Raw genomic sequence first — 144179 nt, forward strand, 5'->3', positions numbered from 1 at the left:
CTATTCTGTTATATAAATGAAATAAGAAAACCGCTATTCTATCGTGCTTCGCTTGGTTGGTGGTCGCAAGCTGTAGCTGAGAAGAAACTATTGTGAGGCATCTGCTAATTTCGGTGATATCCTGTTCAAGATCATATGGGCCGGAGAGATTCGAACACGGGTCCGCGAATAAATTTGGAGTGAGGAGCTGTCTTAAATCATCAGCCTGTGCGGTGGCTGGGAACTGAATGTTCCTGAGTTTGAGCTCATAGATGAGTTCAGGTTTATTTAATAGTGCTGGATTCATTGTTTATTAAAGTGGATACCTATTATGAAGAGAATAATTGATGTTATCAATATAAATAAAATATGTAGTTATTAAATTTTATTTTTTTATTGAATCAAAAGGAGAAGTTTATTGTGATATTAGGCTTAGTTGTGTATATTTATTTAATCGGGTGAAGGATAAGCTATCGGATTATCTCCAACAGTACTGCCGTAAGTCAGGATTGGTTCGCACTTCAGTGACTCCAAGGAGTTTTAAAAACACTTAGGATTGAAACCAATTTGTGAGATTTCAGTGGAAATCTTGGATTGTGTAATTGTATGTGATAGATGTTTTGTGTAATCACTATGTTAAGAGTTTTGTTACGTGGCGCGACAAAAAGCGTAGGACGCTGGCATAATAGGGATTAGAAAATAGATATAGATAAATTGGTATAAGATGATGAATGATGATAGATGTATATGTAATTGGTTATTTAAGGGGGGAATTTTGGTTAAACGGTTGAGGATTAGATAAAAGGTTGGTTGTAAAATAGAAAATTAAATAAAATGATGTTAGGCCGAGAGATATTGCGAAAATTTGAGTTGGGTCGACTATAACCTTTTAGAATTTTGAAAAGATCTTAAAGCTAGCAATTACAAACAATATTAAAAAAAAAATTGTTAGAAAAAGGAAAAATGTAGGACTGGAACAGCTGGTTGCGGTTGTTGGGTAGGAGCAGGTGCTGGCACGGAGGTACTGGAACGGGCTGCTCAGCGTCGTAGGGCGGGTGGGTGTCTTGTCAGGTCCGGGTTTGAGCACGTTGATGGCGCCAGTGTGAGGGGGCAGGTAGAGGAGCCTCACAGGGATGATGGGAATGAAAAGGCAGGATCCAGAGCGATGAGGGGTATTTATTATTTAAATAAAAAGGCACCTGTAACAATACAGGTTACGTGTTAACAGATAGGTATATATAAAAACACTTTTCGTAATTCAGAAGGTTAGAAATCAAATAACTTACAATATGTGCCTTGGTGATGATGTAGATATATATCTGGAAGGTGTGCAGGGCCACAAAACGAGCACTATACTGAACTGCACGCACTTATGAATTATTACGTTTACTAATAAAAATCACACTTAAACGGTCGTGTTTAGAAACTTGGGAAGTACAGTCTGTTAGATAAAATGATGTTTATCGATCAAAGTATGTGATCGAACTGAAAATAAAAATCATTGAATGGAATTTGGAATAGGATTTGAATTTCAAAAGGGGAATTTAGAATTTGTATGGTGCCAGAAATAGTATGAAGGTCGATAGTGTAACGTTTCGTTACACGCACCGTTACAATATGGTCTTCGGCCTTCGACCCGCCGTTTCGCTTGTCTAAGACACTTTTACTATTGGGTCGTATTTAAGCTGCAACTTCCCCTTAGTCTCCTCCTTAGTCTAGAAGTGGCTGAGCGTCGCTGAGCGAAACCCAGCGAACGCTGAATGCCGAGCTCCGCGTAGGGCCGAAGGCTCGGAGCGTCCCTTACGAGATCCCAAGCACATGAGGCCGAAGGCGGGAATGAAGTGCTCACATGCGGATCTTTTCTTTCTAGCAAAAGACAACTTCACTTTGGAAAACTAACTTTTACACAAAAACAACAGCACCAACAACAATACAACAAACAACACGCACACCGCGGGGCGCTCGGGCCCCGCGCACAAAGCAACCAACCTAGTGATATTATAAAAAAATCCAACGTTCTTGAAAATTTAACCCCTAAGTTGGCGAAAAAGGTTGAAAGTTTTTAACGGGAAAAAATAATAGGAAAGAAGAAAAGTGATGATTTCAGCGTTTTTGGGGTTCCGTACCCAAAGGGTAAAACGGGACCCTATAACTAAGACTCCGCTGTCCGTCCGTCCGTCCGTCTGTCACCAGGCTGTATCTCGTGATCTGTGATAGCTAGACAGCTGAAATTTTCACAGATGATGTATTTTTGTTGTCGCTATAACAAAAAAATACTAAAAACAGAATAAAATAAAGATTTAAGTGGGCCTCCCATACAACAAACGTGATTTTTGACCGAAGTTAAGCAACGTCGGGCGGGGTCAGTACTTGGCTATCCAAGTGGCCTCTCACTACTCAAATCAAGAGGACAAATCGAGAAGATAGAACAAAAGACATGACAAAGTTTTTAGACTATAGTAGAAAAAGTGATATTCTAGTTAATTAATAGAAAAAGTATTATATACATTGTAGTGATATAGGTGCTCGACTTGCTGAAAACAAAGTGCTCTACTGAAAAGCTTGATTGCATCAAATTCTATATAATTATACTTGACAAAATCGCTATGGTTTAACAATCCGAATGACCTGCTTTACTTTATTCCTTTCCGTACTTAGACATAAGTCACAGTAAATTAATTATAAAGAGTTCTTACACCATAAATGTGCACTGTTGCTCCCGGGTAATTTATATGTACAGGATTTAGAGGTACAGGACGACCAGTTTGTTGACCTGTAAACAAACAGTAAAATAACATTTTTGAATCACTAATAACAAATTGTTTTAGAAATAATAATCCTGCATGCAGTTGCAATGCAAATTTGGTAACCTGAAAACAGATGATCAACGGAAAAAATCATTACGTATTCTATAAAACTATCCAAAGATATTGAAGCATAAAACAAAATACAAAAAAGGGCAGTCCCCTCAACGAAGCTGCATCCAACTTCGTAGGCAGGGGATTCGAACCCAGCCTCGTGCTGCAAGGACTTCCATTGCTGTTTATCACATATTCATAGTTGTTGTTCCTGAGTTATGGATAGACCCATAGCTCACCTAACCGTGCGCAAGAGAGTTTTGCGTTTTGAATTAAGGTATCTTTTTTATCTGATAGGTACTTTACCAGATAAAAATCCACCGAATGTACCTATAGCTATAGGTACATTCTATGATTTTTGCCGGTGCCATAGTAAAAGTTGTTCAGTGTGACCCATTCATTAACAGGCTTGAGTAGATGTTTTTCGTTCATTTACATACTATACATATGTTAAAATATGTTCAAATGTGAAATACATATAATTTATATGATAATTATTTCATTTTATTTCATAAAAAACCTAATCAATTAAGTTATATGCACTTTATCTGAAGCAAGATTAATTTAAATGGGATACTTTTATTTAATAATAACTGTCCCTAAAACATTTAAGGCATAATTAATAAAACAATTGTCTTAATGTGTCAGTTATCGATTGTCGATAAAATCATCTGGTCTCTCTTTTGACATTTGAAGTTTTGTTATACCTACTCATGGACGAATTTAGAGGAACTAAAAAAGGTTTATATTAATTACTAGATAGCACCTAACTTCAACTTCAACATTTATTCAGCAAATAGGCTCTTTTACACGTCAACATTGAATTTACACAAAAGCAAAAATAATAATAATAGGTATATCAACAATTATAAAATACAACTAACTGTAACTACCAATTCAAACTAACGTAACTAACGTATTACAATTATTTGGAGATGTATATTAGGGTGGTTCACGTTTGTATGGGAAAAATTCAAACTCTAGCTAGAAGAAGCGTCACCCTCTCATTTTGTTACACTTGTTCTGTTAACTAAATATGCCAAGTTTTGTAATCTTATCTCAACTACAAGGGGTTGCTCAAACACTTTGAAATTTTTCGAAGAAGTATGAAATCCAAAAAAATCAAGTTATTAATTTTTTAAGTTTTATGTAAGTACATTATTTGAAAGTGTGATTTAAAAGTCATTTGGTGGAAAACCATTTTTATCTCTATTTTTTATGATTTTTACGTGAAATTATACAAATCTTATTATTGAAAAATTATAAAAAATAGATATAAAAATGTTTTTCTACTTAAAAACTTATAAATCACATGTGCATATAATGTGAAAACAGATACTTAAATAAAATTGTAAATAATAAATACTTGTTTTTTTTTTGTTTTCATACAACATTCAAAATTTTCAAAGTGGTTGAGCACCCCCTTGTAGTTGAGATAAAATTACGAAATTTGGTGTATTTTGTCAGCATAATAAGTGTAACAAAATAAGGGGGTGCCTCGTCGGAAAAAAAAAATGTTATTTGAACCACCCTAATGTATATGGTCTCTTAATGTCGAATTACCTAAAAAAACTATAATAATAGTATTAAAAATACTTTTATTACAAAGTACAAAACTTATTAATTACAAAAACACAAAAAAACTATAATATTTAGAGGTGTAAATGTGAGGTAAGTATGAGGGTAGGTGTCTCTAAGTTTCAGAACTATATTATTTATTATAATTCATCAAATTATCCTTAGAGATGTATAGGGTCTCCAAGAGTCAAAATAACAAGAGCAAAGAAATATACGAGAGAGAATGAGACGTCGCACTGTAATTAAACTCAAAAATAAAGTTATTATGTTAAACAGACCAGCCTCCACAATACAGCACCCGTTCACGAGTATGACGCGTATCTCAGCCGTCGCCTCCCTCAACCTTCATTCGGGAAAGTATAATGATACCAAAAGTTGTATCTAAAATTTTTTTTGGGTTCCTCTAAATTTGACCACGAGTGTATTAAACATTCCGTTCCTTGATAATTATGAATGTTTAAAATTTTTTAATTTTTTGTACAGTATATACAGGTACTCGTGCTCACCAACATATTTCGTCGTGCATTGTTCATAAGCGTCGGCGGCGGCGAGCAGCGCGGCGAGCGCGAGCAGCGAGCGGACGAGCGGCGACATGGCAGCGGCGGCGGTGGCGGCGGCGGCGGCGGGGAGGGCGCGCTGGAGAGACTCGACTATCAACACCACAAGCAGACCGAAGCCTCGCTAATGGATGCTTCTATGCTGCCACTGTCCTCCTTTTATACCACGCGATACGCTTTTACCACAAACCATAGCCAATTCTGAATACATAGAGATTTCTCGGTTATAGTAATTAAACAGTACTTTATCAAATAATACAATAAGATACGTCCATGAATTAATGTGCATTAGAATTTAGATAATGATAATTTAAGTAAGTCACCTGACGACAATATTTGATAAAAGACGAATTTAAGGTCATAGGTACATATTTACGGATAAAATATTTGTATTGGTTATGGAAATAAAAACACAAAAGAAAGGAGAGTACACACGTATTATAAGGTGATTGGTTTATATGAGAGCAAATACCATTAATTGATCGGTTATAATTAGAGTTTCGTTTTGGTTAATCGACTTAAGCTCACATAACGAAAATAATGCCACGGTTTTCTTTAACCGTGAAAATTCGATTAGGAATTCGTACCTTACTACTATTTAGTACTAGTACCTTAAAAAACTAATGTGCCCTTCCGCAACACGTAAAACAAATTATTTTATATTTTCACAACCTAATTAATAGTTATTGTACATAATTATCTAATTGAGGCAACTTAAAACTAAACTCGACCTTTGAAGTTATACCTTTTCAAATTAGTATTTTAAATTTTATACGGTAACTTGTTGAAGAAACTATAAAATTGAACCATTTGATCAATTTAAATGATTGGCTATGGCGTATCGCGTTCTATAAAACAACGGCAACAGTCACAGAACAGAGATCCATCTATTGACAAGACTTTAGTCGGCTACTGGCGTTGAAAGTCGAGTCTCTCCAGCGCGCCCTCCCCGCCGCCGCCGCCGCCGCCGCCGCCGCCGCCATGTCGCCGCTCGCCCGCCCGCTGCTCGCGCTTGCCGCGCTGCTCGCCGCCGCCGACGCCGACGAACAAGAAGGCTACGATTGCGTCACAAAAACAATTGGTAAGCAAAGTTTAATAATTTAGTTTTTTATTTCATTTATTCAGGTAAGAGGAATAAAATATTTATAAACAGAAACAAGTCCATCCATAGATGTGATCAGCAGCGCACGCTTTGTCAAGTGGACACAAAAGCAAATCAGCAATATGCTTCTTTACAAATAATGGGATTCGCAATAGGCTTTGTCAAACTTAAGTAAGTACTAATTTAAACTAGGCTATTGTGCTACCCCTAACCGTAGCCGGTCCAAACGTCCCCATGATACTGGCAGCGCTACCCCGTTGAATTGCTAAGATTTGTTGGACCAGTACAATCCCGCAGTCTCCAGCCTCTACCGCAACAACTGGTATAAAATCATATATTGACTCCGAGGCAGAGTATTTCGTAAGCGTCCCCTATGCGAGGCACTGTCCCTTCTGCTAACGAACCAATGTAAGACCATTTGGCTCTATACCATCAGAAGAGCACTATCTTTTTTATTTATTATTATTTTGTGTCTCCTTTTGGATTTCACGGGCCTATAAATCCCGGTCTTTTGATAGGCTTGCGTGGGGATATAGATCCAACACGTAGAGGCCCCTTGGAGAGCTTTAATGTCATGTAGAACGCCTGCTGGAACCCGTTCACAGGCGCAACAATAGACACCCGTGAACCGGTCGCAGCAGGCATTGGGACTATTGTAGAAGAAGTGAACAGTATACCGGTTATTATTATTATTATGTCTGTCTTTTACAAATTCTCCGGACCATGGGGTCCCGGGCATTTGGAAGGCGTGCGTGGGGCCGAAGCCAACACGTAGAGGCCCCTTGTAATAAGACAATTTAATCTAAATGTAATGTGACACCAACCGACGATTATCCCTGTTTGCACTATAGTAGTGCACCCAAGGACAAGCCCCGGTTAGTGTAGGACTATTGCAAGAAAAGGTACAAAAAGAAACCGGGCTATTGCGTTGAGTTGCTAGTGGGCTAGTAACCGGGACTATGGAGGAGACTATGGCACCTGCCCTGCTCATATGTTAAAAACATGAAAAAAAAGGGCCAGGTGGTGACTCGCCAACTCACAATATGGGTCCCCGAAAACGGCCGCTCGCACGGAGCGACAAGGGGACAACATCACGTGAGCGGCTCAGGGCGTGGAGAGGTGTGCACCGCTTTCTACCCAGTGGCTGTAGGCAGCCACTGTGCCAACTCGCGTCTTAGGCATATTTCACTTCCGCCCTGCGAGCATATAGCTCTGACACCCCACTCTGGACGGCCGATTAAGGCAAGCCAGAGGTGAGAGTCCTGCGGCCCCTGCTCAGTGTTCACTCCAGCCGGCCAATGAAGGCAAGCTGGAGAGAGGGGCCTGACCGACTCTCGGGGGTATGGGACCCAAGGGACGTCACTTCCCATTCAGCTCGCCACAAGCTGCCCTGGGGGCTTATTATTATTATTATTAATTCTTTATTTTAGATAAATTTTATCCATACAATTGTTTAAAATTTATTAAAAATTTTACAGGAAAAATACAGTAATTGGTACCTTAACCTAATGTTTCGCCAAACTGTGAGACGGTTTGTTGGCGGTGCACTCTAAAATAATCTTAAGCTAAATAGGTACACTGGGAGTTTCCATACAACTCTTTTTTACGGCCCCGTACCCAAAGAGTAAAAACAGGACCCTATTACTAAGACTCCGCTATCCGTTCGTCTGTCTGTGTTAGCGACGCTACAACAAGGCACGGATTAGCCTAAGTTAGATTTAAAATAAAATTCGATTAAGGCTGTATTCGAAATGAAGATTTAACGTTAGGTAGGGAAAACCACGATTAGATTGTTAGTAGTCATAAGAACTTGTAATAATTCGTTAGTTAGGTCGTAATTTCGTATTTAGTTTTAGATCACCTTGTACGATAGGTAAAAAATGGCTAAACTTATTTTTCGATTCCCAAGTAATCCCTATAAACTAGGCAAATTAATGTAGACGCTGCCATTGGTCAACCAAAGTGGGTGGGTCAAGACAAGGAAATCGCGAAATGAAAGGGATAGGAAGATGACTTGCCATTGGTCGATCAAATTCGGGCTCAGCGCGACAGTATAGCGCAATTTTCACTATGAAACTTACATGTTTCCCTTAATAGCTCATTATCCGTTAGAGTTACATCATGGCAATGTTTGTAAATATTGTAGGTCATTAGCCTAGTTACCCAGTAAGATAAGAATCGTAAGGCAAAACAGGTCAACAAAGACCTGCGAGCGAGCGAAGGGGCAACAAACCGCCTATTGTGTGCGTTCCGACAGCCTTTGTTATCGCTTGTAGGTCAAGTCGTATCGAACTCGTTATTGTTTGTTTTTGTAGCTAAGTAGCGTATTTAACTATTATAATTAATTAGATATTCGCTATATGTGTCACGAAACGATATGGAGGTAGTGAAAATTCACCCGAAAATGACCGTATTACGTGATTAGCCAATCACAAGCCGAGTAAAACCGCGAATTAAGATATGATTTTACCTCCCTATCGAAGGTGACTCTCTTTCTTGATTTTTCGTATAAAAGCAAGACGGTATCGCTTCGGATCGTACAGTTCTCCAGCAGCAGCCGAAAAGGAAAAAGGAAAAAGGAAGAAAACCGAAGAAAGCCTGAGGGATCCGAAGCTGTACCGCCTAACCGTTGTAGGAGTATTTTTATATATAGAACGCGATAAATAAAAGTCAGTTTTTTTATATTCGGTATTTTTTAATTCATCGTCGCGGGCGGTCGAAGATATTCGTCGAGGGCTTCGCGCCGGTGCACCAATAGTCTGGGCCGGCTGCGGTTTCGAGCGAGGCGCCAGTAGACCAGTTACCTTCTCCAACTGCTATCGTCGGCTATATTGGACGTTGAGAGTTCAATAGTCTGTCTGCCTGTCTGTTTGTATGTCTGTCTGTCTGTCTGTTATCAGGCTGTAACTCATGACCTGTGATAGCTAGACAATTTAAATTTTCACAGATAATGTATTTCTGTTGCCGCTATAACAACAAACACTATAAACAAAATATAGTAAATATTTAAGTGGGGCTCCCATACAAGTAACATCATTCTATTGCCGTTTTTTGCGTAATGGTACGAAACCCTTCGTGCGCGATACGCAGGAATCACAATTGGCCGGTTTTTTTTATTAAAAACGAAATGTTCATGGTTTTATGAAATAAATAAAATAAAAAATAAAAAAATAAAAACTACTACTACTGCCGTGGCGCAGCGACCCGAAGTGGATCTTGGCCTCTGACACTAAGGAACGCCATGCTTCTCTGTCTAGCGCCGTTTCTGTCCAATCGACGGCACCGAGCTCGTTCAGATCTTTCACGACCTCATCGCACCAGCGATACCTAGGACGCCCAACCGGTCGTCGACCATCCGGACGGCCCGAGTACGCTCTCCAAACCGCTCGATCTTCACCCATACGGACCACGTGCCCGAGCCATCGGAGTCTTGAGGCTTTCGTTTCTCCTACTATATTGGGCTCGGCCACTAGATCTTCGATTTCCTGGTTCCTGCGTATCCTCCACGAGCCATCTTCTCCGCGAGTGGGTCCCAGTATCTTCCGGTAGATCCTCCGTTCAGCCACCAGCAGTGCGTATTCCTCTTTTTGTGTTAGGGTCCAGGCTTCGCATCCGTACATCAAGATCGAAAAAAAAAAAGCCTTTATTATTTCTTGCATGAAAAAAACAAAATAAAATCAAACAATAGTGTATAGGTTATTTAGTTAATTAGTAACTTATTATATAACATTTTGGAAACATCTTAATTTCTAGTATGTTAGTAATTTAGTATTTATATATAGATATATTGATATTTGGTATTTATATATTTATGTATAGTGTTTATATTTAGGTATGTTGTTTCTGCAAGAATCCCAGTTTGGGTGAAGGCCTCCTCCAAAGATGCCTATTTAATTCGGTCTTGCGCTTATGAGATTCTTGTATTCTTCTGTTAACTTTCCTACTCTTCGCACTTCCGATATACCTGTTATGTTGTACTTGATTTCTTTTCTTGATTCTTCTATTTCTATTAATCAATCATATACTTAACGAAAGTGTTCTGACTTTGTATGTTGCAATCTGTATTCGGTGTGTGTTCCTTTGTTCTTTGGAGGGTTTTGGTCATAATCTTCCCCGGTGACCAGCCGTGTTGGAAGATGTATTTTGTTTTTTCTATTCTTGATTTTTGTCAAGTAATTTCTGTGTAGAGGAGGGGTAGGGTACTAATTCTATAAGTTCGTGTCTTGTTTTTCTTTGTTGTTTGGATTTTTATTTACTAAATAATTTCATATTCCTGGTTTTAGAACTGTCTCCGATACACTTTGTGGTCTTTGTAATGGTGAATGCATAGGTTGGGTTTTATTTTTCTTTGAAACCTGTGTTCTATAGTCATTCTGGCGTTGATTGTTCTCTGGTGATATTTGGAGGTTCCTTTTTTTGTTGAATGTTGTGTCTATTGATTTTCCAACGGTTACTAATTTGTCATACTGGATGAAGGCTTTATTCCCGTTCGCGTTTTCCATTTTTAGTTGAGTTTGTATTTCTCTCCTTTTTTCTAAGATGTTTGGTGGGAAGTCCTCAGTGATGTAATATCCAGTATTGTTGAGCATTTTCTTGTTTTTCAAAATATTGATTTTTGTACCAAGGGTTGAGAATGTTACCCCTATGGGGCGGGGTCTGTCCTTTTTTACGCCTAATCTTCTAAATGCCTGTATATCCCTGCGGTCCAGTTCAATTTTGAAGTGTTCTTCGATAAATGATATGATGGCGTTCTCTGGTAAATTGTTTTCTTCAATTCCGAAAAATATTAGGTTTCTTTGCCTCGCCTGTTTTTCTAAAATACATAGCCTTTTTTCTTGTGTGTCCACTTTCTCCTTAAGAATATCGTACTTTTCTTCCCATTTTACGAATTTTTCATCAATGATTGTATTGATATTTTGGGTCACTTGTTCAGTAACGTTTTTTCCGCTCTCCCGAATCGTTGTTTTTTGTTCGTTTAGCTCTTTTTGTATCTCTTGGAGTGTGGATAGTACTTGTTCCATTTTTCTTGTACGTATTTATCGATATCAGTATGGTGGTTTTTATGAAATAGTAGGTTAAATCATGAAGATTGTTCTAGTTAATTTTAAAAGCAGTTAGTTAGTTTTCCTTCAAAATGCGATATTTGGTACAGTAGGTACAGTAGAACTGCTAATAAAAACCATGAAAGTATGGAATTCCACTGATTTATAATTTATTATTTATTCGTCAAAAGTTATTTATTATGAATCAATTCACAGGTAGACTAACTTCCAAGACACAAGAAACTTTTCAATTTGATGCTATTCGGGGAGAATCGGAATGGCCAATACCAGTAAGATTTTCATTATTTTTCGTATACCTACTTACAGAGGATAAGAGTCCTTTACCATCGTATTTTCACGAAAACGCACGAATGTGTTAAGATAGGTATTTCAGTCAGTCTCAGTAAAAAAAGTACTGATATTGAATGAAGTAGAAGTAGCACGACAAAGACGAACATTTCCGAGAAAATACGATGACAAAGATTGTGCACTATATCACACTATATAATAAATCATCATCATCATCATTCTAGCCTTCAGTTGCCCACTGCTATTGTTGTTCGTGTACGCCACTTATCCCGGCTAGTCTCATCCAAAAGTGCCCCGCAATTTTCCGAATGGCATCCACCCAACGAGCTAACGGACGCCAGGCGCTTCTTTCATCCAAAAACGGCCACCAATCCGTCAACATTTTGGTCCACCTGCCATCACTCTGCCTAGCAACATGTCCCGCCCAACTCCATTTAAGCTTGGAGATGACGTCACCCACGTCTCGCACCTTGCTGCGGCGTCGGATTTCGACATTCCTCACTCGGTCTTGCAGTTTAATGCCGAGCATGGTACGCTCCATGGCTTTTTATATAATAAATAATTGTAGTATTGTACTAACACTACTAAGTGATAGTTGTAGGTAGAATAACTAAAAAGTGTAATCTTAATAATTTGATGATACGTCTGTCTGGCCTACTTAGCCGGTAGTTAATGCCTATGAAGCCGATGGAGCCGATTTGTGTAATATTAGATATACTGTCCAATTGTCCTATAATTCTCTTACATATAAATAGGGGTCGGAAGGATTCACCACTTTGTGAGTGCAGTCAAGAAGAGCAGACCACTGATCGTATATTCCGACGCTGTCCTTTCACTCGTATTCCAGCTGAAGATTTGGACTCACTGCCGTATTCGAACTTCAAGATATTCACAAGAGACGACACGTACTAGATCCATTCTAGATACGTTATAGTTTAGATATCAACTACTTCTCTTTTGCAGCGCAATTCGGACAAACAATGTCACTTTTACGTTAGACAGAGTAAGATATCTATTAGATGTGAATTAGATCACTAAGTCATATCCTGTGGAAATCGTTCAAGAGTATCTCCAGAATCGTGCAAATGTCAAATTTGACAGGTTAGATCTTAAACATATCGTTATCGTATCTTGGTGATGTCTAATAGATGTCTATTTCATAATCCGAATCGGGCCCTCAGTCACGCCTGAGTTGGTTGCCTGGCTTAGCGACCTCAAAGCTATACTCTGATTGTCCTTCTTTGAGCATGCCATACGATTAAATAAGTCATTTTCCTACAATATTTTATAATTGTTGTTTCAGGACCCTTGCCGCGAAAAAATATTGTCTCTTGTTGGTTAAAGGCCAAACCACACCGGATGCGTGTGCGTGACGTGCGCGTGCAGGTACGCGTCCCGCTGCGTTGTAGAATATGAAAACTCATAAGAGAGGACACACCGCTTGCGTGACGTGTGCGTGACGTGCGCGTACGCGTGACTTGCACGCAACGCAGCTCCGACGAGACAAACCGGCTGCGTGCTGCGTGCACGCGTCCACGCAGCGGAGCGGCAACGTCGCTTCGTTGCGTGCAGTGATGACGTTGTGTTTAACTGCGTTCCCTATGAGAGGGCGAACCGAGCAGGTTCGGACACGCACAGCTCGGTGCTGCATAGGTGCTGTGCGTGTACACGCGCAGCCACTTGTATTTATTTACAACTCGGCCGGTGCGCGTGCTGGTTTTTAATACGGATTCAGTGATAAAAGAAAAACTAATTAAAATCTTTCGTTAATATGAATGTATATTTACAATATAGCACAAAGATTACCACAAATACGTCTTAAAAAAATAATAATTTGGCCTGTGGGAAAGAATCGATTTTAGGTATTAACGATACTATTGGAAAACAAGGTTGTTGTATTGTGAACTATTTTGCGTCGGTGAACAGTATTATGTACTCTCAACTATCTCGATTCAAATATGTGACATTTTTTTCTTCTAATTGCAATGGCGGCATTAGGTGAGCAGCTTCCATTTGCAACGGGAGTTATAATAACATGATGTAGGTACTGTCGCAGGAGTATTTTATTTTACTGCACGCATGACTGAGCTGCAGCGTGCGCCTGCGTGGCGTGTGCAGCACGTTGCGTGGCGTGCGCTGCGTGACGTGCGCGTCACCCGTTGTGACAGGGGTGCTGCGCACGTCACGCAGCGCACGCCACGCAACGTGCTGCACACGCAGCCGGTGTGGCTCGGCCTTAAAGCTGTGCAACCAAAACCCGCACAGACAGCCGCCCGTAATTATTTACCAGCAACCGATGTACCTTCGATTCAAGTGTTATGAAAACAGTGGTGTGTGTCACGGTGGCGGTATCACGTACTGTGACAATGTGACATCTTCTACTGAGTTATCGTCGTAAGCATCTTAATATAACATATAAACGTGCAATGGCTATGAGTTTTCATTTGACTAAAATATATCATATTCATTTTAATACGAATCCTATGAAAAAGTCTTCAACTTTCAGAAATTACTGGCAGAATAACTGTAGGTAATTAATAAGAAGACTTTATTTTATTTTTCTAAATATTGCCTACAGCTTGCGTGCTTGGCTCACTCAAAACCTATGATGTTACATCCTATACTGTATACCCTATCTTTCGCAAATAAATGACTTAAAGACTGTACACGATGAAACCCGGCTGTTGCATGATCTGGTATGTCTTTTTACCGAATGCATAATATATTCAAGCAGTTTTTTTATATTTTAATAATATATTTTATTAGTGTAATTTATAATTAAAATACAAAAATATTACAATGTATGGGCTTTTGTGAGTTTTCGCCGAATATATTCCATCATATCTTAAAAATGTTCGCGGAGGCGCGCGTGGACAGCTTCACTGCCACGATGCGCAAGCGCGCCGCCTCGCTGATCAGCAGGATGATGAATACCGGGTACAACACCTCGGCTCACCGGGGTCTCTCCCAGAAGTCGTCGGCAACGTCAAGGGTCTGCTAGGCTTCTTGGTATAGTTGGGTTGGCAGGAATAGTGCCGCCAACCCACCACGCAGAATAGGCGCAATAATATTAAGTCGAGTTGCGGAAACCAAGCCCGCGAAGGAGCGTTAGGGGAGAAAAGGGGATTGAAGTTTGTACCAGTTTGAACCAGTAAAAAGCAGATTGGATAAAAGACGCCCCCAGATACGTATTTCAGGATTATTAATAAAAAATTAACCCCAACCCTTTAAATTAGGGGATGGAAGATTGTCATAAGCAACTTACAAAAAGAACTGAAATCCCACCAAAAACATTTTTATGTAACATGTTGCCAAGACGAAACCAAAAGGCTCGCACTCTCAAAAACTTATCAGATCTCTTGTAGAGCCAAGCTTCTAACTCTACAAGCCCTAACTTCACAAACTCACCTCAAACGACATATTTTGACCTTAGTCAAAATATGTCGCTTGGCCTTGGGCTAATTATAACGAGCTCTAAATATTATTTAGGTGCTCATTTTAACTAATATTGAATAGGTACCACCAACACCGTACTATATATAGGTACTATCTACCGGATTCGACCTTTAAGATACGTCAATTAATAGATCTGGAAACGATATGGATTAGACGTATCAGTGTCAAAAGTGACGTATTTGTTTGAAGAAACGTCACATTTTACACTGACATATCTAATCCATATCGTTCTATTAGTTGACGTATCTTAAACTTAGAATCGGGCCGTATACCTATTTTTATTTATAACTTAGTAATGCCCTGGTCGTTATTAAGTACAGGATATATCGTAACACAAATATGTTCATTGCCTTTGTCATAAAATAAAACATATGTTTTTAGCTAAATTTCATGAACACTTTTATTTATGATTTATTCAACTGGCGATGTTGCCTATGTAAAGAACTGCAATCAACAAAAACTCTTAAACGCTTTGTAAAGAACATTCGGCCGTAGAGGCAAGTGACCCCATTAAATGTTTAAGGTGACAGTCCATTTCCAACGACAGCTGCAAAATGTTCATTTTACTATGGAAATTGACAATAACATCGACGCGTTCAGTACCAGTCGTGCAGCTGCGGTCAGAAACGGAATGTTACCATTAGGTGTCAGAAGGATACTCGAAATACTGTGTGACATAAACTATACATCCATAAGGATCCTCGCACGGGTCGATGTCTACTGAGGAGTACTGGTCAGGGCGGGCCTTGATGGCGGGCGGCCGGTGGCCTGGCTTGTTGTTGCATGCCGTTACGTTTTGTCCAACTTGATCTAGTAATGGATTCCTCTCAATTCTCTGAAAAAAAACAAGGAGTATACTTTTAGAATTACTTTTAAGTAAATCATCAAGAGTCATACTAATATTAAATAAATAATAAACCGGCTAAAGTTACGTATTGAAAGCATATTTAGCGCGATATATTTCTGACCTCAAGATGATCGAAACATTTGCGCTAAATGTACCTAACTTCACTACATAATTTAGATAAATATGTATTATAGGATGTTCTTACACACATTGACCCCATAATTTAGGCATGCCCCTATAGGCCCCAAAGTTTTAAGTCATATTGTATTGTTTGTCATAATTATGTTTGAAAAATAAAAACATTTATTTCAGACGTAAGTCCATTGGGGTTAGTATCATTATTACTAAACTTAAAATTAGGGTTAATATCATATAAAACTAAATATGTAATACTACTAGTTATCTAGCTAGTTTGAGCTATCTTTGGATAATTTAGGTATCTTTTTTCTTACGGCGTAAGGTGACGTTCGGTCGGATGTCACTGCAACTTAATTACTGCCGCGGCGTCGTGTTTGCCGACGCTGTAGGTATCTGTCAATATTGCTTTGATAAAATTAGTGACTAACAATCGTGACAGTAAGGTGGCGGCGAACGTCATTCATTATATCAAGGATATTGACAGATGCAGCGGCGGCAGAATATTTAACAACGACTCCGCACTTACACACTAACACTTAATTCACTATCGCCCGCCCACTCTAATAAGACATTGATAATTGTTTGTCCCTCTCTGTTATTTTGACCTTTGCGTTTCTTAGAAAGAAGCAAAATTTAATATGGTTTTCTAAGTTTTATGAATAAGGTGGTTAAATTGTGGTTTGTTTACAACCATCAACAATTTCCAGTGTCTAAGTCTCTCTCAAACATTACAACAATTAATATAATTATTTAATATACATAATAATAAAAATGTTATCTTACGGGAGTATTTATTCTGTGTCCGGGATGCGCAACAAAAAATGGAGAATAACTCTTTATACTGCGGTAATGTTTTGTTCGTCCTATAAATAAAAAAAGAAGTGTGAAATGAAGTTAAACTTATTTAGAGCCGAGTTTAGACTAAATAAATTAAAACTAAAACTAATAAAATAAATAAATAAATAAAACTTACCCACCTACCTTAGATCCCCCAGATCTGTCCCCTGCGGAAGTGTGCCCATAAGGCTGGCTACATTCCCACGCTGAATAGCTATGCCTATTCTTTGGCCTAGGAATGAGCCAGCCCTAGGGTCACCCGTCGTTTCCAACAGTCTTTTTTTTAGGTCTTTAAAAAGGTTGTGGGCGTCACGACACCACGGCCCCAGGGTCTCTACCGCGAACGCCGCAAATATGTGGTTGTTTGTAAGACCAGCATATTTGCGGCGTTTTAGGGTTTCAGCCGCTGCTGCCGCGCCGCCAGCTCTCTGAGACGTGGCGACTAGATGGGACGGCTCTAGGGTGTCTACACATGTGGCATCCCAGATGAGCGGCCGTCCCATCTGCCAGGGGATGAGGGTTATTCCATCGGGCCTCTTGCCATCGTCGCGGGCCAGACCGGCTGGTTCCAACGCGGCCGGCACGCCCACGCTGACAAAGGCCCGACGGATGACATCGTTGAGGCTGGCGTGGCGGGACAGGCGGCCAGCACTCCTTCGGCAGGAGAGGCCGTGGGAGCCCAGACTGTCAACTTCTGTTCCGCAGGGACAGCTGTGGGGGACAACTATTTCGGCGCCTAGGCGGAGGCCGACAGCCAGTCTGAAAGAATTATTGTCCAGTAAAGTTGCGCAATTAATGGAGGGGAAGGCGTGTAGCCAAAAGCCGGATTCATGTTGGGATGAGGCAAGAAGGCGGGCTTTTTCTGTGTTGGAGTGTGCTGAATTTAAGAGCCAGTTTTGTATTTGATGGCAGAGCGGTTCGTCCCAAAATCGTTGGGTTGATTTTTCGGCCGGCATGTCTGTGTTCGGGCAAGCTAGGCGCCACGCATTTTCTGCTTCCGACAGGTACACTACCTCGAAGTCACGCAGTGACGGTGTGAGTATTTTACCTACGAGGGATAGTGTACCATGCACGGAAGACAGAAAAGCGGGCAGTGCGACACTAGATATCCGCCTTATACCTAGGCCACCAAACCGTATAGGCAAAGTGGCGTGGATAAATTGCCTATTGTCTATATTAATATTGATGATTTTTTGTATTTCGATGTGTATAATTTCATCGACCTTTTGACATAATTGTGGATATTTGAAAAGAGGGCTGCATCGCATTACGTACGTAAATTTAGGAACGAAAAGACAAAACCGAATGATAAAAAAAGCCATGTGTGAATTAATTTGGAGAAGGCGGTCCGAAATTTCAGAAAAACGATGGATTTGGGTATCAATGTATTCTGGAATTGATTCTTCAAACACTGGGGCTCCGAGGAGATGAAGCGAGCTCTTGGTGAGTAATTTTATGCCAGGGCAGTTATTTCTAAAGTCGTTTATAATTTGTGTATCATTTTGGACATCTGGGCTTATAAAAAGTTCACATTTGCTCATATTGAGCTCCAGGCCGATTTCGCTGAATTTGGTAACTAAAAAGCGAAGATCAGCGAGGACAGAGTTCGCATCACCGCCTATGGTACCGTCATCGAGATACCAGATGTTGAATTTAGAATTTAGAGCCGAGTTTCATTTTCAAGCTAAGATCGTACACTACCTAAGCATTTCTTAAATAAAATGTGAATATTCTGTTTTAAAATTAATAGTACTTACCTATTTTATATTTACAATCGTGATATAATGGAGAGCTTTTCAGTCGAGTACCGTTTTAAGGCCACGAAGCTACGAGATTGAAAAGCTTGATTATATCACTATTGTATACAATACTTTTTCTAGGATTCAACAGAAATAATACTTTAAACTAGTAGCATCATCTAGGTAAACAAACTAAAAGTACCTATACAGCTAAGATACGCGAGCAGCCGTGATACCTTCATACTCGTACGCGCCCCGGCCGCCGCGGCCCGGCGAATTGATCAACGACACCTGTCCTTCGCGTAACTCATGATGCCCTGGTATTTACTTGTTCCTTGCTAGCGTAGTCTATGGAGACTATTAACAACCAACGCTAAGTGGTTTTCGTAGTCTATAGATGTTGCTATTTTAAGGGTAACACATGCGCGTTTCTGACTATACAACAAATAAATAATTAATTTGAGCTATGGTTTTGTTCCGTCCTCTTGACCGCAGCGTGCGACGCAGTGCGCCGCAATACGCGATACACGGCCGTCGTGAACGCTGCTCGCACTGTTAGTGCTAGAGAAAGGGGGCCTCGGCTCTCCGCAACATGTCGCGCGAGTGACTAAACAATTGAGTCTAAACCGTAAAATAGTAAGTCTCACAACAGTTTAAAATCGAACTATTATACTTGATTGAACCGTTTCGAAATGAATATTATAGTTGAATAGGGAGCCCAAAAACACATTATGGGAGTGAAACAGAAAAATTTTCACCACATCAACCGGAGAAAATATTAACTAAGATATCAAACAAAATCGAACCAAATCAAATCTAAAGAAATGTTATTAAATATTTATCATTCAAACGTCTACCAGCAAACATAAGAAAATAACTCCAAATTTGCATTTGATTTTGCCTCACATGTGAACAAAATGCGACTTTGCTATCAGTTTTTGAACAATCAAGAGAGCCTTTACCAGTTGGTGTGGTAAAAAAAACATTAATTAAGCAAGCAGACTTCAACCTGTTTCTGAGAAAGAGGGGGTATAATGAAAACTGCAATAAGTTATTCCATAATATAAAGTATAGGTAAACAAAAAAATTGCGATAAAATTAAACGTGTAGTGGTACTTACCAATTATCTTCGTGACACAGTCATAATCTCCGGATTCGGCGACGGCGAGCAGCGCGGCGAGCGCGAGCAGCGAGCGCGCGAGCGCGGACAATGCGGACATGGTGGCGACGCGGCGGCGGCGGGGAGGGTGCGCTGGAGAGACTCGACTAAACTTTGTTCACCAACAGCATACTGAAGCCTCTCTAATGGATGCTGCTGCTTTATGTCTTTGAATGCGCGCTAATGATCGGTCATAGATAATTGTTTAATCTAATTCGTTCAAGTTTTATACTTAATCTACAAATGTAATTATACAATTGTAAACGGACATAAGGGATTACAAAGTAATATAATGGTCATAATAATTTTAGTCACCAGAACAAACTGGGATTGATAAAGATTATTAAGAGGAAGCTGAAGCAAAATTACACACACGCACGACACACACGCTAACACACGTGCTAACACGTTTTTACAAAGGTTATGTAGCATAATTTATATCATCAAATTTCCTAAGTACTAAATTCCTAAAGACAGAACATCGTAAATCAAAATGTCTAATGTACGAAATTCCTAAAGATGCATGTTCTACGGTTAATCAACCTATTTTTAAATGCCTAAAGTACAATACTGCTAGTGCACGTAAATACTAACGACCTTTTTTCCTACGTTCGGTTGACCTAACAGGCCTATTCGGATTTCGAAATAATCACAAGATCTAGAGACGATTTAGAGATCAACTAGATCTACATTAGATATCGACTAGATGTGACTTGGATATCTAAGTCATAACTTGCCGAAATCGTTCAAGAGGACCTCCAGAATCGCGGAAACGTCAAATTTGACATATATCTTTCTTACAAATAATCTTTCAATTATCCATATCGTAACTTGTTGAAGTCTAGTAGAAATCTAATTCATTTTCTAAATCGAGCCGACTGTTTCTCTATGTATAAATTGCAAAATTTCTAACGACATTTGTCGTACTTTTAGTTGACCTTAGCATAAAGAGTCTAATGTACGAAACTTTCTTTAAAAAAACTTTACGGACGATAATTTTGCGTGATAACGTCATAAGAAAACATCGATGAAAACTTGCATACTTTTATTAATAAATTGGATATAAAAAAGTATTTATTTAGGTATATAATAAATATAAAAAGTAATATAATAGAAATGTACAGACCAGTATGTTCTGTATGTGATGTAATGTTGATGTTCTGTCTTTAGGAATTTCGTACTTAGGATATTTGATTTTAGAAATTATGCTACATAACATAACCTATACAAGCCAAGTTGATAATACCTATATTTGCAAGAGTAGACTCTAATGTTTCTAAACAAAACCTTAAAAGTATATAACACACCTACCTACCTACCACCTACCTTTACATACCTAGTTAGTAAGGCACAAGACCGAGTTGACGGCGATATACTGCTGAGGAAGCTCTGTATGAGCGGGTTTTCAACCGATTTGCTCCAGTTTATGGCGAATTACCTCTCAAATAGACAACAATATGTTTGCTACGAGGATTCTAGGTCCACTCCGTTTTTGGTTACTTCGGGCATTGGACAGGGAAGTAATCTCGGGCCTCTCTTATTTCTCATACTTGTTAATGACCTTCCGGCAGCAATTAAATTCTCAACGTGCTTGCTATTTGCAGACGATTTAAAATTAGCTCTACCCATCGAAACTGGTAACGATAACAGAATGCTACAGTCAGATATAGACGCCGTTCACACCTGGGCACAAAAGAACAGCCTCGGCCTCAATGAGGACAAATGTACTGTGATGTCTTATACGCGAGCGCGCCAACCTATACACTGCATATACAAAATGGAGGGAAAACCACTGAAACAAGTCAGTGAAATAAAAGATCTCTAGGTACATGGTTTGATCCTCAGCTAACTTTTAACCAACATATTGTAAAGGTCTGTAATGAAGCCAGGAGATGCCTGGGATTCGTTATACGGCAGGCAAAAATGTTTACAAACAGGCACGCTATCAGCATTTTGTACAACGCGTTCGTGCGTAGTAAGCTGGAAACTAATGCTTTAATCTGGAATCCCCATGAGCAACAGTATATACTTCTCCTGGAAAGGGTACAAAAAACATATGCACGTTTCCTATACAAAAAGTTATATGGTTACTACCCATACTTATATCCAACTCTTTTTATACTTGGAATGGTGGACTACACATCGCTGGAGGCTCGGAGGAATATCTATCTAATTAAATATTTCCTTCGGCTTATACGGGGAACACTAACAAATCCAGCCTTACTCTCCCTGGTAGCAATTCGGGTACCTCAGGCCTCCACCAAGCTATTACGCGCTCGCAGCCGCGGCTTTTTTGCCGTCCCGCCGGCCAGGACGCGTGCTCTCTCTTTCTCCCCACTACATCAAGCGATGACGCAATTAAATAGCATCTTAAACAGCGATAGCCAACTTGACATGTTTTACACCCCTGAGAACCAATTTCTGACAGCATCCAACCGTTACCTTGAGTCAATAGTGGCGAAAAGCTCCATACTGTAAATCGACATAGCATTATATAATTAGAATTTTTGACATTTGTAATTAATTTTATCCCACATGTAATATATTGTAATTTAATCCATCTTAATTAAGTACCTGTCTGCATGTTAGACTTGTTATTAACATATCATCGATTAGTACGTAAGGTTTAACTGGTAGTTCTAATTGTAAAATAAACAAATAAACAAATAAACTATTGTATTAGGGTTAACCTGTAAGGATAGTTGCTAAGTGACAATAAATAAATAACATAATAGTAATATCATAATGTTGACTTGCAAAACAACTGCAATTGTTAAATTTTATGACTATTCCAAACTACAGTTATTAGTTTCAAAAATGAATGATATTTTCACACAATTCGGACTCAAAATAAACTGTAAAAAACCAAAATTGTGACCATCTCTAAACACCAATCTTTACACATACCAATATTACTACAGAACACAGCAATAGAACAAGTTCAACAATATAAATACCTAGGAAGTATTATTACCAATGACTCCAGATGCACGGCGGACATCAAGCAGAGGATTGCAATGGCTAAAAAAGCATTCAATAGCAAAAAACACCTGCTCAAAGCACACATCTCGAAGAATGACAAAAAACGCTTAGTTAAGGTGTATGGAGCATCGCTTTATATGCGTGTGAGACGTAGACGCTAACACAACGGGACAGAGAGTGATTGGAGGCCTTTGAAATGTGGTGTTCTCGGAGGATGCCAAGGATTAGCTGGACAGAAAGGAAGACGAACGAAGAGGTCCTGAGCATGGCAGGAGAGAAGAGATGCCTGTTAGACACAATAGCTAACAGAAGGGGCAAGATGGTTGGCCACTTGATACGGCACGACAGATTCTTTAAACATCCTGGAGGGCAAGATTGAGGGGAAAAGAGGCAGAGGAAGGCCCAGGCTCACATATCTCAGCCAAATAAAAGAAAAAGTTTCTGTCGTGTCGTACGAGGGAGTTAAAAGGCTGGCTCAGCAAAAAAAAAAGAGTGGCGATTACTCCACCGATAAGAGCATAGCTCTTAAATACTCATGATAATAGACAATATGACTAGTAAAAATTATGATGGACAACATTATGGACTGAAAAAATCCGATCTTATAAATTATGGGAACCAATAAACCTTTTAAAATATATACTTACACAATTATACTGCTTGATGTAGTCGACGGTAGAGGGCTACACGTATTTACTGAGATTATTATTTTTTCTTTGAATTATAAAAAAATGATATTCTATTTAATAGTTATGTTTAAAAAAAAAATTTTCGTTTCACCCTATTAGACACGCATGCACGCATCTAAATGATGTATTTTATACTCGTAAAATAAAATTATGTTGTAATATGTAATTTCATATTACAACATGAAAAAAATGAAAAAAATGAAAAAATATTTATTCGCTAACAAGCAATATTTAACAAAATACAGGTTGGTGTCCCTTTTTAAGTATAAAAATACCTGTGTTAAGGAACACCGCTCTTCCTTAGTGATTAACTACAAGCTAAAAGAAAAACTATAATGATAAGTTTAATAACAATAATATAAATTAAATTAAACTAAATTAAACTAAACAAATTAATAAGTTAACCATGTAACAATAAAACTAACATGTGAGTAGCAGAGCAACTAATGTAAATTTTAATAGTTTAAGAGCCACTTGTGTGTGTGTGTGTGTGTGTGTGTGTGTGTGTGTGTGTGTGTGTGTGTGTGTGTGTGTGTGTTTGTGTGTATTAAGGGAATAGTTTGGTTGATTGAATTATATTAGATTATATTATGTTTAAGTAGTTTTCTATTTCGTCGTAGTTTTTAGTCTTTAACCAGTTTATTACTTTTATTTTACATTCTCTATAGGTGGAGGGATATATATCTATTTCTTTATTTAGGAAGTTGTACAATTTAGCCGATTGGACATTGTACTGTAACATAATTTTGTATTTAACGAATTATGTAGTCTCATTTCTTTTATTGACTTTATTTTCTTTTCCTTTTGTAAGAATTTGATATATTTTCTGAAAAAGCTACGTAGTTGTATGATTTCATGTTTTTTATCAGATTTCTATAAAGTTATATACTTACTGAGTATAATTCCATGAATTCTTTAGTAATTTAAATTGTATTTTTCTTATTATTCGTAATGCATGTTAGCTATAAGATGTAATAATGTTTTTGAAAAGATGTGTCCCGCCGAGTTTGTTACCGGTCCCATATTGGGATACCCTCCTCCAATTGAGGGGATTAATTCAATCTTCTCGAGGCAGAGGTATAAGGTTGGAGCTGGTATAGCTTTATTTGACGTTTATAAGCACATTGTAATATGCCTACTTGAATAAACTATTTTTTATCTTTTTTATCTTAACGGGTTGTAAACTCATTTTATTTCAAAGAAACTATCTATGTGTAACATATTGAATATAAAATAACTTATTAAAATAAACTAAAACTACAAAGAAATAAAAATACAAATCGTCCCTCTTTATCTTAACTATATGACCATAAAAATTAAACAACGATAACTATAATAACCACAGATGTACCTAAGAAATAATAAATAATAAACTGTAAAAGGCTGGAATAAAGGGTTTTATTTTAATTGTATTACGTTTATATTATTAATTATGCACGATATTCTTTATTCACAGGGTGAGGCGGTGGCGGATGATACAAGGTGCAGCACTCTGTGATATAAACCATACAGCCATTAGGATCTTTACACGAATCGATAGACACAGGTTCCAATGGCCCGTAGGGCCACATGATGAACCCGATCTTCGGCGGAGGATGCCCTGGCTCAATGTTGCACGCTTTCACCTCCTCCCCACTATGCATCAGTGCTCTTTTGAATATTTGAAAACAAACATCCTACAATCAAAAATTATTAATTTATAATAGCAGCTAATATTAAAGGCTTAAAAATCGTCCCTCTTTTTCATTCGAATTGCTGGGACTTGGATGAAAATATGTAGGTAGTTACTATTAAGAATAGTACAGGTATTATGACATAATAGGATTACTTAATTATGTGCGTCAAATTTCAACCGGTCCTGTAGCTTTGGTGCAAATTGGCTGTGACAGATGGACAGATATACCTACTGATACAGACCCCTGAATTTTCCTATAAGGGTTCCGTATTATCCTTTTGATGTACGAAACCTTTAAAAAACTCCGAGGCATAAATAAATTCCTTGTAAGAGTAACGAAACTATTAATAGAGAAAAACTATAAACATATTTTTCATAATCGAGGATTAAATCGATACTTGAATTTATCAATACATATACAGGGTGATCAATCCAAATGGGTCAGTATGGAGAAGTCAGAAACTATGAGAGATAGCGAAATCTGTTCGTAGGAACCTTGGCTTCAATTTTAGATTTAATAATAATGGCATTAATTTTTTTTTAAATCTATCATACATACCCGGGATTCGAACCTGGTCAATATTCTTTATGTAATCGCGTGTGGTATTTGTTTGTATGGCAACTTTTACACGATGCGTGATAGGTGGGGGTGCTATACACAGGTACATGTAGATATACATGTAGACATACAGGCAGGTCCAAAAATACGTAGATTATTTTTTTTTGTCCTCCATTCAGAAAGTATCAACTCGTGGCACGCTGCGCTAAACAAAGTTGCCGTTTTCGCTCCGTCGGACAGAAAAATAGACACACCTTGGACAGTGAATAAGATACGGCACATGTTTGTCAACCTCTTCTTCGCCTCGGCCAACAATTACATGTATAGTCTGGCTCATATTTTACTTTATTGTCCTAGGAATGTATCATCGGGTGACAACCAAAAGTCACTAAGTAACACCATTGAAATTATTGGACAATAAACCGTGTTCCAAGTGTAATAAAGTGCATTGTTACTTAAATTTTTTGATAGTACTTAGTGACTTCTGCTTGTCATCCGACGGTATGTAATATTACATATAGTAAAATACTATTACTGCGCACACTGCGGCATGTTGTTGATAAAGAATTTTGATAAAGAAGAAACGCAAGATTTGCGTTTTCTGTATTAAAGCGAAAGGAGAACATTTTGAACATAATTTATTTTATGCTTTTGAGTTTTAGTTGAATGATTGAAGTTTTCATTTTCGTCTACGTGTTTTTGGGCAGCCCTTTATTTCCTTGCTAACCGTTTTTTTTAGTTAAATAATTATAAACTTACCGGAATATGCACTTCCCTATACACACCGTACGGTACATAAAATGGGGTGTTGAATTTGTATGAAACTTCGGTTATAACACCTGGAAAGTTATATAATACATAATACCAAAATGAATAATTAAAATTATTCAGAATCAATTATGCTTCAACTCACGCGCAATCGGGAATTCTTTATATTATAGACTATAGTGGACGACCGCTTCTCTATATATATAATGTACATAGTTCCCATGTTTATCCATGGATATTGACACTATGGCTACCTAATATTATTACACAATTTATTGTGTATGACAGTAACTGTGCTCCTGTCATCGTCTATATTTAATTTTTTTAATTATAATACTATTATAAGTAGTCTATTAGTAGTTTTTTGAGTTGCTGTAAACGAAAAACAAATTCCAAATAAGAATTTAATAGCTCCTAACTTTTTACTTACATTTTGTATTCCTTATACCTACTTTCAAAAACCGATCAAATTAGAACCATTAATAAAGCGTGAGGAATGAATTCCCAGCAAGCTACAAATCGTTTTATGTCCTACTTAAATGCTTGTTTGCTAGTTTGGGCAATCCGAGTTATTATTTTGTATATATATATATATGTGTATGTACCTGTGTGTGTGTGTGTGTGTGTGTGTGTGTGTGTGTGTGTGTGTGTGTGTGTGTGTGTGTGTGTGTGTGTGTGTGTGTGTGTGTGTGTGTGTGTGTGTATGTGTGTCTATACGTGCACATGGCATAAATTATTTTGAATTTGAATTAAACTAATATAAAAGTTATGAGTTATTTACCACCCGTTGTATTGGCACAATCGTACTGGGAGTCGGCGACGGCGAGCAGCGCGGCGAGCGCGAGCAGCGAGCGGGCGAGCGGCGACATGGCGGCGGCGGCGGCGGCGGCGGCGGCGGGGAGGGCGCGCTGAAAAAACTCGTCTTTATATACAATATTATTTAAAAATTGCAGACCCAAGGCTTCTCTAACGAATGAGTTTATGTCGTCGTTTTACAGTACGACGCGCAGTATCAAAGACATGTAGCCAATTGCTTCCCTTATTTATATCATTAATATGTATAGTAATTATACCATGCACTGTATCAAATAAAATTATGTGCTTGAAATTTCAAACGAATACGTTCAGTTTTATTGCCTCATTATGATTAGATTAAGTTCTTTATGCGAATATAATGCCTGTATTTTATAGTGTCATATGTATTTTTTTGCAATTACTTTTTTGATGGCGATGGCCATGATGATGAGCTGATGATACATGGTAAAAGCGTGACCATCTTTGCCCTACTGACAATAATGCCGAGTTATTATTATCGAATTTTTCGTTGAAGGTAAACTTCGGCATTGCTTTCTTTAAATGTGTTTAAACACTGAATGTGACCGTATAATTACATTACAACTGACCATTTCAAAGTTTTTTTGGTCTCATTTAAACCAATCACCTTATCATACGTGTATGATTTCTTTTTTGTGTAATTGTTTTTCATAACAGATCCAAATATTTTATCCTTAACTGTAGACGACCTTCAAAAAATCTTTATGAAGTACCCACTTGTAACATTATTGTTACACGACTTACTTTAATAATCCTTATCTGAATCCTAATGCGCGTTAGTTCATGAACGTTTCTAATTGTGTTACATGTATGATACATTAATTTGTCTAATCATTATGCGTATTTGAGAAATCTCTAAGTATTCAGGATTGGCTTGTGGTTAAAGCGTATCGCCTGGTATAAAAAGACGACAGCGGCAGCATAGAAGCATCCATTAGCGAGGCTTCGGTCTGCTTGTGGTGTTGATAGTCGAGTCTCTCCAGCGCCCTCCCTGCCGCCGCCGCCGCAGCCGCCGCCGCCGCCGCCGCCAAGTCGCCGCTCGCCCGCTCGCTGCTCGCGCTCGCCGCGCTGCTCGCCGCCGCCGACGCTGAACTAAATTAAAAAAAGTATTTTGAAGAATTAATTCCCAGTAACCTGGAAATCGTTTGAATGCCTTCATTTGGTCCTACGAGGGTCAAATTGAAAGGGTTTAGAATAAAAAAGGCCGAAGTAAATAGGCCACCACTCTTTATTGTAATGCGTGCTTTAACTCTATGCATACAAATTTTCAGTAGGATAAGATGGGTAATCTCACGCTCGCGCAAACAGCTCTTTCTTCCGATGCCTTTTTTGTATGGTGATTTTAGGTCCTCGTAGGTTTTGTATGAAATGCATGAGGTAAGTACCCATCGGGATTCATGTTCTTTTTACACATAAATATTAATCCAAAACTTCGAGCAACACCGGCTTCCGACACGTCGGAAGGGAGGGTCTCATGCGATATCTTACCGTACAAATCTTTCTACCATTTTTTGCGGGGGGAAAGGTGCACACAGTCGCACTTCTCACACACTTACATACAAAATTCAATCTGCAATGACGACACAAATACTTAGAAAATGACACCCTACACAGACAAGTCTTGCACACCTCGATCTGTTTTTGTGTACGGACGAGTCACAAATGTCACAACACGCACACTAACACATTTTCGTCGAAGAATTTTATTGTTTTCTGAGAGACGAGAAGTCGGATTTATCGCTAGACCGATCCGCCATTTGTACTGGGCGAACAAAATCGATAAATCCAACAATTAAGTACATGAGACTAGGGGTAGGGTTTGAAGAAAAAAAAATTTCGAGTTTCAGTTCTAAGTATGGGGGACCCCCAAAATGTATTGTTTTTAGGGTTCCGTACCCAAAGGGTAAAACGGGACCCTATTACTAAGACTTCGCTGTCCGTCCGTCCGTCTGTCACCAGGCTGTATCTCACGAACCGTTAGAATACCGTTAGATAATGGCTAGACAGTTGAAATTTTCACAGATGATGTATTTCTGTTGCCGCTATAACAACAAATACTAAAAACAGAATAAAATAAAGATTTAAATGGGGCTCCCATACAACAAACGTGATTTGTGACCAAAGTTAAGCAACGTCGGGAGTGGTCAGTACTTAGATGGGTGACCGTTTTTTTTTGGTTTTTTTTTTTGTTTTTTTTTTTGCATTATGGTACGGAACCCTTCGTGCGCGAGTCCGAATCGCACTTGCGCGGTTTTTTATTTTTCTATTTTTGTGTGAAAATCTTAATGCGGTTCACAGAATACATCTACTTACCAAGTGTCAACAGTATAGTTCTTATAGATTCGGAAAAAAGTGGCTGTGACATACACGGACAGACAGACAGACGGACAGACATGACGAATCCATAAGGGTTCCGTAGCCAAATGGCAAAAAACGGAACCCTAAAAAGCGAATTTTGAGAATAAACAGATGTACGAGAAATAGGCCTCATTATGAAAATATAACTAAAGCTTATTGTTACCTTGTTATTGGCTGAGCCTACAATAAAAATCGTTTAAAATAGTGACACGAAAAAATTGTGGCGTCATTATAATAAAATAAATAATAAATAAATATAAATAAATATTTTAGGACATTCTTACACAGATTGACTAAGTCCCACAGTAAGCTCAAGAAGGCTTGTGTTGTGGGTACTCAGACAACGATATATATAATATACAAATACTTAAATACATAGAAAACACCCATGACTCAGGAACAAATATCTGTATCATCATACAAATAAATGCCCTTACTGGGATTCGAACCCAGGACCATCGGCTTCGCAGGCAGGGTCACTACCCACTAGGCCAGACCGGTCGTCATTATAGGAATAACGCTCGACGTACACTTTTCAAAGTGACTGAAATCCTGAAACACAAGTAGAGTTACACTAAGACAACGTCTGCAACGATTTTGATAGCACACGCAGGGCAAGTGTTATTTATACGTCATAATTATATAGAAGTTTGACGTTTAAAATAACACTTGTACTACGAGTGCTATCAAAATCGCTGCAGACTTTTCTTGGTTTAACTTTAACGACCAAATGGCATATACATACCTCAAAAAAATATAAAGAGTTATATTTTTAACCGACTTCCAAATCCCAAAGGAGGAGGTTATCAATTCGGTTGTATGTTTTTTTTTATGTTTGTTACTCCATATCTCCGTCATTACTGGACCGATTTTGAAAATTCTTTTTTTGATTGTATGTATATGCGTACAGATTGGTCCCGTTTTTGTCAAAATCCAGTTCTGATGATGGGATCCATGAGGAATCGAGGAAACTCCTCAAATCTTAAAGGCATACATATAGTGATTTTTGTGTTTTTATCAACAAATCAAGCATATACATTCAAAAACGTGACATTTGATGAAGTGGAACTGCTGATGATGATCAGAACGGAACTCTTCAACGACGCATAGTTCACGTTTGGCGATTTGTCCTCTTCGTTATGTTTGTTAAGCAAGTTAAGTTTTTAAGACACATTTTTGTCAAGCTTGAGTTCTGATGATGGGATCCATGAGGAATCGAGGGAACTCCTCAAATTTTAACGGCATGCGTATAGAGATTCTTGTATTTTCATCAGAAAATCAAGCATTTTCAGTAAAAACTGTCGCATTTGATGAAGTGGAACTGCTGATGATGATCAGAATGGAACTCTTCAACGACACATAGTTCACGTTTGGCGATTTGTCCTCTTCGTTATGTTTGTTAAGCAAGTTTAGTTTTTAAGCCACATTTCTGTCAAGCTCGAGTTCTGATGATGGGATCCATAAGGAATCGAGGGAACTCCTCAAATCTTAAAGGCATACGTATAGAATTTTCTGTATTTTCATCATAAAATCAAGCATTTACATTAAAAACTGTCGCATTTGGTGAAGTGGAATTGCTGATGATGATCAGAACAGAACTCTTCAACGACGCATAGTACACGTTTGGTGATTTCGAATTTCGATTTTGACTTGGACTGGGACCCGGACTCGTACCCGGATCCGGTTCGGACCCGGACCTGGACTCGGACTCGGACTCGGACCTGGACCCGGACTCGGACGCGGACTCGGATCCGGACTCGGACCCGGACTCGAACCCGGACTCGGACCCGGACCCGGACCCGGACCGGGACTCGGACCCGGACTCAGAGACCCGGACCTTGACCCGGAAAACCACTATGATACCTAAACTAAATAAACCGCTATGATTACCTACCATAAAATGTAGGTATAAAGTATGATGATGCCAAACCCCTCCCGCTCAAACCCCCGTACACCGCACCGCATGCGCCGTTAAGTGGGTTAGGTTAGGTTTGAACTGCGATCCTCACAGAATCGAACAAAAGTGGGTTAGGTTTGGTTAGAACTGCGAGCCTTACAGAAACGAAATGCTACTAGAAAAGTGGGTTTGATTAGGTTCGAACTGCGATCCTCAATTCCTCACAGAACTGAACTGCTATCAGAGAAGTGGGTTCGGTTAGGCTAGAACTACGACCCTTTCGGAAACGAAATGCTACTAGAAAGTACTGGTTTTACCTCCTTTTCTACATAGTGCACCATCTACCATAATCTTTCACTGGGCCCCATAGAAGTCGGTTTTTTTTTCTTAAAAATTATCATAAATAATATGCCTCTTTTTGTTATTACTTATTAAAGGGTACGTTATTCGCACTCGCGACTGTGGCAAAGTGAGAATTGTAAGACGTGTTCAAACAGGTCGAAACAGGAGCGAAGACCTGGACATGCACAAACTCGGATTACACGCATTTACGAGGGCAACATTAAAAGTTTTAAGAAAAGTCTGTTTAGAAATCATTTTAATAATAATAACTACACGGCCAGCTTCGGCCACGACGAATGCTGGCAACTCCGTTGCTGTCGCTGGTGTGTCGTGTATAAAAAATCGGGAACATTGTGGGCATGTGGGCGTTTATTAACAGATAATCGCTGCAGGTGGTCTAGCTTGTATGCTACGAGTATCACGTTTGTATTCAATCTGGGCATTTATTGCAGCCACACACAGCCGTACACACGACTGCCTGCTCTCATCGCTAGGGCTATAATAGAGGGAATACGAGTAGGTCACACTTTTTCATGTAACGCATAAACATGTTATTGTACCCGAGGAATTGGCCGCCCTGTTTCCGCTTGCCCTCCTCAAGCTCAGAATAAAAGATGTGCTTAGCCACACGCTGGTCGTTCATCCGCGAAACGTGACCGCACCACCGAAGCTGACGTCGCATGAGATATTACCTCGTCGATAACAACCCAAACCCACATTTGCTCTACGCAGCACTTTGGTATTCCAAATAAGTACAATCACTACACGGGATTGTTATGCCATTTAGAGTTCTTGCTAAATTGGAAATTCTATAGCGTAAGTATTGAACAACCAATTTAGCTAGGACCCTAATGGCGCAACAATCGCGGAGTGTGATGGTACTTAAAGGTAGGATATTATAGGGTGGTAGTGGAAGGGCTTAAAAAACTCTATATAAATGCCGAGAACTTTTTAATGAAATAACAATGGCTATAATATTACTGTGCACAGTATTGATAAAGTAAGACCGAGGTACGTCTGGAACGATTTGTATAATAAATACATTATTATTAGTAAAAAAAGTGATATTCATTTTGTACCAAATAAAAGCTGAAAATGTGACGGATCTTCCATTTAATATCTTATAATCAAATAAAATACCCACAGAAGTTGCACGTAATACCTACTAACGAGATAGTAGCACGTGGTGTAATTCAATGGTGGAGATGAGATGGAGGTCCGTCTGTCAATAGCCGCAGTACTCGAGAATGGACACAGTGCATCCGCTGTGATCATAACAGGTGACCTCCACGATCTCCCTAGCGTGGACGTCAGGATGACGATGATTTGGGGTTTTGTTGCACACCGTTATCTTTTCACCAACAAGATGCATTGGTGGGGGGCAATAATTCTGGAACCACAAATAAAATTATAAACGAACTTATTTCTACAATTTGTGGTTATTTATTCTAATCATGACCATCGACGATAATGTTTTTTTTGTATGTTTAATAAGTGTTTATATTACCAGGAAACAATCAAATTATTTTTATAAATTTAAGTACCCTATTAATTAATTTTTATAAATAAATTAAAAATGTAAAGGACTATGCGTCAAAATGGCCCCAAAATCAACAGAGTTGAGAGTTAGGTCGTTAGATAGGTATTTCTATGTACTTAATTTCGTTACATGGGCACCAAGCGGAATTCCATTGCAGAACTGAGATATTGGTATTTTAGTCAAAATGTCGTCACCCTTATTACCTAGGCAAAAATGGCTCTAACGATTTCGATGAAATTTGCTATATGGGTGTTTTCGGGGGCGATAAATTGATTTAGCTAGGTCTTATCTCTGGGAAAACGCGCATTATGAATTCGTAGTCAAACGTTGTAAGAAATGGCCGCTACATTGAATTTCTTTGATTTTTGTCATTTGGTTTTGTCAATCCAAGGTAAAATGTATCTCCCAATGCTTCCAAAATTTATCCACACCTCCTGAAATGGAGCACTCAGATTATATTTATTTAGGACCAAATATAGCTACATATTAAAATGATTTCCAGCCTTCTGGGAATTAATTCCTCAAACCTTTTTTTTAAATCTAATTTGACTGACCTAATAGTTATGTTATGACAGAACACATTAAATTTCTTACTTCTAATTCGATTTCCGAGAGCCCGTAGCGTAAATCTAGCAAACTTAGAGGTTGTACGTAGTTAGTTACTCGACCTGTGAATGAAAATTACATTTAAGTTAAAATTAATCGACTTCACAAAATAACCGCCTGCCTGATGGTAAGCAGTCACAGTAACCTATGGACGCCTGCAACTCAACGGGTGTTAGATGCGCTTTGTCAGTCATATGAATGAATAAACATATATTAATGTCTAATCTAAACGGAAGAATAAAACAATCTACTCGAATCTACTAAACAATAACAGACTCAAGCTTACAATATTCTTACCCCCGGAGTAACACGCAATGTTTTGCATCACACTTGCGGAGAAAAAACTAAATTTCAAGCGAAATAATACTTAAATACGGTATTAAATCTAAACATTCATCGATAAATCGGTTAGGAATCGAAGGCACAGATCTTCGCCAGGATGAAAAATTGTGTAAATCCTTTCAGCTAGGATGAAAAATTGTGTAAAAATATTTTATAAACCTATTAAATTAATCAAATTAAATATTTTTAAACATAAACAAAAATATTAAATAATAGTCGTCGGTATTTTAAAAGTAAAACTCCTTTACAACTTGACTTTCAACAAAGTATTTTACTTATAACCTACATGGTGTGTATAAATAAATTATTACAGCGTTTTTTTCACAATCCATAACTCCCGCGGTAACAATATAAGTAGGCATTTGTCCTTCAGTACACCTGCATGAAATAAGGTCATTTTCGAGCAAGTGAGATGAAAACTTACTGAAATAATATCAGTTAAAATAATGTCAGTTATGTAAACAAAAGCAAACTAAAGTAAGATAGATGTAGGTACTTACTTACCAATTGCCTCTGTGACGCCATCGTAGCCTTGATCGTCGGCGTCGGCGGCGGCGAGCAGCGCGGCGAGCGCGAGCAGCGAGCGGGCGAGCGGCGACATGGCGGCGGCGGCGGCGGCGGCGGGGAGGGCGCGCTGGAGAGACTCGACGTTGAACACCACAAGCTGACCGAAGACTCGCTTCGCTAATGGATGCTTCTATGTCACCGCTGTCATCCTTTTATACCACGCGACACGCTCTAACCACCTTCCATAGAAAATTTCAATGCACAGAATTAGTTCTATGATATTGTAATAAACATATAAATGTATCAAATTAAAATGTATAAAATTATAAATTTGTAGTAAATTGACAACAATGGATTTGACACAGTTAATTATTGTAGGTCACATATTTGAGGCACGGTAGTGCTTCCGCCAAGACGAGCCAAGCGAAGCGTGACTGCCTTTTTTTAACATTTCGTTGTTTTTTGAACCCTCCTAACTTGGGTTTGGATTATACCAGATAGAAGCGCTGGTGGCCTAGCGGTGAGAGCGTGCGACTTGCAATCTGGAGGTCGCGGGTTCAAACCCCGGCTCGTACCAATGAGTTTTTCGGAACTTATGTACGAAATATCATTTGATATTTTCCAGTCGCTTTTCGGTGAAGGAAAACATCGTGAGGAAACCGGACTAATCCCAATAAGGCCTAGTTTACCCTCTGGGTTGGAAGGTCAGATGGCAGTCGCTTTCGTAAAAACTAGTGCCTACGTCAAATCATGGGATTAGTTGTCAAGCGGACCCCAGGCTGTCATGAGCCGTGGCGAAATGCCGGGATAACGCGAGGATAATGGATTATACCAGATAAACTTAGATAAGATAAGATAAGATAAGATAATGTTTTATTGTCAAAATTAATTCTTAATTCTTGAGATATGAAAATTAGACTTATTAAACATAAAAAAATTGCATAGAGCTCCAAAACTTATTAATTTAGCGATATCTAAAAATCCCGATTTCATCTCTAAAATATACACTTGATAAAAAAAAACCGTATTTCTCTAAATAGGGGTCTTTAAATAACATTTTTTGATAAAGTGAATCATTTTGGAAATACTCGTTTAGAAAGAAAAATAAAGGTTCATCCTTCTAACTTTTGAACCATCGGTCCAAATATTATGAAAAAAATCATAAAAATAGTGCTTAAAGAACTCATTTAAAGAAAATTAAAACAAACTTGATCAGTTAAGCCGTTTAAGCGTTATCGCTAAAAGTCATCCCTTCTTATTTTATTTAAAAGCCTGGCAACCCATAATTGTGACCGGATTTTCGCAGGCAACCCTATACTATTGTATTTGCAATAATTTTACAATCATTTTGGTATACAAAAAAATAAAAAATTATAACCAGCAAAATCATTTTCATGTAAAATGTTGCCAAGACGAAACCATAAGCCTCGCACTGACAAAAAGTTATCAAATCACTTGTAGAGCCAAGATTTTAACTCTACAAGCCCTAATAACTTCACAAACTCTACACCTTAGTCAAAATATGTGGCTTGAACGTTTCGCCACCGTCACATGGGCGCAAGGTGAAAAATGTATTCACTATTCATTCTTTTTTATTATACAATAGTTCTTGTAGTAACGAACGGCCAAGCCACATATTTTGACTAAGGGTCGAGTTTGTGAAGTTAGGGCTTTAGCCTAAGCAAATTAGAAAAATCTGCGGAAATAATTCGTGTAGTTTTGAAAATTGGTACAGGTATACCTTGTGGTGTCCAGATAAATATACTAAAAGTCCTCGAGGGTAGGGGGTGTGCTGGGGGTGTAGAGGGGGGTTGAAGGTACTTTTTTTCATATTTTTGCTCATATCTCGAATATCTGTACGAATAGCATTATAATTACTTAAGACAAAAGTTTTAACATAAAATTTACTACAAATTTGGTTATGTTTATTTTTACTCTGCGATCAATACTTTAGGGGCTACAGGCTGTTAAAGTTAAATAAGTAATAAAAAATAGACGATTTAAGAAAACTTCGTTTTTTTGTAATTGTTCATCACAAATAAAAAAAATAGCTTAGAGTAAGCAAGCTAAGCAAGCAACCTGCTGATAAAATACAAAAAAATAGGCCATATGCATGTCGGGTCATGCTCAGTGTAGGGTTCCGTAGTTACCCGTCTGTCAAAATAGACTATTTGCCATAACTCAAAAACAGCTGTACCGATTAGGTTCGCTATATTTTTCCTTGAAAGTATTTACTAAGTTATATTTTCACGATTTTTTTCATATTTTTTGGACCCATGGGTCAAAAGTTAGGGGAACTAAGGGGTAAATCACAACTATTTTTCTTTCAGATCGATTATTTCCGAAAATATTAAGTTGATCAAAAAATGGTTCTTGAAGACCCTTATTCGTTTTAAAAGACCTATCCAACGACACCCCACACTATAGGGTGGAAGCGAAAAAAAATTTCATCCCCACTTTAATGTAGGGCATCCACCATAAAAAAATTTTTTTCTAGTTTTCAGGTTTAAGTTTGACACGAATATATAAATCAGTTACGCTGACAAAGTTGTAAAATATAAATTAGAAAAAATATTTTTTTAGGGTGGCTGCCGTACATTAAAAAGGGGATGAAATTTTTTTTCGCTTCCACCCTATAGTGTGGGGTGTCGTTGGATAGGTCTTTTAAAACGAATACGGGTCTTCGAGAACCATTTTTTGATCTGCTTAATATTTTCGGAAATAATCGATCTGAAAGAAAAAAAGTTGTGTTTTCCACTTTAGTTCCCCTAACATTTGAACCATGGGTCCAAAAAATATGAAAAAAATCGTGAAAGTAAAGCTTAGTAAAGACTTTTAGAGAAAAATATAGCGAACCTAATCGTTTAAGCAGTTTTTGAGTTTTTGCAAATAGTCTATTTTGACGGACGGGTAACTACGGAACCCTACACTGAGCATGACCCGACATGCTCTTGGCCGGTTTTTTATATTTTATCAGCAGGTCATTTAGCTTGCTTATTCTCAATTAAAATTTTTATTTATGATGAACAATTATGAAAATACGACGTTTTTTTAAACCGTCTATTTTTTATCTCTTATTTAACTTTAACAGCCTGTAGCTCCTAAAGTATTGATCGCAGAGTAAAAATAAACAAACCAAATTTGTAGTAAATTTTATGTTAAAACTTTTGTCCGAAGTAATTATAATGCAATTCGGACACATTTTCGAGATATGAGCAAAAATATGAAAAAAGGTACCTTCAACCCCCCTCTACACCCCCAGCACACCCCCTACCCTCGAGGACTTTTAGTATGTTTATCCAGACACCACAAGGTATGCCTGTACCAATTTTCAAAACTACACGAATTATTTCCGCAGCTTGCCCAAATTCGGCTTAATTTGACGTGGCTAGCTTGTAGAGTTAAAAGCTTGACTCTCCAAAGATCTGATAACTTTTTGTCAGTGCGAGGCTTATGGTTTCGTCTTGGCAACATTTTACATGAAAAAGTTTTTGGTGGGATTTCACTTATTTTTGTAAGTTGCTTATGACAATCTTCCATCCCCTAATATAAAGGGTTGCGTGTAATTTACTATTAAAAATCCTGAAACACGTGCCGGGGGGCATCTTTTATACAATATGATTTTTATTGATTCCGCATACAAACTTCAACCCCTTTTTTCCCCTACCGCCCTTTTCCACCCCCTTTTCACCCTTACGTGGTGATTTTGGGGTCAAAAACTATTCTATATCTTTTCCCATAACAAAAACTATCTACATACCAAATTTCAACTACATCGGTTCAGCGGTTATTGGTTTTTCATACAAAATTCCACCCCCCGTTTCATCCCCGCAGGGGCTAAAAATTTCAAGTTTTTGAATTTTTTGTTGTTTATGTACTAATACTATCTTACATACCAATTTTCAGCTTCCTAGGACTTCAGAAAGTACCCTAGAGGTTTTGATCATCAACAGTGAGTGAGTCAGTGACGAAATCGGGGTTTTTTTAGACATGAATAAAATCTAAAGTATAAGAGCTATGCAATTGAAAACTTTTATGCTTACGTATAATAAGTTCACTATTGACATCATATCCCGAGAATTTTGTTTATTTGGTATAATCCAAACCCAAGTTATGAGGGTTCAAAAAACGTCAAAGCGCTTCGAGAAAAGATAGGTAGTGCCCTGCGCTTCGCTTTGCTCGTCTTGGCGGGTGCACTACCGTGCCCCCAGATAATAATTTAAACGTCAGACAGATGAGTGCAGTTATCGATATAAACTCACCTGTTTATAATCGATATAAACACGGCAACCAAATAATAGTGACCGGAATAAGGTAGGCAACCTAGTTGATTCATGATGTACAAGTTATATACTTTCCATTCTGGAACTTATTTCGTTCGGCAGACAAGTCGGTGAAATTTGAAGGAAATTTTTTCTTCAAAAATTATTTAAAAATAGCCTTGACCATGTTTCTTTAGACAACCTTATTTATTTATATTTGGGAACATATTATCTTTTATAAAATAATAAGTTTCATCCGTCAGACGTATCGGTGAAGGTCGACCATATACCAGGGCTTGGAAACCATTTTATTATTCACACTGTTTTCGTCCCGGAAACGAATTGGTTAATAAACTGTTCTATTGATTAAGATACTGGTTTATGCCAAAATCGTTCGTCTTTCGTTTTTGTGTAGGTAACTGAAAACTGAACTGACTGGTTAAATATAAATATCAATGCACGATAGAACGAGTAGTAAGTATTGCTATCTTTTTTAAGAATGCAAGTACGAGTGTAACCGAGTCTTCGAAAGCCGGGAGGAATCGGTATATTGTTTCGTTCCCTGTGGACCATAAAATTACGTTCCCTCTTCTTACTGGTAAGGAAGGATGATATTTTATTTAATTTGCGGTAAATAAATAACCAGTTTTAATTAACGAAGTAATATAACAGTTTTAAAACGATATTCTTATCAATCGACCTGTCTTGTTTGTCATTTAATTTAGTTCGCGTATCTAGCTGCCGTATCGCTAGTTGCTTTCACAGGCATTACGGCTGAGTTTGCCGCGATATTTAACAGATGTACTTAATGCAACCAGAAAACATTACAATAAGTACATCTCCATTGTAATGTTTTGAATTTTTTTACTATCTTTGTTTTTTCTATGTCTTATGTAAGTTTTGTTCTTAACTATTCCTGTTACCTATTTATCGTGGTTGTTACTAACTTTACGGGACGGTCTCATCGGATGATCAGCGCTGGATGTCGCCAGCAACATGCTGAGATGAGATCATTTCTTAGCACTTTCTCCTTTTTAGATTTTTCTGTTTTGAATAATTTTCTATTTTGTTTTTGTTTACGAATAAATTATTTCTATTTTAATAGGTAATATAAACACCGGTTCCGATTAGCAATGAGCCATGGAGAAATTAAAAAAAAAATGCAAACTTACCCCTCGATATTATTTTCTGCACGTTTATTGCAAATCGTTTTAGAGTTAGTTTCGATTTCTATGAGGCTGAGTTTGAAATAGACGCAAATGAGTGACGTAGATATTAAATGAAATATTCGTCAGCAGTTAAGGACATTTAGTAAGTATAATAATCTCTAATCTGAACGGGAACATATGTTCGGTGGACACTTGAAAGAGAATTTGCACATGAAAACTTTCAGAAATTCTCGGAAATTTTGAGGATATTCTTTAAGTTTTGCGGTTTGCACATTGCTAGTTCCGAGTCCTGGTCGCGGCGTCAGTGACGCGTATCCAGCAGCGTCCGTCGCGGCGGCAGCGTGGCGTGAAAAACCGGGCAAGTGCGAGTCGGACTCGCACACGAAGGGTTCCGTACCATAATGCAAAAAAAAAAACGGAAAAAAATGCAAAAAGAAAAACGGTCACCCATCCAAGTACTGACCACGCACGACGTTGCTTAACTTTGGTCAAAAATCACGTTTGTTGTATGGGAGCCCCATTTAAATCTTTATTTTATTCTGTTTTTAGTATTTGTTGTTATAGCGGCAACAGAAATACATCATCTGTAATCCTTCTTGACTGTAATTCTTCTTTGTAAGCCTTCTTGAGCTTACTGTGGGACTTAGTCAATCTGTGTAAGAATGTTCTATGTATAATATTTATTTATAATTTATATTTATTTATTTATCTGTGAAAATTTCAACTGTCTAGCTATCACGGTTCGTGAGATATAGCCTGGTGACAGACAGACGGACGGAGGGACGGACGGACAGCGAAGTCTTAGTAATAGGGTCCCGTTTTACCCTTTGGGTACGGAACCCTAAAAATGTGGCCGCTATCATACGTTGGCATTTATTGTTTTTCACCATTTTTATATATTGTGATATTTTTTGCCACTTTTGTGTTATTTCTAGACAGGATCGCGAGCCCTTTTCATCCTCATACGAAAAACAGGTGTCCAAAAATTTCATAAATTTTTCAAACTTTCCTTTTTGTTACCGCCATACAAAGTATATGGGGAAATGGTAACACAATAGGAAAAACACTCTGGGTTATCTTTTTATTCCATTAGGATCGAAAGAGCTTGTGATTCTGAGTAGGAATAACATATAAGTGCCAACAAAGATCACAATATACCAATATAAATGGCAAAAAAAAGAAATGCTCAAAAAATGTCGCCACACGCCCCGCTGCAAGTCCCGCTCCCCGCTCCGCTACCTCACCGCTATGTCCGCTAGCTAGAGCGTCCACTCACTTTGAACACTTGTCCTATAGTTGATTTTTAGGGTTCCGTACCACAAAAGAAAAAACTGGAACCCTTATAGGATCACTCGTGCGTCTGTCTGTCCGACCATTCCCCCTCCCCTTTATCTCTGAAACTATTGGGTCTAAAACTATGAAAAAATACACATAATAGTACTTTACCTATATTATAGATGACAAGAAAACCTATTAGAAATGTGCAGTGAAGCGTGAGTCGGACTTATGTACGGAACCCTTGGAACGCGAGTCCGACACGCACTTGACGGGTTTTTTTAAGCTGAGTCAGCTTAAAAAATAAACTGTAATACACATTACATGCTTCAGTCGCAAGTGCGAATACCGTACCTTTTTTAATTGACTTACATAAAGGAGGTATGTTACCTCAGAGAGTAGAAGCGCTGGTGGCCTAGCAGTAAGAGCGTCCGATTTTCAAACAGAAGGTCGCGGGTCCAAACCCCGGCTCATACCAAATAGCTTATCGGAACTTATGTAGGTACCTACGCAATTCATTATTTGATATTTACCAATTGCTTTCCGGTGAAGGAAAACATCGGGAGTAAAACGGACTTATCTCAATAAAGACAGTTTACTAAAGAGTACAGAACCCGGGTGAGTCCGACTCACACTTGTCCGGTTTTTCTTGTTTGTTTCTATATAGTCCCAAGTTGGTCCCGTTTTTGTCAAAACCTAGTTCTGATGATGGGACCCATGAGGAATCTAGAGAACTAAAATCATACTGATTTTAGTATTTTTATCAACAAACCAAGCATTTTCAACAAACCAAGCAGTTTGGCCAGACAGGACCAGTCTTGCAGAATGATGCATTACTTATAAGAAAAACTTAATAACTAAAAATGCAAAAATAAAATAAATGTAAAAAAGTAATATTCCGATTTCAAAAAGGATAAAGCAACTAATACGTTTGAAGTCGGTGCCAAGCCAAATACATACTGGTTAATACCCCTAAGCAACTAATGGACAGTTTTTTCTTCTTTTAAGATAGAACGATATTTTATTTTCTCCTTTTTCAGAGTCAGTTTTACTTTTCTTTTAACATTTTTTTTATAAATAGTACTTAGGTATAGGTACTTATTTTGTTGTGGTTCTAACTGATTGGTCTTTAAAAAAAACTCTATTAATGCCAGGAAACTTTTAATGAAATAACAATGGATAAATACTAATTTGAATACAATAACCAAACGGAATTAAATACACTGTGAGTCACTTTTGCATAAGTAGTTGCGATATTAATTCAGACTAATTATATGCTGGCTATGTGACGGATCTTTCAGCCAACTTCTTATAGACAAATGGAAACTCACAGAAGTTGTACATATTAATGAGATTGTAACGCGCGATGTATATAATTCAATGGTGGAGATGAAAGGTCGTCTGTCAATAGTCGCAGTACTCGACAGAGTTCACAATGCATCCGGCGGGATCTTGACATTCGATGTCCACGGGTGTGATCTGGCCATAAGGCGGATCGTAGATCACAGGAGGAGCAGGAGGGTAGCCTGGGGTTTTATTGCAGACGGTTATCCTTTCACCAACGTTATGCATCGGTGGGGGGCAATAATTCTGGAACGACAATTAGAATTATCCACTCATTCACTCCAAGGTGAGCTGGGATCCTTATACCTAATTTAACTTAATTTATAATACATCCCGACGTTGCGAATCCCTTACAGAGTTCGTGATCAGCGGGTGACTGAGGAAAAACTACAATGTGCAAAACTACCCACATATTCAAAAATAATAAACTATAAATTTGAAGTCTGATTATACAGTGTGGGAAGATAAGTCGGGCCTTGGAGGGAAACTACCTTAAATCCTTAAGCTGGCTCATTTTACATAAAGGAGACATTCCTTTATTTTTAAAAAGAAACAAAACTGCATTCTGAATAGTTTTTATAACCAAAAACATCTTTTGAGGGTGTAAAAAGTGGGGCGGAAGTTTGTATGGGGAGTCAATAAGCGCTGAACCGGTTTAGATGAAATTTAAGATGGTATACATCTGTGATTTAGATGAAAATGATACCAAGAAATTACTTCAAACCTTACCATAAGCAGTATTAACCTCAGGAATTCAGTTTCGTCAAAGAAGTTGAATTCCCCCCATACTCCCAACTTCATATATTTCGAGTCCCAAGGACATAAGATACTTTTTATATCAATAATCATCCTTTTATTGACATAAAAAGTATCTTATGTCCGGTCTTGGGACTCGAAATATCTGTATACTAAATTTCAATTAAATCGGCTGAGCGGTTTAAGCGTGAAAAGGAATAAAAAAAAACCGGGCAAGTGCGAGTCGGACTCGCGCACGAAGGGTTCCGTACCATAAAGCAAAAAAAAAACGGAAAAAAATGCAAAAAGAAAACGGTCACCCATCCAAGTACTGACCACGCCCGACGTTGCTTAACTTTGGTCAAAAATCACATTTGCTGTATGGGAGCCCCACTTAAATCTTTATGTTATTCTGTTTTTAGTATTTGTTGTTATAGCGGCAACAGAAATACATCATCTGTGAAAATTTCAACTGTCTAGCTATCACGGTTCGTGAGATACAGCCTGGTGACAGACAGACGGACCGACGGACGGACGGACAGCGAAGTCTTAGTAATAGGGTCCCGTTTTACCCTTTGGGTACGGAGCCCTAAAAAAGGTATTTGTTTGAAGTTTACATGTTTTTTCTTAGAAATAGTGTCAATGTGATACCTACCAAAAATGAATGCAGCACCCCCGATTTATACGAAAATGATAACAAACACGGCCTAGCAGCTTCACTAATGTAGATATCAAGATAAAATTGAAAGCCCTAAATAAACTTTCAAGAGCAGAAATCTCAAAAACTAATCAAGAATTCGAAAAACTTGACTGAATAAAACTTGTAACAAATTTTATCAGCTTTTGGTTTGTCTTAGTAGTCATGTCACTAAGACGCAAACTTTCCAAGATATAAGTGAAAAACCGAAAAATGAGACCTTTCCCCCTCTCCAGGACTTCCTGTGTTCCTAGCATTTCCCTCTATACCTTCTTATTGCTTGGCCTAATAAAACATTAAATCTCTTACATTGAATTGGACTTCCGAACGCCCGTAGGGTATATATACCGGACCTAGAGGTTGTTCTTTGTCAGTTCGTCGACCTGTGAATTGAAATAACATAAAAATAAATGGACTTCACAAAGTATGCCATTAGGTACTGATGTCTCACGCTAGAAAGGTCTGGGTCGGGGCCAACGCATCCAACACTTCGTTTTCGATGACGGGTGATCGCCTCATCGATACGCGTGAGGCTTTCTATAGAAAACGAAGTCTCGGACGCCACGACCCGGGCGATAGGTACTTGTCTTAATAAAAACCTTAATCGGGGTCAGTATAAACACCACAAAATACAATACCTATAGTGGCTTTAAAAAATTTAGTTGAAATTCTATTTTCTTCAAATCTTAAATATTGCGAGGACTTTTGTTACTTATTCGAAAAACCATGACATTTTCGATCCAAATATAGGTAATTTATGATGATGAATTTGCACGCTTGCATGCAAGTTAGGATCATATATCTATACATGATTTGTAACAGCATGTATTGTATTATTTGTATGTATGTATGTTCTTTATATTTCATGGAAACTCGGTTCACAAATATAGGTAATACTCAATAGAATTCTGTTTTTAATATTGACAGTACTAACGAGTTTTAGTAACAGGGTAAAACACGATACTCTGAAAAAAAGGATGATTTTTTTTAAACTTGCAAATGTTCGGTAACATTATTGGCAAACAAACATACGGCGCGTGGCGCAAGCGCAACGCCCGCCTGAGGCTAAGCAGTCACAAAATCCTATATTATAGGATCTTCTTACACAGATTGACTAAGTCCTACGGTAAGTTCAATAGAAGGCTTGTGTTGTCAGTACGCAGACAACTATATATACAAGGTGGCTAAAAAATAACTGCATTCCCATTGCCAGGGAGGTTTTGGGATTATACTGAGCATTGAGCAACGATTACTACTACGGGTCCAACCCCGAAATCGCGAATCGCTGTTCATATTCATATTTATTTATTGCAACCATGCGGTATTTCTATATCTAGACACGCGGCAGCGTGTCAAGCCAAGTTCAAGCAAAGGAACTGGCTAGCCAGCGCCGAGTGTAATATTACACGAACCACTTGGTGCCACTTTTGACCCTTCTATAACTCAAAACATCTTTAACGTAAACACATAAAACAACGTGTGTTTAATTTTATCCATAAGGACATCTAGAAGCCCAAATTTCATGAAGCTAGCTCAAACGGTTATAAAGATATGAAGGTCAAAAAGTCGTAAATTTTAAGACTGACTTATAGTACCTAAACCTAACCTACTTCCAGATGACCTAGAAGGATGAAATTTGGAATCCAGCTCGGTTATTGTGTGTAACCGTAGGAAAAAATCTAAAAATAAAATAAAGTTAAAAAATAGGGGGGTCCCCATACAAAAAAAACATTTTTTATTGGGACTGACATATAAGTACCTAAACCTAACCTACTTCCAGATGACCTAGAAGGATGAAATTTGGAATCCAGCTCGGTTATTGTGTGTAACCGTAGGAAAAAATCTAAAAATAAAATAAAGTTAAAAAATAGGGGGGTCCCCATACAAAAAAACCATTTTTTATTGGGACTGACATATAAGTACCTAAACCTAACCTACTTCCAGATGACCTAGAAGGATGAAATTTGGAATCCAGCTCGGTTATTGTGTGTAACCGTAGGAAAAAATCTAAAAATAAAATAAAGTTAAAATATAGGGGGGGTCCCCATACAAAAAAAAAACATTTTTTATTGGGACTGACATATAAGTACCTAAACCTAACCTACTTCCAGATGACCTAGATGGATGAAATTTGGAATCCAGCTCGGTTATTGTGTGTGAGCGTAGGAAAAAATCTAAAAATAAATAAAGAAATAAAAAAATAGGGGGGTCCCCATACAAAAAAAAAATTTTTATTGTAGCGTTGGAACCGTTACAGTCAGATATTTGAAACTACCCCAATATATGTATTATTATATTTGTTATATAGAAATAAAGTTAAGTCAAAAAATGAGTGCTGTCCCCATACAAAAAACTTGTAATACGCTCTAAACAACCGGCCAACGGTGTGTCGTCGGCGGCGCGCGGCACCACATAATTATACAAAGAACAGAAGTAAAAACCATACAGCGGAAACACAAGAAAAAACATTAAATCTCAATACCTGCCTAGTTTTCTTTACAAAAAGTATTGATATCCCACCAAAAACATAAATGTAAAAAAGGAGAGCCAAGTTCAATACAAAAATTATGCTTGGCTGTGGGGTTCGCCGCAAAAATAATGGAGATCTAAATGAGTGCCAAGTTCTATGCAAAATCCAAATATGTAGGATAGTATTTATAGGAACAAAATAACATTATAAACAAGTATTAAACTCTATTTCTTTGCTTTATTGGATACCTATAACAATTGCTGTTATTTAAAAAAATGTGAGATCTTAAAGTAGGTTAGATTTGGCTTGGCCAGATTTTATCAGAATCACAATATATATGTTGAATAACTTTATAAAATGATTGATGTAATGAAAACTGGCCAAGTCAAATCTAATCTACTTTAAGATCTCACATTTTTTTAAATAACAGCAATTGTTATAGGTATCCAATAAAGCACAGAAATAGAGTTTAATACTTGTTTATAATGTTATTTTGTTCCTATAAATACATATTTGGATTTTGCATAGAACTTGGCACTCATTAACATCTCCATTCTTTTTGCGGCGAACCCCACAGCCAAGCATAATTTTTGTATTGAACTTGGCTCTCCTTTTTTACATTTATGATTTTGGTGGGATAGATATTACAATCACTGGGTAGTTCCACTTCGACCCTGTGAGGGCATAGCAATAGCAATATTACATGCTTAGGATACATCTTGGCTGGTCCATTTTTTATGGGAGGATAAATTTTTTTTTCGCGATTGTGGGATTTGTCCTATAGTAAAAAGTTGCTCAGTATAATCCCAAAACCTCCCTGACAACGGGAATACACTTATTTTTTAGCCAGCGTATATAGTATACAAATACTTAAATACATAGATTATTATGACTAATCTAACCCGAAGATTAGTAAAAAATCTTCGATTTAACCAACAACTGCCCGATTCGACCTTTAAGATACGTCAATTAATAGATCTAGAAACGTATATAGATTAGACGTGTCAGTGTCAAAAGTGAAGTTTTGTTTGAAGAAACGTCATATTTGGCACAGACATAACTAATCAATATCGTTTCTAGATCTATTAACTGACGTATCTTAAAGTTTGGATCGGGCCGTAAGAAGTATAAACTTACTTAAAAAATGATATCAATTATGTAAAAAAACCAAACTAAAGTTAGATAGATGTAGGTAGGTACATACGTACGTACCAATTATTTTTGTAGTGCAAGTGCCTTGAGCGTCGACGGCGGCGAGCAGCGCGGCGAACGCGAGCAGCGAGCGGGCGAGCGGCGACATGGCGGCGGCGGCGGCGGCGGGGAGGGCGCGCTGGAGAGACTCGACTATCAACACCACAAGCAGACCGAAGCCTCGCTAATGGATGCTTCTATGCTGCCACTGTCCTCCTTTTATACCAGGCGATACGCTTTAACTACAAACCATAGCCAAATTAGAAAATCTTCATACAATACATGCAATTTGTTCTATGATATTGTAATTAAACAAATTACTGTATAAAATTAACAATAAATATATAAAATTAGAAATGTCCTTGGTATAATTTACCAGTTAGGGACTTGACAACAATGGATTTGATACAGTTAATTACCGAAGGCCACATTTTATAAATTACCGTTACACGGAATAAATAGGTAATATATATTTTTACGGAATTTAATAACGCTCAAAAATTAAAATTAGCCACAAACAATAGGTAAGGCGACTAGGTAATTAGTTAATAATGAGAGCGAGTCATATTACAGTGATGCTTGATGTCAACTGCAGCTGCATGAGGTACGACATTACACATTCATTTTCTTCAACATTTTGTACTAACACTATGGGTTCTATGCCTGAAATAAATAACTTCGATTTCAATTTAAATTACTGCTGGGTGCTACGGCCACGCTGCAGCCACGCTGCGGCCACGCTGCGGCTACTCTGCGGCCTCGCTGCGGCCACGCTGCGGCCACGCTGCGGTGTATCCGGGTCAACTTGATTAATAAAATAAGTGTCGTTCACTGCTCCTTTATAGCCGCGATAAGTAAGTTCTATCCGTTCTCATTTTAACAAGAAAATTGACAGCACAGGAGTCAAGACTGCAGTAGTAATATCGCAACAGTAATGCAGCTAGAGTTGAAATCCGAAAAACAACTTTAAATTCAATTGATCGGTATCTTTAGTTACTAGGCATTACTAGTCACAATGCATAACTATTATGGATATACATACGTATTTGAATTGGGTACTTTCCTTTCAAAAGATATGGAAGGACAGGAGCATCACCCTGAAAACTGTCCTGCCAAAGGAAATCTCTTGTTCACGCAACGCCGTATCCCACCCCCAGCACCTTCTGCTATTAAGCGGTAGTCGATATTTTAACTAATTTTATTGCTTGTTGAAGTAGCGTTTTTAAACACAAATGAAAATAGGTACTATCGGGACGATCAGATTTTAATGAAGAAATAAAACGTGAGGCCCAGGAGCACAAACCTTTAATTGTTTAACACTTAAATTATTTAAAATACGGTTTATACGACAAACAGTGACACCTTTTTAGGGTTACCTATAGTTTCGCCATGTCTGTCTGTCTGTCCGAGGCTTTGCTCCGTGATCGTTACGGTTAGAAAGCTGCATTTTGGCATGGATACATAAATCATGCATTGCGAAGGAAAGGTAAAATTAAATCTATAACAACAATATTATAGGGATCCAGGTACCAAAATGTCTCTTTTGATTTTTTTTTTGCTTTGACTTAATAATGTCGGGTAGGTATCGTTAGATAGGTCTTTCAAAACGATTAAGAGTCTTTAAAAAGCTATTTTTTTTGATATAGTTACCTAATACTTTCGGATATATGTGCTCCGAAAGAAAAATAATATATGTCCCCCCCCCCCCCTATAAAGTAACTAACTTTGGAACCACGTGTCCAAACAATATGAAAAAAATCGTGAAACAAAAGCTTCACAAATACTTTCAACGAAAACTATAGCTAATATGATCGGTCTCGTTGTTTTTGAGTTACTGCAAAAAATCTTCTCTTAGTAAAAGACGTAAGTACAAAGCGCTGCAAAAGTACTCCCTTATGGTAGGTACTTACTAATAGCCCCCGTTTGGCCTATTTTGTCAGAATGATAATTACGAAACCCTACACTAAGCATTGCCCGACATGCTTTTGGCTGGTTATTTTTTTATAGTTTCATTCAGATGTCTTTGGCTCATTTTAATTTCCTAAGTTACCTACACCGAAAACTTTTTTACGTGTTTTTATTTACTTTCACCTGCCCCGTTGTCTGTAATCAAATCTAACTTGCAAGTTAAATTTGATCCACTTCCCGGTTTCCGATTGAGCTGAAATTTTGCATGCATGACAATGCAATATTATGGTACCTACCATCGAGCTGATCTGATGATTGAGACTGGAGGTGGCCATAGGAACGCTGTGATAAAACATCACAACCTAATTGAATTGGAAGTACAGTCAGCGATAAAAGCATGTACAAAAAACCGGGCAAGTGCGAGTCAGACTCACGCACGAAGGGTTCCGTACCATAAAGCAAAAAAAAAACGGAAAAAAATGCAAAAAGAAAACGGTCACCCATCCAAGTATTGACCACGCCCGACGTTGCTTAACTTTGGTCAAAAATCACGTTTGCTGTATGGGAGCCCCACTTAAATCTTTATTAAATTTTATTCTGTTTTTAGTATTTGTTGTTATAGCAGCAACAGAAATACATCATCTGTGAAAATTTCAACTGTCTCAATCACGGTTCGTGAGATACACTAGCCTGGTGACAGACAGACGGACGGACGGACGGACAACGAAGTCTTAGTAATAGGGTCCCGTTTTACCCTTTGGGTACGGAACCCTAAAATGAAATTTTTGCCATAAAACTTTTTTATACTTTAAAGAACGTTTCAATAAGTTAGAACTACCACAAGACGCTTACGCAAGATACTGGAGATAATGTTAATAATATATTGTAGTAGACAATTATTCTCTTAGGGAGGCAACGGGAGACCCCCGCGCAGGCAGCTTTCTCGAGCAGAGAATTTCACTCGCAACCCAGCGCGAGAATGCTGCCTGCGTGTTGGACACCCTCCCGAGGGCACCAAATTTTGATAGTTATTTTAATTTTTAGTTTTAGTTATTTTAATTGTAGTTTTGTTTTATATTCCTGTTTATGTCTTTTAGTAATTTATATTAATAAATGTACTTAACAGGGGATAGTTTTCGGATTGAAATAGGTATTTTTATGCCTAGGTTTTTATACCCAATGATTAAATTCTTCTCTTGACAAATAAATAAAGAACCTACATAGTACAAACTTTGCTTAGTTTGGGGCTAGGGTGATGTGTAAGATATAACTCGTAACACCTGTCAACCTTTACTTTTACAGGCACAGTAAGAGCTGTTCCTACACTAAACGTATCGTACTGGGTTTATTTAATATACAGGGTGTTTGGTACAGTCAGCGTCAGAGAAACGTGACCCCCCTGATTTTAAAACTACAGCTCACACGGCAACGTCGAAACATTAGTTCAACATCGCCACAGCTGTTTCAAGCATCATATTATTTCAAAAAGTCATTTTTCCCTTTTGTCTCCAACCGTTGTTGGGAATCGATCCTCGGACCTCGTGGCTGTTATTAAGACTACATGTTCTTACATTAGTCCGTCACTTAGACCATTGAGCCACCGAAGACATATTATTACTTGCGAAAATATGAATCACTATCGTCAAATCGTAAAGGTGGAAGTTACTTACTCGTATGTCGATGCGTCCTTGTCTTAGTCATAGATACTTAATATAGTCTTGTCTTTGTTTATTATTATTTCTCTACCCTCATATCCGAATCCGAAAGTGAGTAATAACATCTTTAACTAAATATGTGTTTAGGTTGAATTTAGTATGATTATCCCGTTTCGCATTTTTAAAATTACAATTGAGTTTTAGGGTAACTTTGTAATAATTCGCATCCGCCGCAAATCATTACCGTCATCGTTACGTCTATTCTAGGTGTGCCGAAGTAGTAACGTTGTTACATATTATTCTCGACTTGTCCGAAAACTTGTGTCAACTGAGTTTTAAAATGGTTCGATTAAACTCTTTTATGAGATCGAAAATTGTAGTGCTTCGGGAACAAAACCAGAGTATTAAAAAAAATTGCACGAGAAATTAAAATAGCGGTGAGTTACTTAGAGTTTACTCCATTCCATTGGCCATGTTTTGTTAATAGACCTACCTATTAAGTTTAAATTGTGTTTTTTTATTTGCAGAGGAACACGGTTCGCAAATTGGCTAAGGCGGTATGAAAGAACGGGTGACGTTAAAGAAGATCGGCAAGGCCCTCGTCCTTCTGCCTACACAGAGGAATCTCAGCGGCACCGTAGTATTGTGCAAATTCATACCGGCGCTCCATTTACTACAACTCGCTCAACAGCTGAGACATTTGGGGTCATCTCTTAGCACTGTCAGAAGACATTTGCACGCTGTCCAGATACACCATTATAAACCAGCAAAAAAAAAAATAAGTTTGTTTAATAAGCATCGCGACGATCGTCTTAATTTTGCCAAAAATATTAGGATTTCGACTGAGAGAAGCATTTAACGTGTCTTTACATTTAAAACACTTTTGAAAAATAAGTCATAGTAAATATGTTACAGTTGTGTAGCAAGGACATATAGGTATTACATTATTTTGGTTTCATAAGTAATAGTTACTTTTTGTTAGAAGCGTATTATTCCATAACAAGACTTGTCAAGATTGTTAACCCTTTTTCTAATGCTAAAAACAAGGTATAGGTAGTAAGTGTTGTGTTTCCTAAAATTGTGGTAACGTGACAGGAGATGAATATTGTTATCGCTGGCCGATAACATGCTGTTTCTCTCTCAAACGTAGTTAATGGCTCGCAAGGTTAGAATATCTTCGCGTTTTACACATAACCATTATTTATCAAACCCAATATTTATATATAGTTATCTGTTATGCAACTGCATAATAGATATTAAGACAGCTATAATCGCAGCCTATGTAACATACCACAATTTTAATTAACTCCCACTATAATATTGTTGTTTATTTAACTATTAAAAGACAACTATGCTTACAATGCAGCTGTTATGCAAAGATAAAATACCAATAAAATGCAGTGTTTTTAAGATTATTTTTATTTTATTTTTTCCTATTTCTACTATAATATTTGATATTTAGTGATATTACCCGTATTTAGTTTCCAATAGTTCTGAACTTAACAAAACAAAGAAAAAACCAAAAAGATTCTAAATCCTTTGGATCGGTCTCGAACCCGGTTTCTTAGGATCTTTAGTCCGCTTATGAAACCACACAGCTACGCAAACATTACGTGTGATGACGAAATTATTGTACAGTTTCTATACTGATACCAGGGGGGTCACGTCTCTCTGACGCTGACTGTACATCGTTGCCAAATTAAAACGGCAGATAGCTTGAGTCATTTGCTATCTCCTCATGCCTAGAAAAACAAAATTGGCCATGGCTTTTTTTGTAATTAAAATTTTTAAATTTACGAAAAACTGTCATAGAAGTGAAAATTTTTTTTGCACCCAATTAAAAATTTCTAGGCCTGAGAAGATAACAAATGAGTCAACCTATCTGCTGTTTTAATTTGGCAAACGATGTACCAAACACCCTGTATTTATTCTTTTGTTTATTAACAACAACAGCACTCGTTAAAGTATTTATTTGTGTGCGGTTTATGTCTAGTCCATTTTGTGGACTACGTTGCTTCGTAGTTTCGTCTTCTCTTAGGCTATTTTCTTGTAAGTATTAAGGGGCCCACAGATTAACAATTCGCCGGACGATATCAGCCTGTCAATTAAACACAAATTAAGGTGACAGTTCCGAACAACTGACAGGCTGATATCGTCTGGTGAACGGTAGGTAATCTGTGGGCCCCTTTATCCTATTCAATTCTTCTGTTTTATTTAATATGTAAGTACTTAGGTACAATAAAGGGATGTAATGAAAAAAACATTAATATTTTCACATTGTAATGAGCGGATCATTTAAATATATGCCCTTCTGATTTTAAAATTGGTTAAGGTTTTGATATCTCTATGACATGATCGCTGCTTGTCAGACGTGTCACGACATGACACGACAAAAAATTTAAAAATGTTTGTACTGCCACTGCCGAATTTATGACGTCACAGCAACTACCCCCTTTCCACCACCTTCGCGCTTGTCATCTCATATATCTGTGTTCATGGCATCATACTGAATGCACTGATACGAAATAGGGTATATTTCCAAAACGACATGAGCGAAAATCGATTTCTAAAAGACTTTTTGTGATCGAGTCGGGCGTCTAATGCATGCGACATGAATTGCGAATCGTGGTCATATCATAAAAATATTAAAACAAATTGTACAATTTGGTTATGGCTGTTATAAGCAGTATTGCACAACTGTCACAGCGCCACCTAGCGGGCAGGCGTCGGGGCACGTGACGGCCACCGGCGAGAGCCTGTTGGAATACGCCGGGGTGATGTTGGGCGCTGCGCCGCGCTGGTTCGCATTGCACGCAGTCACCGAATTACCGACTGCCACTCCCTTACGCTGTTGTTGACACCACTGCACAAGTCACAATAGAATATTCATTATTCTGCAATAACGTTTAGAGTCCGACCAAAAAATGTCTGCAGCGGATTTGATAGCCCATCAGGCAGTGCAAATGTCATTTATACGTCATAAATTCATAGAGTTTGACGTTTAAAATAACACTTTCACTGTCAAATCCGCTGCAGACTATTCTTGGTCTAAAAGTTGTCAAGATCATATTAATTTATGATAATGGTATGAGGTTGATATATTGGATATATTATTATGTATAAAAGTATTTATCTATTGTCTATTACTTGAGGTAAAAAAATACGTGTCCGTTATTTTAGACTACTCTATAACATATACAAAAATAAATCAAATAGGAGCCGGACAGTTGGGTACTTTTCCTTCTTAGGTACGAATCTAAAAATTGCACATTACCTGCTCCTAAAAGAGCATACTACATAGGTGCTTTTAACTTAGGTATAAGTTGAACCCTAGATTTTGATATTCACAACACAAACATACCTACTAAAAACATTAAAGATTTACAGCAAGTTTTCAGCATGTGATTTATCACGAGGCAAAAAAGTATATATCTTACATCATCAATATTAACGCTTCCACCTCCAGCAGGAAAGGTGACTGGATTGGAGACTATAGTCACCGGAGTTGTCTGCCCTGTAAAACAGTCACAAGGGCAAATAACAATATATTTTACTTAATCTTCTTCCTCGCTTTATCTGGCATTTTGACACGGCTCATGTTGAGTTGGGAGCCTGGAGTCCGCTTGACAACTAATCCCGAGAATTGACGTAGGCACTATTTTTACGAAAGCGACTGCCATCTGACTTTCCAACCCAGAAGGTAAACTAGACGTCATTGGGATGAGTCCGGTTTCCCTTCAATGAAAAGCGACTGGCAAAAATCAAATGATATTTTCGTACATAAGTTCCGAAAACCTTATTGGTACGAGCCGGGGTTTGAACCTGCGACCTCCGGATTGTAAGTCGCACGCTCTTACCGCTAGGCCAACCAATAGCGCTTCAAATATATTTTAGTTAATATGAAATTCAAATTAAAAATATTTAGTAGCAGAAATCGAATATCAAATCCAACATCTGCAAATATAAATAAATATTATGGGACAATCTTACACAAATCGACTAATCGTAATAGGTATTATAAATGACGTTATAATTAAAAGATTTAAATCTCAATTTACGATAAGTGAAAAACAATCATAAATACATAGAAAACACCCATAACTCAGGAACAAATATCTGTGAAATCACAAATTTACCAGCATTTGAATTCGGGAGCTCCTGCTTCGTAGGCAGGGTCACTACCAACTAGGAGGCCGTTAAATAAATAAAATTAAAATCTTCCCTAGACATTTGTGTGATTTCATTGCGTTTCATATTGCATACTATTTTTTTTACAGAATGGTTACGTTTGAACAACAGTATAACTGAGTTTCATAAAATATTGCTTTTTTTAACCTGTTTGTAACAAAAGCGACATTGAAATTAAATAAATTATCGTCTATGTACATTGACAAGTAATAAACACAAATTAAAAAAAAAAACAAGCAAGTATACGCGAATGATTTGTACTTTATTGTTCGTTTTTGCTGTTGTAATTATAGCACCGCTCACAATCTCTCTGCTAAGCCTTAAGGTTGACTGGTAGAGAATGCCTTATGGCATTAAGTCCGCCTTTTGTACTATAAGATTTTTCTTTTGTGCAATAAAGATTAAATAAATAAATGAATATAGATAGTTATTTACCAATTAGTACAGTATTGCAGTTGCTCTGAGCGTTGGCGGCGGCGAGCAGTGCGGCGAGCGTGAACAGCAAGGAGGCGAGCGGCGACATGGCGGCGGCGTGAGTGGCGGCGGCGGTGATGGTAAATCGGCGCCGCCGACGCCGTTATATAGCACGTATACTACGTAATTTCCAGTTTATAATTATCCGTAGCAAATTTCTTCGTACAATTTGTCACAAATGCTTAGATCTGATTCGTTATAGATTCCTAATTAGGTAAATTAACAAGAACACGTGCTGTAATTAATGCAAATGAGACTTTGTCCATATTTTTATATCAGTATGATAGCAAAATATTATTTTTTGCAATAAGAATTATATTAACTAGTGAGTCTGTGAGCTGCAGACCTTCCGATAAGCTTAAGTAATGTAAAAAATTAAAATATTATCTTGGGTTTGTCATTAATTCACAGCGAAGTCACAATAGTCTTAAGCACCATAGACCGGCGCTTAAAAGTCCTTTATGCCAATCAACGCCATGTTGTCACTAAAAACTAATCAATAGAAATATTATAAGTATCTGACTACCAAACCTGCTCACAAAATTACACTAGAATCGGTTGAGATTCATGCGTTCTGTAAGGAGAACATCTCTGGACATACAAAAATCATTTTTGTCCAAGCTGAAAAGGAAACCGTCGTTAAAGCTCTATCAATAAAATTATAATGTGATTATCAGTGATTCTCCTTATGGGAACGTTTTAAATGTAAGATCAAAAATGTATTGTATTGTTTTTTCTTTTATTTTGTATAATTTTACCGCGGTGTGCCAATATCTATCTATATTTTTTTACAAACATATCTTCTGGCTTACAATATATCATTTAATACCTATTTACGAAGTTTATTTCTATCACGCCATTTTGTGTAAAGATGAATTTAATATATTTATGATAATTTTACAGACTCCAAATATTTAAAATCGATTTATTTTTTACAAAGCGTCATAAATTTTATCGTCATATTTATTTTACATGGTCTTAAAAATGTTTCCCATTCATGTGGGTGGATCGTTAAAAGATAAAAAACATGCAGGTAATATAAAACTTATCACTTGTTTTATTACGAATTTATTATCATTTAAAATTACTTAGGTATTTATATCTATACCTCAGTTTATATTCGATTTCGAAAGTAATTCGTTCGTTATATTATAAGTCATGGATTTTCGTTCACAAGAACTTAATTTTCTTTTTGTTGTGAAGAACGTGGAAACCAGTGTATTAAGAAAAAAGCTTGCACTAATAAATTAATTTATGACTAAGTTCGATATTAATAAATAATTGAAAAATATTTAGATTGACAACCGTCTAAAAGCCTCCTATGCTTAACAACATTTCATGTGAGCTCAAATTATGAATGGACAGTTGCACTTGATATGTTCTTTGGTGTTGACAACGTGCACGCCGAGTACGAGCAACGAGCGGCGAAGTGCACGCCGACTGCGAGCAACGAGCAACATGGCGGCGGCGGCGGCGTTGGAAATTGGAACACTGATGTCGCCGATACATGTATTTGTCAGAATAATCGTTCATTAATGTAATTTTGTTTTAGGAAACGAATATTATTATCTATATCTCCAGAGATGTGACTTATTTGAAATACTTGTATTTAAAATGCAAATACAAAATGCAAAATACCTATTTTGTATTTTGTATTTAAATACCTTTTGAAGAAAACTATTTTGTATTTTATTTGAAATAGTTTTTGGGACCTATTTTCTATTTTCAAAATACAAAATACTTTATAGTAGGTTAGGTAGGTAATGTACCTACATTACCTACCTAACCTACTATAAAGTATTTTGTATGTACCTACATTACCTACCTAACCTACTATAAAGTATTTTGTATTTTGAAAATAGAAAATAGGTCCCAAAAACTCCTACTCCTACCTAGGAGTTACAATCTCTTCTGATGTTACAATCCTGGCAACTCTTTTAACATGGAACATGGAACTGTTGAATCTGTTTAGTAACGTCGCACATGACCACAAAGTTACGAGGGTTTCAAGGTACGAGAGAAGAATAAACTTTTCTGCCCTGGTGAAACACAAACGAGACGTTTTCATCACACTAACCAGAGGCATTATACTAGCTGTAAAACATTACAAATTAATGCTTTAAATTAGCCGTTAAAAACCATCATCCACACCTACATCCTACCGGTTAATATGAGCAAACAACTAGAAATTTGCACTTTAGATAGAGGATTTATATCAAAGAATGAAGAGAGTGTTTTCAACTCGGAAATTCCGAGTAATACTTTTTAATTCAGAATAGGTATTCACTACTCAGAGTACCTTTTATCGCAAAGTATTTGTATTTCTAAAAAGTATTTTGAAAATACCTATTTCGTATTTTGTATTTGAATACAAATTCAAAAACTATTTTGTATTTTGTATTTGAAATAGTATTATCAAGGAAGTATTTGTATTTTGTATTTAAATACTTTTTATAAAGTATTTTTCACATCTCTGTATATCTCACGTCTATACATATATCCTTGGGCCATGAGTAACATGTAACATTAAAATAAAGATTACAAATAGTATAGAGCAAATCATAACTAAGCTATCAGAATAACCCTCAATGTGTATTATGCTGTTTTGTTGTACAGTCGCCATCAGATATATCGGACCGGCCAAAGTGTTCACAATATCTGAACGCGCACTCTAATGCCTTGACAATAGAGGCGTGTTCAGATATTTGTGAGCACCTTGGCCGCTCCGATATATCTGATGGCGACTGTACTATTGTTGTAGTACTAGTAGTAACGGTAGTAGTAGTTAGTTCACGGTATAATTTACCATGCTATTGTGTATTTAATTCTCCATACTACGTTATTAACCAAATTACCTTAACTAAGCAGGCACATGTAATTATATATGTACATATAACACACACGCACACATGTAATATGTGTAGGTATGTAATTTTAAAATTTCTGTAGTTCGTAATTATTCATATCTTGTGAGATAGTACTAAAATAATGAATGAATAAATAAAAAACACTAAATTTATTCATAAACATCATTGGTAGGTACATTCAATGTCAATCTTAAAATCTATAAAAAAAAGTCAAAGATTACAATACAATACAATTCAACACAAATCCAAAAATCACTAATTTCTCAACCTAAACTAATAACTAAACTTATATTTAAATAACAACACTTAATTACAAACTACAAATTACATAACATAAAAAAAAACACACACACACACAAGTCAAAAACAAAACAGTCACCCGTCAGTCAAATATCCCACCCCGCGTCATCCCTGGCGCAAAGGTGCTCAAAACGCTTGCCGCATTACCGCGCTGAATCGCGATGGACAACCTCTGCACCAGGAATGACCCGGAGCGGGGATCCAGGCCTCTATCTCGCAACCGGTTCCCAACCTCCTTAAAAAACTCTCTAGCCTCTGAGCACCAATGAATGAATAGGTTTTTCATAAAAATAATTTAAAGAAAAATCCGAAAGTTCCGATCCGAGTAAGATTTCTTAAACTACTAAAAATTGCATCACACACTATTTGGGAATCTAATACCTTTAAACGAGCAATTCTTGTTTTTTTTATTTATATGTATATTTATTTTTATACCTATATATTTCGAGGATCTCGGAAACGGCTCTAACGATTTTGATGAAATTTGAAAAACCCCAGTTTTCGAGGGCGATGAATCGATATAGCCAGGTCATATCTCTGGGAAAACGGTCATTTTTAAGTTTTTATACGTTTTCCGAGCAAAGCTCGGTCTCCCAGATATTAATAGGTATATACCGGGTGTGGCCTGTAACACGAGCAAATAATTAAAACATAGATTGTACTCCTTAAACGGTGACACTTTTGTTCAACAACTTTTAAAAATTATGAAATATATAGACTCCCTATTTTTCACACAAAATAAATATTATCTCCAATGGACGCCATCGCCACGCCATATCATTGTGATTGACGTTGCTTGTCACGTCTTCAACATAACAAAATTCGCAATACATTGCGTCTTACAGTAAACTTTAAAGTGTATTAAAAATCAAACCACAAGTTATTTTTAAAAGTCGCTGAACAAATGTTGGTCAGTATGAGGAGTCCAGCCTACAGTTTAATTTTTTGCTCATATTACAGGCCACACGCGGTATATGAACTGCTCTATCAGCAATCTTCGTTTTATCGTCTGTTTATGAGGCGCATTCTATTTCATACGGCGTACACTATTGTGCACCAATCATGAGGCGATATTGTACAGATCTATAAGTCAGATGTGTCTGGCGGACAGTTAAATCGGCTGATAGGAGGCGCATTGATGCTTTTGATATGTGGCGGACGAACGCCTCAAAGTCAAAGAATTCGGAGTAACCGCCATGTTTTGAAGCGCTAGAACTCTTCGGGTCTTGAATTAAACTAAGGAAGACTAGAGATAACCTGGAAAACTTATGGCCATGACATGATTCGGTGGAAGAAAATCGATATAAGTATATCAAGATCCATGGTGCCTTAAAAGAGTTAAAAGTCGCAAGGAATCGAAAGGTCTGAAAATCTGCCATACTGATTCATGTGATCCACATAGGAGGTCACGACCCTCAGCATTGAGGGGGTCGAGGTTTGGCGAACAAATCTATCACTGTGAAAATCTGTCTGCCAGAATTATTTGCCTAAGAATAACACATGCAAAGCAAATTTTTAATGCAATTTGTCACAATATTCGCTACAGTTAGTTAATAGCTAATAGGTAAACGAACAATGTTATTCTACTAATTAGACTTAGTTCGGCAGCGGCTTCAAAACTGATAGAGAAATTAGATTTTTTCCACACGGATTCATAATAATCTCATATTAACAATAGTGACTTCTAATTGTAAGGATGAATTTATAGTTCATTATTAACAAATAATATAAATCCCAAATATATTTTAATCACTCGCGGACAGAGCGACCGATTTTATTATCATATAATATTCAGTTGTATGAGTCTCATACAACTGAATATTATATGATACATATGGACAGAGCGACCGATTTTATTATCATATAATATTCAGTTGTATGAGTCGCTCTGTCCGCGAGTGATTAACAGCTGCTGTAGGCGCTGCGCGCTGTACAGAACCCACTACCACCAGTTTTGACATTGACAGATACGCTCGCGTCTAAGGCCCACTTGCACCATTCCACTAACCCGGGGTTAAGCGGTTAAACTGTTAACCTAGTGTCAAATTGTATGGCTAACAATGGCAACTCCTGGTTTAACCGGTTAACCCCGGGTTAGTGGAATGGTGCAAGTGGGCCTAAGTAACTTACTTTCTATGCATCTCGCTCGTACTCGCATATTAGTGCAAGCGAGATGTATAGAAAGTAATTTACGTAGACGCGAGCGTATCTGTCAATGTCAAAACTGGTGGTAGTCGTACAGGACGGTCTAACGATCGGCCCTCGGTCGCTGCGCTGACAGCAATATATTGCGCCCGTCTTCCGCAGGCGCAGAGAGCCCTTAGATACGAACGTTGTTATCGTGGCTGTCATGTTAAGTTACTTTTTCCCGTTAAATTTATATTTTGTATCAATTGTTTGGCTTTCACTCTCGCTCCTTCTGTTATCTATACATATGTGTATTGTGTGCCGTAACGGACAATAAATTGGCGTGAGTAAAAACGAACGCTTGGTGCTTATTATTTATCCCTGCACCCGCACCCGCTTACCACGCCTAGTACAACTCTACGTTCTACCACAGAATAAATAATAGTACTAAGTACAGAAGACTCCCTCTCTAACAAAACGCGTCTGTTACGATCAGCACAGATATGGCCGCTAGGTGGCGACAGCGCCACGTGCGGCTTATGGCAAACCCCAAAATTGGGGCTGAACGGATGTACTTTTAGCTACCTGTAGCAAAGCGACGAAATCGCGGAGTGAGCCACGTCTGTTTCTACATAATAATACGTAGTATATGTGGTTGCTATAGTTAATTTCAAAACAACAAGAAATAATTTTATACTTAATATGTACCTATTTTATTTCGAAGAAATGTTCTTAATTTGAATCTTATAAGAAAATCCATTTCGATGTAATTAGGCAAAAATAATATTCTCACAAATAAGAAATATGTTTATAACAAAACAAAAAAAGTGGTTCCTAATGGACTATGCGTCTTTAATAATTTTGCCCGTTTTTCTTTGTCCTTACAAGTACCTATACTTAGTCATTAGCAGAATTTTCTAGACGTGCGAGTGTTCAAAATGGTGTATTTAGATAATTTCAACACTAATACTAATACTACCAGTATTAGCTACTTATATTGAAACATTAGCTACTTCTGGCCAACTGTACTTATTTTAATAAATGGTATATAATCAATACAAAATAATAAAAGTATACATTTAATTCGAACTTGTATAAACAGTAATTAAATATTATTAATTAATAACAATATTTTATATTAAAATGCACTGCATATTCATAACAAAGTGTAAATCGTATCATCTACCCCTACCCTTTTGGTAAGAAAACACGTTCTATAAAAAAGTAGGTAACAATTAAAACAAAACAAAATCCTGCCTTATGGCTCCTCTACACGATGGGCCAGCGCTAGCCACTCCAAGGGACGCAGCCATGCGGTAGAATGAGATCGCAATATCACTTGCTCCCTCTAACGCATAAATGCGTCCCTTGGAGTGGCCGGCGCTGGGCCATCGTGTAGAGGAGCCATTAAATCGAGTTATCTCCTTGTTACGTTTCAAACGTAGCAATAGCAAGTTTGGTTTCAGTTTTGATACTCCCAACGACACCTAGCGGCAGTCTTTTAAAACAGGCCTTGCAGGATTGTTTTCAGCGCCATCTGTCCACATCGAGAGGTTTCACCTGTTTACGAGCTGTGATTGTATAAAACATTATGGTTGATTATTTAATTTTAAATATTATCTTTAGTGGTTTAAATGTTTAGGTTTAATTCTTCTAAAATATTAATACTCAATATCGTTGGTCTTTTAATATGATTTTTTTATATGATTGAATTTCTAAATATTGTTTGGGACATCGCTTGCACTGCTTGGCAAAATTCCTTGGCTCTGAAACATAGATGTAGATTGGAACATGACGGGCCGCTTGGATTTCGACAGCGATGTGAGCGGGTTAGGCATCCCGGGGGGCCACCCCGGGAAAATATGGAAACACTTTTCAACTTATAAAAACACAAGGTAAGACGCAGTAAAAATGTTTAGTGTTAGGAGAAATATAGCCCTATCTCTCCAACATTCATCTATACCCATATTTCATTTCTTTTTCACCACACCAGCTCGGAAAGAATTACTTTGCACTTCAAAAACGAATAGGAAAGTTGCATTTTATCCACATGTGAGGCAAAGTAATCAAACCCAAATTTTGAGTTTTTTTCTTATGTTTGCTGGTAGAATTGACTTTTAAATGATGATTTTGGATGATAAATATTTAATAACATTCATTTGGATTTGATTTGGTTTGATTTTGTTTGATATTTTACATTTAATATTTGCTTCGGGTTGGTGTGGTGAAAATTTTTGTGTTTCACTCGGGGGCAAATTTTGTTTAACCCTCGTGCTTTGAAACCCTCGCAACGCTCAAGATTCCATTTTTCGAACCACTCGCTACGCTCGTGGTTCAATTTTGGAATCTTTCGCTTGCTCTGGTATCAATATTAGCACGAGCGGTTAAACAATAACTTTGCCCCCTTGTAAAACAAATAACTATTGTTACAGCAAACAGGGCAATATGGCGTCCCATACTAGATCCCTGTATGGGATACTTAACAATTATTTTTATAAATGCCAGTGCAGTAGCACTGCGCTACCTGTGCGCCTCTGGGGCAACACGTGGTCACAGCTCGACTGCCTTCCACTATAGACACGTGATTTAGGTGTGCTAGAATCTATAAACTTTTATTAGCTTCACACAATAGTGGCCTCTTAATAAACTTCAAGTGCTCAGTGCATAACTAGTGTATAGACTTAACAAACTTTAATTAAGACTGCGTAACCAGTCCAATAGCATAGTTTTTTAAGTATACTTAGTAATAGCACAAGGTTATCCTCTGTATATCCGGTACCCGGTGTAGGACCCGGGTATGTCCTTAAACTACGTCCAAGACCACCGGTGGACGGGCAGCAGCGTCCCTCAAATTCGGTGTACTCGACTGCGATCGCTAACCCGCCTGCCAAGCGTGGCGATTATGGCATTCACCTCCCATAAGGGGGAGGCCTATGTTCAGCAGTGGACGTCTTATGGCTGAGATGATGATGATGATGATGATCCTCTGTATTGCCTTCCTGTACTGTTTTCTTTATGCAAAGCATTAATATTATAAACTGTGTCTCGAGCTTAAACAATAGTTTTCTTTTTTTCTCATCATAGTTATACCTACTTTGTACGCTATAGCGTGCTGGCACCCAATACTACTCACTCTTTCTCTCTAAAAATTAATTTAGTTAGTACATAGTTTTTTTAGGAATAACACAGACGTGTAGTGTGACAATAGAGCGTCAGACCCACGAACCCTGAGTACCACCGATAGCCCATAGCTTATGTAAACCAAAACACATGTTACATCCTGAAGTGGCAGTACTGCGTGTAGGTTAAGGAGCCGCCGCCGGGGCACCCGTCGGCGCACGTCACGTTGAGCGGCGAGAAGTCTCCAACCTCCACGACGCTGGGCGCACCGCTCCGCCCGTCCTGGTTATTATTGCAGACCTTGACGAGCACACCCAATAGCCTTTTCTCTTGTTTTTTACAACCCTGTTTATGAAAAATTGCTTTACTTGAATCTCAGCTGTGTTTATGTTTATCCATTGACGTATAATATCTAAGGACGGGCTAATGAGGTATTAAAACGGTACTAGTTCAGCGGTGTTTCTCACAAATTCCAGCTAATCGTGCAGTCTAACGCAACTAGTTGCGACCAATAGCGCGCGTAATGCGAGCTCGACAACCAATCGCGCGCGTGATGCGAACTCATCAACCAATCGCGTTGTAGCCGTTTCACACCGCTGGACTGGCCCCTGTTATGCCTCATTATTATTGCCCGTAAAGCCAGTCCCTAGATATCTATGTCAATGTGTTTATCCTATTATCTTAATTTTTCTATGACATAAATATTTTATATCCTGTGATAGAAAACAGTGTCTGAAGCCTCGGCGCACCCAGACCGTTTTAATGCGAGTCATCCTTTGTCCTTAAATTCAATTTTGAACAGATGTTCACAACGGACGTCATGAAACTCGAGCATTATTACAGTAATTTTTAGATTGTTTATAGCAAGAAGGTGAACTGTACGAAACAATTTTAAATGCTTTTCTTTATAAATTAATAGTCACATTTTCTAACTCGAGTGAAATCCCCTAGCATGCAAATCTCTCTCTCTCTCTCCTCAGCATTATTATTCCCATCTGATTGCGGGGTCTGCTTTTGTGGTCTTTTCTCTCCACTTCGCGCGATCGGAATATGGGAAGGCCTTGGCTTTCATAGGTGGAGAATAAGTGGACTGTAATATAAATATCTTGTAGGAAAAATCTAGTTTTATTTAAAAAACCACGAAACATGTATTGTTGTAGGAAAGAAAATTGATGAAGATCTATAAATTACAGTCCACTTATTCTCCACCTACTTATGAAGGCCAAGGCCTTTTCGTATACTAAAATATTGTACTACAATGTTGTCCAACGATTAGTTTATATTTATAAACACATTTGTGTTAAATTGGAAAAACACGTTATCATAGTAAAGAATATCTTACATCTGGAATGTCGATAAGACCGCCTCCGGTATAAAACCTGATTGGCCTTCCGTATAAGTCGTCTAAAGATTTTCTGCCTGTAAAAACGTTATTTTGTAAGCATCGAATAGGTACATAAACGAAAATGATATACCTAATAGACTTGAGCAAAGTGCTCAAGATCTTTTTTTTATCGTCATCATTATAAAACAGGTTTCATAATTCAAAATATAGACTTTAGAATAAAGACTTAGAAATTATAGATTTTTTTTTCAAATTGTCAGGGCCTACTTGGTAAACTCACAAGTTTACCAAGCCTACAGCTCACACAACTACTAGTTCAAAAATATTAGGTACTCACAACACACCTAGCTTATTAATGCTTGTTTTATTCTCTTGCGATACACCTACTTCCTTTCGGTCTATAATTCTCGTTGTAACAATTATCTAAAAACGAGAATTTTATTCACTAATATTGAAACTTCATAAGTTGTTAATAAGTAATTAGCCGGGTACTGTCTGAGTGAGCAGCCTCGTGAGGCAGCCTCGGACGATTGCCGCGCAACGTTTGCCGCGCGAGGCAGCCTCGGTCAGTAGGATTTGTTGCACGAGGCTGCCGCGCGCGGAAAAGCCGAGCCACGGTGACGCCTGAGCCAAACATCGAGCACTCAGTTTAACGTGAAGTCGCACAGAGACCGCGCGTGTCATGAGACCGTTCATTCGAAAAGCTATCGCTACCACTGCATTTCTAATAATTCTACGGCTTGTAAAAAAAAAGAAATTATTTCCTGGCTTATATTTCTCCACGCATCTTCTTTTAGTCTTCCATTAGTATAATCGGGACATTTCGCATCCCATAATCGTCTATATTCACCATATAGTTGTATCAATTTAAGGCACTGTTCTTTATCGATGGCGCTAACATGCGGCGAACAAGCGAGGCAAAACACAACCATCTTGAGTGAGCGCGGCAAACTTACCGAGGCGCCTTTGAGCATGGACAAAAAACCGACAATGCCCGGCTCGGGCCGAGACGCGCTCGGCCGAGGCCGGACATGCGTTTACCTCGGGCGAGGCACGTCCTGACTGACCGAGGATTTGCCTCGCGAGGCTGCTCGCTCAGTCAGTACCCGGCTATTAATGATTGTCCTTATTGGTCCCGAAGTTAGAGATTTAGGAATATCACATATGATTACCAAATAGCTCAGTAATGCAGATTTCTTCATGGGAAGCGTTGGAAACATGGGAAACTTTGGGAAGTAGCGCTAAGAGCGAGAATATCGCGAGTAGTGCGGCGAGCGCGAGCAGCGAGCGGACGAGCGTTGACATGGCGGCGGCGGCGGCGGCGGCGGCGGGCATGGCACGCTGGCACCGCCGACACCGTTATATATGTAGTATTGACAGTGTCTAATTAACAATAAGTTATATTTGCAGGTGAAACTAATGTTATTTTACACAATTTGTCACAACGTTGATAATAAACGAATAACTATATTATTATGTCCAGTACCTCGATGCGATTAAGACGTTAACCAGTTTGGTTCTCATAATGGAAAAAGGCTAAGGGCTATGGATGGAAGACTTCTTCACGTCTATAGTCAAAATAAATGGTAACGGATTTCGATAAAAAAGTTATTTTTCTTTATATAAGTACTCGACTGTATTATACTTAATAAAGATGTGAGATTAAGTACTTATAAATATTTTTAATTTTAGGTACTTACCTACATAATTATTAAAATGAGGAAAAATTTACCTAAATAAAAAATGATTCAAGGTTAGCCTAATTTACATCAATCATAAATCAAATTTATTTTAAATTACTTTGCCTAAGCAAATTTGTGCTGTGTGTGTATTATAAAGAGTTTCATGTCAAGATTGCTGACAAAAAAGTGAAAAAGTCGTTGCTAAGAAAAATCTAACAAAAACAGTAAGTTAAAAAAATTTACATTGCTATTTGTGAAAATAAAGGGAATGGCGGTAAAACAGCATAAATTCTGTTGGGTAAAAATACAAAAATGAATAAAGAGACTTTTTGTTACTGGTGTTTAATCAAAGATTAACTGATCAATAACAATATTGCACAATTTTTACGATACCGCCCCCGGGGCAGCCGTCGAGGCACCTCACGTCTACGGGCGAGTACTGGGGAGGGGCCACTTCAGTGATGTCCGGCGCGACGCCGTTCGGATTATAATCGCACGCCGTAACCAGCTCGCCCGCTAACATTCTTCTTTGCTGGTTTTGACATTCCTGCATCGCAAAAAAATTGTATTTAAGACATCGTATAGGCTATATATATAACATTATTCTTTTTGTGTACATGAAAGGAGGCCTGCCTCCAGCAGTGGGACGTATTGAGGCTGATATAATTATTACTAATAACTGTAGGGAACCGCCGGACCACTTAATTTGTCGATTTTCAGCAATTTAATAACAAGCGAGAAAACAAAAAAAAATACTCCTCACATTTTCCATATAGAGTCGTGCACCTCCAGCCTTATATTGGGTAGGCTGGAAGTTTATTGGATCACTAGTTGCGACGCCTGTAAACAAATGTCAAAATTACAAGTGCAATGAAATAGGTACAGTCACGATCCGTGATTATTAAGCCATTAAAAGTTCTTAATAGTTTAGGGTTCTCCATTTAAAGTAGCTAAATTGGACAGCGTAAGTATTGAACAAACAATTTAGCTAGGAGCCTATCTAGGATGGTAAATATTTAATTAAGTTCCTAAGATGTGAAAATAAACACATAAAACTGAGTTTCATCACTCAGCCAAGACTTTGAGCGCTACGTTGTGCCTGTATAAAATACTACTTCGTAGATGTAGAACCATACTGAGCAGAGGCGTTACCTACAAAATTATCATTTTTGACGAAAGTATTGAAATTTAACTAGTACATACTTTTGGACAGTGTTAGTTTGTAAAGTTTTATATATATATCAATGCAAAATTACAAAAAAGATAAAAGATAATAAAATAAAGGATAGCTAAGGGAAAAAGAATACACTTATACTCAACAGTGTAAGTACATACATAAAATATTAAAAATTTCTAGCGCTCATAATACATAATTTGTAAAAACTGACTATTAAAATCAAATAAAAATTTGCAAAACAATCAGATTGATCAAAATATTTTAATAAATTCCTTCTACAAATGACATAAGATATTCACCAAACAGCACAGTTCTGCAGTTGCTCTGCGCATCGGCGGCGGCGACCAGCACAGCAAGCGCAAGCAGCGAGCGAGCGATCGGCGACATTTTAATATTGTACGGCGGCGGCATCAAATTTGTCCTGCTGGTGCCACCGACTCAGTTATATAGTTCGTATATTACGCAATTAGTAATAATTAATGCATCTAAAACTTCATTAAATTTGTGCGGTACCTAGGTCCAATTCGATTTAGATAATAACCAATTAGGTAAATTAAGCCTTTTCCGGCTTCACTTACATGGAATAAAATACGATTCTTCAGTTTTTACAACATAAATGAATTGAAATGAAAATTTTTATTACATCATAACACCATCATAAAATTTTGATACGCTTATTATACAAACCATTAATAGCCGTACTTATGAAATGTACAATTCTAGTTTTTGTTCATCTATAAGTACTTAAATTCTCGACCCTCTACAATTTTTATAGAAAGTTCAAATCACCAAGTACGATTTTTTACCGATGAATAATTATGTACGTTTCGTTTATGCACCTTGCTATTCCATGACTAACCAGGATAATTAGCTTAAATATTAATTGAACGTTGGCATGGAAGTGCATACATTTTTACATCTTGGTGACTATCACAAGCAAAGTCAAGTGTCGTTGATATATTTGTAGTTAATAGGCTTTAATTGCATAATTAGCAAAAAGGAACAGCTAATGGTGTAGCTAATAGCATCAAACATTATTCGTAACAGATGAGACGTATTGCTTACTGTGTGGTGTGTGCTGTAAGTACATTTTTCTACTCCCATACTTTTATTTGTCATTTAAGATTTTAAAGTGTCGTGCACACACCTTTAAAACCCTATCTTATAGTTGTCAAGACAAGTGTTTAGTCTATTCGTCAGAAAATAATTTGTGCATACACGTAGTATTTTTTTGACGATTTTACAATACTTCGTGTAATGACCACTTAAAATTTTAAATGTCATCTCTGACAAATAAGTGAACCATAGAATTTTTTTTTTATTCATTCTTTTCACTCACGCCACTCGCCTTTTTTGACCTCTCTTAAACAACGGTTGCATAAAATACTATTATGAAATACCACACCTACCATACCATAGTCTTTATTAACACTTAACACCACAGACATGTCTTTTATCGTATTTTGTAAATAATCCATTAGAAACTGCAAATAATTGTTATGTAGGTTTATGTCTTCGTAATTTAATCAAACACTGATTTTACCAGCTATGGCTTAAAGTTTAAAAATATACTTTGTGTGTAACCAAGCAGCGCAAAACAAATATGTATAAAGAGGTAACTAATAAAAAAAATCATAACATTATACGAAAAATGCTGGAAACAAAAATTAGTAGATTGTTAACCAAGGGATGAAAGGCACTCATTTCTGCCGAGGTAGTTTGAATGATGCCTTTCACCCGAGTTAAACACTCTACTTTTCATTTCGAATAAGACGAAAGTAAAATGCATGTTTTTTTTAAAATATGACTAAGTACACATTTTTATATTATATCTCGAGGGCACTTTCATTTTCGATTTTTTAAATAAATATGACTAAGTATACATTTTAATATTATATCTTGAGGGTACTTTCAATTTCGATTTAGGCAAAGGTATCGTTATTTATGGAAGGTAGAGGTAAATCAGAATGGAAATTATAAAATATCGGACTTGGAAAATGCTCTAGTGCAGAAAACGTATCATTTTTTGCACACCTTTTAGAACAATAATGACCCTCTTTCAGAGCATGAGAAATGAAAAATTGTTTTGTTGTAGTCAATTGAATTCAGCGGACTCCCAGCCTAGTCGGTACATAGTGACCCCGCTTTTGTGATTGGGTGATTACTCTTATCAGTTACTTTTCGTTACGTCTTTCACCTTGTACTATAAACATTTTCTTTGCTTATTAAAGTTCAATAAACCAGCTAGCTTATCTTAACATATCTTAATAACGGGTCAAGTGCGTGTTTGATCACGAATTTTGATGGACTCGTATGATCTTAGTTCACCAGTAGAAAAAAAACAAACAATAAATTCGTATGTATTACGAAAAAGGTGTTTCTGAGACATTTACCGAAGCTATTTTCATTGTAAAGAGATTTTATATAAAAAAAAATTAAAGTGGTTTCGACGGGTATATCTATAGTTTCTGAGCAAAATTTATATGACAGGCATAAGACAGACCAAAAGACGCACATAAGCAGATATAACTAAATAATTAAGTTTCCGCCCTCATCAGCTGTCGTATTACTCATAGAAACCCTAAATACCGATGCAATAACCATATATTTTATTATTAAATATAAGTAGATTTTATAAATTAAACCTGCTAAAATAAAGAAACAAAGAAACGTAAACATAATATCCATCTATGAAAAGTCCTCTAGGTCTGAGGGATCTTTCTCTTTTACTCCAATGAAGGCGTAATTAGAGTGACAGAGAAAAATCCTCGCAATTTGCAAACTTCGATTTTCGCGGTTATAGCCCTGTCCCCTGCGAAAGGGTGCCCATGAGGATGGCTACTTTCTCTCGCTGGATGGCGAATTCTTTGGCTTAGGAATGGACCCTGTGTTTGTCCTAATATCATATTAGCATTCTGCACCTTTAGGTTAACATTGAGACGTCAGAACCTTTTTGCTATCTTAGAGATAAAATAAATAAATTGCCTTTTTTATCTTACTTAGCCATATATTTTATAACTTTCCACAAACGAATATTAATGAGCTGGAAATTTGAAACGGCCGTCAAAACAATAATAATATGGTCATGATTAAATTCAGATTGATGATTTACGACGTGATTTCAATGAAATTTCAATATTAGGGTGAAATAGGCACTACTAAGTTTATTTTTTTAAATATTTTAAATATATTTTTTTCTGATAAAGCTGGTTTGCCAGAAGTATAGCAAACAAACGTTTGGCCTGCCAGGCTGCAGCAAGCGTCGCAATTGAGGTGAAATGAGCAACTGCTCCTAGCAGTTACATGTAAATAATTAAAATAACGTGTCATGCATGAGGGTAGGTATAGTCGTAGATACCTAAAACTTGTTAGTTTTTAGTAAATGGTACATGTACAGTCACCTGCAATAATATGTTACACAAAGAAGGCCACAAAACTATCTGACACGATCTTATTTCTAGACCCATAAGAGCGTGTCACATATTTTTGCGGCCTTCGAAGAGTAACATATTATTGCAGGTGACTGTACAAAGATGTGCATTTTTTTTTTAACTCCCAGATAAATACATCATGATTTTTGATGTCACAGTGAGAACTCTTTACTAACGTAGTATTAACTACTCTCAACTACTTTGTGGTGACAGTGTGGACTGCACTTTACAGTATAGTCGATAATATAACGGCGTTGCCGTCGTTGACGCGCCATCGCCGCCGCCGCCGCCATGTCGCCGCTCGCCCGCTCGCTGCTCGCGCTCGCCGCGCTGCTCGCCGCCGCCGACGCCATTGCAAATCCTTCTTGCAGCGGCGTGGTGCTAGGACCTGGTGGTGGTGGGTATGCTGCGCCTTTAACGTTAATAGGTTTATTAATATTTTTAAGTGGTTTTTTCAACTTTTGAATTATTTTATACTACAATGCGTCTGTCCTATTTCACAACAAATTTTTACTCTTTAAGGCGCTGTCAATTCAGGCCAAAACTCGCTAAACACAGGGATAGCCGTGAGTGCCTGAAATCGCGGATAGTATTGTTATTGGGTTTTATTTTTTGTAGCAAAAAATAAATCGATCAGTCCGATCAACAATAAAAATAACTATGTATAATTTATGCATTTTAAAAGCAATTTTCATATTTAGAGCTTTTGTGCAAAAATCATACTGATTTATAATATGTATTTTTTTATCACGCGAAAGTTGTTTAATCAGATTTCTTATTGATGAAGTTAATAGAAAAAATTTAAAGATTGCTATTTTTTGACAACAGTATGATCCTATCTAAAGGTTATGGTTTCTATGACGCGCTTCTGTTTTTAGAAAACTTTGCTGACTGAACCCACGCACCTTCATTTTTCATAGTGAAGAAATGTAGGTACTGTATTTTAAAGCAACGCTAAAACACTTAAAACTAATCTTAACATAGTCAACTTAATAAGGCCTATTATAAAATTATTTTTATGTAACAAAATATCCATCAAAGGAGATAAACCAATTTTAATAAATAGAAAACTACGAACGAAGCCTGTTGCAGTTGTCATCTTCGATATGTTTGGGATTAAGCATGTTGATTTGCATTTGTGGCCACCCGACGACACTATAAATATTATAGATTTTGTTTTGTTCAGTGAATAAATACATATGTGGGGACAGTCTTACACAAATCGACCTAGCGCCAAACTAAGCAAAGCTTGTACAGTCGACGTCAAAGATATGTTTACACCTTTCGCTTTATTAAAAAGGAGTAAGGTGCAAAAGTGTAAACATATCTTTGACGTCGACTGTACTATGGGTACTAGGCGACGATATACACACGTATTTAGATAAATACATACATACTTATATACATAGAAAACAGCCATTACTCAGGAACAAATATCTGTGTTCAGCACACAAATAATTGCCCTTACCGGGGTTCAAACCCGGGACCATCGGCTTCATAGGCAGGGTCACTAATGTCACTATACCCACTAGGCCAGACCGGCCGTCGAAATGAAATAAGTAATTGAATATTAATTAAATAAAAATGAGTTTTTTTATATATTATATGACTCGAATATCATATAAATCTAAATAAATAAAATAAAAATAAAAAGCCTTTTATTTATGATCCCTTACTAACATGTTTTATAAATAAAGTTTTTTTCGTATCCTAGCCTAGCCTAAGTGTTATTTATTTTGGGATCCCCTCTTGGGTAAAGGCCTCCTCCAGCTTTTGCCACCTGTCTCGGTCTTGGACCACTTGTAGCCAGTGGCCACCCCATGCCGGCAATTTTCTTGATGTCATCCACCCAGCGCTTGCATATAGCGTTCACAAATCGGCGCGAGCAATCCTATCGTAACCACTCCTGTTTTCAAATCGTAACGAAATTATTTTTGTTTTTCAGGTGGTGATCCCTACAGCAGTTCTTTTGTAATAAAAGAAGATAACCAACCTAGTGGCACGGTTAACATCCCTGATGTAAGTTTTTTTTAAATATGTTTAGCGTAATTGTATCCGACATACGCAATAAAGAATCGTGTTTGTCATAAATTCTGACCTAGCCTTATTTTTATAAAACTAAATTAAATTCACCATTAATTTTTATGTTCCGCCAACTGCCAGAATGGTAAACATGAAACTCTAATAGTTTTGTAGGACTTGTCCATTTGTCAGTTCGTATGTCCATCCATCCGGTCCATCGGCCCTTATGTCTGACGAATAATATTGATCGGTTAAGATGATATAGAGTTTACGCCAAAAAAACTATTCATTTAATAAATTAACGTATAAATTTTGCCAAAGTACGTTGTTTTTCTTGTATATTTTTTTATTGTTGCTATTCGTATCTAGTATTATACGAAGGTACGGAATACTCCATTATGTGTGGTTCAACGTTTATATAACTTGTATTTTATTTTGTAAATAATCTAGAAATGCAGCCTATCCGGAAAAGAGATAGTGAGTGAGTACGTGACTGCGTGTAGTAAAGGAGGCAGTGCTCCGTACATCACGGCCGCGGGGAAGAGATTCTCCCCCGTTATCATCACGTGCCCGGAGGATGCCGGCGGCTGCCCTATTGTTGAGCTCAGGGTTTTTCAGGATTGTGCTGACAAGAAAAACATTTATTAAAAGAAATCTGATTATTTTTTGTGTTTTTATTCCAATTTCCTAAAGTATGTAATTTAATTATCCCCCCGTTACTACTTAGGCCGGGGTCGTTTTCACCCGCCGCGTGCGGCGTCCCCCCGAAAACGACCACTCCCGAGCATTCCCGAACATACCATTCAGACGCCGCGGGCGGCGGGCCACTGTCGGCCGCGGGCGGCGGGTGAAAACGACCCCGGCCTTAAGATAATTAATTGAAATCTCAAGCTTTCACGTGTTACTTACAATGCCGATGCCAACCCTTAAATTCAATTTTAATAATTTTCAATGAATTCGTTCTGCCTACTGCTAAGGACGATCGGCGATAACTTGCTTTGTTTATCACTACGTCACAAAACGAGGGAAAAATATGTGACGTCCCACGGGTAAAGGTACCTTATGGCGGTTGGCGCTTACTAACCGTGCTTATTAACGCCGCTCCAATATTATTGCGACGTAAGCGCCATCCGCCATAAGGTACCTTTTTTCCGTGGAACGTCACATATTTAGAATAAAAACGACAAAGAAATAGATATCTACGTATTAAACAAAAGTAAAAGGCGATGGTAGGTAAATACCAAATTCTATTACAAGGTCATGTTTAAGTCACAGTCAAAGGTTAAGGGATGATTTAGACGGCGCCTGAACTCGCATGCGATTTTAGTTACATTGCGAACTGTTGGTTACGTCAAATATAAGCGACGGATCAAAATCCGCAATGTAATGAAACTCGCAAGCGAGTTCTCGCATCGTCTAAATGAGGCATTAAACGAATACCCAAAGTCTAACTGCCCGATTCGAAATTTAATATTAAGTAACGTCTTTGTTTGAAGAAACTTCACATTTGACACTGACATATCTACTCCATATCGTTTTAAGATCTATTAATTGACGTATCTTGAAGTTCGAATCGGGCCGTAATTTCCCTTTAATCCCAAAAATTATCCGAATATGAAGAGTAAAAGTTTCCACTGAAGTTCAATTTACCAGTTCCTTCTAAATATCTATAGCAACGAAGTCGTGAGCATGAGCCGGTATTGTGGAGTATATCATTAGATTTTTTTTATTTTTTTATTTATTTATTATGAATGGGCTTACACATGGCCACAGACTAGCCGAGGCGTAGACGTGGCCTACGATGGAGCGAGCTCGCCCAGAAGGTGCCTGTTCACTCTTGATTTGAAGGTTGCCGGGTTATAAGAACACGGAAAAATTGAAAAGGACACAAAGAAAATAATTTCAATTAATTATTAATGGGAATAAATGCAAATTGATTATTAACTGCTACGAATCGATTTTAATGCCCATCACTCAAAAAAATGTTTACAAATAATTATTCGCGTTTTGAAAAGTGTAGGTATTGTTTTATACTATACTTAAAGGCCTCATGCACAACAGCACGCCTAACTTTACTGAAATTAGAAAGAAACGTGTATACCTATACTTACTCTGGCAGTCCAAATATGTCAGTAGAAAAAGCGCGTAATCCAAAATATGTACGGAACATCGATCCTTCGGCCCAAAGTATTTAAATTTGAGGGCTTTATCTACTGTCAAAGCTGACTTTCCAGAGTATAACATGGCAATATTGACAGAAGAACTTCGAGCAACACCGGCTTCCGACACGTCGGAAGGGAGGGGCCCAAGCGATATCTCGCCGTACAAATCTTTCTGCCATTTTTCGCGGGGGGAAAGGTGCACACAGTCGCATTTCTCACACACTTACATACAAAATCCAATATCAACATCAACATCAACATCAACATTTATTCAGCAAATAGGCCACAAGGGCACTTTTACACGTCAACATTGAATTTACATAAAAGCAAAAATAATAACATCAACAATTTTATAAAATAAAACTAACAATTCAATCTAACGTATTACAATTACTAAGAGATGTATATGGTCTCTTAATGTCGAATTACATACAAAATACAGATAAAAAAACACACACAAAAAAAATCTATAATATTTAGAGGTGTAAATGTCTCTAGGTGTCAGAACTATAAGATTATATAGTTTATCAAGTTATCCTTAGAGATGTATAGGGTCTCCAAGAGTCAATATCCTGTATAATTAATACATTCATTAAAAGAAAAGAAACATACGAGAACAGAATGAGGCGTCTCACTGTAATTAATTAATAAAAGTTACTAAGTATAATAGCTCGTGTTAGCTTAACAGACCAGTCTCCACAAACAGCACCCGTTCACGAGTATGACGCGTATCTCAGCCATCGCCTCCCTCAACCTTCATTCGGGAAAGTGGCGACCCGATCAACAACGCCACCGTAAGCAAAGACTTTTAAGCGAGCATGACATGTTCAAGCTACCGGCCTATATTAATATTAAAATAGTAATAACATGTAGCTGTAAGACACGGCATTTTGTGCTCATATGTTACATAAAAAGACAGTAATATAGCTTCACATAATTACTAGCCTAAGTTGACTTAGAGATGTAAAGGTCTCTAAGTGTCAGAAACATTAACAATATAGGTAAGTATGTACAATCAAAAATAATAATCAAATAAATAAATATGTACTTAGAGATGTATACATAAGGTCTCCAAGTGTCCAAAACTAAAATTAAATTAAACAATATAATCAAGCGAGAACATCATTGTCTCATGTGTCAATTCTACTGGACACTAGCATATTTAATTCACAATGTAAAAAAAAAAAACAACATTTATTTAATTCTTATTATACTAATGAAATCAAGCTACCGGCTTAAAAGCATCTCTATCGTTTATAAAATCATTTACAGTGTAGTACGCCTTACGTAACAAGGAGTGCTTAATGTGCGACTTAAATTTGTGAAGTGGTAAATTCGCTACATCAGTGGGGACTTTGTTATAAAAACGTGTACAGTTCCCGACGAAAGACGTACTAACCTTATGGAGGCGGTGGGCGGGCACAGCAAGTTTATGTTTGTTTCTAGTGTTATAGTTATGGATATCACTGTTAACCTTGAATTCGTGGATGTTTTTCCGAACATACATAATATTCTCTAGTATGTATTGAGATGCAACGGTAAGAACGTTAACTTCTTTGAATTTCTCTCTTAGGGATACTCGAGCGCCCAGTCCATAGATGGAACGTACAGCTCGTTTTTGCAGCACAAATATTGTCTGAATATCTGCCGCTTTTCCCCACAACAGAATTCCATAAGACATAACACTATGGAAGTAACTAAAGTATACCAGCCTGGCCGTCTCTACGTTTGTCAGCTGTTTGATTCTCCTCACTGCATAGGCTGCTGAACTAAGTTTTCCGGCTAGAGTGCCTATATGTGCATGCCATTGCAGTTTGGAGTCTAGAGTGACTCCCAGGAAAACAGTTCGGTCCTCAAATTCCAGCGTATCACCTTTTATTTTAATCTTGCTGTTATTTACCTGCTTGACGTTAATCAAGCAAGTTAAAATGACGTCAATCTGTAATAACGACACAAATACATAGAAAATGACACACGTCAAAGACAAATCTTGGAAACCTCGATCTCTTTTTGTGTACGGACGAGTGACTAGTGTCACAACACGCACACTAACACATTTTCGTTGAAGTATGTCATTATATTCTGAGAGATGAGAGGTCGGATTTGTCGCTCGACCGATCCGCAATTTGTACTGAGCGAGCAAAATCGATAAATCCAACAATTACTTGAGACTAAAATATAATAATTGTATTTAAATGTAATTTAACGTATGATATGTAAAAAAAATATTACATGTGAAATGTAACACTTTCTTTTTGTAAATTTGATATCCCCGACCTCTTTTTATAACAAAAAACCGAGCAAATAGGCATTTTTGTGCAGCAGTGTTCACGCGCGCGTCTGGACTAGCAATGTACAAATTGCAGAACATTCCCAAAAAGCGGAAACGTTCTCGAGAATGTTCTCAGAACATTCCTGCAACATGGAAATTATTGTTTAAACAAGAGAATATACTTGAAATAAAGTTTAAATACGCATAACTTAAAACTAAATGTTATTATGCATATATTATTGTCTATTGCAGTTAGCTATTTTGTTGATGTGATAAATTTACCAATAAGTTGCTTAAATTCTCACTGTATATCAGAGAACATTTCGACTTTCGACAATATTTTCCAAAAATTTTTTTTTGTTTCATTAGAATCTAGAGGCCTCTATCTCCCGCCATGCCAAATCTCAGCGCGCTCGGACCAACTTAAAAAAAATTAAAAAAAAAGTCGGCCATTTTGATTTTTTTTTATGCAGATTGTTTTGTCTCGGGGCCCTCTATGACATTTGGTCGAGCACCCCCCACCTATCACGCGCCGTTTAAAAGTTGCCATACAAAATAAAAGTGGCCAGTTATCCCGCAATTGTAGCATTTTTCCAAAAAAAAATTTTTCATAAGTATCTAGGGGACCCCGAGATTCCGTGACCAAAATTTCAGCGCGCTAGGACAAAATTAAAAAAGTTTAAAAAAATAGTCGGCCATATTGAAAAAAAATGGCGGCGTCAAAAACTGCAAGGGTCCCTCTATGACATTTGGTCGAGCACCCCCCACCTAAGTCTGACCGTTTGGCCGGGCCGTCATACATTTTTCTGACCCGAAGCGGACGACCAAAAGTCGGAATTTTCTGGGGGTAAGGACTACACCTAAACTATCGTGAACATTCATGTTATAAACTACGATAAATAAATAAATTCTAGTTCTCGAGAACATTCTCAGAAGTTACAGAGAATTTCTCATGTGGAAAGTTTCGCAACTTTGGAAAGTTCTCGTGCGTGCATTGCTAGTCTGGACTCGGTCTAGTGAAAAATCCAAGTGCAACTAGTTTTATTACCCGCGCTAGATTAGATTGACGCGCTAATCTTATACCTCGGCAGAGGGGAAATAGTGCGAATGCCGCCTCCCTTCCGTGTTGCTCGAAGCAGAAGAATGTAGTTATCAACGTTATCAACCTAATCTAAACAGGCCCTAAGAAAGTATATTAATTAAATAATTTTATCAAGCAATTGGATGTGGATGGTACGGTTGCCAATTATACTAAAGCAGCGCGCGCATATATGTGAGCCGTTAGCTCCGTCGCCCTGTTCCCGCTACCGCCGCCGCCGCCACCGCCATGTCGCCGCTCGCCCGCTCGCTGCTCGCGCTCGCCGCACTGCTCGCCGCCGCCGACGCTAAGGCGAACCCGTTTTGCGACTCTGCATTAATAGGTATTTTTTAAATATTTTTTTGTATAAATAAAGCGATTAGAGCGTCTGTAAATAAATGGATTTTATTTTATTTATTTAAGTAACAGTAAAAAACGTTACATCATGATTAAAACTCATTTATTTGAGAAAGAGGAGCGTAAATATTTCAATTTTTTCGTTTCTCGCTACCCTGCCGTCAATCTTATTTAATTTACCCTTTTGTAAATTATCTACTCAGTAGAAAATTATTTGTGATATAACTAAACTTAATCAAACGGAGGATTATATACTGTACCTTCCTAAAATCTACTCGCAAATTTATAATCTTTATACAATAACCAAGCCGATTTTCAAAAAATATTAGATAATAATTTGTCCATGAAAAATTGCCAATGTTTTTATTCCATAATTATTATCTGTAATGAACATCATTACAATTGCATAAGTAATTATATTCTTAATACTATAATAGCTAAAGCAGTCTTTACATTACTGTCTATAAATAGACCATAATATCCATACAGTATTTTAGTACCTACTTGTTAAATTTTATGATTTTTTACAGGCGATATGACAGACAACCCTATTACATTTCATTTGACTCTTGCTGGGGGTGAAGTCAAGCAAGTTCCTAATGTAAGATGTTATTTATAGAATATTTCTATATTTATTGTTTATGTAATTCTCACTGTGACAGAAAAAAATAATTTTTACGATACACTACTGAATAATTATGCAGACATTTGTCACAGTACTCACAGTTGAATACCACGATAGACACAAACTGATAATAATTATCACCTGATTTAAATCAAACATTGCTGATAGAATAAGTTTATTGATAAGGTAGATACAAATATTAAAAATGAAAATAAACTAACTTATCTATAAAATAAACGATTTCCCAAGCACGCGAGGCCGAAGGCCGAGCTGCGGGAATGAAGTGCTCGCATGCGGACCTCACGATTTTCCAAGCATGCGAGGCCGAAGGCCGAGCTGCGTGAATGCGGTGCCTCCAAGCGTTCTACATTGCTGATTAGTATGTCATTGAGTAAATAAAATAATATTTATAGTAACCGCTTGAGGTAACCAATTTATTGGCGGAAAATCCGATTATCTAAATACTTTAACACTATTTAGCCCATGAAACTAAAACTATAGGCAGTTCAGTGCATGTTCAGTGTTAGTGTTTAAGCTATTTTTTATATATATTTTCAGAAATGCGCCAAACCAGGAAGTGAGTTAGCGGGCGAGTCCCTCAACGTGTGTAATACGCCCATGTCTAAACCCAAAATTCAACTTGCGGTGGGCAGCCGCTTAAACTACTCTCCCATTATGGTCGACTGTCCAAGCTCTATTCCAGGTTGTTCAAGCCTCGATGTGCAGGTGACGCAGTACTGCAAGCCAGCTGGTTTGGCACCGGTTGTTTATTAGCATCCTATGTTTTTCTTGGTTATAATCAAGAATTAAATAAAAATATTGGATTATTTAAAACAGATTTTTATTTTAACCTAACTTGTCATAAATACACAAATAATAGCTTTTAGCTTCATTGGCAGGGTTATTACAGACAAGGCTTGATATTTTGCCATAGGTATATTATTGTCGTGAATTAGGTACAGTGCAGCATTCTTTGGTTAGTTGCCTGAAACAATTAGTTGCCAAGTCCTCAGAGACTACCATATACACATATACATGATTTTGGCACTAGTAGAAAGAGCTTTTAGTTTCACATAAGTTCTATAGGAATTCTAAAGTATGCCTGCTTTAGATCTTTTTATCCTATAATATTTGTTTTGCGGATACACTTCGACCCATGGGATTTTGTTGTGCAATTAATTACCCCCTAAAAAAGATCCGTCAACTACTCAAGAGCTTTTCCCACCATATCATGGGTAGCGTATTAAAGTCCTTTGGCTCCAGATATGCTGCTCCAAAGTCCTTCATTCTTTGTCTGGCGAGGGTGCGACATTCACACATTAGGTGTTTTAATATATCTTCTTCGCCAAACATACGACAATCGGTGTTGTCAGAGTGTCCCACTGGCCAGAATTCCTTTGATCCCGCAATGGCCAGTAAACACCCCTGTTATCATTTGGCGTTGTCTTTTGCTTTCCAAAGCATTTTGCTCCAACCGGAGTCTACTCCTTGCATAAAGAGCACTGCACCTACTTAATCTTTTTGGTTTGACCCATTGGTTGACTGGTAGAGAATGCCTTAAGGCATTAAGTCCGCCATTTGTACCTTCATGTATTGTGCAATAAAGATTAAAATAAATAATAAAATAATAAAGAGGTTTGCGTGATTTAGACCCGTCAGACTTTATTTCATTAATTTCATATGTAGTAACTCAATTAAAATAAAATATCGAAGGTAAACCCTAAGTAAAGATCAAGTCCAGATAAGGAGAAGGCCAAAACATACATTGAAACCGAGATCAAGACCAAACCATGCGAGTCCATACAATTATTTTAAATACACTTGTATGCGATTCTTTGTTTCCGAAATAAATAAGTAAATAATATATATTCGGAAACAGAAAGCATTCAGCTCATAGTTCTATTTACAATAATACTCCGTTGTTAGTACCTACCTAATACATACTCATGGAGAAATTTAGAGGAACGCTAGAAAAGGTTGAATTACTGGATTACAGCAACTAAATTTCAAAATTAGTACATAATTAAACTTTTTTTGCGTTCCGCTTAATTTGTCCATGAGTGTAGTTGTAACATAAATGTATTATCGTATATTCTTAATCGACAAAGTCACGGGTATTATTTCAATAAAGTATACCGTTATCAGAGCATATAATCGAAATTCAAAACGGCTGCTATTAAAATAATCTATTAATGAAAATAAATGTAAATTGATTACAAACGGCTAGCAATCAATTTCATTGCCCTTCACTCAAAAGTTAGTTAAAAATATTTTATTTAAAATTTCCTTTACAGACTCAAGGCCTAATATAGAATTATTATTCAATACTATAGTGAAAGTTATTTTTTTTTTTATTTTCGGTAATAGCAGTTCTGTTAGAGGAAGCGTCAGCTAAGACAGTCAAAAGTGCAGGCTATATAAATGGAATATATTAATTAAATAATAGAATGAAGCAATTGGATATGGATGGATTCGGTTGCCAATCATAATAACACAGCGCGTGTCAGTGCCGGATTTAAACATTTGCCGCCCGTAGGCTATGCCGATTTTGCCGCCCCTATCTGCCTCGCTTATAGGTTTTTTAAAGTACTTTCCTATCAGAGGCGTTTTTTTATAGTACTGTAACACACCATAGCCATATTAAAATGCATATAAGGTGACGTCACAAATTTCACATTCTAGATACAGATTTATATGGGCAGTTTTTGTCACTCAATGACGATACAACCTCTTTATATTTGCCTGATCTGATCGGTGACCGGTGGGTACCGCTGGGTTTTGGCTATTGAGAATCAAGGTGAGACATTGGCAGTCAGGCTGGATATAGCTAAGGAGTTCGGTCGGGTCTGGCATTGAGTCTGCTCGAAAGACTATGCTATAAAAATGGATCGCTAGCTTTTTATCCGGTAGACGCATATGAACCGTATAGGAGACGGAAGCTGCTCCGATAGCGTGGACATTACCGCTGGCGTTCTACTAGATTCTGTGCTATCATTCAATGATATGGTCAGGCCCCAATTTCACATCGGTGACAGGTGCGACGAATTGTAAAATCACTGTTGCTGACGTCACAGGCATCCATGGGCTACGATTACCACTTACCATCGGGCGGGCCGTATTCCTGTTTGCCACCATCATTGTATTATTTAAAATACTTTATTATATCGGAATAAAACAGATATTTCTCCTGCGAAGTTTCTGACAATTGTCAAAGATTTAGAAGAATTGTAGGTAATTCTTGACAGGTAATGAGTTATATGTCGGAATTTCGTGACAATTGTAGTGTTTCTTGTGACAATTGTCATAAACTTAGCAAGAGAAATATCTGTTTTTTTCCGATATCATAAATTTTTTTTTAATAATACAATGATGGTGGCAAACAGGAATACGGCCCGCCCGATGGTAAGCGGTAACCGTAGCCCATGGATGCCTGTGACGTCAGCAACAGTGATTTTACAATTCGTCGCACCTGTCACGTTGGTGAAACAGGGGCCAGATGGGTCACAATAAAATGTAGTTAGTTAAACGAAAACGCGAGCGTAGCGAGCGCGAAATTTTTTCGAGAAAATAGTAGGTATCTAGGTAAATTTTTAGGGTTCCGTACTTCAAAAGGAAAAAATCGGAACCCATAATACCACGAAGATACAAGAATCGTCGACCATCCCTTTACAATGTAGATAGATGGGTCACAAATAATGTAGGTACTGAAATGAAAACCCGAGCGTAGCGAGCGCAAAATTTTTTCGAGAAAATGTAGGTACATGTTTAGGGTTTCGTACTTCAAAAAGGTCTTGACATGACAGAGGGCAGCAAAATCGACAAATTATGCTTGTTATTTAAATTTTACAAATAAATTTTGGTCTACCCTATCTGAACAGCACATAAAATATTTTTTTTACCCAAATTTGCCGCCCCCTAAAATCTGCCGCCCTAGGCTTCAGCCTACTCAGCCTAGTGGTAAATCCGGCACTGGCGCGTGTTATAAATGTGAGTCGTTTGCGCCGTCATGCCATTCCTGCCGCCGTCGCCGCCGCCATGTCGCCGCTCGCCCGCTCGCTGCTCGCGCTCGCCGCGCTGCTCGCCGCCGCCGACGCTATTCCCAACCCTTTTTGCGACAGCCTGAGTAGAGGTAATTAGCATTTTTATTTATTTTTTTATTACAGAGTTTCCGCTTGCGTATTTATTGCATACAATTTTTCCCACGCTCCCTCAGCTTAAATAAATAGGTACCTATAGGTAAGTACCTACACAAATAAATATAACAAAACAAAAGTAAAGTAAATACGCAAGTAATTATAACGGGTTAGCATTAGCACTGATTGAGTAGCACGCTATTATTATGAACTTTCGCAAATGTATTAAACTATACCGTAAATGTATTAAACTTGGCCCTTAACATAATTTTGCCCACCGCGTCACAGTTATGTTCAGGGGCAAAGTTTTACTTTACGGTAATAGAATTAAGTTAAAATTGATCATGGTCTTTGATGTTTCGCTATTTAGGGTTTAACAATTAAAGACCGTGACTGTTCCTAGTTCCTACCTACCCACCCATACCTGGTTATTACCTGGCCCATTTTTTTGACGATTTGATTTTTATATCAGGTTTGAAGAGCTCTTCTCTTGGTCGGAACCCAAATTTGGGACAAGAAATGTACGAAAATTCCATAAGTTTTCGTAACTTACTGGAAGATTTTGTGTGGCACATACGGTGAAATCGTGCTTTTGTTGGACAAAATAAGGAACTATATTTATATTTATACCAAATATTATCAAAATGTGAGAAATTGAAAAAAAAAGTCACTAAATTTAAAAATACGAGTACCTTACCCCCGTTATTTCTTACAGGGAAACAAACATACGATTCTTCTGAAACTTTTGAGATAACTGCCACCGGTGATTCGGTCACCACTATACCTGATGTAAGACAATTTTATTTTTTTAATGAGATAATATTAATTCTCGGTTTTAAGGGGCCCACTGATTAAGTAACAGTCCGCCGGACGGTATCGGCCTGTCAGTTAGAACAAAATTTTGAGAGTTCCGAACAACTGACAGGCCGATACCGTCCGGCGGACTGTTAATCAAAAGCCCCTTTAAATGAAAGAGAACACATTAACATTCTTCAGACCACTTTTAAACGAAGTTGATATGTCTGACACAAAGTTTTATTCTTTTTCCTATATTTGATTCAAATCTTGTAACATTTTGAACCACTTTCGTATCTGATTGATGGAATTGAAACTAAGAACGCTTTTGTGATTGTTATGATAATATAATAACACGTTACTATGATTTAGGGCGAGTTGCACCAGCCACAGTTAACAGGCTGATCAACGTCACGCACCAGAGAGCTATGAAATTTCCCGTATAATAAAATGTAGCAAACTCTTTAGCGGTGACAGACAGTTTGGTGCAACCGACCCATAGTCGTAAGCAGAATTGATCAAACTTCTCGACGAGAAAACACAAAAAATATAGGTAAGGTTCGTTGAAATTCTTAAGGGAGGTGATAGTAACATCCTGTAAGATCAGGCATATCGTGAAATTCTTTTACGGATGTCGGACCGCTCAGGGCATCTGAAGCAACCTAACGAACCTATCCTACCTATTATTAGTTTAATGTGACTGTCGTCAAAACATTACACAGGAACATTTACCATCTGCCTGATCTTACGATCGGCCGCCGATATATACAAGATATCCATTGAGCAATTAAAGTAATACTAATTTTAGTATTCTAAAAGTTGTATTTTGTATGTGCAGAAATGTGCAAGACCAGGAAGGAGGTTAGTCGGCGATTATCTCAGTGTGTGTAACGCCTACCACAAACCCAAACTCGACACGCCCATGGGCATCGCCAACCCTTTAGGGGCTGTGTACATCACCTGCCCCAGGAGTGAGGCTGGCTGCTCGCAGCTTAAGCTGCAAGTGACGCAATACTGCGAGATGGTCACGGGGCCTACGCCTCTGCTCTTGGGTTAACGTTGTGGCAATCAAGTTGCTTAGCCGAATGAAGATTGTTCATATCGAAATTTAAGTATTGCCCCCGACTTTTGTTCTCGATATATGTATAATTAAAATCAAATAAAACAGTCATTCATCAAGTGTTTTATTTTAACCCCCAATAATTCTGATACAAAGTTGTAGTGGTTCGAAAGTGTTTTGGTGTAAGTAGTTGAATAGAGAATCGGTTGCATAATGCGACCTGTAGGTGAGAACTGGACATGTGAAACAATTTAACCTAAAGCTAAAACGAAGATTTTGGCTCTCGCTTGGTCGAAATGTCGCAGTCGGATCGTATAATCCGCCGTATTACATTACGGCTAGCCGTTTTCAAAAACAGGGGCGTTTTGAAATGCGGCGGTTTAACGATTAGCCGTATAATTGAATGCGGCTGAATGAGAATCCGCCGGAATGTATTCGGCGCCATACGTTCTTCAACACGGCTAGCCGTAATGTAATACAGCGAGTCATTAGCCGCCGCGTTGACAGTTTTTAGTTCCCATTTTTAACAGTCGTGGCGCTGCCTGACAAACGCTGGGGTGTCCATCAAATCTGGAGTTCGTCGGACTGTTTCTTTTCAAAAAACATTTCGTTCGCAACTTAACTATTTCTGAGCGGTTTGCCCTTCGGGCATCTGAAGCTACCTAACGAACCTAACCTATCTTACCTATTGATTAGGTGAGACGTCCGTGAAAACATTACACTTTGGGAAAAAAAGCGTAGGTAGGTAAGTAGGTTAGGTTCGTTAGGTAGCTTCAGATGTCCGAAGGGCAAATCGCCCAGAAATAGGAGCCCCGCAACTATTTTTTAAGTTGTGAAGGAAATGTTTTGGAAAAGAAACACATGTAGTGCGGTGGGACCATGGTAAAAATAAATTAAATTGCAAACATTGTCAAACTCCGGTTACGTAGGCGACCGAAAGAACTGATCACTCTACAATCTAAAATAGTGGCACGATGCGGCTAAACGTAGGCCGCCTTATTGAAGAACGTATCGCAATAACAATCCGGCTAATCGTCGAACCGCCGCATTTCAGAACGCCCCTGTTTTTGAAAACGGCTAGCCGTAATGTAATACGGCGGATTGTACGATCTGACTACGACAGAAACAAGATTTGATAAAATAAATACATTGTACATATACATATATAAGTATGTATCGTTTGTTAAGCAAACGATGTACGCATTTATTAGTCCAAATAAAAAAGGAAATATAATTATATTTTTTGGAAACGCTAGTACAGTGCGACATAACATAACATTAGTAGAAATTAATAAAAATGGAACTAAACAATTTTCAATATGTTGCCATGATGTTTAAGTTACGTAGGAAGTCAAATCGCACCCTCAATTATTTTCTATAATTTCTTGTCGGACTATAATTCAAGAAAAAAATTAGGTACCCACAGATGTAGGTAGTGAATAAATTTTATTTTCTATCGTAAATTTTCACGAAAACTTAAGAACTATTTCAGTCAGTTATGTTGGTAGAAGCACTGAGCATTGTACGTGTAAATCGTAATCGTAATGATGTTAAATGATAATATAGCAATAAAAAGGCAAGGTGTAATTCCAAATGTCGAAAACTGTCGGATAATTCCGAAAAGAGACTTTTATTATGATGGATTTTTCGGTGATTTTCATCTGAATTTCGGAATTATCCGACATTCGGAATTACCCGAATACACCTTACCTATTTGATCAGAAGGTACCTATTTGATAAAGTTGGCCGAAAGGTTTACGTGTTATTGTTATTATTCTTATGGTGCGCTACTGAATTTTGAATTATTATCACGGTTAGCTGCAGTGCCCCATAGATTTACCGCTTAGGTTTAGTAGGGAATGAAATTACCCATAATAAGCTTTTCATGTTGGCAAATGATATGGTTTTGGGAATTTGGGAAGTGTAGAGAGTGCAAAGCGCGCTGATGACAACCTATCACATCACACAGCGACTGAATGTGATGGGACCACGGGAGCCTGGAGTCAATGGTGCAGCCTAGGTTTGAAATTTTTTAATTTTCTCATATACCCCCCAAAAGTGGCCCCCATGTTTAAAATTCATTTGTTTACGTTACATGTCCGTTTTTGGGTCACAAACTTACATATGTGTACCAAATTTCAACTCAATTGGTCCAGTAGTTTCGGAGAAAATGAGCTGTGACAGACGGACAGACAGACGCACGAGTGATCCTATAAGGGTTCCGTTTTTTCCTTTTAAGGTACGGAACCCTGACAACATATTCAATTCAGTGGCTAGATCATCATCAATGGCCATTGCATACCTGACGGATGATTGTTGCAACGCTGTGTCAAGAGCGGTTGAGACGGCCAATGCATTTCCGCCTATGGCTATAATACAAGCCTATTGCTGCACGGCACTTCTTGCCGCATAAGTCGCACGTGTGAGTTTGATGAGCCTCTGAATCCGAGACCGTCAGGTTTTCTAGCCAACGTTCGTGGTGCTTCTTCATTCACACGCATAGGTCTCTCTCTACGCTACTCGGGCACAGATTATATAATAGTTCCTACGAACAGATACTTTATCTCTCAAACAAAACGCAAATACCTACCGTTTTGATACCTACACAAAAATACAATGAGGTGACCTTCAACGCGCCGCTCTCCCCGCACCGCGCGCACCGGCACAACGCTAGGGTTGCTGACGCTTAGAAATGATAAATAAATACCTACTTAAACAGCGCAGTGAAATAAGAGGAAAGCTAAATCTTAAATTATACCTAATATTCCAATTATGCGTTAGTGTTTGCGAAATAGTCATTTTAAAAGGTCATTTGTCCCTGCAGTAACCGCAGTGTTTACGCCGTTTTATAAACCGCGAAATAATCCCAGCAAGAATTAGTTTTAATTCTTCGTGTAATTTAAAACCAGATAGAGATTAATGTTACACAATAAAGAAAAATAATAGAAACCCCATGAATACAGGTAATTAATTATAAGTTAACCAGAGCAAATACGAGTAGGCACTTTCCGGTGTAAAGTTAACTTACTGTCGTAAAAATAAACATTTTCCAAAATAAATAAAAAATTTGCTACCTATTTCAAATAGATTGATATCCAAAACTATACATTTGTCATACATAATAAACATTACATGTTTAATTAAAGAAATTCAATAGTAGGTAGGTATCTACTACGTAGCTTGTAACTATCGTAAAAATTGACAGTGCGGCGCGCGGTAACGTGCGTACGTGAGCGCGTGTGGCAACCAACTGGCTTGCTTTTCTACCGTGAACGGGAGCAGATTCGTAGGTATAAATCCGAGTTCGCGCGGAGAGGTCCATAGGCCTGACTCGGGTCTCAATCCAGCACGTTCCTCCCAGCCGCCGGTACCGATGCCAAAACACTCATGTCGCGCTTGCAGGAGTCCTTGAAACTTAGCATCGGGCGCCCCACAGGTCTTTTTGCGTATGCTTATAGATGTAAGTAGGTATACATTTATAGATGTAAGTAGGTATACATTTATAGATGTAAGTAGGTAGGTATACATTTTGGTGACAATGCAATATTGCATGCTCATATTATGTTAATCTAGTCTGTGCGGAAAAAGAAGAGTCGTTAAATGTATGGGGTCCAATATATTCTACGACTCTTCTCTTTCCGCACAGAATCTAATAATGCCGCTAGAAGGTGAAAAGAAATTCCGTAAATGTAAAACGCAATGAATTTGAATTTTAGATAGCAAGGAATATCTCTACACTTACAATTTTCATTTGTATACTATCAAAACAGTCGATGTTATGTTATTGAATGACGATTATCGTTATACACACCGTGATGTATTATTGTATTTTCAAATCGTATAAAATAATAAATAAAAGCCAGCCGAGCAACTACGACTTCGGTAAAAAATTTCATTAATAAATTTTAGTGATTTTAGTATGTTATATAAGTATTAATAAATAAAATAAACAAATAAATACTTGGGGACAATCTTTTACACAGGCCGACCAAGCCTAACCAAAGCTCACTGTACTATGGGCACTAGGCGACGATATACATATATACTTATACACATAATTATGTACTTAGATACATAGATATGAGTCTTGTTCTACCTTTTGTTATCCTGGCATTTTTGCCACGGCTCATGGGAGTCGAAACCGGGATTAGTCCGGTTTCCTCACGATGTTTTCCTTCACCGAAAAGCGCTTGGTAATTATCAAATGATAGGTAAAAATAACGTCCGTAAGTAACCAAGAACGGATATTCTGGGTAACCACACAAATTAATACCTTTACCGGGATTCGAACCCAGGACCTCCACCTTCGGCAGGGTGTACCGACAAGGCAAACTATTATAGCTGTATTTAACTATTACTTAATATATTATAATATGTAGGTGGCTTTCTAAATAAGCGTTCATTACCTATGTATAAAGTAATCATACAAAATTTATTGGTAACTGTAACTAGCTTCATACATTGATATTGATAAGTAAATGCGAGTAGTGAATATATCATACGTAATGTAATAAGATTCTGATTAACGAGTTTTAGATGTAGACAAAGTCGCGATCAAAAATTAAGCTTTCTGTAACATTCATTTAATTGGATAATTACATTAGTCTATACATGTGTTAGCAATTTGAAACGGCCACAAGGAAAGGTGTACGAAAACAAATAGTTATTTGTACCTATGTATATAATTCTTAATCGATTTTCCATGGTAAGAAATCGATTTAATGCTACATTATACATTAAGGCACAAGCGTATAATTATATAGATAAAAAAACGCTCTGAAAAATCAATGTAGGCGCGAAGGGTGGCCTTTTATACATATATTATTTTGAATTTCACGGCACTGACAGAATTTCAACTGCAATAAAAATATGACATCAAGTCTCATCATAATATTTTATATATTTTGTAAAACTAAATAACTTATCGATCTTCATAGGAATATTACAAAATAAAAGTAAATTAATTATTTTATCATATTCCTTTCTAAACAAGTCGCGGGTTATGGTTGGTATTCTATAATATTAACATCCGTACATGACTTTACATATTCAATTAAAACCGTATTGTTCAGAATTTGAAACGCTTACGTGAAAATTATATAATTATTTATTGACATTACAGCCACAATCAACGGGTATAGTTATTTGTATAACAAGAGATCAAAGTTTGATATTTCTTCGAGTGCTTATTTTGAGTCCCGTGCAAGCGAAAGATTCTATAATAGATTCACGAGCGTAGAGAGTGCATCAAATTTAGAATCTTGAGCGTAGTAAGGGATTCAAAAGCGCACGAGATGTAAGTAACTTTGATCTCGTGTAGTACACAAAATTTTTCACCCTAAGCAGTGAGAACATACCTAGAGGGACAGAGATTATAGGACCCAAGTATATTGAACTTGTATTAGACCCCGCATGTTGAAATGACATTTGACTATAAAGGGCACTTGAATGACAATTTGTCTCAGTCAGTGAGCAAAATGCAAAATCGCATTTTTTAAGAAGCAAAGTATTACGCAGGTTTAGCGGGAGTTATAGAAAAAGCGTTCTCCCTAGGGAGTTATGAAGTTTCTAGTGCCATAATTAACAGTTTTTTGTCTTTTTACTTAATCTGTGTATCGAAAGTGTGATGAAAACATTGTAAGTAACTCGGGGCGTAATAATATTGCAAACTCAAGTCTATAAATCGCTCCGGCAAGCCATCGCGATTTAACTTACTCTCGTTTGCAATATTCAACTTACGCCCCATGTTGCACAATGTACTATTAAATTTCTATCACGGCCAATAATTAACCTCATGTAAACATACTGTAATCGATTCGTTACACTCGGTACTCAGATGAGTGCGCGTAACATTATATAACGGAGTCGGCGTCGACAGCGAGTCATTCCCGCCGCCGCCGTCGCCGCCATGTCGCCGCTCGCCTGCTCGCTGCTCGCATTCATCGCGCTGTTCGTCGCCGGCGCCGAGTCACTAATAGAGAACCCTTTTTGCGATCAATTGGAATTGGGTAATTAGTTAAAATTATGTGCTCTGAAATTTTTCGGCACGTTAGCAAAGAGGTTGGTGGAAGTAACTGGGGACCGTCGGGCTGGCAGCTTCCTCGCACAGCGCATTTAAGCATTCCAATACAGCGAGGTAATGCTAAAATGGAATTGGGCAGGACATGTTGCTAGGCAGAGTGATGGCAGATGGACTAAAATGTTAACAGAATGGTGGCCGCTTTCAAATGAAAGAAGCGCCTGGCGTCCGTTGGCTCGTTGGGTGGACGACATCCGAAAAATTGCGGGTCACTTCTGGATGAGATTAGCTCAGGACCGGGACAAGTGGCGTACCAGAAGAGAGGCCTATGCTCAACAGCGGGCGATAAAGGGCGATATGATGATGATGATGAGGTAATGCAGCCAGCGTCTACGGCACCTTGCCGAGGGGCGATTTTTTATTGTAGTTTAGGATTTATTTTTATTAATTTAGTATTATTTATTAACTATTCATATAACATTTATATTTATATGTATAATAAAAATATAATTTATACTTTGATCTTAAGTACATTTTCTGCATTCTATTTCACGTGTGATTCAAATGATTCTATTATATGCCAGGAATATTGATATTGCGAAATAAATGTAGCGCGAGTAAACTCGCTCCATACAAAAAGCGCGCATTTTGTGCGTCACAGCATGGAAGCGATAAAACGAATGCTAAGAAATAATAAACCCATAAACAGGTTAGGTTGTGTATCTATAGATACCACATAACAAATGATTTTTTTGACGAGCAAAGTTAATACAACGACCGCAAAATGTCATTGCTGTAAAGTCTATAAAGTGGGTGACTTACGAACGTAAAAAATGGGAGATGTCAAAACAAATTTCTTTAAAATTTTAGTTGTCAATTTCAAATCAACAACAAATGGCCGTTTTTGTACGTTTCTCTCGTTATAAAAGTTCGCTACGCCGAAAAAAAATACTGTAAGTATTTTGTGTTGTATTTTTTTTTGGTAGAATGTTAAATAATGGATTTGCAGTAAGTCTAAATTTACCATAGTTATTATTTTCTGGTAAAATATACGCTCTAAAAGTTTGTAGTTTGTATGAACTCTCTGCCCGTTTGGGGCACGTTCAAGTGGTCTCTATGTGGCCACTGCCCACTGCCCTGCAGGGAGTATACATGAAATTTAAGGGTAAGATTTATTAGTATGAATGAACCCTCATAGTACAAAAGTAATATAATATTTTCCTTTGGTTTTTATACTAAATGTTTATTTAACGGTCAATCTTACGAGCCACTACATCCACGTGAGGCAAACAAACTTGCTTGTGCTGGCTAACTGCATTTTGTAACGCAAGTGTAAATGTGATGTGCACATGACTTACAAGGCAACGGGGCTTACGGGCAACCCAACGGGTTTTTTAAATTGAAAAATCAAGATTAACATTACTTTTCTTTTAAAGCTATTACCTACCCGGATCAGTAATCAAAAGTAAAAATGCGTGAGGCCTCTTTAAGAGTTATAAATAAGTTTTTCGTTCTTTACGCCTTAAATAATTTTTAAGAAAAAAAAACCGACTTCCATGGGGGCCGGTGAAAGATTATTGTAGATGGTACACTACGTAGAAAAGGAGGTAAAACCACCCACTTTTCTACTAGCATTTCGCTTCTGTAATGGCTCCTCTACAGGATGGGCCAACGCCGGCCACTCCAAGGAACGCAGCCATGCGGTAGAATGAGATAGCAATATCACTTGCTCCCTCTAACGCATAAATGCGTCCCTTGGATTGGCCGGCGTTGGCCCATCGTGTAGAGGAGCCATAAGGGTCGTAGTTCTAGCCTAAACTAACCCACTTCTCAGATAGCAGTTCGGTTCTGAGAGGATCGCAGTTCAAACCTAACCTAACCCACTTAATGGCGCATGCGGTGCGGTGTACGGGGGTTTAAGCGGGAAGGGCTAGTAAGATTGGCATCATCATACTTTATACCTACATTTTAAGATAGGTAATCATAGTGGTTTATTTAATTAAGGTATCATAGTGGTTTTCCGGGTCAAGGTCCGGGTCCGAGTCCGGGTCTGAGTCCGGGTCTGAGTCCGGGTCCGTGTCCGGGTCCGAGACCGGATCCGAGTCCGGATCCGGGTCCGAGTCCGGTTTCAAATCCGGATCCGACTCTAGGTCCGGGTCCGGGTCCGGGTCCGAACCGGATCCGGGTATGAGCCCGAGTCCGGGTCCCAGTCCAAGTCAAAACCGAAATTCGTAATCACCAAACGTGTACCATGCGTCGTTGAAGAGTTCTGTTCTGGTCATCATCAGCAGTTCCACTTTATCATATGCGACAATTTTTAATGTAAATGCTTGTTTTTATGATGAAAATACAAAAAAATCTATACGTATGCCATTAATATTTGAGGAGTTCCCTCGATTCCTTATGGATCCCATCACCAGAACTCGAGCTTGACAAAAATGTGGCTTAAAAACTTAACTTGCTCAACGAACTCAACGAAGAGGAAAAATCGCCAAACGTAAACTATGCGTCGTTGAAGAGTTCTGTTCTGATCATCATCAGCAGTTCCACTTCATCAAATGCGACAGTTTTCAATGAAAATGCTTGATTTTCTGATGTAAATACAAAAATCTTTATACGCATGCCTTTAATATTTGAGGAGTTCCCTCGATTCCTTATGGATCCCATCATCAGAACTCGAGCTTGACAAAAATGTGGCTTAAAAACTTAACTTGCTTAACGAACATAACGAAAAGGAAAAATCGCCAAACGTGAACTATGCGTCGTTTAAGAGTTCTGTTCTGATCATCATCAGCAGTTCCACTTCATCAAATGCAACAGTTTTTAATGAAAATGCTTGATTTTCTGTTGTAAATGCAAAAATCTCTATACGCATGCCTTTAAGATTTGAGGAGTTCCCTTGATTCCTCATGGATCCCATCATCAGAACTCGAGCTTGACAAAAATGTGGCTTAAAAACTTAACTTGCTTAACGAACACAACGAAGAGGAAAAATCGCCAAACGTAAACTATGCGTCGTTGAAGAGTTCTGTTCTGATCATCATCAGCAGTTCCACTTCATCAAATGCGACAGTTTTCAATGAAAATGCTTGATTTTCTGATGTAAATACAAAAATCTTTATACGCATGCCTTTAATATTTGAGGAGTTCCCTCGATTCCTTATGGATCCCATCATCAGAACCCGAGCTTGATAAAAATGTGGCTTAAAAACTTAACTTGTTTAACAAACATAACGAAAAGGAAAAATCGACAAACGTGAACTATGCGTCGTTGAAGAGTTCTGTTCTGATCATCATCAGCAGTTCCACTTCATCAAATGCAACAGTTTTTATTGAAAATGCTTGATTTTCTGTTGTAAATGCAAAAATCTCTATACGCATGCCTTTAAGATTTGAGGAGTTCCCTTGATTCCTCATGGATCCCATCATCAGAACTCGAGCTTGACAAAAATGTGGCTTAAAAACTTAACTTGCTTGACAAACGTAACGAAGAGGACAAATCGCCAACCGTGAACTATGCGTCGTTGAAGAGTTCCGTTCTGATCATCATCAGCAGTTCCACTTCATCAAATGTCACTTTTTTGGATGTATATGCTTGATTTGTTAATAAAAACCCAAAAATAACTATATGTATGCCTTTAAGATTTGAAGAGTTCCCTCGATTCCTCATGGATCCCATCATCAGAACTGGGTTTTGATAAAAACGGGACCAATCTGTATGCATATACATTCAATCAAAAAAAGAATTTTTAAAATCGGTCTAGTAATGACGGAGATATGGAGTAACAAACATAAAAAAAAATAAAAAATAAAAAAAATAAAAAAAACATACAACCGAATTGATAACCTCCTTCTTTGAGATTTGGAAGTCTGTTAAAAATGTGTTTAAACAGGTAGCTATGGAGTGTAGAAGTAACTCTACCTTCCATACAGGTAGCTGTTTATTTGCTACGCGTAATATCAAAAGGAATTTAATAAAAGTGGTTTATATACCTATGTTAGGTTTTTAAATTCGATATATCTTTACAATAAAATTGTGGATTATTCTTTATTTTTAGAAAGAGATGGCAATATGCGGCGAGAAATGTGCTGCCTATCTCCATTTTAATAAGCTTCGAATAACGGTCAAGTCAAATAAATAATATTCTTCTTCCTCGCGTTATCCCAGCATTTAGCACGGCTCATGGCAGCCTGAGGTCCGCTTGATAACTAATCCCAAAAATGACGTAGTACTAGTTTTTACGAAAGCGATTGCCAACTGGCTTTCCAACCTACTAGGCCTTATTGGGATTAGTCCGGTTTCCTCACGATGTTTTCCTTCACCGAAAAGTTACTGGTAAATATCAAATGATATTTCGTACATAATTTCCGAAAAACTCATTGGTAAGAGCCGGGGTTTGAACCCGCGACCTCCGGATTGCAAGGCGCATGCTCTTACCACTGCTAGGCCACCAGCGCTTCAAATTAATAATATTAGATATACCTATGCAAGTCAAATCAATAATATTATTTTGACAAAATAAAAGTAAAAAACAACATTGTAAAATACCATGGATGCAATGAATAAATGATTATGATTATGAAAACACTTAAGTTAATATTTTTTTTACAGGCAACTTAAAAGGTACAGACAAAATTGATTTTACGCTGACTGTTGCCGGTGGCTACATCACCGTTCCTGATGTAAGATTAATTTTTTGGTTATTATTTATTTAAACTTTATTGCACAAAAGAAAAACTTAATAAACAAAAGGTGAACTAAATGCCATTAATCAGAATATTCATTCATTGAATTATAATCTGCGTGTTTCTGCGTGGGTAAAAAATCTTATAGGTCGCATTTCTCAACCGATCGTTAAATTTTTAACAAGTTACAGTTTTTTTTCGGTTCAGTTTTTCTAAATCGCGGCCTTCGGAAGATTCAAGTGTTTTAGTATTTTTTGTATACTTTTACAATTATATTTATATACGAATCAATGAAATTTGTAAATAACCATATTCAGAGAAATGGCAATTTGTGATGATAACAGGAGTGTTTTGAGTTTTTAACACAAGGAAGTGGGGTACCTTAAAAAAAATTAAATAATCAATAATTTTGCTAAACAAATAAGGATTACTGTGATAACACTACAAGTAATTGAAAATTAAACTTTAACAAAATTATTGTAATGTTTTCATTTTTACTCTTTTAGCAACGTCTACTGTAAAAATATTAAACTACTTTAACAGAGATGGTGGTAGAAATTGCTGTAAGCGATATTTAAACACAGATCGAATATTTTGGTAACTCGCTCGTAGTTGTGGTATAAGTCCCGTTCGGAATATCATGTCGTTTTTTAAAGGATATTTTTATTTTATTTTCAGAAAACTTCTAGACCAGGAAGAAAGCTAGTGGGCGAATTATACAACGTGTGCAATATACCCCACTCGAAACCTAGATTAACTCCAGCACCTAAGTCACATGATATCACACCAAACTTTGCTATGCTTCATATCGACTGTCCTAGCAACATCCCCGGCTGTAATAAACTTGAGCTTCATGTGTCACAGTATTGGGAAATGGTCACTGCACCTCATTAAGTATTTGAGAGACAGTCAAAATTATTGTGATGAGAATTGGATTCTTGTCTCTGATTAAAAATGTAAACATTACATAAGTATTTTATTTTACCCGCAAAAACATACAAAGTTACGCTCTGCATTTGACTGCATTAGGATTAAAATAAAGAAGATCCTAAAAGATGACTCACGTGATCGCCTGTCATGTCATAGAAAAGTAAGCTCCGGAAGCTACGTGGATAAGGATGACTATCCTTTATAGAAAAACATTTGTACTTGTAGATTATATTTATCTACACTATCTACACGTTGAGTCGACTTGCCAATTATCGGTGAAATAAGGTGATATTAACTCGAATATTGTGTATTACCTTTACTCTTCAACTGACTAGTTAACTCAAACAATATACTGTTGAGTTACTTATAACAAGCATAAGTCTATATGAGTTATGTTACTGCTATGTCACTATATCATCAATGAACATTACAACAATTTAAATAATCATCAATGAACGTTACAAAATAGTCGCCAGTTTACAGTCCTTACATTAAACTTAAATTTCCCGAGCAAGTGTTAAATAAAATGGAACCATAACCCTCCCGGAAGGATTGAGATTACTATTAGTCCTACAGTAATACCACCTGGCTTCACACAGTCTGGAATAGAATGGTGCCAAATGAATAAATTAAAGAACGAGAAACAAGAAAGAGAAAGAGCAAAATGACTCCCGTGCAGGACCACGCGCACATCATTCAGTAATGTCCGCTTAGTAAATACGATGGAAACCCTGCAAACTTGTTTACCCTCGTCACTGACGTAACATAATGTATACAAAACCTTAAAATATGCGTCCAAATATATTGGAACAAGCTGTGGTTACCTATAATTGGACATTGGACAAACATCTACCATTAAATAATGTTATGTAAGCCACATATTATATTTTAATGATGCCTTTTGTTGATCCTAAATAAAATAAAATGATTTATAAATGACTGAACGATTATCCCATACAAATAAACAAATTGAACATCAACACCGAATAAACGTAAAATTATCTTTTTTACAAGTGGGAGCGGGATAGCGGATTCATATCAGTTTATTAGAGGTTATATTAGAGCATATAATTATTCTAATTTTTAAATCTGTAATGATTCGATATTGATGTGCACACGAAATAAAATCCATTTATTTTCTGCAAAAATATTTGACACGATCTTAATATTTATAGAGCCACGTGTGTAATTATTGCATGATATGTCGTGTGGCTGTACCAGTAAATTGGAAAGCTCAAGTAAAAGTTATATATGCAGCATATACACTGCAAAATACCTACCTATCTCACACAGAAAAACGAAAAAATTAAGAAGTTATCTTAGTACCTTTATCAATATTTAATTAATGCGAAACATTCCTCTTCGTATTTGCAAGTGAAGTAGAAAATTTTATTTTTTGCGAGATTAATTTCATGTTTTTTTTCCATACTTACTGTAAACATTTTGTTAAAGTTATTAACGAATGTATGTATACAGTTTGCAAATAAAATTCCGCGACAGATAACATGAAATTATAGGCATCCATGTGGTCTACGAAGGATTTTATATGATTTTTTTGTTGACTTCCTTGCTGGCAAGTTAGCAAGCAAATGTCGAGATTTTAATAAGCACCTTGTAGTGAAATAGGGTGACTCCTATCATACTTATTGGCCAGTATATAGTAATTAGTCACTCTTTATAATAAGGTTTCGATTGGCTTTGTTTCTTTCTGATTTGTAAGGAATGGCCAATTACGTATAGTTCAAAATTTGAAGCGCTTATGAGAAAATCAAATAATTATTTATTGACCTTATAACCAATATCAACGGGTAAATACTTTTAAACTTCTATAACAGCCAATAATTGACCTCGTGTAAACATACTGTAATGGTATGAATTGATTCGATACACTCAGATGAGCGCGCGTAACATTATATAACGGAGTCGGCGTCGACAGCGAGTCATTCCCACCGCCGCCGCCGCCGCCATGTCGCCGCTCGCCTGCTCGCTGCTCGCATTCATCGCGCTGTTCGCCGACGCCGAGTCAATAGAGAACCCTTTTTGCGATAATGTGGCATTGGGTAAATAGTACTTAATAACGTCCTAACTCCTAATTTTAAATGTTTTATACTTTGATTTACATTTTTTGCATTCTACAGGGTGATTTCTGGGTCGTGATCCAGAACCACTTTTTCTGACTCTGTAAATGATCCACATTATCGTATGGTAGAATTTGATTAAAAGATAATAACTTTAATTATTCTTATTTTTCAAGTAAAATTAGTGTTATTTAATTATGGTCACCCTATGACTTTTTTTTATTTATTTATTACTAAAAGAGAAGTTACATTAATTATTGTTACTTATCTGCCAAATTGCATAGCAGTTTGTTGGCAGAAAACTTATTCTACCCTCCACCATTATAAAGTAAGTTAATTCTTACTTAATTTATAGCGTGCGAGTGCGATTTCTTACAAACAGTTGTATAATATACGTAACAGACAGAGTTTAATTAACAAAACATTTAGATTACATTAACCATTAATAATAATAACAAACTAACTAACTAGGTTTACCTATTTAGTCAGTCTGTTTAGCCAGTTTAAGCAAAAATGTTGTTTTCAGTCGTTTTTTATACACAACCTTTGACATACGCTGTATGGAAAGCGACAATACGTCACATTGAGTAGGGTGACCAAATTGTATGCAAAAATGTTTTTTCCTACGTGTCATCTGGAAAATAATCATCATTATTGGTGATAAACAATAATTAACAACATCATTAGGCTCGTCTTTGGATTCTGTATGATGTCTGACTCTCTTGCTCCACGACCCCGAAATCACTCTGTATTTTCCGTGTGATTCAAATGTTTCTAATAAATCTACTTTCTATTATTTTCCACGAATTTTCAAGTTGCGAAATAAATGTAGCGCGAGTAAATTCACTCCATATAAGAAGCGCGCATCCTGTGCATCACAGCACGCATGGCTGCGACAAAACGACTGCGAAAAAATAATTACAAATAAGTTTTTCATTCTTTACGCCTTAAAAAATGTGTTTAAGCAGCTAGCCGTTTATTTGTAACTCGTAATTTCAAAAGAAATTTAATAAAAGTGTTTTATGTATGCTAGGTTTTTAAATTCGATATATCTTTACAATAAAATGCGGATTATTCTTTTTTTAGAAAGAGATAGCACTATGCGGCAGGAAACGTGCTGCTTATCTCAATTAAATAAGCTTCAAATAACGGTCAAGTCATATTAATAATATTCTTCTTCCTCGCGTTATCCCGGCATTTTGCCACGGATCATGGGAGCCTGAGGTCCGCTAGATAGCTAATCTTAAAAATCGACGTAGATACTAGTTTTTACGAAAGCGATTGCCATTTGAGTTTCCAACCCAGAGGGGAAACTAGGTCTTATTGGAATTAGTCCGGTTTCCTCACGATGTTTTCCTTCATCGGAAAGCTACTGATAAATATCAAATGATATTTCGTACATAAGTTTCGAAAAACTCATTGGATGAGACGGGGTTTAAACTCGCGACCTCCGGATTGCAAGGCGCACGCTCTTACCGCTAGGCCACCAGCGCTTCAAATTAATAATATTATTTTGACAAAATAAAAGTAAAATAAACAGCTTTGTAAAATACTATGGCTGCAATGAATAAATGATTATGATTATGAAAGCACTTATTTAAGGCAGTGCTTTTTTTTACAGGCAAACTAAAAGGTACAGACAAAATTGATTTTACGCTGACTGTTGCCGGTGGCTTCATCACCGTTCCTGATGTAAGATATATATTATTTATTTAAACATTACTGCACAAAAAAAAAACTAAATAAACAAAAGGTGACTTTAATGAATGAATGAATGAATATTTTTATTACGTGTAACATATGGACACATTTTTTATCAGTAGAGCTTACAAAGGTTAAGGTTAGTAGGTACAGGAAAATTTAAAACAAAACAACACTGATGGGGGAATACAATATTTTTATCGGGATCACTCGGGTCCGTGGGGTCGTTACTCCTCAACAGCTCGCCTCAAGCTGCCCATATTATTATTATTTTTTATTATTGGGGACATAAATTAATTATTTGCATGGCTTTTGTCTATATTAGCAAATAAAGATCTGAATACTGACTACTGAATATATGCAAATAAATGAAATTTGCAAATAACCATATTCAGCAAAAATATAAATTTGTGATGATAACAAGAGTATTTTGAGTTTTCAAAAGAAGGAAGTGGGGTATCTTTAAAAAATTATTAAATATAATAATTTTGATAAACAAATAAGGATTACTGTGATAACACTTCAAGTAATTTTAACTTAAATTTTAGGTATATTATTGAAAGAGACTTGTTAAGATATTAGTAGATAAGAAAACTAAAGAAAAATGTAACAAGCACTATAACCAACTTTTTCAGAGCTGTAACATATTACCTGTACACGAAAAACTTAAATATCTGTTAGCTGTCGAACAGTATATGTGTCCTAAATTTAAGATAGTAAAAATATACAACAGAAGTCTAAGAGAATCTACACGAAAACGATATGTCGAGCCACAAGCCTCCAATTATTACGGCCGAAGAACAAGGCAGTACCTAATACCGCGTATTTTTAATGTCATACCCCCCGAGCAAAATTTTTCAACAAAAACAATATTTAAGAAAAAAATTAGAAGTCTGTTATTAAATAGTTACGCTAATGCAAGTTAGTCATATTTAGTTTAGTAATTAGCATAGTATTAAGCATGAAGGTATAAACATTTAGGTATAATTGGGTGTATTTCATTCGCCAACAAACTGTTTCGCAGTTTGGCGAAGTTTTGTAATAGTTTTAAGTGTTTTTTGTTTATTAGCAATAAATTAAAAAAAAAAAAAAAATGTTTACATTTTTACGGTTCCGTACCTCAAAATGAAAAAAACCGGGCAAGTGCGAGTCTGACTCGCGCACGAAGGGTTCCGTACCATAAAGCAAAAAAAAAACAAAAAGAAGCAAAAAATAAACGGTCACCCATCCAAGTACTGACCCCTCCCGACGTTGCTTAACTTTGGTCAAAAATCACGTTTGTTGTATGGGAGCCCCATTTAAATCTTTATTTTATTCTGTTTTTAGTATTTGTTGTTATAGCGGCAACAGAAATACATCATCTGTGAAAATTTCAACTGTCTAGCTATCACGGTTCGTGAGATACAGCCTGGTGACAGACGGACGGACGGACGGACGGACGGACGGACAGCGAAGTCTTAGTAATAGGGTCCCGTTTTACCCTTTGGGTACGGAACCCTAAAAACGGAACCCTTATAGGATCACTTCTGAGTCTGTCTGTCTGTCCGTCTGTCCGTCTGTCAGAGCCCGATTTCTCTAAAAGTATTTAGTAGTACCAGTTAAGTTGAAATTTGGTATACATATGTAAATTCTTGACCCAAAGATGCCCAAAGAAAGACGGACATCTTACGTAAACGAATGAATTTTAAACATGGAGGCCACTGTTTGGGGGGTCAATGAGAAAATTAAAAAAGAATACCTATTTTTTAAACTATATACCGTGTTACATATTAAATGAAAGGGCTCATTTTAAGAATCTCAAATATATATTTTTTGTAATTTTAAAATAAATCATTTAGAAGCTATTTAAGAAAATAGCCAAAAAATGCCAAACCAAAATCAAAGAAAACTATTTATTTAGGTAACCATCAAGCAATCAATGCAAAAGTAAATCCAAATCAGTAATTATAATTCACTTAAGGTAGATTTTTTATTATGGAAACAAAGTTTATTCAATTTATTAGCAGCGTCATTCGTTTCGCGCGCTTTTCAAACTGTGATATTCAGCGGAATTTAAATCGGCGATGCCTTTATATCGGTATCGGTATCGTTACATCCTATTCGAAACTACTGGGTCTAAAATTTTGAAAAAATATAGAAAATAGTTCTATACCTATAGATGACAGGAAAACCTATTAGAAAAATGCAGTCAAGCGTGAGTCGGACTAATTAGTTAGTTTTTGATCCGACCCCTACGGGTTTTTTAAAGGCAATTCACATATAAATAATACATTGTTAAAAATTGGGTAATGTACGGAACCCTTGCAACGCGAATTCGACTCGCACCTGGCCAGTTTTTACTCTTACAGCTACGTCTACTGCAATATTATTAAACTTCTTTAACAGAGATGGTGGTAGAAATTACTGTAAACGATATTTAAACACAGAGTAAATATTTTGGCAACTCAGTCGCGGTTGTGGTACAAATACCGTTTGGAATATCATGTCATTTTTTATTTGCAGAAAACTTCTAGACCAGGAAGAAAGCTAGTGGGCGAGTTTCTCAGCGTGTGTAATACGCCCCACTCGAAGCCTAAAATAGGTCCAATACTAAAGTCACATGACATCACACCAAACTTCGCTATGTTTAGTATCGACTGTCCTAGTAACATCCCCGGCTGTAATAAACTTGAGCTTCATGTGTCACAGTATTGGGAAATGGTCACTGCACCTCATTAAGTATTTGAGAGACAGTCAGAATTATTGTGATGAGAAATGGATTCTTGTCTCTGATTAAAAATGTAAACATTACATAAGTATTTTATTTTACCTGCAATAACTTACAAAGTTACGCACTGCATTTGACTGCATGAGGATTAAAATAAAGAAGATCCTAAAAGATTACTCACGTTAGACCGGGCCGTGTCCAAGCCGGAGAATCCGGCGCATCGTTTTCTATGGAAAGCATCACATGATCGCCTGTCATGTCATAGAAAAGTAAGCTCCGGAAGCTCCGGCCCGGATACGGCCCGGTGTAACATGAGTCATCCTTTATAGAAAAGCATTTTTACTTGTAGACTATAATTATCTACAGGTTTAGTTGACTTGCCAATTATCGGCGATATAAGGCGATATAAACTCGAATATTGTGTATGTTACTTTTACTATACAACTGACTAGTTATTCAAACAGTAAACTGTTGAGTTACTCATAACAAGCATTTGCCTATATATGACGTCCCACGGGTTAAGGTACCTTATGGAGGTTGGCGCTTACGCTATTATTAACGCCGCTCCAATATTTGCAGCGCTATGCGACGTAAGCGCCAGCCGCCACAAGGTACCTTTTGCCGTGGAACGTCACATATGAGTTATGTTACTGCAATGTAACTATATCATCAATGAACATTACAACAATTTAAATAATCATCAATGAACGTTTCAAAATAGTCGCCAGTATATGTACTTATGTAGTCCTCACACTGGATGAGGATTAAACTTAAATTTCTCGAGCAAGTGGGAAATAGAATGGAACGATAACCCTCCCGAAAGGATGGAGATTACTATTAGTCCTACAGTAACACCACCTGGCTTCACATAGTCTGGAAATGAATGGTGCCAAATAATAGGTGGAGAATGAGCAACAAGAAAGAGAAAAAGTCCAAAATGTCTCCTGTGCAGGACATTGCGCACATCATTCAGTACTGTTCGCTTAGCAAATACGACGGAAACCCTGGAAACTGATTTACTCACGACAGTGAAGTAATTATACCTCACCCCAAGACGGGCCGCGATATGAATCTGACGGACTTCTGGTGTTCTCTCAGTAAAGTTACTTACCCATACATACACAATGACGCGTGTACAGACATGCCGCGCACACATATAAAAGCAAATGATTTTTGATGTATGGCGTGTCCGCCCTGTGACGCTAGGTTGAAGAAAAAGATAAAAAAGCGCTTTGAAAAATAAACGTAGACGCAAAGGGTGGACTTTTTATACGTACCTATTTTGAATTTCACGGTACTGACAAAATTTCAACTGCGATAAAAAACTAATAGCTATTTGGTACAAGTCTCATCATAATATGTATAAGACCATATTTTGTAACAATGTTTTGTAAAACTAAATAGTTAAATACTTAAATAAAATAAAATGTATTATTCATAACATACAGTTATACCTAGGTCAATACATGATGAGTTTATTTTACTTATCGATCCTCATACGAAGATTACATTAAAATAGAAGTTAAATTATTATATTTCTTTCGAAAGAATTCGCGGGTAATTATTGGTATTACCTATACATAATTATAATATTCGTATCCGTACATGACATTACATGTTCAATTAAAACCGTACTGTTGGAAATTTGAAACGCTTGAGTGAAAATCAAATAATTAATTAATGACTTTTCAGCCACTACCAATGAGCAAATACTTTTAAACTTCTATCACGGGTAATAATTGATCTAGTGTAAACATACTGTAATGGTATGAATCGATTCGATACAATCGGTAGTCAGATGAGCGCGCGTAACATTATATAACGGAGTCGGCGTCGACAGCGAGTCATTCCCGCCGCCGCCGTCGCCGCCATGTCGCCGCTCGCCTGCTCGCTGCTCGCATTCATCGCGCTGTTCGTCGCCGACGTCGAGTCAAAACCGAACCGTTATTGCAGGACCGTGAAATTGGGTAATGAGCACTTTACAACGTCCTAATTTTAAATGTCAATTTATACTTTATCTACTTCCCGTGTGATTCAAATGTTTCTAATAAATTTGTTTTCTATTATATTTCACAAATTTTCATATAGAGAAAATAAATGTAGCGCTAGTAAAATCGCTACATACAAAAACCGAACGCTTTGTGCAGCACGCGACACTCGCGATTGCTACAAAAATAATGCAAAAAAGTAATTAAAATAAGTTTTTCGCTCTTTACGCCTTAAAAAATGTGCTTAAGGAGGTAGCTGTTTATTTTTAACTCGTAGCATAAGGAAATTCATAAAAGTGTTTAATATATGTTTTTAAATTTGATATAATATATCTTTGCAATAAAATTGCGGATTATTATTTTTTTAGAAAGAGAGTAAACGTGCTGCATATCTCAATTAAATAAGCTTCGAATGACGTTCAAGTCAAATTAAGAAGATTATTTTGATAATATAAAAGTATTACTTATTTCAATGTTTTCTTACAGGCAAAGTAACAAAGGACTTTATTAATTTTAGTCTTACTGTTGCCGGCGGCGAAATCAAAGTTCCTGACGTAAGATTTATTTTTGGGTTATTATTTATTTAAACTTTATTGCACAAAAGAAAAACTTAATGCACAAAACGTGAACTTAATGCCATCAATCATCTTATTATCATATTAAATGCATGTTTCTGCGTGGGTGAAAAATGCTTCTCTGTTTCCGGCTGTTCTGTTTTACAGGTCGCATTCCTCAACCGATCGTTAAATTTTTGAACAAGCTATAGATATTTTTCGGTTCAGTTTTCTTTCTCTAAATAGCGGCCGCAGGAGGAATTCAAGTGTTTTAGTAATTATTATAGTATATTTTTACAGTTAAATTTATTTGCGAATGAATGAAAATTGTAAATTGACCATATTATTCAGAAAAATGGAATTTGTGATAATAACAGGAGTGTTTCGAGTTATCAAAAGAAGGAATATGGGTATCTTTAAAAAAAACTACATATAGTAATCTTAATAAACAAATAAGGATGTGATGTCACTTCAACTAATTGAAACTTACATTTTAGCAAAATTATTTTATGTGTTCATTTTAACTCTTACAACAACGTCTACTCCAAAAGTATTAAACTTCTTTAACAGAGATGGTGGTAGAGCGAATATTTTCGTAGGTAACAACTCAGTCATAGTTGTGGTACAAATCCCGTTTGGCTCCTCATGTAGTTTTTTTTATAAAAAAATATTGTTTATTTTATTTGCAGAAAAGTACTAGACCAGGAAGAAAGCTAGTGGGCGAATTAGTCAGCGTGTGCAATGAGCCCCACTCGAAGCCTATTATAATTCCACGTATTCGACGTATAGCACCTCATCAATACAGACCAAACTTCGGTATGTTTAGAATCATCTGTCCTAGCAACATCACCGGCTGTGATAAACTTGACTTTCATGTGAGGCAGTATTGGGAAATGGTCACTGCACCTCATTAAATACTTAAGAGACAGTCAAAATTATAGTGATTAGAATTGGATTCTTGTCTCGATTAAAAATGTAGAATTACATTAGTATTTTATTTAACCCACAAAAACCCTAAATAAATATAAGGTTCCAATAACTTGTCACCATATACTAAAATGAATTCTATTTTTAGGTGAATAGAATTCATTTTTAGTAAAAAGTATAAGGTTTTAATAACTGGCCACCTTATTCTAAAATGAATCTTATTTATAGGTGAATGAATTCTATTCATTTTTTTAATGCTATCCGTTAAAGCAGAAAATTAGCTTGTGTGATTTGTTATATTTTGCTGTCTTTACTTAATTTTGGTAAAGTAATATAACGAAACACGAATGTTTAACGCCGACTGCTGTGAAGGAGTACACAGTAGCAAATAAACAAAGGATATTAACGGAAGCGGGCGCGGGTATTAATTATAAATTATTTTACAATTTAGTAGAAAATTTGTGTCTACTTGTAGCGAAAAAATGTATGCATTTTAACGTCGAGTTAAGAGAATAATTGGATTCTTATCACGATTAAAAGTACAGATAATTAATTTCAAGACTTACGAGGACCTATTAGGCCAAGAAATAAGAAGTTATAGAGGGAAATGCTAGGAACACAATTTTTGACTCCGTAACTTTGTTTGGACTAGTTAGGAGGTGAACATATCAAAAGTTCCCGGCCGTAGCCCCGGTGCTGGGGGGGAGAGGGGGGTAAGAAGGTCTAATTTTTCGGTTTTTCACTAATATCTTGGAAACTTTGCGTCTTAGCGACATGATTACTGAGACAAACCAAAAGCTGATAAAATTTGTTACAAGTTTTATTCACTCAAGTTTTTCGATATCTTGAATAGTTTTTGAGATATCCGCTCTTGAAAGTTTATTTAGGGCTTTCAATTTTATCTTGATATCTACATTAGTGAAGCTGCTAGGCCGTGTTTGGTATCATTTTCGTATAAATCGGGGGTGCTGAATTCATTTTTGGTATCACATTGACACCATTCCTTAGAAAAAACATATAAACTTTAAACAAATACCTTTTTTTTTTATTCCTCTTCACGCTTAAACCGCTCAACCAATTTAATTGTAATTTGGTATACAGATATTTCGAGTCCCACGACAGGACATAAGATACTTTTTATCTCAATAATCATCCTTTAAAGTTGTGAAATGGAGTATGGGGGGAATTCAACTTCGTCGACGAAACTGAATTCCTGAGGTAAATACTGCTTAAGGTAAAGTTTGAAGTCATGTTAGGTATCATTTTCATCTAAATCACAGATGTATACCATCCTAAATTTCACCTAAACCGGTTCAGCGGTTATTGACTCCTCATACAAATTTCCACTCCACTTTTCACATCCTCAAAAGATGCTTTTGGTTATAAAAACCATCCTATGTCCTGTGTCGAGACTGAAACTATTTCTATACAAAATTTCAACGAAATTGGTTCAGCGGTTTAATCGTGAAGAGGGATTTTTTAAAATATATTTTTTTTAATTTTGGTTTTACTTCGGAATAGTGTCAATGTGATACCATAAATGAATTCAGCACTCCCGATTTATACGAAAATGATACCAAACACGGCCTAACAGCATCACTGATGTAGATATCAAGATAAAACTAAAATTCCTAAATAAACTTTCAAGAGCGGGTATCTCAAAAACTATTTAAGATATCGAAAAACTTGACTAGATAAAACTTGTAACTAATTTTATGAGCTTTCGGTTTGTCTTAGTAGTCATGTCGCTAAGATGCAAAGTTTCCAAGATATCAATGAAAAACCGAAAAATTCGACCTTCTTACCCCCCTCTACCCCCCAGCAGCGGGGCTACAGCCGAGGACTTTTGATATGTTCACCTCCTAACTAGTCTAAACAAAGTTACGGAGTCAAAAATTGTGTTCCTAGCATTTCTCTCTACAACGTTTTTTGAGCATTCATTTACTGACCTATATATGAAGTTGCGCTTACATTGAATCTTAGGGACTTCTTTCTATCTATCCACTATCTTATTGTCGTTATCTGACAAAAAAACAATCGACAACGAATTTAAAAAAAAATCTTTCTTCTAACATCAATGGGTTCCGTGTCAATAGGTTTAAGTGGTATTAAGCAATTGGATACGGATATCACTTGCGATAGTGTAGCAAGCGTAATGCACCGGGTCGGCGGCGTAGACAGTGCACCATTCCCGCCGCCGTTGCCGCCATGTCGCCGCTCGCGCTCGCTTGCTCGCTATTCAAGCTCGCCGCACTGCTTACCTTCGCCGACGTCAGGTAGGGTAGGCAGTATTGTGCCTACCTGCATTTGGGTAATACGGGTAAATAGCACTTTTTTGCCATCTCAGATCTGGTTATAATTTATTTTCGTTATTTATATACAAACATCTAAAGAGAACTGAAAATGAAAATAAATAGCATTGTTAAAGTAAAAAGTAAAAATTATTTATTAACCAAGAAGAATTGCTTAAATACAGTATGTAAATTATTGACGACTTCCACACTAGGCTAAGCCTGTATCGTGAAAGTCAGCTACATGCGGAAATTAACCAAGTAACAGCGGCTTGAAAAATCAAATAAGTACATGCAAACACAAATAGTGCATGCAAACTTACAACTAAGAATAATACAACTGAAGAACAGGATAACTAAATGGAGGCAAATATACTAAATAGAATCAGAGGGTTCCGTAACTAATTATTTACCTGTTGCTATATTTCGTGTGAGTGCGTGTGGGAGATGATGTGTCATGTATGAAGGGGGCTGGGTGAAAATTGGAATATACGAGTATTATGTAAGATGACATGTAGGAAAAAGTGTAGTGTATTGTTTAGGACAGCATATCTTCAGACTCTTTGTAATTCAATGGCATTAGAAATTGTCGTATTAAGGATTTAGCCTTCCGGAGAGGGCAGCCTTTGATGTCACAGCCCTTAAGCACAGCATTGTAAATATAGGGAAAGATCAACGATTTAAAGCGTCTGGCGAACTTACTACGGACTCGAGGCACAGGTGCCCTGAAAACGCGCTGATTTAACATGCCTGGGTAGGACGAACACTGAGTTATCCGGCCATGCAGTAGGTATGTCACATGTTTTTAAACAATATTTTATAAAATAATTTGATTTCGTACACCTTTACATTGACTTAAAATACCCTCATATTGAAAAGTTTTTTTACAGGTGGCTATCCAACAGCTAACTATGTGGAATGTACGTTCACCGCTCGTGGTGGTGGCACTGTTGACATTCCTGATGTAAGAAATTTACTATAAAGTTTTTTTTTGTCTCTCAGATATTACATTTAAGTTTACGGAATTCGTGAAAAATAACAACTCTACCTGTAGCAAAACGTAAACTTAGAAGCTAACATAACAAAGGCGCAAATGCTCATAAGGTAACGTTTCATACGAAGTTTAAAAATAGAGTGATAGCATTGAACGGTGATCCTATGATAAATTCAGTGTTGCATGTTTAGTACATGCAGTTATTTTAACGTGAAAGCTAGTTTCCTTGCGGTGGTCCCTAGCTTGTTTGACAGAAATCGATCTATCAGTTTAAAGATTATCATCTCTTTTCCAAAATTATTCAATATGTAAGGAATTTTTATGCGTACGGGTTTTTTAAATTATATTTTTTTATATTTCTATAAATGTGCCAGAATAGGAAACTAGATCATCGGTGAGTCTATCAGGCTCTAACTCTAAGCGAGATATCATACCCAGCAAACATTTTTGGTCAATATTCCGAAAAGGGCACCTATTTTAGGTTGCACAATTAAATCACAGATGTATACCATCCTAAATTTCACCTAAACCGGTTCAGCGGTTATTGACTCCTCATACAAATTTCCACTCCACTTTTCACATCCTCAAAAGATGCTTTTGGTTATAAAAACCATCCTATGTCCTGTGTCGAGACTGAAACTATTTCTATACAAAATTTCAACGAAATTGGTTCAGCGGTTTAATCGTGAAGAGGGATTTTTTAAAATATATTTTTTTTAATTTTGGTTTTACTTCGGAATAGTGTCAATGTGATACCATAAATGAATTCAGCACTCCCGATTTATACGAAAATGATACCAAACACGGCCTAACAGCATCACTGATGTAGATATCAAGATAAAACTAAAATTCCTAAATAAACTTTCAAGAGCGGGTATCTCAAAAACTATTTAAGATATCGAAAAACTTGACTAGATAAAACTTGTAACTAATTTTATGAGCTTTCGGTTTGTCTTAGTAGTCATGTCGCTAAGATGCAAAGTTTCCAAGATATCAATGAAAAACCGAAAAATTCGACCTTCTTACCCCCCTCTACCCCCCAGCAGCGGGGCTACAGCCGAGGAATTTTGATATGTTCACCTCCTAACTAGTCTAAACAAAGTTACGGAGTCAAAAATTGTGTTCCTAGCATTTCTCTCTACAACGTTTTTTGAGCATTCATTTACTGACCTATATATGAAGTTGCGCTTACATTGAATCTTAGGGACTTCTTTCTATCTATCCACTATCTTATTGTCGTTATCTGACAAAAAAACAATCGACAACGAATTTAAAAAAAAATCTTTCTTCTAACATCAATGGGTTCCGTGTCAATAGGTTTAAGTGGTATTAAGCAATTGGATACGGATATCACTTGCGATAGTGTAGCAAGCGTAATGCACCGGGTCGGCGGCGTAGACAGTGCACCATTCCCGCCGCCGTTGCCGCCATGTCGCCGCTCGCGCTCGCTTGCTCGCTATTCAAGCTCGCCGCACTGCTTACCTTCGCCGACGTCAGGTAGGGTAGGCAGTATTGTGCCTACCTGCATTTGGGTAATACGGGTAAATAGCACTTTTTTGCCATCTCAGATCTGGTTATAATTTATTTTCGTTATTTATATACAAACATCTAAAGAGAACTAAAAATGAAAATAAATAGCATTGTTAAAGTAAAAAGTAAAAATTATTTATTAACCAAGAAGAATTGCTTAAATACAGTATGTAAATTATTGACGACTTCCACACTAGGCTAAGCCTGTATCGTGAAAGTCAGCTACATGCGGAAATTAACCAAGTAACAGCGGCTTGAAAAATCAAATAAGTACATGCAAACACAAATAGTGCATGCAAACTTACAACTAAGAATAATACAACTGAAGAACAGGATAACTAAATGGAGGCAAATATACTAAATAGAATCAGAGGGTTCCGTAACTAATTATTTACCTGTTGCTATATTTCGTGTGAGTGCGTGTGGGAGATGATGTGTCATGTATGAAGGGGGCTGGGTGAAAATTGGAATATACGAGTATTATGTAAGATGACATGTAGGAAAAAGTGTAGTGTATTGTTTAGGACAGCATATCTTCAGACTCTTTGTAATTCAATGGCATTAGAAATTGTCGTATTAAGGATTTAGCCTTCCGGAGAGGGCAGCCTTTGATGTCACAGCCCTTAAGCACAGCATTGTAAATATAGGGAAAGATCAACGATTTAAAGCGTCTGGCGAACTTACTACGGACTCGAGGCACAGGTGCCCTGAAAACGCGCTGATTTAACATGCCTGGGTAGGACGAACACTGAGTTATCCGGCCATGCAGTAGGTATGTCACATGTTTTTAAACAATATTTTATAAAATAATTTGATTTCGTACACCTTTACATTGACTTAAAATACCCTCATATTGAAAAGTTTTTTTACAGGTGGCTATCCAACAGCTAACTATGTGGAATGTACGTTCACCGCTCGTGGTGGTGGCACTGTTGACATTCCTGATGTAAGAAATTTACTATAAAGTTTTTTTTTGTCTCTCAGATATTACATTTAAGTTTACGGAATTCGTGAAAAATAACAACTCTACCTGTAGCAAAACGTAAACTTAGAAGCTAACATAACAAAGGCGCAAATGCTCATAAGGTAACGTTTCATACGAAGTTTAAAAATAGAGTGATAGCATTGAACGGTGATCCTATGATAAATTCAGTGTTGCATGTTTAGTACATGCAGTTATTTTAACGTGAAAGCTAGTTTCCTTGCGGTGGTCCCTAGCTTGTTTGACAGAAATCGATCTATCAGTTTAAAGATTATCATCTCTTTTCCAAAATTATTCAATATGTAAGGAATTTTTATGCGTACGGGTTTTTTAAATTATATTTTTTTATATTTCTATAAATGTGCCAGAATAGGAAACTAGATCATCGGTGAGTCTATCAGGCTCTAACTCTAAGCGAGATATCATACCCAGCAAACATTTTTGGTCAATATTCCGAAAAGGGCACCTATTTTAGGTTGCACAAATTAGGGGACCAAAATGAGGCACGTCGAATCGACGTCGTCGGCACGTCGAGTCGACATAAATGGGGAAAAACGCACGTGCCGGCGACGTATTTATTGACGGTAAATTAGTGATTACAACCATTAGGTCAACACTAGGTCATGTTTCCGACGTCGATTCGACGTCGCCACGACGTGCCGCGTAGTTGAAATGTACTAATTTGGTAATCTTTACCACCATTAGACGTGATGGTGACATATTTTTATCCATATAATTACTCTGCGAGGCAATATTTAGATGAGACGCGATGAAGAGAAAAAGAGACACAAACATTACGCTTATATATTCTTTTCACTCAGAAACAAAATGTCTAACAAGAAAACAACTTTAAGTTGTGCAATGATAATGGCGGCCACTAAGTCATGTAAAAAATTTTAGGCCGATTACGCAGATGAAGAACGATGAAATCTAGTGCACAGAAAATTTTTTCGTGCAGTATGTTAGGTTTACATACAAAACTATCGATGGGCTTTTGAAATATTTAAGTTTTCATCATTTTATAAAATCAAAATGCATATATTTGCTTGTAATTGAGTGTTGTAATTGAATATTTGTGTGTGTGAGTATATTGACTCGATCAAAAATATTGTTTTATTTTGAATATTAGCACAATGAAGTACCGTGCGATGGCACCATTCAAGATATAACAACTTAAATAATGCAATTTCATATTTAGCATCTCGTTATAATGAAAGAAAATGGCGGCACAACCTTATGGTATTGATAGTACTTTACAAGTGATTTTAACTATATGGTCGCAATTTGGTATCTATTTTAAGTAACATTTACCTAAAATTAGTAGCTAAATCGACATATAATCGACGACCTAAAGGTCTCCGTATAAGAAATAATTACGTCGCAAATACACCTAAAATGTCTTATTAGTACATTTGACATATTGGTCAGACTTTGCAGTTAATTTTACCTAATATTTCGACTTATTTTCAACCATTAAGTCCCTGACTTCATGGTCCCCGTATAAGAAATAATTACGTCGCATATACACCTAAAATGCCTTATTAGTACATTTGACCTATTGGTCAGGGTTCGAAGTTAATTTTACCTAATATTTCGACTGATTTTCAACCATTAAGTCCCTGACTTCATGGTCTCCGTATAAGAAATAATTACGTCGCATATACACCTAAAAGGCCTTATTAGTAAATTTGACCTATTGGTCAGGGTACGAAGTTAATTTTACCTAGGAATTCGACTTATTTTCAACCATTAAGTCCGTGACATCATAGTCCCCGTATAAGTAATAATTACGTCGCAAATACACTTAAAATACCTTATTAGTAGATTTGACCTATTGGTCATGGTTTAAGGTTAATTTTACCTAATATTTCGCCTTATTTTCAACCCCTAAGTCCCTGACTTCATGGTGTATTTATGAAGTGAAATTTACGTTTTACGTCCCTATATTTCGACTTGGAAGTAAAAGTGTACAATACGTAAAATAATTGGTGACGTAGGACGTAATTTTTACTTAAATTGGTAAAATCTTCTTCGAGCCTAGGAAAAAATACTTAAAATGTTTGCTGGGTATTTACAAGCATTGCAGACGCAGTATCATTTCAAACCGAACTTCTCTTGCGTGTGCAACGACTGTACTAGCGACATCCCTGGCTGTGACTGTGTCCATCTCCAGATTGAGGTAATGCAGTTTAGCGGAATGGTCACGGCACCTCATAGAGTAGATTAGTAGAGTCCGACATCTTTGCACCGGCTTGAATACAACAAAGTGTGAGTGTCATTTTAAAAGTACCTAACAGTTTCATAGAAATTCGACATTCATGCTGATATGTCCATAATTTGTCATTGCAAAATAATTACTTGGTGAGCATGATTTTAGAATTGGTTGGCAAAAAAAAACATGTCTTTAAGCAGTTCAATTGAGAGGTATGCGTATTAAAGGAATAGTAATCTGATATATCGACGCCGGAAAGCAAACACGTAGTAACACCCAAAAACCAAATTGTTCACCAGAGACCTTTTCGAGTTTTGAAAAAAAATTATAACTATCTTTTTTATGAACTTACTCAAAATTGGATGCAACTCATGCAACATTGAAAAATTTTTGGACTTCAATTTTATTTCAATAATTTGTTAGCAATTTAGAATGCATTAAATGTATTGCCAAAAATTTTACCACACCCTTAAAATGACTTTAATGGCATCTTAAATTAAATTGCACGACATTTCAAATGTTGTATACTTATAAAATGTGAAGATGCTTCCGGGATTCATAAACGAAAATAAAATATCTACCTATTTGGCATTTTTGCTGCGGCTCATGGGAGTGGGGACCGGGATTATTCCGGTGTCCACACGATGTTTTCCTTCACCGAAAAGCGCTCGGTAATTATCGAATGATAGGTACGAGTAACGTCCGTAAGTAATCAAGAACGGATATTCTGGATAACCACACAAATTAATACCTTTATCGGGATTCGAACCCGGGACCTCCAGCTTCGGCAGGGTGTACCGACAAGGCATACTATTATATACTTAGCTCGATTTGACTATTACATAATATATATTGCTTAATATACTTATTATAATTATGTAGGTGGCTTTCTAAATAAGCATACAAACTTTATTGGTAATTCTAATTAGCTTCATATCGTGATGAGTGATGAGTGAATGCGAATAGTGAATATATCATACGAAATAAGATTCTGACTAACGAGTTCTAGATGTAGACAAAGTTGCGATCAAACCACAGAATAAATAATAGTACTAGGTACAGAAGACTCACTCTCTAACAAAACGCGTCTGTCACGATCAGCACAGATATGGCCGCTAGGTGGCGACGGCGCCACGCGCGATTTTTGGCAAACCCTAAAATTGGGGTCGAACGGATGTATTTTTAGCTACCTGTAGCAAAGCGACGAAATCGCGGAGTGAGTCACGCCTGTCAATACTAAGCTTTCTGTAACATTTATTTAATTAGATTATTGCATAAGCCTATACATGTGTTAGCAATTTGAAACGGCCACGAGGAAAAGTGTATGAAAACAAATAATTATATGTATATAATTCTTAATCGATTTTCCATGGTAAGAAATCGATTTAATGTTACATTATACATTTCGGCATAAGCGTATAATTAATAGAAGCGTATAGTTACATAGATAAAAAATTATTATTATTATGAGCCTATATTGTCCCACTGCTGGGCAAAGGCCTCCCTCTTATTTCTCCACGTATCCCTATCACCTGAAGTCTCCCACCAGTCTCTCTCATAGGTGTCAAGCTCGTCCCGCCATCTCCGACGAGGTCTGCCGTGACGCCTTACAGTCCGTGGGACCCAGCGGGTGGCTGTTTTCGCCCACAGATCATCCGGCATACGGCAGACGTGTCCCGCCCAGTCCCATTTAAGCTTGGCGGCAGTTTCAGCTACGTCAGTGATTCGCGTTTTGGAGCGTAGTATTGTATTTTTAATGCGATCGGTCAATTTCACGCTCAAAATACTACGCTCCATGGCCCGCTGACAAACCTTGAGTTTGGATTTTTGAACTTTTGTCAAAGACCAAGTCTGCGCTCCGTAGGTAAGGATGGGGAGAATGCACATGTCCATGAGTTTTCTTTTTAGCGGTATAGGAAGGTTTCCCTTCATGTACTCCTTCATAGACCAAAAGCTCTTCCAGGCATTCTCGGTCCGTCTTGCGACTTCTTTGTCTTGCCGTGCCTGGAAGGAGACTATTTGGCCAAGGTATATATACTCATGGACATATTCTATTTCTCTCCCATCTATTCCTATTCTTATTATAAAAAAGCGCTCTGAAAAATAAATGTACGCGCGAAGGGTGGCCTTTTATACAAACTTTGAATTTCACGGCACTGATAAAATTTCAACTGCAATAAAAATATTAAGGCATAAAAAACTAAATGATATTTGGTATCAAGTCTCATCATAATATGTATAAGGCCATATTTTTTTATTTTTTGTAAAACTAAATAACTTATCGACCTTCATAGGAATATTACAATATAGGAGTTAAATTATCAAATGAAGATCGATAAGTTATTTAGTTTTACAAAATATAAAAATTGGTTTGTATTTTATGCCTATTTGTATGTAATGTGTATGGGTGAAGGTTAGATTGAATATAATATAAGTGTATATCTTAAATAAAATATAGAAACATAGAATTATCATATTCCTTTCTAAACAAGTTGCGGGTAATGATTGGTATTCTATAACGTTAACATCCGTGCATGACTTTACATGTTCAATTAAAATCGTGTATTTCACAATTTCAAACGCTTATGTGAAAATTTATTACATCCACTATCAACCGGGTAAATACTTTTAAACTTCTATCACGGCCAATAATTAACCTCATGTAAACATACTGTAATGGATTGAATCGATTCGTTACACTCGGTACTCAGATGAGCGCGCGTAACATATATAACGGAGTCGGCGTCGACAGCGAGTCATTCCCGCCGCCGCCGTCGCCGCCATGTCGCCGCTCGCCTGCTCGCTGCTCGCATTCATCGCGCTATTCGTCACCCACGCCTTGTCAATGCCGAACCCTTTTTGCAGTAAAGTGGAATTGGGTAATTAGCACTTTATACTCGTAACGTCCTAATTCAGATTTTAAATGTAAATTTACACTTTGATCCTAAGGAATTTTTTTTGCATTCTACTACCCGTGTGATATGTTTCTAATAAATCCAATTTCTATTATATTTCACAAATTTTCAAATAACAAAAGTAAATGTAGCGCGAGTAAAATCGCTGCATACAAAAGCGCGCGCCTTGTGCAGCACGTATGGATGCGAAAAAAGAATGCAAAAAAAATAATTAAAAATTAGTTTTTTGTTGTTTACGCCTTTAAAAAATGTATTTAAGAAGGTAGCTGTTTGTTTGTTTGTTTGTACCCGGCGGGAAACGTGCTGCCATCTGAATTAAATAATCTTCAAATAACGGTCACGTCAAATTAATAAGATTATTTTGACAAAATAAAAGCATTATTTCAACGTTTTTTTACAGGCAACAAAACAAAGGACTTTATTGATTTTAGTCTGACTGTTACCGGTGGCGATGTCACCGTCCCTGACGTAAGACTTATTTTTTGTTTATTATTTATTTAAACTTTATTGCATACAAAAAAAAATGAACAAAAGTTGAACTTAATGCCATTAATTATCTTATTGTCTGCGTGTTTCTGCGTGGGTGAAAAATGCTTCTCTGTTTCCGGCTGTTTTCTTTTACAGGTCGCATTTCTCAACCGATCGAAAAATTCTTGATCAAGCTATAAATTTTTTTTCGTTTCAACTTTCGTTTTCTAAATCGCGGCCTCCCGCGAGATACAAGTGCATATTTAGCAAAATGGAAATTTGTGATGACAACAGGAGAGTTTTGAGTTATTCAAAGAAAAAAGTGGGGTGTCTTAAAAAAATTAACTAAATATACTAACTTTAATAATTAATCAAGTAATTGAAACTTAAACTTGAGCAAAATTATTTTAATGCTTTCATTTTAACTCTTACGTCAACGTCTACTGCAAAAGTATTAAACTTCTTTAAACATAAACATAATTTATAAAAAACACGTATTTCATGGTTACATTCATACAAAGACTTAAAAATAGTGATAGTTTACATGTGCCTGAACTAGGATTCCCTGTGTTTCAGGCATGAAGTATGGCAAACATAGTTCAAACTAATTAATTTTCACTTACAAAAACACAATTATAATTTAGCAAGTTAATACAAACAAAAAACACATTAACACAACAAAAACATTAAGAACCGGCTAAGTGCGAGTCGGACTCGCGTTTCTAGGGTTCCGTACATAAGTCCGACTCACACTTGACTGCACATTTCTAATAGGTTTTCCTGTCATCTATAGGTAAAGAACTATTTTGTGTATTTTTTTCAAAATTTTAGACCCGTTAGTTTCGGAGATAAAGGGGGGGGGGGGGGGTCATTTTTTGACTATTTTCTTAAATAACTTCTAACCTGTGTATTTTAAAATTATAAAAAAAAACATGTCCATCTTTGGGTCACTAATATACATTATGTGTACCAAATTTCAACTTAATTGATCCAGTAGTTTCCGAGAAAATAGGCTGTAACAGACGGACAGACAAACAGACGCACGAGTGATCCTATAAGGGTTCCGTTTTTTCCTTTTGAGGTACGGAACCCTAAAAACACATTCTTTAACAGAGATGGTGGTAGAAATTGCTGTAAGTGATATTTAAAAACAGGGCGAATTAATATTTTGGTAACTCGGTCATGGTTGTGGTACAAAGCCCGTTTAGCGTGATTGTTTATTTTTGCAGAAAAGTACTAGACCAGGAAGACAGCTAGTGGGCGAAGTAGTCAGCACGTGCAATACGCCCCACTGGGAGCCCAAAATAACTCCAGCAATTATGTCAGATTATGAATTCAAACCAAACTTCGCTTTGTTTAATATTGACTGTCCTAAAAACATCACCGGCTGTGATAAACTTGACTTTAAAGTGACGCAGTATTGGGAAATGGTCACAGCACCTCAATAAATACTTGAAAGACAGTCAAAATTATTGTGATGGGAATTGGATTCTTATCTCGATTAAAAATGTGGAATTACATAAGTATTTTATTTAACCCAAAAAAAGTATAATGTTTCAATAATTCTACGCTTTCTATGCTTTCAATAACCGAACACCTTATACTCAAATAAATTCTATTAATTATAGGTGATTAGAATTAATTTTTAGTTTAGGGCGGCCAGTTACTGGCGGACCTGGCGAATTCACCTTATACCACCCTATACTTACTTATTATATTAATGGTTACTGTTAAAGCAGAAAGTTGGCTTGTGTGACTTGTTATTTCAGTTTATTGTTTGTCATTACTTAATTTTGGTAAAGTAATATAATAAAATAAAAAATGAATGACTAACTGCGACTGCTGTGCAGCAGTACACAGTGGCAGATAAACAAAGGATATTAACAAAAGCGAGCGAGATATTAATTATGAATAATTTTACAGTTTAGTACAAATTGTGTGCCGACTTGTAGCTTAAAAAATGTATGCAATTTACCGTCGAGTTAAGAGAATTAGTATGTTTCAAGACTTTCGAGGACCTCTATAAAGTTGCAGTTACATTGAATCGTAGGGACTTCTATCTATCTACCCACCATATACTGTAGTTATCTGATGAAAAAAAATCGACCGCTAAATTAGTTAAAAAATCTATCTTCTAACATCAATCGGCTTCGTGTCAGCTAGTGGCATTAACCAATTTTGGATACGGATATTACTTACTTGGGAAGCGTAACCTAACATAGTCGGCGTAGACAGTGCGCCATTCACGCCGCCCCCGCCGTTGCCGCCATGTCGCCAGTTGCCTGCTCGCAGTACTCGTCCTCGCCGCACTGCTGCTTGCCTTCACCGACGCCAGGTTCCCGAACCCTTATTGTGCCTACCTATTATTATTATTTGTATGTTTCCATATCTCGGGACCATGGGGTCCCGGACCTTTGGGAGGCGTACGTGGGGCCGAAGCCAACAGCGCAGAGGCCCTTTAAGACACTTTAATCTAAAAGCAAGGGATACACGTGGCGGATACCATCCCCAAACGCACAATGTGATACATCCGGAGATGGTCCCCGCCAGGTGCAAAGACTATTGCAGTGCAGCACTTTTGTGCTGCGATGGGAACTAAGGTCATGGGCTATAGATTTGAAAGTTAGATGGACTGGATAATGGGCTATGGGAGAGACTAGCGGACACCTGCCGTGACAATCAGTCTCAAAATTGTATCAGACAGGTGGTGACTCGCCAACTCATTGAGTGGGCCCCGCAATGGCCGCATGCACAGTGCGACAACAGGGCAACACTTTGGAGTGGCTGTGAGGTTGTCGAGAGGTGAGTCTGCGGTAGCCAGATCCCGGTAATCCGTTCAGCAGGCCGCCGGCGTTATGACATTTTACACTTTCAACCTGGAGCATAGGTCCCGCTCTTGCGACTCCACTCTGGCCGGCCAATCAAGGCAAGCACAGAGGCGAGGGCCAGATGACAGGACCCTCTGGAATAGGGGTCCGCGGTGTCGCCACTCACCGTCAGCTCGCCACAAGCTGCCCCCGCGGGGTTATTATTATTATTATTGTGCCTACCTGCATTTGGGAAATACGGGTATAATTTATGGGCGGATATAATTTATGTTCATTAATTATGACATCTAAAGAGAACTTAAAATAAAATAAATAGCATTGTTAAAGTAGGCATGTCACATGTTTTCAACAATATTTAATAAAATCATTTGATTTCTTACACACAAAAAAAAAAATGAACAGGTGGAATTACAGATGGCTATCTAACAGCTAACTATGTGGAATTTACGTTCACCGCTCGTGGTGGTGGCACTTGAATTGAATTGTGATGCTATAGATAGATTCATTGTTGCATGTTTAGTAGGTTGGCAAGTAGGTAAGGTAAACGTACTGGTGCTCAACGCGGTCCCAGTACATGTCATCTTGAAACTTAGTCATTGTCAATAGAGGTGACAACAAGGTGTCATCTATATTGGGCATTATTTACCTTACCATACCTTTTTAGCACAAGTCGTATTTTACTTAAATAATATACAATTACAGAAATGTTAGCGACCAGGAAACATGATAGTTGGTGAGACTGTCAGAGTATGTAATACATGGTAATACTTACGCTCAACTCTCAGCCCGGAACCTTGCCAGCATTACAGAAGCAATATCATTTCCAACCAAACTTCGCTTTAGTGCGCATTGGCTGTCCTGATCACATCGTTGGCTGTGATCGTGTCCAAGTTGACGTGTGGCAGTATTGTGAAATGGTAACTGATCGTTGAGTACCGAGTGACGGTCATATTATTATGTGGTGGAAATCAAAATCTTGTAAATTATAAAAAACAAAAAATGATAGGTACCTGTTTATTTTACTTCTGACACAAAATGAATGAACTACACTAAGCGTCAAAAGTATTTATGTACTATTCCCTAATAGCTTAACAAATATACATAATTTATATCAAATATCAAATATCAAATATCAACATTTATTCAGCAAATAGGCCACAAGGGCACTTTTACACGTCAACATTGAATTTACATAAAAGCAAAAATAATAACATCAACAATTTTATAAATTAAAACTAACAATTCAATCTAACGTATTACAATTACTAAGAGATGTATATGGTCTCTTAATGTCGAATTACATACAAAATACAGATAAAAAAACACACACATAAAATCTATAATATTTAGAGGTGTAAATGTCTCTAGGTGTCAGAACTATAAGATTATATAGTTTATCAAGTTATCCTTAGAGATGTATAGGGTCTCCAAGAGTCAATATCCTGTATAATTAATACATTCATTAAAAGAAAAGAAACATACGAGAACAGAATGAGGCGTCTCACTGTAATTAATTAATAAAAGTTACTAAGTATAATAGCTCGTGTTAGCTTAACAGACCAGTCTCCACAAACAGCACCCGTTCACGAGTATGACGCGTATCTCAGCCATCGCCTCCCTCAACCTTCATTCGGGAAAGTGGCGACCCGATCAACAACGCCACCGTAAGCAAAGACTTTTAAGCGAGCATGACATGTTCAAGCTACCGGCCTATATTAATATTAAAATAGTAATAACATGTAGCTGTAAGACACGGCATTTTGTGCTCATATGTTACATAAAAAGACAGTAATATAGCTTCACATAATTACTAGTCTAAGTTGACTTAGAGATGTAAAGGTCTCTAAGTGTCAGAAACATTAAAAATATAGGTAAGTATGTACAATCAAAAATAAAAATCAAATAAATAAATATGTACTTAGAGATGTATAAGGTCTCCAAGTGTCCAAAACTAAAATTAAATTAAACAATATAATCAAGCGAGAACATCATTGTCTCATGTGTCAATTCTACTGGACACTAGCATATTTAATTCACAATGTAAAAAAAAAAAAACAATATTTATTTAATTCTTATTATACTAATGAAACCAATCAAGCTACCGGCTTAAAAGCATCTCTATCGTTTATAAAATCATTTACAGTGTAGTACGCCTTACATAACAAGGAGTGCTTAATGTGCGACTTAAATTTGTGAAGTGGTAAATTCACTACATCAGTGGGGACTTTGTTATAAAAACGTGTACAGTTCCCGACGAAAGACGTACTAACCTTACGGAGGCGGTGGGCGGGCACGGCAAGTTTATGTTTGTTTCTAGTGTTATAGTTATGGATATCACTGTTAACCTTGAATTCGTGGATGTTTTTCCGAACATACATAATATTCTCTAGTATGTATTGAGATGCAACGGTAAGAATGTTAACTTCTTTGAATTTCTCTCTTAGGGATACTCGAGCGCCCAGTCCATACATGGAACGTACAGCTCGTTTTTGCAGCACAAATATTGTCTGAATATCTGCCGCTTTTCCCCACAACAGAATTCCATAAGACATAACACTATGGAAGTAACTATAGTATACCAGCCTGGCCGTCTCTACGTTTGTCAGCTGTTTGATTCTCCTCACTGCATAGGCTGCTGAACTAAGTTTTCCGGCTAGAGTGCCTATATGTGCATGCCATTGCAGTTTGGAGTCTAAAGTGACTCCCAGGAAAACAGTTCGGTCCTCAAATTCCAGCGTATCACCTTTTATTTTAATCTTGCCGTTATTTACCTGCTTGACGTTAGGTAGCGTAAACTTGATGCATTTGGTTTTCTTGGCGTTCAAAAGCAAATTGTTTGCCGTAAACCAGTTTACAATGGTAGATAGCGCGTCATTAATGCTCTCGAAGCTATTTTCCTTTCTGTCCACTTTAAATATAAGGGAAGTGTCATCTGCAAATAACACTATATCATGTCTATCTTGCACAACTTTTGGTAAGTCATTAATGTATACCAAAAACAGGAAGGGACCAAGAATTGAACCTTGAGGCACTCCGAGGGCTACCGGGGACCCCGCCGATTGAGTTCCATTAATAACTACTCGCTGAGTTCTATCCGAAAGGTACGATGAGACCAGGTCAAGGGCACTAGCTTTTATCCCATAGCGGCTTAATTTTCTCTTTAAATTTTCGTGATCAACGCAATCAAATGCCTTTGACAGATCACAGAAAATTCCAACAGCATCTTGAGCATATAAAAGATACTTTAGGAGGCGAACTGAAGAGATATATATTTATTTCTAAAAATAATTCTAGGAAAATAAGGCAAATACTTTTGGAGCGATGTTTAATCGGCTAATGATGATGATTATAGTATACCGAACAAATTTTTCTTTAATATAAGTAGATAGTATATAAACAAATAATATAGTTGTAAAAATTAAGTCTCGAAGGCTGGCACGAATTTTTATTAGAATTATGACTGGTAGGTATACAAATCTCATATACACCGGCCACATACTCGACGAGTGGCAAGGGAGGTAGTGAGGGAAGTAGGCAGAGACGTAGTGTGGCCTCGCTACTCGTCGTCGGCCGCCATACTGCCCTGCATACTTCCCACAATGTTTCCCATTCCACTCGTCGAATTTGTGGCCGGGGTAGTAGAGCAGATTTTATGAATCAACCATATTTTTGGAGTTCGCCCCAACATGAAGCTTGAACATTTTTTAGGATATCAATTAATTTAATTATTGAGTTCAGACGACGTCGCAAGCCAACGTTGATATTCTACAAGTAAATTGATAATAAAATATAGGCACACAGGCCGTTAAATAAAAGCGAGTAATTGAATACTAGAAACGGTTGTAAGAAACATAATTATTAACAAATAATTATTTTTTTATTTATGTTTAAGTAGATAAATCAATTGAACACGGTTAGTATAGCGAGATTAGCGAGCGCAATATAACGGCGTCAGCGTCGACAGCGCGCTATTCCTCTCGCCGCCGCCGCCATGTCGCCGCTCGCCTGCTCGCTGCTCGTGCTCGCTGCGCTGATCGCCGCCACCGACGCCTTGTTAGCAAACCCTTTTTGCAACTACCTGGAATTGGGTGAAACTGGTAAATATCACTTTAATATCGCCTCAGATGTGTTACATTATTTATAATAAAAATGATTTATTCCAGCTTCTATTGTCATTGACTTAAAATTCCCATATATTATTACATACATACATTATTAAAAAAATACGCTTTTTATAATTATGTACCTGCATAAAATAAAGAAATAAAATTATTGATACCATTATGACCATTATGGGCCATTGTTGTTTTTAAACAAATAAATTGATAGGTTTTTAAATTTCAATGACAAATTGGAAGAAATTTAAAAGTAGAAAAATTTACTATCTTGAGTGAGACTTGAACTCACGACCACTGGGTCACTAGCACAGTGCTCTTAGTGCGGTCTATAGACCAACAAGAAATTGTATAAATTAAAAAGGGGCAACACTGTAGTGTACTTAGTCCCTTTCAAATCAATCAAAGAAAGCTGGACGACTCTTAACTACGATGATGCCTTTTTAATTTCTACAATTTTTTGTCGGTTTATACAGTTGATTTCACTAAATAGGCCCTTCCTAAAGACCAATATAGTGGAAATATTTGCTGTCTATGAATGAGGTCTTGGCAGCTCAGATGAAAGAACACTGGGCTAGTGGGTAAAGACAATAAACTGTTCCTCTTTTAAATTTATTATAAGTTTAATAGCATCATTTGCAGACGTTTCTACTTAATACTAAATTAAAATTGGAAGAATTTTAAGAAATATTTATTTTACAGAAGGCTATCCAGAAAATAACTATGTGGATTTTACGCTAACCGTTGCTGGTGGCATCATCACTATTCCTGATGTAAGATTTTTATCAAATATCGGTTTGTTAAATATGTTATTTATATTTTTACGGGATCAATGAAAAATTATAATTACCTATATTATAAACCTACCTGTGGCAAAACATGAATTTATAAGGTAGTATTCGAAGGCAGCAGAGTTTTGAGGTAACTTTTTATGCGAAGTTTAATAATAGAGTGATTACATTGAATTTTTCGGTGATCCGACCAATATTCACGGTTGCTCGTTGTAGTATGTATAGCGGTTAATATTTATACCGTTTTGGCACATGTAATATTTTCAACCCCCGACACAATAAATAGTATTTTGTGTTACAAGGGATCAAAATAATATATTTCCGTCAAGGGCGTACATTAAATCCTGAATGAAGCGATGGATTCTACAATAAGAGTAGAATCCTGAGCGTAATGAGGGATTCAAGTGTTAACGCCCAAGACAAAATAATTTTGATACCGTGTGACACATACTGATTTTCACATCAACTATGAGAAAAATAAAAAAAATCTCAGTGTTGACACTACAGTGTTGCCACTTTTTAATTTCTACTCTTTTTTGCCAGGCTGTACTGTACATACGATGTTCATAGTTAATATATTAATATTATATACTGGCAATGAAATGTCGTTGAACAGAAAAGTGACACTTTGATTCCTCCTAGCAGGGAAGTAAAATCCATTTTCTGATTAGGTGATGTGATATATTGGTATTTGTCTGTCTGTGGCATATTAGCTCTCAAAGAGAGAGACCGATTTCGATGCAGTTATTTTAACGTGAAAGTTTCCTTGTGGTGGTTACTAGCTTGTTTGACAAGAATCGATTCAGCATTTTGAAGATTATCATCTCTTTTCCAAAATTATTTAATATGTAAGGCATTTTTGTGCGTATGGGTGCGTATGGGTGGTATTTTTTATTTATAATCAATAATTTATTAAAAGTTTTATTTACAGAAATGTTCCAGACCAGGAAACAAGCTCATTGGCGAGGCTATCACCGTATGTAATGTGCCCAACTCTAAGCCAGGTATCACACAAGCATTGCAGACGCAGTATCATTTCAAACCAAACTTCGCTTTAGTGAATATCTACTGTCCTAGCGACATCCCTGGCTGTGATCGTCTCAAGGTTAAGGTAATGCAGTTTTGCGGAATGGTGACTGGACCTAATTGAGTATTTGAGTGACGGTAATTATTATGTGATAAGAATCTAATTCTTTTCAATGACCGTAAAATAAACCGCAACATAATCACGAGTATGTTCTTTATTTTACTTACAATTCATACAATTGACATTGTGTTTGCGTTATGACAACACAACACGACTATTGTACTTATTACAGTTTTTTAAATAAAACTAATCTGTTTGGAACTAAATTGTTAATATCCGAAGGGTAAAGAATTTAACTTATATTGGGCACTGTTCAATATACAATCATAATAAATATACTCTTTTTTCTCTACTCGTATACCTACGTACTTAACTATGTATTTACAGACATGTGTACCCCTAGTGTAAATTTCATTCAATAGCGTGACGTGACGTACGCGTTTGCGTTAAGTGGCATTTTGTATGGGATTTTGAGTTTCCAGAACGTCCCGCTTAGCGCGCTGTTCAAGGCTAGGAGGCCGTTATTTATTATAAATAACATGAAATGCATTTATTTGCTTGACATTATGTACGGATATGATTTTAATTATATATTTACAACGAAAATAGACCCAAGAATAAAATTCATAATTTGTCACAATATTAATAAAAAGTACATTGAAATATTCCTTAACGCTATAAAAATTGTGTTCGCAGTTTATTACGTATTGAGTTAACTTTATTTCGATAAAGAACAAAATTGTCTTTTGTAAGTATCAAGATGTTTGTACAGCCGATCAGCTCTAGTCTAATCCATATATTATTATTACTTGAAATATAAAAGTAAAATTAATGTTTTTTTTTTCATGCCAATGAGTTTTTTTTTTTAAACATGGGCTTACACTAAACATCCTACATGTTTATATAATTTGTACTGAAATCGTATGGTGTGTAATAAATCGATATCTATTATAACTATCATTACGCGGCTTTGTGTGTACAAGATTAAGTGTTACGAATCAACTCGACACGGAAATCATTAGATATTCTGCAGAGCGCACTTATTGCGCCGAAGTCGACGAATACATTTTAACGTTTATTATTTCTACTGATAAGAGGCCTCACGTAAACAAGTTTTAGTAAATACTTGAATATGGAAGTAACTACAATAACTACATAGCTATACAGTAGGTACGAACGTATAACGGAGTCGGCGTCGACAGCGTGCTATTCCCGCCGCCGCCGCCTCCGCCGCCGCCGCCTCCGCCGCCGCCGCCTCCGCCGCCGCCGCCTCCGCCGCCATGTCGCCGCCGCCGCCGCCGCCGCCGTGTCGCCGCTCGCCGTCGCGGACATCAGGCTTACCTAGAGTTGGGCAATTAGAGTCCGATTAAGGCGATAGTGGATGATCACTTCTTCATACGAATGTATGAAACATAGTCCCTATTTTGCTTCCTGATATACAGACCTCGAGTCGGATAGATATTTACCGGCTTTGTATATAATCACACTCGGTTGGAAAGTCACTATATCCCGGGCTTAAAAGTACTTTGACAGTAGTAAGACTCCACTGACCGTATGTCTGTCTATCTGTCTATCTGTCTATCACCAGGCTGTATCTTGAACCGTGATAACTAGCAGGTGAAGTTTTCACAGATGATGTATTTCTGTTGCCGCTATAACATCAAATACTAAAAAGTACGGAATCCTCGGTAGGCGAGTCCGTCTCGCTCTTGTCCGATTTTTTCTGTAAATTCAGACTATCGTGAAAACGGTAGTTTACATAAAATACTTCAAGGCGTACGTAAACTACAACCGGTCACCGGTCAACGGCGCCGGATTGAAAATATAAACTAAATGTAATTCCCGACGATCTAGGGGTTCAGTAAATGATCCAGTGTATCGTGACCCCGAGGCCCGTGCAAACTACATCTATAGTATTTTCCAAACAGCTCGGGTACAGTCAGCAGCAGAAGTTGCTAAGCGGGCACCTCGCCCATAATTCATATTTACCTTGACGCGCTCTTCTCTTAACAATAAAGTCGCGGCTAGATTATTTTGAACACCTCGCCCGCTTAGTAACTATTGCTGCTGACTGTACGGTGACAATTTATACAGGGGCTTCCTGTAACAGGAGCAATAAATTAAACCAAAGGCTGTACTCCTCAAACTGACCAACATTTGTTCAGCAACTTTTAAAAAATATGAGTCATTTAGACTTCCTTTTTTTCATACAAAATAAATATTGCCTTCAATGTACGCTGACATTAAATGTGTTTGACGTTACTTGTCATTGTCACGCTTTTAACATAACAAAATTTGCAATACATTGCGTCTTAGGATAAACTTTAAAGTGTAATAAAAATCAAAACATGAGTTATTTTCAAAAGTTGCTGAATAAATATTGGCCAGTTTGAGGAGTACAGCCTACAGTTTAATCTACTGCTGTTGTTACAGAAAACACACTGTATAACATTGAAACACTACATACTTACACTTTCATGACGCGCCGCTTGGCGTTTGTCACTGAGGCGTTGACTCGCTTAAGGGGCCCTCTGATTAACAGTCCGCCGGACGGTATCGGCCTGTCAGTTAGAACAAAATTTTGACAGTTCCGAACAACTGACAGGCCGATACCGTCCGGCGGACTGTTAATCAGTGGGCTCCTTTAATCACGTAGGCGAAGAGAATTACGAACTGTACAAAAATGGAGCATGGATTTTGCACGTGGAAGTTGGGATTGAATTTAGGTTCTGAATATTCCTGAGTTTATTGGTGGGGTTGAAATGAAAGTTGAAGGGCTTTGTTGATTTTTGGGACAATTGAGGCATATGCCGACAAGCGGTGAGAGCAATTGGAAATTCTTTGGCCTTGCTTAAGTGGGTAGACGGGAAGGAGTCTTGACTTGTAGTCTGATTGTTTGACTGTTTATTAGTTAAGAAAAGAACTGGATTAGTAGGTAAGTTAGTTCAATTTGTAAGTAGAAAAATGTTTATTGGTGTATGAAGGAGAATCCGAAAATGAACTCTAATATATGTATACTTAAGACGAAACAGGAGCTGAGTTTTAAATATTTTAGGTAAATATACCCGTCTCTCTAATGGAAGCGGCTCCTAAAACTAGTGCAATAAGGACAAGGCGAAAAATCCTGCGTAAAAATCTCAAAAATCGAGGTTTCGTACTCGACTGTTTCCCCCTCCAAAACTTGAACAATCGTAATCAAATTTGGAAATCTAAATGATTATGAAATTATCTGTGTCGGACCGTTTTGATTTTTTGGCTAATTGATATCTAGAGTAATTTTCAGATTTATCTGATACTAACTTCAGAGCACAATATGAGCAGCCTCGTCTGCCTGAAGCTGCTCGACCTAATTGATCTATCTCGAAGCATCGCCGACAATGGACGGAGGCTTATCGGAGCGTCTTGGGTCTTAAGGGTAAGCCCTCTGAAAGTTTTGTTGCATCTCGCTGCACTAAAATAGTCTTTAATCACAAATAACGAAAAAACCCGTCTAAAAATAATACAATTTTTCAACAGCCTACTTTGGTATCCCACTGCTGGGCAAAGGCCTCCCCTGGTGCACGCTGGAGTTTAGGCAGACCGAAAAGGAGATGGCAGGACGACTTGGACGTATTCTACCCCAAATGGTGGGAAAATGCTGATGACAGGGTCGAGTGGAGATACTGTGTATTACGAAATAAAAACATTTATAACAATTAGTGTGGCAAATATGCTTTCATCACAAAAAGTTGGATTCAGAAATTCATATTGTATTAAAATTACATAAGACTTACACGTCCACGTCCCTTTGCGGGATCCACTTGGTAAACGTGACCGGCCCAATCCCATTTGAGCCTAGCAGTTTTAGTCTCTTAGTTCATAATATATTTTATCTTTACCTTATCGCATCTTATTATACAAAAAAACTTGAATATCCTGTCACAGATGGTACTCAAACTAGAAATTGAAGAGCGATTTATTTTTGAGCAATAAAGTTTTAAGAACAGATCTGATATTTACGAACATACGTTAATTTCTTCATATATGACGTAGGTATTTACTTTTTATTGGTTGAATTTTTCTTGATATAATACCAATCGGTAAAATTCTTATTTGTAAGATTAAAAATCAATCAGAGACATGTAATAAAAAAAAAATATTATGAAGCATCGCCTTAAATAGTCTGGCGGGCATCGTCTGGACTGGAGACAGTCGATGTTATCGCATCAGCTTCAGATGTTGAAGGAACAATGAGGATCAAGATGCCCGACTACTCTTGTAAGTCTGTATTGTGACTGGTCTATCACAGGCATGTAACTTTCTTAGAAATTAAACCTAGCTTAGCTTAACTGCAGCCCGGAACCTTGCCAGCATTACAGAAGCAATAGCATTTCCAACCAAACTTCGCTTTAGTGCGCATTGGCTGTCCTGGTCACATCGTTTGCTGTGATCGTGTCCAAGTTGATGTGTGGCAGTATTGTGAAATGGTAACTGATCGTTGAGTACCGAGTGACGGTCATATTATTATGTGGTGGAAATCAAAATCTTGTAAATTATTAAAAACGAAAACTACGTACGTGTTTTATTTTACTTCTGACACAAAAGTGGCAAGGGAGGTAGTGAGGGAAGTAGGCAGAGACGTAGTGTGGCCTCGCTACTCGTCGTCGGCCGCCATACTACCCTGCATACTTCCCACAATGTTTCCTATACCACTCGTCGAATTTGTGGCCGGGGTAGTAGAGCAGATTTTATGAATCAACCATATTTTTGGAGTTCGCCCCAACATGAAGCTTGAACATTTTTTAGGATATCAATTAATTTAATTATTGAGTTCAGACGACGTCGCAAGCCAACGTTGATATTCTACAAGTAAATTGATAATAAAATATAGGCACACAGGCCGTTAAATAAAAGCGAATAATTGAATATTAGAAACGGTTGTAAAAAACATAATTATTAACAAATAATTATTTTTTTATTTATGTTTAACCCTTAAAGCGTTTGTGTCACTTTTTTAGTACAGGTACTAAATGTGGCGCCAAGTTTAAACACTAAGTGCAGGCTAGAAAAGAAAGTACGTTAAAGAAAGTGCGAGAATTGTACTTTTTTTCCTAGTTTAAGACAATATCAGACAAAATTCGGTTTATGCGCAGGCGGCAGTTGAAATTTGAAATTCGCTGAATTTGCGACAGAGTATGTTCCTGACGCCATAGAATATAAAGTAAATAGCCAAAGTGTTTTCTTTCTGTTGATATTATTACTAGATGAGTTAGATATTGTTATTTCATATAAAGCTCATTAAATCATAGATTAATTCTGTGTCAAAAATTACGAAATATATCTTGTCCCATTTTTGTGACATTGTCGATAGTACTGGTAACAAAGTACCATTTAGCACGTCCTAAAAAACGGACAGTGCCGGCTTGTGCGGAGACAAGATTGTGACAGAAAACGGACATTGCCATACATAGGGAATATACTTTTTTTTCATTTATCGTCGTTTTATAGGCTATTGTTGCGTTGGAGTTACGTTATACTTATGTATATGTGTACATTTTTTTATATTTTATTTCAGGTGGTTCCACCATCTGACTCAGAAGAGTGAGATAGCAAAAAAGACGACAATGACGAAATTTTACTAGAGGCAGATTGTACATCTGCCTTGCCCCAATCTGACTCTTTTTCAGCCAGGTCACTTTCTAAGAGGATGTCAAATATAATGGACAAATATATGTTCATTTATGAACACGCGTGCTTTTATTCCTATTGTCATGCTATTAAAGTTTGGTGCGCTTCATTGTGAATAGCACTGTCTGTATTTAAATATAATTTCGAAGTCTAACGTGGTCCTTGTGGGAAAAAAAGTTGTTCATAATAATCGACCTGATGACCTAAACACGACCTGTCCTCTAGTACTCCATCTACAAAACTTAATTCCTCGCCATTAAACGCATAACTCGCTTTAGTATTCAAATTATTGACACGTCTTGAAATGTCCTACGGTTAAAACCTATTTCAAGTCGATGATGAAGATGCTACAGTTCCTGAGGCCTGTAAAATGTAATCTCTACGAAATTAAGGAGAGTAAATAGCTAATTTTGAATCTAGTCTGTCATATGTCGGGCAGACGAAGCAAAGCATTTCTACTAGGGTACAAGAACATATTATTATAGCTGATGATGTCAAGCACCGCCAACTAAAGCCTGCGGTCTGGGAGCATGACATAGATAAGACTCTGGTTCTCGCCAAGGAGGAGCCATATATTCCCAAAATGTTGCCAGAGGCCATTGAGACTGAAAAATATCTAAACTTTTACTGGAACTACAGCTACACTCTACCACCAGCTTAGGTTCCAGATAGTTCTGGTGATAAGAAAACAAGCAAGACATACAACTGTGAGACCATAGTGATAAACGGTGTGGTCATTTAAGTAAAGTAATATTACTTACAATAATTGTAATGTGTAACTAACTTTATGAGCCTATTTTCCATGTATACGTAGCTTTAAAATGTATATTTTTTGTTTAATATACCTGTACTTGGGTCGTTTAAACATCAACACTAGAAGTAAATATGGTATTATTATGTTTCCCATAGGTTTCTTCTTCTTACTGTGGCGAGGCTCCTTGCCACCACCATAACATATGTATCCGTAGTATATAGGTATAGGATAAGTTAGAGCCGACTGCGCTCGGCGCGTAAGATTAGTCTCATAGTAAACACCAACTAATGAACACGCATCTTTTAATTTATTTACCGTACCTTCTGATCCCATAGTAGTACCCAATTACATATACTTACTTACATACGGTAAAGTGGTGACCCCGACGTGTCTCAAGTGTTCCGCGCGCCAACTTAGAACTTTTGATTAAATCGGCTTCCGTACCTCGCATCACCATGACGCTGACGGAGGAAGTAACTCAAGACCAGCTGCAGCCCAACCAACAACCTGTCACCCAGCAGTTCCCGCAGCAGCTGACCGCCATCACCCTCTCGTCGCGCATCCCTGAGTTTTGGCGGCAACAGCCAAGGCTCTGGTTCCACCAGTTCGACGCCATAGTGGATCCACAAAAGGCAAGTGACCTTCATAAGAGTCAACTTTTAATTGCTAAGTTGGGGAGAGACGAGTTAAGGGACATTAGTGACATTTTAGAAAATATGCCTGAAACCAATAAGTTCGAAACAATTAAAGCCCGATTAATATCTGTGTATGAAGAGTCAGAGTCGAGGCAGTTAAATCAACTTTTGAACGAGATTGAGTTAGGAGATCAAAAGCCTTCGCAATTACTCAGACGTATGAGAGAGTTAGGTAAAACTCGCGTCCAAGACGACACATTAAAATTACTATTTGTCGGTCGTCTCCCTCAGTCAATACGTGCAGTGATAACGGCGTGTGACTCGGGGGAAGTAAAATTAGATACTTTAGCTGCGATGGCAGATAAAATAGTAGAAAGTACCAAACCATCGGAAATGGCCGCTATAGCATCATCTTCCACAACCTCTTTTAAATCCGATAACGACAAATTATTACGGAAAATAGCCAACCTAAAATTAGAAATACAGGCCATTACCAATAAATTAAACACGACAACGACTAGGAAATCGCGAGATCATGTCCGCCGCACGCGTTTTCAAAGAGATCCATCGCGAACACGTTCGAAAAGTAATAGCTCGAATAAAACTGCATTTATGTCCCAAGTAGCAAAACCAGGTGAATCTAATTATAAATGCTACTACCATTTCACCTACGGACAAGATGCTCGCAAATGCGGTGATCTTACTAATTGTCGTCATACTTCCGGGTCGGAAAACTAACTCTGACACCGGCACGCATATACCAAGTTGTCGGTGTCGAAAATACATACCGTTTATGCGTTACCGACCATAATACAGGCACGCGATTTTTGATAGACACTGGTGCTGATGTGTCTGTTTTAGCCGGAAAAAGGCAAAACACTCAGTCAGACTACACTTTATATGCTGCCAATGGCTCAAAAATTAAGACATACGGCGACAAAACTTTAGCAATTGATCTTGGCCTACGTCGTACATTTATTTGGAAATTTATATTAGCAGACGTCCAAAGATCAATCATAGGTGCCGACTTTCTAGTAGCTAACAAATTATTAGTAGATTTACATGGTAAGAAACTAATAGATAAAATTACTCTACTATCACGAGCTGCTAGCATCTGCAAAGATGTCGAGCCAACAACTATTCGGTCAATTGACGTCAATAATGAGTATCACAAATTATTAGAGAAATTCCCTGACATCACTAAAAAAGAGAATTTCAAATTAAATCCGAAACATGAGGTCCAACATCACATTTATACAACTGGTCCTCCAGTTTACGAAAAAGCACGCCCACTTAATCCAAAAAAATACAAATTAGCCAAAGCCGAATTCGAAAGAATGACGCAATTAGGCATTTGTAGACCATCTAATAGCCCTTGGGCAAATCCACTTGTGTGTGTCGATAAAAAGGACGGAAAGGAAACAAGACCTTGCGGTGATTATCGTAGGTTAAACGCACAAACAATTCCTGACCGTTATCCATTACCAAGACTTTTAGACTTTACATACACACTTAAAGGTAAATCAATATTTTCCAAAATCGATGTGCGCAAAGCCTACCATAATATACCCATGGCACCAGAGGATATTCCAAAAACAGCTGTAATCACGCCTTTTGGATTATTCGAGTATACTAGGATGAATTTTGGCTTACGTAACGCAGCGCAGGATTTCCAGAGGTTAATCAACACTGTACTCAAAAACCTCGATTTTGCATTCGCATACTTAGACGACATAATTATTAGCTCCGAGTCAAAAGAACAACACATTAAACACTTAGAGTTAGTCCTAGAACGACTCAACGACTACGGACTTACCATAAACACTAATAAATGCGAATTTGGGAAATCGGAATTAATTTTTCTCGGCTATCATATTAGTAAGGAAGGTATCAAACCAAGCGAAGAAAAAACGCAACTCATTTCAAACTTTCCCCTACCAAAAACAGTCGAGGAACTCCGGCGATTTCTAGGAATGATGAATTTCTATAGGCAAAGCATTCCAAAAGCCGCTGAAATTCAAGCACCATTAAACGCTTACTTACATAATGCTAGAAAAAACGACAAAACTAAAATTACATGGTCTGAAAGTGCATTAGAAGCGTTCAGCCAATGTAAAAAAAGCATTAATGAAGCTTTAGTTTTGTCACATCCGGAAGTGTCCGCACCCCTAGTTCTAATGACTGATGCTTCCGGAAACTGCGTAGGTGGCGCCTTACATCAACAGATAGGTGATAAATTAGAACCCCTAGCTTTCTTTTCAAAAAAACTTACCGAAACCCAATGTAGGTACAGTACTTTCGACAGAGAGTTATTAGCTATTTACATGGCTATAAGGCATTTTCGTCACATGGTAGAAGGCAAAGAATTAACTGTATTAACAGACCACAAACCATTAACATTCGCACTTACAAAAAAGGTCTCACCTTCAGATTCACCTAGACGCCTCAGACAATTAGACTTTATATCTCAATTTTGTGACAAAATCCAATACATCGAAGTTGATAGAAACACAGTAGCCGACGCCTTATCGAGGATAAATGAAATATCAATACCTAGTTTAATCGATTATAAATCGTTAGCCGAAGCACAAGAAAATGACGCTGAATTACAGAATCTGAAAACCCAAAATAATCTACAATTTAAATTAATCACAATGCCAGAATCCGGGATAAAAATAACTTGCGAAACATCAACTGATAACATCCGACCTTACTTACCATTACGTTTCAGAGAACTTGCGATTAAAACAATTCACAACGTGAGTCACCCCGGCATCTCTGCTACAAGGCATGCGGTTAAAAATAGATATTTCTGGCCTAGCATGAACACAGATATCAAAAATATTGTAAAATGTTGTATTCCGTGTCAGAAGTCAAAAATTCAGAGACATACCATCACACCAATAGGCGAGTTCGACAACGCTTCACGTTTCGAACATGTGCATATTGACATTATAGGTCCGTTGCCGCTATCTAACGATTTCAGATATTGCGTCACAATAATAGATAGGGTAACAAAATGGCCTGAAGTGATCCCTACAAAGGATATAACAGCCGAAACGGTTGCTAAAGTGTTCGTAGAACACTGGATAGCTCGTTTCGGTTGCCCCAAGCGAATCACTTCAGACCAAGGCCGACAATTCGAGTCCGATTTATTTACCCAATTGTTAAAAAGACTCGGCATCGAACGTGTTCGTACAACAGCGTACAATCCGAAAGCGAACGGCATGATCGAGAGATTTCATAGGACATTAAAGGCCGCCATTATCGCCAAATGTAAAGATAATACACAATGGTCACAGGAACTACCTTTAATCTTACTAGGTTTACGCTCAGCCATAAAGGAAGACCTAGGTTTTAGCCCATCTCAATTCTTATACGGCACAAACCTTAGATTACCAGGAGATTTATTTACCAAACATAATACAAACATAAATACTAATGAATATGTGAATAATCTCGCTCACATCCTCTCATCCGTTCCGAGTATTGCGAACGCTACTGGTTCTCACAACAAAAACAACATCTTCATACACAAGGACTTAAACTCTTGTACACATGTATTCCTGCGTAACGAAGCTCGAAAGTCCTTAGTACCTGCGTACGAAGGTCCATTTCAAGTTTTATCTCGCCATCCAAAGTTCTTTGTTATCACAGTCAACAATAAACATGTCACTGTGTCACTTGACCGTCTCAAACCGGCTTATCTTTTAATGGCCGACGATATGACGGTTACGAGCTCCAGCGTTCAACGAAGTGATACAGTAGCCGCATCTCCGGGTGTCATAACATCACCAACACCGACACCGCAGCGGAATGACACTAATGGCACCACTTCAACCGAATCGCTGGTGAGAACAAGATCTGGTCGCACGGTAAAGAAGACCGTGCGATTCAACATTTAGCATTCCATCACTCACAGTCTACATCAGTACATATTCGGACGTCGAGCTGTACACATCCACTCTCAACCAAACATGGGGAACCCACCAAGCAAAACAATGATCGTGGCCCAGAATGGTGTCGCGTCGGACACCAAGCTGAGGACATCGGAGAAGGAGGATACATCAGGAGACAACACAAACTTTAAGATGTCTCTCGCAGCCGTGGTGCTGGTCAGCGCCTTAATAACGCTAGCCACCCTATACATTGGCTGGCGTTACTGCAAACAACGCATTAGAGCAACAGTGGACTATCGTATAGAGAAAACCATAAGAAAAAGGACCGCAGCCGCCGTGCAAACCGGCGCTATTGGAGCGCCGCCGCCGAAACAACAAACAATCAACCATGTGATAGTGTAAATAGTGTAAATACTTAGTGCAAACGTAAGATAGTGAAGTAAAAAGTGCGGGCCGGATTTTTAGCAATAGTTTTTTCTAGATTTTTCTAAGGGCGGAGGACTGTGGCGAGGCTCCTTGCCACCACCATAACATATGTATCCGTAGTATATAGGTATAGGATAAGTTAGAGCCGACTGCGCTCGGCGCGTAAGATTAGTCTCATAGTAAACACCAACTAATGAACACGCATCTTTTAATTTATTTACCGTACCTTCTGATCCCATAGTAGTACCCAATTACATATACTTACTTACATACGGTAAATTAGTAATCGAATTAAACATTTTTTTCAAACATTCACTAGTGTTATTGAAATAATTTTAAATTTTCTTGCCCTGTAATTCTTTAAAAGTTTTTATATTTTTAAACTGTATAACGGCATTGTCCGTTTTTTAGGACAACCTTGGGAGCAATCAATATATAAGGTTCGTGGCAATGTCCGTTTTAACGGACGTCCTGAAAACCCTACTTTCAGAATGCTTTTAATTTTTTTTTCTTAAATATAGTACTTTTTTACTCATTACTATCCCCAAAAACATTCCACGTGATAGGTGGATACATTATTTCATGTCTTGCCATGTTAAGGGTTAAGTAGATAAATCAATTGGACACGGTTAGTGTAGCGAGATTAGCGAGCGCAATATAACGGCGTCAGCGTCGACAGCGCGCTATTCCTCTCGCCGCCGCCGCCATGTCGCCGCTCGCCTGCTCGCTGCTCGTGCTCGCTGCGCTGATCGCCGCCACCGACGCCTTGTTAGCAAACCCTTTTTGCAACTACCTGGATTTGGGTGCAACTGGTAAATATCACTTTAATGTCGCCTCAGATGTGTTACATTATTTATAATAAAAATGATTTATTCCAGCTTCTATTGTCATTGACTTAAAATTCCCATATATTATTACATACATACATTATTAAAAAAATACGCTTTTTATAATTATGTACCTGCATAAAATAAAGAAATAAAATTATTGATACCATTATGACCATTATGGGCCATTGTTGTTTTTAAACAAATAAATTGATAGGTTTTTAAATTTCAATGACAAATTGGAAGAAATTTAAAAGTAGAAAAATTTACTATCTTGAGTGAGACTTGAACTCACGACCACTGGGTCACTAGCACAGTGCTCTTAGTGCGGTATATAGACCAACAAGAAATTGTATAAATTAAAAGGGGGCAACACTGTAGTGTAGTCCCTTTCAAATCAATCTAAGAAAGCTGGACGACACTACGATGATGCCTTTTTAATTTCTACAATTTTTTGTCGGTTTATACAGTTGATTTCACTAAATAGGCCCTTCCTAAAGACCAATATAGTGGAAATATTTGCTGTCTATGAATGAGGTCTTGGCAGCTCAGATGACAGAGCACTGGGCTAGTGGGTAAAGACAACAAATTGAAGACAATAAACTGTTCCTCTTTTAAATTTATTATAAGTTTAATAGCATCATTTGCAGACGTTTCTACTTAATACTAAATTAAAATTATAACACTTTAAACTCTCGCGTTTTGTACACATATTCAATTACACAAACGGGTCTACCGCGATATAATTTCATTGTTTTTACCTTTAATTCCGACGTTTCAGCTGAGTTGCATCAGCTGTGGTCACGGAAAGACTGACGTCCCAACAAATGTCAACGGAGATATTAATAAAACAACACTAAACTACCCGAAATTAGTTTATAAAAATGTTCGGGGTAGACAAAGAAATTGCAGCTACCCGTTAAAGTTTAATGTTTATTGTCCACGGCACGACACACAACACTCACAGTATCCGTACACTGGTCCGAAGATATATCTGCTGGTTTCAACATTTGAATCACTGGTCCCCAAGTAGACGATAATTTGTAACCGTCCTCTCGATTGAAATTTCGATTGGAATTAAAGGTAAAAACAATGAAATTATATCGCGGTAGACCCGTTTGTGTAATTGAATAAATTAAAATTGGAAGAATTTTAAGAAATATTTATTTTACAGAAGGCTATCCAGAAAATAACTATGTGGATTTTACGCTAACCGTTGCTGGTGGCATCGTTAATATTCCTGATGTAAGAATTTTATCAAAGATTGGTTTGTTAAACATGTTATTTATATTTGTAAGGGATTAATCATCATCATCATCATCATCATCATCTCAGCCATAAGACGTCCACTGCTGAACATAGGCCTCCCCCTTGGACCTCCATTCGTACCGGTTGGAAGCCACCCGCATCCAGCGTCTTCCGGCGCCCCCCATCATGCAGAAGGGATTAATGAAAAATTATAATTATTATAAACCTACCTGTGGCAAAACATAAACTTATAAGGTAGCATCCGAATGGCGACACCGGCAGCATTAAGTAATATTCATTTGGAGTTTTGAGGTAACTTTATATGCGAAGTTTAATAATAGACTGATTACATTGAATTTTTCGATGATCCGACCAATATTCACGGTTGCTCGTTGTAGTATGTATAGCGGTTAATATTTATACCGTTTTGGCACATGTAATATTTTCAACCCCCGACACAATAAATAGTAGTTTGTGTTACAAGGGATCAAAATAATATATTTCCGTCAAAGGCGTACATTAAATCCTGAATGAAGCGATGGATTCTACAATAAGAGTAGATTCCTGAGCGTAATGAGGGATTCAAGTGTTAACGCCCAAGACAAAATAATTTTGATACCGTGTGACACATACTGATTTTCACATCAACTATGAAAAAATAAAAAAATCTTAGTGTTGACACTACAGTAAAATCCATTTTCTGATTAGGTGATGTGATGTATTGGTATTTGTCTGTCTGTGGCATCTTAGCTCTCAAAGAGAGAGACCGATTTCGATGCAGTTATTTTAACGTGAAAATTTCCTTGTGGTAGTTCCTAGCTTGTTTGACAAGAATCGATCCAGCATTTTGAAGATTATCATCTCTTTTCCAAAATTATTTAATATGTAAGGCATTTTTGTGCGTATGGGTGCGTATGGGTGGTATTTTTTATTTATAAACAATAATTTATTAAAAGTTTTATTTACAGAAATGTTCCAGACCAGGAAACAAGCTCATTGGCGAGGCTATCAGCGTATGTAATACGCCCAACTTTAAGCCAGGTATCACACAAGCATTGCAGACGCAGTATCATTTCAAACCAAACTTCGCTGTAGTGAACATCTACTGTCCTAGCGACATCCCTGGCTGTGATCGTCTCAAGGTTGACGTAATGCAGTTTTGCGGAATGGTGACTGGACCTAATTGAGTATTTGAGTAACGGTAATTATTATGTGATAAGAATCTAATTCTTTTCAATGACCGTAAAATAAACCGCAACATAATCACGAGTATGTTCTTTATTTTTCTTACAATTCATAGAATTGACATTGTGTTGACATGACAACATGATACGATTATTGTACTTATTACAGTTTTTATAAATAAAACAAATCTGTTTGGGACGAAACTGTTAATATCCGAAGGTTAAAGAATTTAACTTATATAATATTTTAAACTTTCGCGTTTTGAACACATATTCTTCTTCTTCCTCGGTCCCTCATTGCTGAGGATCGCGACCATGTATGCTACGTCTCCACAGTGTGCGATCATAAGCCATATGGGTCACGCACTGCATGTTGCCGCCAACCACTCTCTTCACAACATCAGACCAAGCACCCACGAGTGCTTTTCCTCGCGCTCGCTTGCCCTCTATTTGGCCCAAGATAATTTGCCTTTCTAGGTCGTGCTTTTTAGACCGCATGATATGAACAAAGAAGCTGAGTGCGCGTTCTTGACATTTTGTAGAGAGCCGTGTGGTGATCTTCAGCTCCTCTAGGATAGACTTGTTGGTTCTCATAGCCGTCCAGGGTATGCGTAGGAGCCTTCGCCAACACCATATCTCAAAAGCGTCAATTTGTGCCCTGTCGCGACTTTTCAAGCTCCATGTCTCGGCACCGTAAACGAAGATCGAGAATACCAGAGATCGGGTCAAGCGTACCTTGGTTGAACGACGAATACTTCTGTTCCTCCATATCTTGTCGAGGTTCGCCATTGCACTTTTTGCCATGCTAGATCTGCGGCGTATTTCGCCAGTGCAGCCACCGTCACAGGTTATCAGCGACCCGAGATACACAAACTCACTCACTTTTTCATATTTACTGAGTGCATCGGTGATGGGAAGTAGATTGGTTCGGTCTACCACCATTACTTTCGTTTTGGAATGGTTAATCTTAAGACCAAGCCTACTACTCTCAACCTCAATTTTCTTCAGAAGAGTTGCCATCTCCTCTACGCTCGATGCCACTATCGTCGTATCGTCTGCGTATCTCAGATTGCTGACCCTGTGTCCACCCACTACGATACCGCCATTCCAGCCGT

General features: G+C 37.4%; 11 protein-coding genes and 2 long non-coding RNA genes across 15 annotated transcripts; 7 read left to right on the top strand and 6 right to left on the bottom strand.

Annotated features, from left to right (window-relative positions):
* Nucleotides 1–5877: 5877 nt before the first annotated feature.
* Nucleotides 5878–74802, top strand: LOC134663417 (uncharacterized). The gene is made up of 4 exons (XM_063519787.1): nt 5878–5921; nt 72395–72514; nt 74063–74136; nt 74590–74802. Exons 2-4 carry the CDS (start codon nt 72409–72411, stop codon nt 74785–74787), a joined length of 378 nt encoding a protein of 125 aa, XP_063375857.1. The 5' UTR covers nt 5878–5921; nt 72395–72408; the 3' UTR covers nt 74788–74802.
* On the bottom strand, nt 24700–27294 carry LOC134664081 (uncharacterized). Its single transcript, XM_063520669.1, has 3 exons — nt 27056–27294; nt 26266–26345; nt 24700–24948 (listed from the first exon to the last, which is right to left on the bottom strand). Exons 1-3 carry the CDS (start codon nt 27141–27143, stop codon nt 24703–24705), a joined length of 414 nt encoding a protein of 137 aa, XP_063376739.1. The 5' UTR covers nt 27144–27294; the 3' UTR covers nt 24700–24702.
* Nucleotides 32642–34933, bottom strand: LOC134664082 (uncharacterized). The gene is made up of 3 exons (XM_063520670.1): nt 34698–34933; nt 33840–33913; nt 32642–33095 (listed from the first exon to the last, which is right to left on the bottom strand). Exons 1-3 carry the CDS (start codon nt 34792–34794, stop codon nt 32931–32933), a joined length of 336 nt encoding a protein of 111 aa, XP_063376740.1. The 5' UTR covers nt 34795–34933; the 3' UTR covers nt 32642–32930.
* Nucleotides 42629–48048, bottom strand: LOC134663418 (uncharacterized). The gene is made up of 3 exons (XM_063519788.1): nt 47865–48048; nt 44492–44565; nt 42629–42996 (listed from the first exon to the last, which is right to left on the bottom strand). Exons 1-3 carry the CDS (start codon nt 47950–47952, stop codon nt 42811–42813), a joined length of 348 nt encoding a protein of 115 aa, XP_063375858.1. The 5' UTR covers nt 47953–48048; the 3' UTR covers nt 42629–42810.
* On the bottom strand, nt 53670–56157 carry LOC134664083 (uncharacterized). The gene is made up of 3 exons (XM_063520671.1): nt 56030–56157; nt 54844–54920; nt 53670–54269 (listed from the first exon to the last, which is right to left on the bottom strand). Exons 1-3 carry the CDS (start codon nt 56115–56117, stop codon nt 54084–54086), a joined length of 351 nt encoding a protein of 116 aa, XP_063376741.1. The 5' UTR covers nt 56118–56157; the 3' UTR covers nt 53670–54083.
* Nucleotides 62471–67190, bottom strand: LOC134664084 (uncharacterized). The gene is made up of 4 exons (XM_063520672.1): nt 67000–67190; nt 65825–65901; nt 64640–64827; nt 62471–62783 (listed from the first exon to the last, which is right to left on the bottom strand). The coding sequence occupies exons 1-4, from the start codon at nt 67160–67162 to the stop codon at nt 62780–62782; spliced, it is 432 nt and encodes a 143-aa protein (XP_063376742.1). The 5' UTR covers nt 67163–67190; the 3' UTR covers nt 62471–62779.
* Nucleotides 67833–69151, bottom strand: LOC134664085 (uncharacterized). The gene is made up of 3 exons (XM_063520674.1): nt 68986–69151; nt 68273–68349; nt 67833–68056 (listed from the first exon to the last, which is right to left on the bottom strand). Exons 1-3 carry the CDS (start codon nt 69095–69097, stop codon nt 67871–67873), a joined length of 375 nt encoding a protein of 124 aa, XP_063376744.1. The 5' UTR covers nt 69098–69151; the 3' UTR covers nt 67833–67870.
* A 4979-nt stretch (nt 74803–79781) lies between the features above and the next one.
* On the top strand, nt 79782–81467 carry LOC134664086 (uncharacterized). Its single transcript, XM_063520675.1, has 3 exons — nt 79782–79994; nt 80539–80609; nt 81192–81467. Exons 1-3 carry the CDS (start codon nt 79901–79903, stop codon nt 81405–81407), a joined length of 381 nt encoding a protein of 126 aa, XP_063376745.1. The 5' UTR covers nt 79782–79900; the 3' UTR covers nt 81408–81467.
* Nucleotides 81468–84611: 3144 nt separating this feature from the next.
* LOC134664087 (uncharacterized) lies at nt 84612–86736 on the top strand. The gene is made up of 3 exons (XM_063520676.1): nt 84612–84762; nt 85482–85555; nt 86400–86736. Exons 1-3 carry the CDS (start codon nt 84669–84671, stop codon nt 86616–86618), a joined length of 387 nt encoding a protein of 128 aa, XP_063376746.1. The 5' UTR covers nt 84612–84668; the 3' UTR covers nt 86619–86736.
* A 10539-nt stretch (nt 86737–97275) lies between these two features.
* LOC134663420 (uncharacterized) lies at nt 97276–98297 on the top strand. The gene is made up of 2 exons (XR_010098137.1): nt 97276–97323; nt 98005–98297. It is a non-coding gene; the product is annotated as an uncharacterized LOC134663420 (long non-coding RNA).
* Nucleotides 98298–106570: 8273 nt separating this feature from the next.
* LOC134663416 (uncharacterized) lies at nt 106571–121114 on the top strand. 2 transcript variants are annotated; one of them, XM_063519785.1, is made up of 3 exons: nt 106571–106709; nt 119536–119603; nt 120833–121114. In XM_063519785.1, the coding sequence occupies exons 1-3, from the start codon at nt 106613–106615 to the stop codon at nt 121049–121051; spliced, it is 384 nt and encodes a 127-aa protein (XP_063375855.1). In that variant the 5' UTR covers nt 106571–106612; the 3' UTR covers nt 121052–121114. The 2 variants fall into 2 exon arrangements, with proteins under 2 accessions (XP_063375855.1, XP_063375854.1); XM_063519784.1 differs by lacking the exon at nt 106571–106709 and adding an exon at nt 118954–119099.
* Nucleotides 107224–108268, top strand: LOC134663424 (uncharacterized). The gene is made up of 2 exons (XR_010098141.1): nt 107224–107284; nt 107974–108268. It is a non-coding gene; the product is annotated as an uncharacterized LOC134663424 (long non-coding RNA).
* Nucleotides 121115–126369: 5255 nt separating the features above from the next.
* On the top strand, nt 126370–143149 carry LOC134663414 (uncharacterized). Of its 2 annotated transcripts, none has more exons than XM_063519783.1 (3): nt 126370–126528; nt 127249–127319; nt 128269–128561. In XM_063519783.1, exons 1-3 carry the CDS (start codon nt 126423–126425, stop codon nt 128485–128487), a joined length of 396 nt encoding a protein of 131 aa, XP_063375853.1. In that variant the 5' UTR covers nt 126370–126422; the 3' UTR covers nt 128488–128561. The 2 variants fall into 2 exon arrangements, with proteins under 2 accessions (XP_063375853.1, XP_063375852.1); XM_063519782.1 differs by lacking the exon at nt 128269–128561 and adding an exon at nt 142849–143149 and having other exon boundaries at nt 126376–126528.
* Nucleotides 143150–144179: the final 1030 nt, after the last annotated feature.

The sequence above is a fragment of the Cydia fagiglandana genome, chromosome 4 (genome assembly GCF_963556715.1).
Source record: "Cydia fagiglandana chromosome 4, ilCydFagi1.1, whole genome shotgun sequence".
NCBI lineage: Eukaryota > Metazoa > Arthropoda > Insecta > Lepidoptera > Tortricidae > Cydia > Cydia fagiglandana.

Bases quoted from the DNA above. Each gene is read 5' to 3' on its own strand.
- LOC134663416 (XM_063519785.1), top strand. From the start codon at position 106,613: ATGTCGCCGCTCGCCTGCTCGCTGCTCGCATTCATCGCGCTGTTCGTC. The intron at 106,710-119,535 runs GTAATGAGCACT...GTTTTTTTACAG, and splicing joins TTGCAGGACCGTGAAATTGG to GCAACAAAACAAAGGACTTT. The intron at 119,604-120,832 runs GTAAGACTTATT...TTATTTTTGCAG, and splicing joins GCGATGTCACCGTCCCTGAC to AAAAGTACTAGACCAGGAAG.
- LOC134664086 (XM_063520675.1), top strand. From the start codon at position 79,901: ATGTCGCCGCTCGCCCGCTCGCTGCTCGCGCTCGCCGCACTGCTCGCC. The intron at 79,995-80,538 runs GTATTTTTTAAA...GATTTTTTACAG, and splicing joins TTGCGACTCTGCATTAATAG to GCGATATGACAGACAACCCT. The intron at 80,610-81,191 runs GTAAGATGTTAT...ATATATTTTCAG, and splicing joins AAGTCAAGCAAGTTCCTAAT to AAATGCGCCAAACCAGGAAG.
- LOC134664081 (XM_063520669.1), bottom strand. From the start codon at position 27,143: ATGTCGCCGCTCGCCCGCTCGCTGCTCGCGCTCGCCGCGCTGCTCGCC. The intron at 26,346-27,055 runs GTAAATAACTCA...ATAACTTTCCAG, and splicing joins TTGTGCCAATACAACGGGTG to GTGTTATAACCGAAGTTTCA. The intron at 24,949-26,265 runs GTAAGTTTATAA...TTTTGATTGTAG, and splicing joins ATAGGGAAGTGCATATTCCG to GATGTTTGTTTTCAAATATT.
- LOC134664082 (XM_063520670.1), bottom strand. From the start codon at position 34,794: ATGTCGCCGCTCGCCCGCTCGCTGCTCGCGCTCGCCGCGCTGCTCGCC. The intron at 33,914-34,697 runs GTAAGTAAGTAC...TTTCATTCACAG, and splicing joins TGGCGTCACAGAGGCAATTG to GTCGAGTAACTAACTACGTA. The intron at 33,096-33,839 runs GTAAGAAATTTA...TTGTGGTTCCAG, and splicing joins TCTCGGAAATCGAATTAGAA to AATTATTGCCCCCCACCAAT.
- LOC134664083 (XM_063520671.1), bottom strand. From the start codon at position 56,117: ATGTCGCCGCTCGCCTCCTTGCTGTTCACGCTCGCCGCACTGCTCGCC. The intron at 54,921-56,029 runs GTAAATAACTAT...ACTGTTTTACAG, and splicing joins CTGCAATACTGTACTAATTG to GGCAGACAACTCCGGTGACT. The intron at 54,270-54,843 runs GTAAGATATATA...TGACTTGTGCAG, and splicing joins GAAGCGTTAATATTGATGAT to TGGTGTCAACAACAGCGTAA.
- LOC134663418 (XM_063519788.1), bottom strand. From the start codon at position 47,952: ATGTCGCCGCTCGCCCGCTCGCTGCTCGCGTTCGCCGCGCTGCTCGCC. The intron at 44,566-47,864 runs GTACGTACGTAT...TTCAATTCACAG, and splicing joins TTGCACTACAAAAATAATTG to GTCGACGAACTGACAAAGAA. The intron at 42,997-44,491 runs GTAAGAGATTTA...TTGTCGTTCCAG, and splicing joins GTTCGGAAGTCCAATTCAAT to AATTATTGCCCCCCACCGAT.
- LOC134664087 (XM_063520676.1), top strand. From the start codon at position 84,669: ATGTCGCCGCTCGCCCGCTCGCTGCTCGCGCTCGCCGCGCTGCTCGCC. The intron at 84,763-85,481 runs GTAATTAGCATT...TATTTCTTACAG, and splicing joins TTGCGACAGCCTGAGTAGAG to GGAAACAAACATACGATTCT. The intron at 85,556-86,399 runs GTAAGACAATTT...TTGTATGTGCAG, and splicing joins CGGTCACCACTATACCTGAT to AAATGTGCAAGACCAGGAAG.
- LOC134663414 (XM_063519783.1), top strand. From the start codon at position 126,423: ATGTCGCCGCTCGCCTGCTCGCTGCTCGTGCTCGCTGCGCTGATCGCC. The intron at 126,529-127,248 runs GTAAATATCACT...TTTATTTTACAG, and splicing joins CCTGGAATTGGGTGAAACTG to AAGGCTATCCAGAAAATAAC. The intron at 127,320-128,268 runs GTAAGATTTTTA...TTTTATTTACAG, and splicing joins GCATCATCACTATTCCTGAT to AAATGTTCCAGACCAGGAAA.
- LOC134663417 (XM_063519787.1), top strand. From the start codon at position 72,409: ATGTCGCCGCTCGCCCGCTCGCTGCTCGCGCTCGCCGCGCTGCTCGCC. The intron at 72,515-74,062 runs GTGGGTATGCTG...TTTGTTTTTCAG, and splicing joins GGTGCTAGGACCTGGTGGTG to GTGGTGATCCCTACAGCAGT. The intron at 74,137-74,589 runs GTAAGTTTTTTT...TAAATAATCTAG, and splicing joins GCACGGTTAACATCCCTGAT to AAATGCAGCCTATCCGGAAA.
- LOC134664084 (XM_063520672.1), bottom strand. From the start codon at position 67,162: ATGCCCGCCGCCGCCGCCGCCGCCGCCGCCATGTCAACGCTCGTCCGC. The intron at 65,902-66,999 runs GTAATCATATGT...ACGTTTTTACAG, and splicing joins CTGCATTACTGAGCTATTTG to GCAGAAAATCTTTAGACGAC. The intron at 64,828-65,824 runs GTAAGATATTCT...TTTCATAAACAG, and splicing joins GTCTTATCGACATTCCAGAT to GGTTGTAAAAAACAAGAGAA.
- LOC134664085 (XM_063520674.1), bottom strand. From the start codon at position 69,097: ATGCCGCCGCCGTACAATATTAAAATGTCGCCGATCGCTCGCTCGCTG. The intron at 68,350-68,985 runs GTGAATATCTTA...ATTTGTTTACAG, and splicing joins CTGCAGAACTGTGCTGTTTG to GCGTCGCAACTAGTGATCCA. The intron at 68,057-68,272 runs GTGAGGAGTATT...TTTGCGATGCAG, and splicing joins CACGACTCTATATGGAAAAT to GAATGTCAAAACCAGCAAAG.